Source organism: Melospiza melodia, chromosome 23 (genome assembly GCF_035770615.1).
Source record: "Melospiza melodia melodia isolate bMelMel2 chromosome 23, bMelMel2.pri, whole genome shotgun sequence".
Taxonomy (NCBI): domain Eukaryota; kingdom Metazoa; phylum Chordata; class Aves; order Passeriformes; family Passerellidae; genus Melospiza; species Melospiza melodia.
In genome coordinates this window covers 11,180,217-11,322,710 of record NC_086216.1, presented here as the reverse complement: position 1 = coordinate 11,322,710, position 142,494 = coordinate 11,180,217, and the positions used below count along the sequence as shown (strand labels likewise).

Genomic DNA, 142,494 nt, shown 5'->3' with positions numbered 1-142,494 from the left:
TCCCTAAACCTGATTTTCAAGCGATCTTCTGATTTTCAAATGATTTTCTGATTTCCAATATTTCAGAGGAAATATCGAAAATACTGAAAACCTAATTTTCAATATTTCAAGGGAAATATCCAGTGGGCGCAAGGACCTCCCTGAAAGGAAAATACCCAGCCATGAATCTGACCTGTGACTTGATGCAGGCTGGAGTATTGATGTGGGTTTCCTCCTTCGATGCCCACTTTTAATTCAGATAAGCTGATCTGAGCATCTCCTTGACAAGCAACCCACAGGGAATCAATACATTTTTAAAAATTCATTTTTTATCCAGTCCAGTTTGGCAGAAAAGATTAATTTTACTTTTCCACCTGCCAAGGAAGTTGCCATCATTTCAGGCTAATGCTGATGCCATTATCTGAAATTTGGCCCTTTGGCTATTTTCTTATATCATTGAAAATAATTAATCAATTTGTTTGCTCACACATGGCAACTTGCCAGAGCAGGCAGAGAAATTAAAAGCCAAAAGGTCATTCCATAATAATTTACATACTGTAGAATATCCATTTATTTTATTTGTCTTTGTGGCCCAGCTGATTTTTGTGATTGCAGTTTACATGGGAAGATTGGAGGCAAAAATTCAGGATTTGACAAGCTGCAATTTTTCCTCTAAAATTGTCCTTAAAATGCCTTACAGGTGTTTTAATTTTTTAAATTTTTAAAAATATTTTTTTTATTAAAGGCAGCCAATGAAACAGAGCTGTTTTCAATGCTCAGCATGATTTTTGTGATGACACTTTGGGGATGGCCATTTCCCAAAAAATCCCCAAAAAAACCCAAAAAACACCCCCAAAAAATCTGACCACGCTTGTTTCCTTTGCTAAATCCTCATTTCCATTTCTTTTGGAGATTCCTGCAGATGGTTTGCTGCTGCTCCCCCAGCTCAGCTGCGTGCAGAGGAACTGCTCCTGCGTCCCTTTCTCTGTTCCTGCACATCCTGTCCCTGGGGAAGCTCATTGAGAGGCACCAGCTCAGCTCTGCTGGCAGCTCTGCCTCTCCCCCTAATGAAAATTACATCAGCTCTAATGATTTAATCTCTGCGGGGATGGAATCTTTCAGAACTGGTAATTTGCTTGGGAACAGATTAGAAGATGTTTGCCTGCCCATCACAATGCCCAGGTGTAAATGACTGACACTGGTTTGAAATCAGTGACTGGGGAGTGCTTCACATGCAGCACAATATAATAAATAAATAAATAAATATAATAAATAAATATAGAAATGTATAAATATAAATGTAAATATAAATATAGTTTTTATATTAATTATGATACATTATATATTATATTATATTATATTATATTATATTATATTATATTATATTATATTATATTATATTATATTTTTAATATATCAAACAGTATACATATAATAAATATAAAAATTTAATATATTAAATCATATACATATATATAGTAGTTTAATATATCAAATAATATACATATTATATATATAGTAATTTAATATATCAAATAGGCACCATTGTTCTAAAATGCAAGCCCCATTTTTGATGAAATAATGTCTATTAAAAACCTAATAAAAACCTGTAAAAGCTAATGAAACAATATGTGATAAAAAGACCTACAGAACACCCTAACTGGTACAAGGCATAATTGAATAAATAATTAATCAATCACTTTCTTCATCAAGTGGTTGGCTCTGGGAAGGCAGTGACAGAATCCAGGCTACAAATCAGTTCCATTGCTAATCCCTGACAAGTCTCACCTGCGTGAGATGGTTCAATACATTTTTATTTATTTATTATGTAAATATAACATACATATTATAATATAATTATAGAATATATTATATAATTATAATTTATAATTACAGATTACATATTATAATATAATACATCATTATACTTATATATTATTAATATATTATAATTTATATTATATTATAGTATAGTATATTTATTATAGTATAGTATATATATAATAATTTTATTTCTTTATATATATATAATATGTATATAATATTACATTATTATATAAATATTATATATATGTAAGATGTATATAATATTACACCTACACCTCCCTTACACCCTTTCTGATTTCAAAATCAATTCTTCATTATTTCCATGCCTGGAATGCCCAACCAGTTTCCATGATTTCAGCTCAAAGACCACTGAGACAAATCCTGTCTCTAATATTCCACCACCGTGGTGGTGCAGGCAGTCCTTACATCACCCTGCTTATTTTCCCTGCTAATCTAAAGAAGATTTTTATTAACATTTTGGTGCATTCACCCAGATGAGGAGGAGAATGTGCGGCTAAAAGGGAGCAGAGTCTCTCTCTGGAGCCCTAACAAGAGTTGGGTCAGATTTATCTCTCTGTGGGATTACTGCTGCCTTCACACAAATTTTCAGGTGAAACAGGAGTCTAAAAATGGGATAAAAAATCCCATATCCATGAGAAACAGTCCTGCTCAACATTATTTAAAGCCCGTGGAACAAACAAGGAGCCCAGGGAGTGTGGGTGATGTTCCACAGCAGCTCCAGGTGAGAGCTGAGGAAAGAAGGGGAGAAGCAGCATTCAGCATCAATTCAGATTTAACACAGCTCTCATTTCTTTGTGGAATCTGTCAGTACAATTGTGTGAGGACACACACAGGGGTGCATTTCCTTACAGTTTGGGGGACCTCCGAAAACCAGCAGGAGTTTTGTAGAGAGCAGCCCTTGCCCAGCAATAAAATTTCCTTCATCCTGCGCTTTCCCCCTCCCTCAGCAGCTGCTCCATCTCCAGAGCAGCACATCAATATCTGCATTTCACTCCCTGGCTGCAGGGGTGCTTTTATTGTCTCAGCATCAATCAACTTCCTACTCACCCAAATTAAAGCAGCTCCTTCCTTTTGATTTTTTATTTTCTCTATGCCCTGCTTTTCCTGCCGGAGCATCCCTGGGCTCCTGCTGGAGCTGATTGCAGATTTCCAGGGAGGAAGGAGCTGATTAATCACAGCCAGTTCTTTGTCTCCTCCTCTAAAAACAACCACAGGAGCTGCATCCACCAGGCCTGAGGAGCCTTTTCTCCAGGCAGGTCATCACCAGATCAATCGCTGCTCGCTTTGATCACCAATCACCCTCAGATTTCACAAATCGCTGCTCTCACCCAACTTTCATCTGCTGCAGTGCAACAAAACACCTCCCTCTCTTTGGGGTTTTGTCTCTATTTTTTTTTTCTATTTCTGTTTTATTTCTCTATTTCTGTTTTATTTCTCTATTTCTGTTTTTTTATTTCTGTTTTATCTCTTGTTGCCCTGTTTTTTTTCTCACCATTTCACACAGCTCAGTGTTTCACAGCAGGCTCAAACCACGCCATGGATTTACAACTTTTCCTTCTCTCCCAGGGGACACATTCATTGGAAAGCATTCGGCACCTGCTGCAGTTGTGCCAAAAAACCTGGAAAATTATAAATACAGGGAGATTAAATCTAAGGGAGTCACTCTTTTGATACATCCTGAAACCCTGTGCTTTAAATTGTTAATTCAGAGCTCAAAAACCCCTCGCTGCAATATCCCCCCAATAAAACACCCCGAAGCAAATGGGTGGAATTGAAACGGCGCTGTTAAACTTCATCATGCCCCAGGTGCTCGGTGACTCAGTGTCACCAATTTACAGGACATGTCACACATTTATTCCACTTTGTCACTCAGCCCCTGCCAGGTGCCACTTAGGCCCTGCCGCGTGTCACAATTTTATCGCCACTTGTTTGGCTCCGTTTCATAAACCATTCATGATCTACTGCACACGGCAGGGCAACACAAATACAAATTATAAAGGGTTTTTTTTTCCTCCCTAGGTGACAAATATTTGAGCTCCAGAAACCTCCCCACACTTTAAATCAGTCCATCTTAAAAATGTGTTATCAAGGGTAAGAGCAGGTGAGTTTGGCTCTGTAAAGAACAACCCTGTGGATCTTGCAGGGAAGTAGAAAAGGAAAGCTGGAAAAAAGTGCAGCTGTAATTTAATATATCAAATATTATACGTACATATATATATATATATATATGTACAATAGATATATTTTATATACAGATTTATATAAAATATATAAAAAATATAACATATAAATTATATATTATATATAAAAATTAATATATAAAATGTAATATATATATAAAATTTATATATATAAATGTAATATATATATCTATATTATATATATATCTATATTATATATATATCTATATTATATATATATAATATATATGTAATATAGATATATATATCTATATATTAGATATAGATATATATAAAATCTAATATATCAAATAATATACATGTTATATATAGTAATTTAATATATCAAATAATACACATATTATATATATATTTATATAGTAATTTAATATATCAAATAGGCACCATTGTTCTATTACTGTTCTAAAATGCAAGCCCCCATATATAGTTATTTATATCTGTATTTCTAAATATATTTATATTTTTATGGTTATGGTTATATTGTTATATTTAAATATACATATATATACATATATTGTATATGGTTATATGGTTATATTTATATTATATAATATGATATTTCTGATATTATATAATAACTTATATGATATATATTATATGGTATTATATAATAATAATTATATAATAATTATTATATAATATGATATTTTTGAAATATTTGCTGTGTACAATGCCCTCCAGATCTGATGGGAATGCCCTGAACATAATGCATGGGAATGCCCTGAGCATAAATATAAATATATAAAAATAATATCAATAGAAACACTATATCCCAAGATTTCTAGTATCCACCACCCCTGGCAGATCCTTTTTGGACAGAAATGCAGCAGCCAAAATGCCACCACCCTTTGTTTCCATATATCCCACTGCCGCAGCTCAAATTCTGCTGAGCTTCAAACAACCTGTGTTGGGCAGAAATCAATAAAAAAATCAGTTAAAAACTCAATAAAATTATTAAAAATCAACAAAAAAATCAACAAAAAAAATCAATAAAAATCAATAAAAAATCAATAAAAATCAATTTAGAAATCAATTTAAAAATCAGTTTAAAAATCCAACGTGAGCAGGCCCCAGGGCTGAGGAGCCCCTGTGGCTCTGCTGCTCCCCGCCTGATTTTGGCATTCCCCAGGAAATCCAAAGGCAGGGATTCCCCAGGGCAGGAGGGGTTGTTTGTTCTCCTCTTTGTGTGATGCTGAGCACTGCCTGCATTACACACCCAGGCATTTGTCAGTGTTGCTTTTATTGACACCAATTAGGCCTTTATTGCATTTCCTGAGATTCATTATGTGCAGTAATTAATATACCAGGCTACCGTTCACATGCAGCATCTGTTTAACATTTGGGGAGGAAGTGAACTAAAAATACAAAAGGGAAAGCACCAAACAAAAAGCAAATCCCACACCTGGGTAAAAAATAAAACACACACAAAGCAGACACTGAGGTACCTCCAAGACAAATGAAAGAAAAGCCATTTTAAAATATTCCATCACTCAGTTTGGCTCCCATAAAATACATGCAGAGTTTTTGCACTACTGAGCCCCAAATTAGCTAATGGCAGATAATCATCTGAACTCTCATTAACATCTGCATATTTTGCTGCTTTTGAGGTAACTCTTGAGAAATTGTTCAGTTTTTTCTTCTGGCTCCCATGACTGCAGTTCCTCATCTTCCCTTTTGATCCTGGCCCTCTCTCCCGTGCACACATTTCCAGGGATGATGAAATGCTTTTTAATATTCCCCACGAATCCAGCATGAAAAGCTCGCTGAAATTAAGACTATTCAGGAAAGCACTGACACTTTAATTGTGAGCAGATCCTTAAAGGTGCTTAATTGCCATCAGAAATTCGCACAAAACCAGAACCACTCGTCCTGTGCCTTCAAAAGAGTTCATTATGCTCAAGTTCTCTCCAGAAGTCAAACACAGACATTAAAGAGCCCCAATGTTTTCTTGGTGGCAGAAGAAATTATTATGCAACAGTTTGTTTGCCTTTTTTTTTCCCTTTGAATCTTCAGGCTTTGATTATCTTCGCTCACTGAGATTAAAATTCACATTTCGCTGAAACATCCTGCCCAGGTTCAATGCAAATTTGGGCTGATTTTTTAGGAGCTGGCTCAGATTTCCCCCATCCTTATAGATACAAAGTGTCTTAGCAGGATTTTTAAAAAGATTTCTCATTTGTAGCTCACTCTAGTGAGAACGGGGTGGCTGAAGCTGGAGCAGGGAGAAAGCAGAGAATGGGCAAATTTTGAGCTATGTTGCACTGACCAATGGGACAGCCTGAGAAAGGAGGAGTTATTCCTTGAAAAAAGACAGGATTGGTAAAAAGGAAAGAGATCCAAACTTTTATTGCCTTTGGACGTGGGGATATACCAAGAGCAGGCAGCAATTTCTGCTGCAAGTGGTTTTTTAGGTACCAAACCCCACCGCAGCTCTTGACAAAATGCTTTTTTTTTTAATTGAGAGATTAATTTTCATTTGCAGGGTCAATATTAGAAACAATTTTAGGTCTCCCTTGAAGCTCTGTTAAGGCTGAGATGCAGATGATTTACAAAGCCTGAATTGTGTAAATTTTAGTGCGGGGTTTTGTCGTGCTGTGGAAATGCGGCTAATTCCATTTAAAATAGTTTTTCCTGTCATTTCTAATGCAGAGGTCCAAATCTGGGTTTTTTTCACAGCCAGGGAGGTTCCAGCCCAGCTTCTCAATGAGCTGAGCTGCTTCCCTGCAGGAATTTATTCCTTCCCCTCAGAAAGATGTTTCTCAGTTTCAAACAACAACGGGTTTGTCAACTGGATGGATTTGATGGTTGGATAAATGTGTTTTATCAGCGCAACGCGTTGGGGTGTTTGCGTTTTTGTCACCACCACCTCAATCTGTCCTGCCCATGGAACGCATTCCATCAATGCCACCACGCTCACAGCGCGCGTTTTGTCAACAGCTCAAATTCGTCCTGTCAACAAAATCCATCCGGAGGGAAAAGAATTCAATCTTTCCTGTCAACATCGAGGCACGCGACCGTGGTTTGCAGCAATAAATGCAAAAAAATTCCTGGCTGATCATCCCAAGCCATCAGTTCTGGGGAAGAGGCGTCTGGGTGCTCCAAACATGCTTGAAAATCAAATGCAGATGAGGAGGCAGCGGCCAGGTATCCTCAAAAAGGGAACTTGGGACCAGGTGAGGTTCTTTCCTTGAGTGTTCACGTTATTAAATGTATTATCAAATTATTAAATGTAGCCATGATATTTTCTGAAGAATCCCTTTGCCAGGAAAAGAAAAACAATAATTATCTGTTGCTGTGGAATGCAGCAGGTGCAGTTTGATTTGGTCTCATGTGGTTGTTTCTAATTAATGGCCCATCACAGTCAGCTGGCTCAGACTCTCTGAGAGTCACAAGATTTTATCATTCCTTTCTATTCCTTGCAAGCCTTCTGATGAAATCTCTTCTTAGAATTGTTTTAATATAATATATATCATAAAATAATAAATCGGCCTTCTGAAATAATTTTTCTATTCTTTTAGTATAATATATACTAAAAAAATAGAAGATATATTATATAATATATTATTCAATATAATATATATCATTATTTCAATATAATATATATCAATATAATATATATAATATAATATAATATAATATAATATAATATAATATAATATAATATAATATAATATAATAATAAATCAATATATAATATATATCATTATATATCATATATTATCATATATTACCATTAATAATATCATTATATATATCATTATTATCATCATTAATATATAATGATATATATAATATATCTATATCATTAAATAATAAATCAGCCTTATGAAATCCTTTCTTCTATTCTTTTAGTATTGTTTTAGTATAATATATATATATATATATATAAAATAAAATAATTAATCAGCCTTCTAAAACATGGAGTCAACATTCTCATCTCTTCCCTCTTCCTGTGAACACCACCACAATTAAACTCGCAGCAATCCCAGACCAATTACAACACCCAAAAGTCTCAGCTCCCTGTTTGAAAAGTTTGAACTGAAATTTGCTCAGGGCTGAGCTGAGTGAGCCCAATTTCCCTCTCAGCCTGATGCGACTCCATTAAAGTGAGACAGGAAATTCCCTGGTGGACGAGGAGCTTTCTGTCTCTGCATCCTGCCTGCCCTCAGGCAGCGTTTTGTTGGCTGAGGAGCATTGTCAGAAGGTGATAAAATAAGGGATGGCATCATCTTGTCTTGTACTGGAGCCCTCCTGGTCCAGAGAGCAAAGATCCCCATTTCCAGCAGAGGGAAATTGCTTGAAAGCATAAATATTTCAAAGAGGGCTTGTGCAGGTAGAGGCATCATCTTTTCCCTGAGTTCTCTGGGGAAGGAGCCACCTCTCACCTGAGCTATTATCTGAGCTGCACGGAAGGATGAAGTGGAGGGGGGAAAAAAGCAGGAATGTGCCTGTAATAGTGTAAATATTCTTTTCTTCTTCCAGTGAAGTGCATTACGGGCCCGGAGCAGAGTCACAGAGCAGCAGAAAAATGACAAAGCCACCTCCCCTCCTTGCTCAGCTTCAGCTCAGCAAGCACCTGGAAATTCCATGCAGAGGGATTTTGGGATGGAGAAAAGATGCAGATTGGTCCAGGGCTGGCAAAAAGAGATGTGATTTGGAACAATGACAGGGTGGCATCTCTTCTGTGTCCCCATTTCAGCTGCAAGCATTCCTCTATTTGTACTTTATTAACCCTGAACTTCATCTGGAAACTGAGAGGAGTGGGGGATTTGTGTTTCCACACAAGCTGTGGGTCTGCTGGGAGATAAAAGAAACAATGGGAAGGATCCCTCTGATTGATGAGTGGAAAAAGATATTTGCTTTTACAAATAAACTTTAGGTTTGCTGGTAAATGAAATTGGACATTGAGTGATGAAAGAAACGGGGAAGAAAAGCCCCTAAATTCAGTAAGAATTTAAAAATTTAAAGGAGGGTTTTATACATTAGAGGGGAATCTTTGCGATCAGGTGTTCTGGGGAGTCTGAACCTCTCAAGTGCCTCAGAAATGGGGAAAGAGAAGGAAATTAGGATAAAAAGGGAGGCTGCTCCTCCAAAACTTGGAGAGACCCCAGGGGATGCCCCATGGCCTCTGCCTTTATTGGAATAAAGTAAAAGGACTCCTCTGTCTCATTTTTGGACATAAACGTCTGGTGTTTGTGGGTTAATTTTCCTTACAAAAACCTTCTTCCCTAATTCCTGCAACTATTCCAGCTCCCCACAAATTTACTCAAACATTTACAAATGCCATTGCGCCTCAAAAATAAAAATAAAAATAAAAATAAAAATAAAAATAAAAATAAAAATAAAAATAAACCAAAACAAAAAAACCAATGAGGCAGAGGCAGGCTGGTAATACTTGGAAATAAATAGTAAATTTATTATAAATAGAAATAAATTTTTACTCTCTTGGAATAGAAATATGCAAAGCAGCCAAGGCAGCTTCCAGCAGCATGGGACAAAAGAGGCTTAGCAGAGCAAGAATTACACTCCAAGCCCTGGAAGAGCTGGTCAAATAATGACAAAAGTTATAAATTTATGCAAGTCCGAAGTCATTTGCTGCTGGATGGGGGAGGATTAAGCCCTGCTGAATAAGTTTTCCTCTGCAGAATGGATTTCAGCCCGGCCACACTGCCTGGCGAATAATGGGAGGATTAATTGGCTAAAGCTTTCACATTGTATTGTTCCCCAGTTTGTCAGACACCCCTGAAGCACACACAAAATGAGGATTTTTTTGTTGATGTTGTTGAAATAAAGTTTGCTGAAAATTCCACCACCAACACTCAGGAACCTTTGTTTTTACAAATGAACACAATAAAGCTTATCTGCATAGGGGCCTAAAATGGATTTATTAAAGTGTATTAAATCTCCAGAAAAGCTATTTGTTCAGTGCACTTTAATATCCTTCAGAAATGGAAGGCGACAAGTTGACCTAAGGCTACTCTGAATCTGGATGAGAATTTAAAATGTGCTTTAATTAAAAGTTTCAGAGTAAAGGTTTCTGCTTTTCCACATTATTTTTTAAAGTCTAGGGAAGTTTGTCTGCAATGTGACAGCCACAAAGCTCAGGGGAGCTGCTCTTAAATCCCTTCCATGTTTGAGAGCATCAACTTTAAGGCTAAATTCATTCTTCATTATCATGGGACAAACCATTTCCTCGGAATTTGCTCAGAATTTGGTGCAAAAATGAGCCCTCAAATTTTAGACAAAATCTTCTGCTGCCTCTAGAAACTGAGGAGGAAACAATTTTCTTGGGGAAAAAATAAAAAGCAAACTCTGGCTCTGAAGCCAGCACAGGAAATGGGAAAAACTGAAGAGCGATTGATCCTCTCATCACATGGAGCTGCCATAAGGAGCTGTCAGGGTTTTTATATAACTTTCCTTGAAAAGCTTGTATTTAAATGAGCAAGAAGGCAAAAGCAGAGAGAACAGAAGGCAAATTCCCTTCGTTTTAAAGAAGGGGCCACGGCTGAGATCCTCATCTAACCCTGATCTCTTCCACTCACCCCCCTTATCTCCTTTTTTATCTAGGGAGACAACACAGCTGCTGGGATGCTTCATGGTGGGCAGAATAAATAAAAAACTTTTTAAAAAGTCCTTTCTTGTCACAGCATTATTTTTTTATTATTTTTAATCTTCATCAGTAACCTTATTATTCCATCTACGAGCCAAACCAGATCCTGAACTGTCACTTAAAGCAGAATTTCAGCCTTCCCTGATGCTCCCAAAGCAGAGATTTCCTGCACTTTTTAACAGGATTGTTCAGTGCCTGACAGTGAGCCCTCATTGGAAGGTAATTTAATCAATAGTCAGGTCTCCAGCAGCCTCTATAGCAAGTTATGGTTGGCATTTAATAGAAATGCAAAGCAGAAATAGCTTTAACACCAGTTGGTATTTTAAACCACATAATAAATTCACTGCTACTCTGTTCCATATCAATTAATAGCGTTAAACTTCTTTAATGTATTAACAAAGATGTCTTTCAGATATTAAAATTCACTTCAATTAAAATAGCAATGAGGCTTTAAACAGCCAGCATTTTAAAATTCACCTGATCTTTTCAGTCATTTCAAAAGGGCCTTTAACTAACACATAACTGCCTCATAAAATTTAAATTGGAGGTGAAATTAAGCCAGGCACTTAACGAATATTGCTGCAGCATGTTTGACTCCAGGTGAGCACAGAACACAACAGGCAGAACCAACAGCAGCCCCAGCCCAGCTGAATTAACCCAAGAGCCACTTCAGGAGCTCGATTATTTTTTGACATGAGCTGCACTTGAAGCAGCTCCCTGCACAAATGGAAATGGAGAGAACCACTCAATATTTAACCTCGGGAGTGGCTCTGTGCTCACCCAGCACTTGCTGGGATTTGAACAGGCAGGAAAAGCAAGAGGAGCACAGAGTCCTCTCTCAAGTGGCACTTGTTGACCTGTGAATAGTAAAGTAAAGAAAAACAATGTCCCAGATTGCAAGGCAAGATGAATTTGTTCTATTTGCCATTTGTATGGCAGCTGTCTCTTGTCAAGTAGGCAGTTTTCCTTATCTATTCCGCACCCACACCTCCCTCAGGGGAGACATCTGCTGATAAGAGGCCACTGAATGTCACTGCATGGCTGATAAGAACTACAGCATCCCATTGGGAGATGTGAGCCCAGAGGGAGGAGCCAAGCATTCCTACCTGGATATAATCTGGGGATTCTGGAACACCAGCCAAGCATTCCTACCTGGATATAACCTGGGGATTCTGGAACACCAGCCAAGCATTCCTGCCTGGATATAATCTGGGGATTCTGGAACACCAGCCAAGCATTCCTGCCTGGATATAATCTGGGGATTCTGGAACACCAGCCAAGCATTCCTGCCTGGATATAATCTGGAGATTCTGGAGCACCAGCACGGCTTCCCCACTGGATTCCCCAGAGGAACAGCAGCTGCCTCTCCTTCCACTGGATCCTCAGAGGAAGACTCCACCCTTCTCCAGGATCCCTGCTCCAGGAGAGCTGCAGCCACAATTCCAATGGCACTGCTGCCAACACCCTGACCCACAGAGTGTCAGGTTGGGTTCTGACTCTGTCAGTGTTGGTTTAGTTACTGCACTGTTTATTTTATCCTTTTTTTTTCCCTATTAAAACTGTTATTTCCTGTTCCCATATTTTTGCCTGAGAGCCCCTTAATTTAAATTTTATGGCAATTCAGAGGGAGGGGGTTTACATTTCCCATTTCAGGGGAGGCTCCTGGCTTCCTTAGCAGGCACCTGGCTTTCCAAACCAAGACATGCAAGAATAACGGGCCAGGCTTATCCTGCCTGGAGCTTCCAGCCCTGAGTTACCCTGAGCTGATCCTGGCCCACTCAGAGTTGTTGTTTTTTTCCCTCTGACTTTCACACTCTTGTCTATTTGATTACTTCAGTCTATTTGACTAAGACCAAACCAAAATGTTTACAGAGGCACCAGCAGTTCTTTTGCTCCGAGAGCTTCACTTTCATCACATCAAAGGAGATATATTTATCACAGACTTTTTGCCTTTTCTAGATGGGATTCTTCACACAAGGATTCCTCACACCTGAGCTGCATGCAGAAAAGCTCTCTGTGCTCCAGGATTAAGGATTTTGCTGGCAAATTCAATACCATTTTCACCTCCCTGACTTGTTAGGGAGGATCCCAAGCCCAGCCTCCCCAGCCATCTCAGCTGTGATGCTCCTGCCCTCACCTCTGCTGCAGGAGCTGCCCAGAAATATTTGCCTGTGTTGAGAGAAGGTTTCAGCCTCTCTGCTGCCAACACCACGCTGCTCAGTGGTGCTGTAATGCAGAAAATCAGAGGAAAGGCTGATTAGAATAAATGATAAGCAGCTAGAACTTCCTTCCCCTCCTTTTGTTACGACATCCTAAAGCCTTGCTGTGCCTCTGAGCTGCAGAGCCACCACCTCCTGGCTGCCCCAAAGCAAAAACCAGAGCCACACAGCAGCTCTTGTGTAAAACCAGTGGGGATTAAGTGATTTCGTGGGGTCACTTTGTCAAATTTCGCCTCTGCAGCTGTTCCTAATGCTGCATCTTGCTGTGCCTGCACTCACACCCATAGCTAAGAGCCCACTGAATTACTCTCTAGCCTCTGCTTTATGTTAAATTCAAAGGCTGAGGAGGCTAAATCCCAAAATCTGCGATGATTTATTGTGATTTTGAACACTAACACTTTACTTAACCTCACTGCCTCCAGGTGGGCTCCATGGCTGGGAAATCCATCCCAAAAATTCCCAGAATCTCACAGGAAGAATTCCTTCCCCATATCCCATCCAACTCTGTCGTCTGGCGGTCTGAAGCCATTCCCCTGTCACTCCACGACCTTGTAAATACAGATTCTCATGGAAATCAGTGGGATTCGGGGAAGTTCTGATCCTGGTGCTTGTCCCTTTGCTACAGCCCTCGTCCCTTACCTGCCCCCTTGGCTGATCCCAGCAGATTTCCCAGGAAATTTGGCAAGAACAGCCAAAATTGAACAAAATCCCTGCATGCAGAGCGTGGCAGCTGGAGGGAGGCATAAAAACACGTGTACACGTTTGCACTGAGATTTCCATGCACAAATGCTCATTCCAAGTTAATTAAAAATAACACACAGAAATAGTTAAGAGACCTTACCCTGAGGTGTGGGAGCCATTCAGAGCTGATAGCTGTTGCTCTTCCAAATGAAGTGATTGTGCAATTAATTGCAGAAAGTTTCCACAGTTTAGCAGAGAGGGTGCCACACTCAACTTTCACTCATTCCCAGGGATTTATGCTTTTCATTCTATAAGAGAAAAGAGAAATTCATCTCCAGGATTCCAAGAGTCACACAATGCAGTTGTTTCCTTATGCATTCTGTTGTCCAGAATAATTAAGAATTTCAGGACAAGCCTGGAGCTCCATCATATTTTTTCAGGGTCACAAGTGGCATTTCTGACACTAAACAGTTCCAAGGCACGGGGAAGGATCAATGCCTTAGCAGACAAATTATTTGCAGACCTTCACAGATTTACTTAAACATTTAAAATGAATCTAACATTTACCTTGATCTAAATAGATCACAATAAGTGAGTGAACACCCTGATATTATTACTTGAATGTTTTTCATTTCCTTTCACCTTTAAATTCTCCCCTGTACCCTATCTACCAGTAGCAATTTTAATAATTTTTAGTTGAAGCCCTCTAGATTTCCTCTAGAGCCTTCCTGCACAGCTCCCAACTCCCGTTGCACCCCATACATCAACCCACTCTTTCAACTCCTGCACTTCCAAACATTTAAAACACCTTAATGGCTTTTCTCACTGAACCATAAAAATTATTTATAAATTCATTTTAAGACATTCATACAACGAGAAACTCATAACACGTCATGAAGTACAAATTATGTTTACTGGAGTATAAAAAATTCTTTGGGTCTATGTATATATAATGAAGGAAAAAGCCAACTGCTTCTCCAAGTGGACTCCTAGTATAAGCAATCACCAAGTGCAAGGTGAGAGGATAATGAATTATTTGCTCCAAAGTACTTTTTAAAATAAACACCTCCACAGGAAAAAGCAGTCCCTTCCAAGCCTTAATTTAAACACATTTGGTGCAATTTCAAGGAGTAATCTATTTTTTCCAGGATTTTTCACAACAAAGCAGCAGCAGCATCTCCTTCCCCCTAAGTAGGGGCTGTTAATCTGAGTTATTTCTGCAGCTCAGCAAAGGAAATCACCCCAAGAGTTCAGTGACACTTCAGGGGAAATGCTATTCATCAAAATCATACATTATTTGGGCTCCAGGAGGAGAGGTTCCTCCCTAAAAACTGATGGAAATATGAAGAGAGAGAGGCGGTCACTTTGGAGCCTTTCAGCCACTGGAGGTGTAACCACACTTGGATCATCGAACTCAAGATGTGAAACTAAAAAGGTAATTAAATATATCTAAGAATTAAAAGTAAAGATAAACTTTGAAACAGCCTGCAGTTCTGATCTGAAGACCCTGTGCCACACTTGCCCTGTAGGATAACATGAAGATGGACTAAAAATGAAACTGCAAATCAAAGAAGGTTTTTCTTCAGTTCTCTCTGGTTCCGGCCATTCCCAGGAGTGTGCCTCATCCCAGATGCTCGAAATCTCTCACAAAATTCCAGCTCTTAGCTAAAAACACCTGGCTGTGCTTTCCTGCCCACTTGGTCACCCTCAGGGCATCACCTCAGCCCATGTGGTCATTTCCCATGTCTGTGTGTAGGACACAGTGCCCTGTCCCACACATTTTCCATCCTTCCAGCACTCACGGAGTGAGAGCTCATCATTATCCCCATTAAATCAGGACACCTCGGAGAGAGGGACCTGTGTTTTGAGCAGTGATGGACTGGGGTTCTCCCCTCTGTGGCCAATAGGTCGCAACATCTCTTTTCTACTTTATATCAATCTATTTCAAAGCAAAGCTTAATCCGCCAGGCCCGTAATGTAGATTTTTAGTAAGATCCTTTGCACAAGGAAAAGGCCATAAAGCAGCTGCCTCAGGATTCAGATGGAAATGCTGATGATCTAAATCATCCAAGCCTGGAACATAAACGAAAAGAAACAACCGGAGCGGGGACTGATCCCAGGAGAACTCACTGATGACTCACCGTGGAAGATGAAAAGCTGTCTATATAAACAAATTGTTTATGGTCTGTTAAACAAAAGTAAAACCAACGGAGTGCTGCAGATGCAATTCCTGCTGAGGATTCAATCTTAGCAAAGTGCATGGCTCCGACCCTGCAGACTTTTCTGTAAGAACCAGAACTGCAACGAGAAGGGACTGCAGAATTTGCCATCTGGGCCCTGTCCTTATCTGATTAAAGAGTCAGAGGCTGACAAATGCTTTGTGCTGCCATTTCAGTGAGCATGGCCCTGCTACAGCCAATGGGCAGAGCAGGGTCTGCAACAGCAGCGCTCGGTTTGGGACTTGGGATCATCCAGGCAGACCTTGAGCAGCTCCGTCCTGCTGGGCTCAACCTTGGCAAGTGTTGAACCCTCCATCCTTTTGGTTTCAAACTTGATAAACCTTGAACAGCCCCATCATTTTGGGCTCCAACCTTAAACAGCTCCATCCTTCTGGTTTCAAACCTGACAGACCTTGAACAGCTCCGTCCTTTTGGTTTCAAACTTGGTAGACCTTAAACATCTCCATCATTTTGGTTTCAAACTTGGTAGAGCCTGAACAGCCCCATCATTTTGGTTTCAAACTCAATAGACCTTGAACAGCCCCATCATTTTGGGCTCCAAACTTAAGCAGCTCCATCCTTTTGTTTTCAAACTTGGTAGACCTTGAACAGCTCCATCCTTCTGGTTTCAAACTTGGTAGACCCGGAACAGCTCCATCATTTTGGGCTCCAGGTGTTGTTAAGCACCTGCATCCTTTTGGTTCCAGCCTTCCCTCAGGGGCAGGCTTGATGGATATTGGAGCAGCATCACAAAGAAAAGGGGGATTTAGGCTGCACAAATAACTTAAAATCACTCTTCCCTCCCAGCTCCACCCCAAACACAGCACCTGTATTCCCAGGGAAGGACACGGGACAGGTTGGACCACAGGAACACAGGTTTGGGATGGTGTCACAGCAGCACAGCTGCATTTAAGCACTACCAGAGATCATTCTGCTCTTTTTAATCAGCCCTGCCTAATTTCCACCAGGCTGTTTGGAGCTTATTTTCAGACATCATTGCCTCCAACCTTGGGTTTCCCTGTTAACCCGAGGAGCCGGCACCGCCGAGGCTGGGGCGGCAGCTGCGCCACGCTGAGAGGAGGCACTCAAACATCTGCTCCTGGAGAGCTCATCTGGCCAGATGGGAGTCCTGGGGATTCAGACAGCAGTCCCTGATGTGCCTCCACGCTAACCTGGCCACACCTTCTGGCAGATTTTACACCCCCAACCACGGCTGAGCTTGGGCTTTAAAATTAACGAACCTTTGGCACTTCTTGTTTACAGGTTGGTGGTAATGTTAGACACCAAGAAAGGATAAATACCCTGCCTGGTGCGCCTTTAGAGAAGGAATCTGTGGTTGCACAGCATAAATTCACAGGAAAATAAAGATTTTAAATCCGTTCAAAGATGCAGCTGAGGTTTGCAATTTGTAACCACCCCACGAGTACTAATTAAACTGAGCTCTGCAGATTTGCACCACAAGAAATATCAGTTCTCCTAAGTGGAGAGGCTAAAGGAGGAGTTCAGTCCTGTGGTATAGATGAATAATCTAATAGTTGGCTCTCACAATTAAGAGATAGATGTTATGTGGATGTTAAAGTGTGTAGTGATTTTATTGTAGTAAGTCCTCCCATAGTGCTTTTCCTCCTCTCCACTGTGGAGTGGTCAGGGCATTTGGAGAGGCTGCCTCACTGACAAGAGGTAACAACACCTGAGCTCCAATCAAGATTTAAAAAAATAATCTCCACCAATGGATGGCAGAGAAGGAGGTGACTGACAAAACTTTGGGTATAAAAGGCAGAACATCCATTTTGCAGATGAGCACAAGGCAGATAGTCACAGACACTCCCAGCACTGTGATTTTTCCTTATTCAGTCTTTTGTTGTATCTTTGACAAAGTTTAACAAACCTTTTAACATTATGAGAGTCGTTTCTCACAGCCTGGAAAATATCCAAACAAAAATCCAGTCGGGCGTGAAAAAGATGACATTGGAAATAGAAACGCGTGGCTGATGTTGAGAAGTAAATAATAAATAATAAAATATGAATAATAAAAAATAAATAATAAAATGGTAAATTAAAAATAATAAAACCAGGCACTGTTTGATGGTCTGGCCTCACAGGGAGAATTTGCTTAACCCAGTTAATTGTCTTCAGAAAAAAATGGCTAAGATATAGAATCTGCAGCATTTTCATACTTGTCTGGGACACACACACACATCAAACTTCTTGTTGTCCTAATCATCTTATTTGTCCTAATTATTTCTGAAGGGGATAACATTTATCTCATTAATAAATTTATGCCGACAGCAGATAGGGAAGACGCTGTGACAAACCAGCTCTTAATAATTCTCAAATGCATCTTTAAGAGTATTGTGTGAGCATCCATATCTCCAGAAGGCAAAAGAAACTCATAATCACAGGACAAATCTAATCCTAATAAGCAGGAAATCGTGGGAGCTCCCCACATCTGTTTTCCTCTGATTAGATTAGCACTGGTGTCATATCTGCTGTCATGCTGTTGTACACTGACCTTCAGCGACTTAACAGAGCTGTTATTTTTGGTTTTAAACACCAAGAAAAGCTTTTTAAAGCTGCCTTTCTTGGTGAACATCAATATGTTATGTAAGGGTGGAAGTGATAGAATTGTGTGAGTGGGGATTTGGGGGACTCAGCTGCCAAAACCTTCTGGACTGTTGGTTTGGCCAGAGTCATTGGAGAGGCGGCACTGTCACCCTCCAATCCGCTGTCACTTTGGGAAATCTATAAATGCTGGGGGCAGGAAATAAAATTCTCTTTTTCTTACCTTGCAGTTCCAGTTTCCAGGTTGTGTTATTTCGTGTCCTATAGCGACACCCATGTTGCCCTGATTTTTTAAGATTTTTTTAAGCCTTCTGATGTTTACATTCTTGTAAAGGAGTTTCTCACACACTTTCTGTGAATAACTCATTGTTTTGCACTCTTTTATGCAGGAGGAGAGATCTGATGGATGGTTTGTCCAGTGTCATTGCAGAGGTGGCACTGTCACCCTCCAATCCACTATCACTTTCGGAAATCTATAAATGCTGGAGTCAGAAAATAAACTTCCCTTTCTACACGCAGTTCCAGTGTCCAGGTTGTTTTATTTCACATCCTACTGCGACACCTATTTAAGCCTTTGCTGGAGCTCTGGATCACAGCATTAGGCCCTGCAGTGAAATACCTGCAAAAGGCAAAATGTCTGTTGCAGTCACACAGCAGCACCGAGGCACAGATGGGCCTCTCCCCTCTGGGATCATCTGCAGGAGCTTCCCCTGAAGCTGTGGCTCAGCCCAGAGGAATGAGGCTCTGTTCAGCGCCACATCCCTCACCCCAGCATCTGGGAGCTCTGATCTCCTCTCTCCCGAGACTCCCACGTTGCGCGGTTTGGAAGGGAAATTCACCACAACCAGCAAATTGTCTTCATTCTCAGCAGCCTCAACAAAGGGAGCAGAGCTGGCAGAGCAGGGCACAGGCAGTGTGAGCGTGTTCACAGGGGTCTTATGTTGAAGGAAGAGACGAGGGTTTGACTCCATGTTTCAGAAGGCTTGATTTATTATTTTATTATATATTTTACATTAAACTATACTAAAAGAATAGAAGAAAAAGTTTCTCAGAAGGCTGGCTGAGAATAGAAAAGGAATGATAACAAAAGCTTGTGGCTCAGACAGTCTGAGCCAGCTGACTGTGATTGGCCATTAATTAGAAACAACCACATGAGACCAATCACAGATGCACCTGTTGCATCCCACAGCAGCAGATAACCATTGTTTGCATTTTGTTCCTGAGGCCTCCCAGCTTCTCAGGAGGAAAAATCCTAAGGAAAGGGTTTTCAATGAAAAGATGTCTACAACAAGGCAGGGAAAAGCCACTTCAGACTCCCATTTCCAGGCAAAACTCCTTTCCCAATAAAAGGAAAAGGAAAAGCCACTTCAGACTCCCATTTCCAGGCAAAACTCCTTTCCCAATAAACCCCTTTTAATTCCCCCTGCAACAGAAGAGGTGCAGGAGCAGCCTGCTCCATTTGTTTTTACAAGTGGCTTTTGAACAGGAGCCTTTGACACAGTTTTAAAACTCATCAATCCTCTCTCTGTTTATCTATGCTGATAAGCATTATGTTCTGCTTCAGAAATATCTATTTCTGCACTTGGGTTATTTTATTTCCCTATTGTTAGAATGAAAGATTGGCTAAACAATTTCAGGAGTGCCTGTCAAGCACTTCCTTTCTTCTGCAAATCCTCAAGCTCTGATTCTCATCATTAAGTCACTGACAATATAAAGACAGACTTCTTCAAATAATCCATCATCAACAGAGATAAATGCACAGAAATTATACAGAAATTGGCCTGAAGCATCGTTGCAGTATAAATAGAATTTTCTGAAGAGTAAATACATCCCTATTCAATACCCAGAGCTCAACACAGACAACAATGACCTGCATTTTAAAAGCCCTCTTGTACCAAATGCTGCGCAAGGATTGCAAAAGGTTTTTCAAACTTGGAAGACCGTGTGAAGAAATTCTGCATTCCATGGTGGCAGATTGAGCCATCAGCTCCAGCAGACAACAGGAACAACCCAGTTATCAAGCACCCCTCCCCAGGAAAATGCAAATCCAGCTGGAGGTCACCTAACCCTGTCTGTCTGGTGTTGGATGCTCAAAGAGAAATGTAATCAAGGGCAAGTGTGCAGTGATCTGTCACCAGCCTCCAAACAGCCAGAGGGCTGTGTTTTGTCAGAGCTGAAAAAGGCAAGAGGAACGCTGGAATGTGTCCTCCAGGAAATCCCTTAACCTTGTCTGGAATTAATCTGTGTCTCAAATTGCTGCAGCATCAACTGCGAAGGCCCCACAGTTTAATCTCTGGTTTTCTTAAACATTTATTTTGAAGGCCATTTCTGGTTCCTGAAGTGGTGTGAAAAACAGCAGCCCATGGTAGTCATTCCCTTGTTGTCTTCTCCTTTTCCACCTTGATTTTAATTTCTGACATTTGATCTAAACTGAAAGCTGCGCCTCCAGTCACCCTCTTATTCTTCTTTCCTGCATTTCTGAGCTCAGGAATACCAAGCAGAGCATGGCATGAATGGTTGGACCACCGCTCCAACTTTTGCATTTCTAGGCATGGGACATGGAGTTTGGACTTTTCCAAGCCACATCCTGGAATAAACCTTGGAGGTCAACTGGGAGATTACAATTCCTGCAATTGACCAGGTGTAAAAAGATCAACAACAGTTTATCCAGATTGTGTAGATGAATTTCTCCTGCACCTTCTCCACTTTTTTCCTCTATCTGGAGTGGAGCTTGGATGCCACAGAGCTGCCAGGATATTATAATCAGAAAAAAAAAGTCAGGAATAGAAGCACAGTGTTAGACAGATGGCTTGGGCCCTTCCTTCATTTGCTTTTCAAATTAACGAAATGTGCCCAAATGAGACACTTGATAACTGAATACCATGCAGTCCCAACAGCCAAACTCTGGAAGAACCTGGGATTTTGCCTTCCAAATGAGACACTTGATAGCTGAATATCAGCTCTCCCTTTCCCACGCAGTCCCAGCTTTGGAAAAACCTGGGATTTTACCTTGTGAGCCACAAACGCTCAGTTTATGTTTAGGTAAAGGATGCCTCTGAACCTGACTTCACGGGGTCACATTTTATGGGGCCTCAAGGCTTTTGGAAGCGTTTCCATGCAATAAATGCCTCTTCTTGGGAATTGTGTCTGAAATCACAGCAGGCAGATGATGCCAGGGGTGCGTGCGCGTTCCACACGAGCAGCCAGCTTTTCAAACAGCACAGGAAGCCCTTGGAAAGTGGAATTAATCACACCTGGAGAGCGGATTGAGGTGTTAAAGAGGCCATCTGAGGAGCTGGGGAGCCAAGTGTAATGTGGTGGCACATCAGGGTGACATAAACAGCTGTGACAGAGCTAAAAATACAGCACAGACCCCGTGAGCGTCAGAGCTGATCTTCCCTTCTCCTCCAAACAACTCCCAAGGTAGGAAAACACAGCAAGGCAGTGACATGAAAGGGAAAAACCATCCTCTCTCATTTGCTGGGGTCACTCAGCCTATTTGTGGAACGTTTCCTTGTTGGGAAGGATGAAAGTTTGACCGGAAACTCTCACAGATGTGTGTGCTTGGCAGAAAGATTTTTAAATGTAGAGTCTGATGAAGGAATAGAAATTAAAGCAAGTTTTGATATAGAAGAAAAGAATTGCTGAGCCAGTCTTGCTGGATAACCAAGGAGGCAAAGGGTGTGTTGGTTAGAAGGGGTTTTTATGGCTTAGAACAAAGGATAAACCCACCCCAAGCAAGAAGATGTTTTTACCAAGCAGAGAGCACAGGCAAACAAGGCAGCAAATGGGGCAAGTAGAAAAAAGTCTCAGAATTTTCCACTGCAAGAAAACTGAAAAACAACTTCTGGCTTAAACTGTAATGTACTGACTTTTAGTGATTGGAGAACAGCAACATGAATATGGTAATTACAGTAGTTATGATAGGCTATAGATAACAGTTAAGGTATAGATTGGTTCTGCTGTATTAAGATGCTCAGCAAAGAAAAGTAAATAATGCATTGTAACCAAAAGAAAAGTATATAATGCATTGTAATCAAAACCAAAGGGTCTCCAGGCCTGCAGCTGGAGCTGACAGCTGTGGGCACAGCTCTGTCACCCACAGCCCTGGGCTGCTGTAACCTCTTGGATGGAATAAACTGCATTTTGGATACAATAAACTGCATTTTGGAGAGCCCCTGGAGTCCTGCATCCCTCATTTCAGCTCTTACATTTCCTCTGTCCTTTCCCTGAATATGTGTGCAGAACAAAATTCTCGGAGCGCTCAGAGCTCAGTGAACAAAGAGCACCAGCCCAGCAGTCAGGGCTGCAGACACTTGGCACAGGGCAGGGACATCACCACAGCATGTTAAATGCATTATTCAGCACACTGCAACATGGTAAAGTGACAATTTATCCTGCATTTACCTTCCTGTCAACAAAGGTATCAGAACAGAGCGGGGTGCGCTGGGGTCACAGACATCTTTTATGGAAAATCCTTTCCTTGAGATTTTTCCTCCTGAGAAGCTGGGAGGCCTCAGGAACAAAATGCAAACAATGGTTATCTGCTGCTGTGGAATGCAACAGGTGCATCTGGGATTGGTCTCATGGGGATGTTTCTAATTAATGGCCAATCACAGTCAGCTGGCTCAAACAGAGAGTCTGAGCCACAAACCTTTGTTATCATTCTTTCTTTTTCTATTCTCAGCCAGCCTTCTGATGAAATCCTTTCTTCTATTCTTTTAGTATAGTTTTAATGTAATATAAATAATAAAATAATAAATCAAGCCTTCTGAAACACGGAGTCAGATCCTCGCCTCTCCCCTCACCCAAGAGCCCCTGTGAACACCATCACACACTGGAGGAACAGAAATGAGGCACTGGAAGAGAGATCCAAGCTGGAGCACAGAGGAAACACTTCACCAAACTCAGATGCCTTGATCCCAAAGGGGAATTTAAAGCAGTGCTCGGAGCCAGAACATTTTAGTGAGCAAACCCTTTGTGTTCAGTATGCAGACATTGTTTCCAGTGGGGGGGAAAAAAAATGTGCAATCACATTTCTCAAATCCCCAGAGCTTCCTATAGAAGTGGGTTCCCAAATTATATCATCTACCACTTCCCTTGTATTCTTAATGATCCAGAGAACCCAAGGGGATTGTCTCTGCATTTAAGTCTGCTCAGATACAAATGCAAAAAAAACCTGAATTCCTTTTGCTGTGAATGCAGATGAACAAACTGAGCAAAAATAAACCTGGGATATCTGCCCAGCTTTGCCTGTAGGCTGGAAGAGATCACGTCCATCTCCCCCCCACATCAGCCACCCTATTTGGGAATTGAAGATGATGCTGATAACCCACCAGAGAACTCTTTGAAATGAGTAAAAAAAACCATAAAATAAGGAATGAGGTGGAATTCCCATAGAAGCTGTGTCTGCCCCATTCCTGGAAGGGTCCAAGGCCAGGCTGGATGGGATTTGGAGCACCCTGAGACAGTGTGAGGGGTCCCTGCCCATGGCACAGGGTGGCACTGGGTGCTCTTTAAGTCCCCTTCCAACCCAAACCATCCTGGGATGTTCTCCTAGAGCTGGCATCACCCTCAAAGTGCTGTAATTAAGCACAAGACCTTTTCATTTCACCTTTGAAAAAAAAGAAATTCTGTCAGCCACAAGCAAGCAAAATATTATGAAAATCTTCTTTAGGCTTCCAGGGCTGAGTTGATAAACAAGAAATTTCAGTTGCTTGATTCAGGCACAGGTAACTCAACCTGAACTCTTTAAGTTCCCTTCCAACCCAAACCATCCTGGGATGTTCTCCTAGAGCTGGCACCACCCTCAAAGTGCTGTAATTAAGCACAAGACCTTTTCATTTCAGCTTTGAAAAAAAGAAATTCTCTCAGCCACAAGCAAGCAAAACGTTATGAAAAACTTCCTTATGAAAAACAAGAAATTTCATTTGCTTGATTCAGGCACAGGAGCATTGAGGTGATGGGGACATTTGAGAGCTCAGGTAATTCAACCTGAACTCAACCCAGCCCAGAGGAGCACAGGGCTCTGTTTTGTGTAAGTCACTCACTACCATGGATGTTACACAGCATTAAAACTGTGCTGGGTGTTCATGTGCAATGAAAAAAATTAATTTACCATTCAGCAAGCTTCTCATTTAGCGAAATCATCTGTTTCAGCTCCATTATCTGTATGTTTCTAAGGTGTTTATTCCATATATTATCAAAGCCAGCTCGAACCAAGGTTTATTTTGTATTATTGGCTTTGTGTAATTTGTGTGTATTCCTGGGAGAAACCCACAGTGTGGCAATGACACTGCCACGTCGCCATCTCCAGGTAAGACAAAGAAATGAAAAAATCCCTCCCTCAGAAATGCATAATCACAGGTGGATCATTTTAGAACAGGAATTTTAAAATTCTTGTTCTTTTGGGATACTCTCAGACATCTTGTAGAGTCTGAAAAGGATTTTCTGACCCTCTCTTAGACCCAAGAGTGACAGCGTTCACAGGGGTCTGAGGATGAGGAAGAGATGAGGATCTGACTCCATGTTTCAGAAGGCTGATTTATTATTTTATGATATATATTACATTGAAACTATACTAAAAGAATAGAAGAAAGGATTTCATCCGAAGGCTTAGCTAAGAATAGAAAAAGAAGGAATGATAACAACAGCTTGTGGCTCAGACAGAGTCCAAGCCAGCTGACTGCGATTGGCTATTAATTAGAAACAACTAACATGAGCTAATCAAAAATCTACCTGTTGCATTCCACAGCAGCAGATAATCAATGTTTACATTTTGTTCCTGAGGCCTCCCAGCTTCTCAGGAGGAAAAATCCTAAGGAAAGGATTGTTCAGAAAAATGGCTACACCCAAGTTTGCAGGCTCTTCAGACAAAGTTTAGAGCACACAAAAATCTTCAAAATTATCTCAACAAATATTTTTTTCCTCGGGAATTTCAGGAGTTTGGAGGTGACTGGACACAGTCAGATTTTAGGGGCTGAGGCTTGGAGCTGGCTCTGGTTTTTAACGAGGAATAGAGTCTGATGGTTTATTGTTAGCTCAATTATCTTCCTAACTAAGATAAGGCAGCCAGGTTCACAAAGAGAGGCCAAAATTCCCCATTGTTATTCTGCTGTAGCTGAGCTCAGAAAAGGAACAGAATCACCAACCTGATTTTCTATGAATGGCACAGATTCTGGATCCACAGAGGGAGAAGGGAGAAGCTGTTTCCAAATGATCATGCAAATTTCTTCAGTGGCCTTGGGGCAAGGAGAGACACGACACTGAGGTCATTTGGTAAGACCTTGCATATTTTTAATTCAAAATATGTATCACATTTTAATCAAACCCGCTCTGTGCTATTTCTATCCAAGTAATTTGCATTCTGGCTCTGTCATGGGGGCAGTTATGAGTCAGCTAAGCTCTCTAATATAATAACCATCAGAAAATTGTCTTGCATTAGTCACGTTAATTATGCTGAACCAAACACAGAAGACAGCAAAATGTTTTTTTCCATTGCAATATTTTTTTGCCTTGTAGAGATTTTAGGAATTTATTGGAGCAAGATCCTTTCTCAAAATTAAACCTGCAGACAAAAAGGATGTCAAGCATGCCCGTGCCTTGGCAAACAACAGGAGCTCTGTCTCTGATTTTTGTTACCTTGCTCTCTACAGAGAATAGATTTTGTTTCTCTATAAACAGGCAAAATAAAAATAAAAGCCAGTGCCCCGAGTGAGCAGCACACTCATCATTTATGGATGCTTGAATCACTCAAAGAAAGCATCTGTTAAGAGAGCTGGTAATTTTCCTGGCTTGCCTCCGCTCCAGCCAGCCTAGTATTTTGATTTTTTATGTAAAACGTTAAAAAGCAACTTGCTTTCTCCTGAGTACCCTTGTTAAAGATCCCATTTCAGGCTGTAGCACAAATGCAGTGCGTATCGCTCTCTGTGCCTCTGCAATTCAAATAAACACAAACCTGGCACGAGGCAAGCTTTGGGCACCTGCACCAATAATGATTTTACTGGGAAACTCTCTGGAAAAGATCCCCACGACAGAATCACTGAGCATTTGGGCTTGGAAAGGACCCCAAAGATCTTTTTCCACACCCTGCCATGGGTAGGGTCACCTTCCACCATCCCAGGGTGCTCCAAACCCCATCCAACCTGGCCAAAACCGAACCCAAAACTTCCTAAAATATTACAAACCACCCCAGTGGTTAAAAACATCAGTTCATGAAACACAATTACCTGTGTGCCATCAACCAAGCTCATTATTCTTTTGTTCAGGTTTTAGTTTTGGTTTTCTACTTAAAGAAACTCTGCATTTTGTTGGTTTTGTTACGTTTAAAAGATCGACTATCTAAACTCCCTTGTTTTCCTGCATTTCCAGAAATTCTCCTTCAAATTCTCCTTCAAATTGCTTCAAATCTCCTTTCAATAAAGGAAGGATTTATCAATTGCCCGGTGACACTTGTAGTTTTGTTAACCAAGTTAACTTTGGTATGGAAAGGAAGTCAATAGGCTGATGGAATAGTCAATAGAAAGATGTGGGAGGAGAGGGGAAAAATGAAACTGAGGGATTTAAACCCTCCCTTTATTTTCCCCTACTGTGACAAACCTCATGGAAGGAGTTCCCTACAAATATTCACGTGCAGAGCCCAGGGATTTGTTTCATTATCTGCAGTTTGCATCTCTTAAAAAGAACAAAATTGGCATGTAGGGGTGAATACACCTGATTAAACTCACACAGGCACAGAGACACCATTGCCTGCCACCATCTCAGCTCACTCCAGCAAGAACTGTTGGTTTTACCTCCACAATGTGACACCCATCTTTGAGCATTCATGCTTGCTGGTGATTTTCTGTAATCCCTGCAATTTCCTGGCCAGTTTCATCATCAGATGGAACCCCAAAAACTCATCTTAATTGTGGTTGGAAGAAAAACACTAACATTTGCTGGGAAAGCTTCAGAGGAAGAGCTGATCTCCCTGATGAGCACCATTAAGTGATTTGCCAGTGCTTTTACTATTTCCTTACTCTGCACCTTGACCTTTGCTGAAGAACAACATTAATTTATGCCCACACACCTGGGCCACATGCACACAGCCTTCCCCAGCCCCAATATGAGCCTAATTAGCCCTCACAAAAATACACCAATTAACCAGGTCGACTGTAGTTGTAGTAATTCTTCTTAAGGACTTAAATAACCGTTTACCAGCTAAATAAAAAAGGTCAGTCAGTGCTAATTAAATATAAGGCTGCTTTGCAAAGCGAAGGGAGGAGATGAAGGGAGGCCATTAATGAGCTAACAAAATCAAAATTAATGGGTTTAACAGCAGTTAATTTGCAGTGAGCATGTCAGGAGCACACAGCAAGTGGCACAAGGTGGAGTTTACCATGCTGGTGTCACTTGGACCCAAGGGGGGCGGAAAGTGGGGGAGATAATAAGGAAAAAAGTCGCACATGTAACTCTGAGTGGGACATTCTGAGGACAAGAGCATCTATGGGTGCTGGGTCACCTCTCACCTCCAGTTTTTTTATTTCACAGCACCATCCACAGCTTCTGCTGGGTTTCCATCTCTGGTGGCAAGGCAAACACCATCCAGAAAGAAACATCTGGAATTCCTGAGACACCAGAACAATGCCAGGAGGGGAATAACGGCCGTGCCTTACAGCAGGAACTCACTGAGGCTCCTGATGGCCCCTCAGGCAAGTGCTTGGTTTCCTTTGGCAGTGTGACGATGTATCACGTCGGGGCCACCACCTGTGCCAGGTGTTCACAGGGGTTTTCAAATGAGGGAAGAGATGAGAATGTTGACTCCATATTTCAGAAGGCTTGATTTATTATTTTATGATCTATATTACATTAAAACTATACTAAAAGAATAGAATAAAATGTTCTCCTCAGAAGGCCAGCTAAGCTAAAAATAGAAGAAGAAAGAATGATAACAAAGGTTTGTGGCTCGGACTCTCTGTCCAAGTCAGCTGACTGTGATTGGCCATTAATTCGAAACAACCAACATGGACCAATCACAGATCCACCTGATGCATTCCACAGCAGCAGATAACCATTGTTTACATTTTGTTCCTGAGGCCTCGCAGCTTCTCAGGAGGAAAAAATCCTAAGGAAAGGATTTTTCATAAAAAGATGTCTGCAACAGGCAGAATAAACTCAGCCTTGGCAGTGTCTGATTCATGTGAGCTGGTACAGAGGGTAAAAGAGAGTTCAGAGCTCTCTCTGCCAGCGAAAAGCTCTAGTTACAAAAATGTATTTCCCTTTCACTCCCCTGATGGGGAAGCAGCACAGAGCTCCCAGCCAAATCCCAAGCTCGCAGGTGTTCAAAGCCAATTTTGATTTTTCTGTATTTTTAGAGCTCACACAGCTACAAACTATTAAAGATCTCATTAAGGTCCTCAAAAACTATGTTTTAAGCGGTAAACTGGGATTGGACTTGAGCCAGGGAGAATTGTAAGGAATTTAATTCAAATCACACTTCGTATTTTCTCCATGCCATGAACTCCCACCTATAAATGGGCTGATTTTGGGACCCAGCTTGCCCAGGTGTCTCTGCATCACTGCTCCTTGGCCAGTGCTCAGATATTCACACCAACCCTTGTGCTGTGAACTATTTATTTAGGCCATAAACTCCAAGACAAAAGCCAACCCACATTTTACCATCACTCACCCAGCCATGCCCAGATGTGGCCAACACGTGGTTTCTACCAGAGTAAAATTGTTTAATAGTATGAAACAAATTTTACATTTCACCCTGGGTATCGCATCACAGCCAACTTCTCAGCACAGCTGCAGTGAAAAGTTTGTTTCCCATTCCTAGCAAACAGAAAATGTTTGGTTTTCGTTTTGGGCTGGAACTGTTTATCAGTTTTTGGGATAAATTGTTGATCGCTGCTGACAGCAGCGACTCTGAGCTCAAACTCTGCATTCTGCTGGCTTTGTTAGGTGACAGAATCACAGAACCATGGAATTGTTTGGGTTGGAAGGGACCTTTAATCCCATCCAGTGCCACCTCCTGCCATGGGCATGGACACCTCCCACTATCCCATGTTGCTCCATGCCCTGTCCAACCTTGGACATTTCCAGGGATGGCACAGCCACAAATTCTCAGTAACACCACTTCCCTGTGCCTTTGCTTGGGTGAAAATAAAAAATTTAGACACGGGAGCTGTTTCTAAATCATTGCAATTTGGAAAGCCCAGCAGCATTTTGGGAAAGGGAGCTCTGGCAGGAGACAAAGATGAGATGTGACAATTTTTGCAGAGCCGTTCATGGCAAGCCACACTCCACAACCCAAAACCCTCAGCTCCTGTCACTGCTGGTGATTTTAATTGCCTTTTGTCCTTCTCAGGTGAATGGTAGAAAGGACAGGTGGGGTATTAGATTTTGAGCCTCTGGAAGTTCAGTCCAACACATGTAAAACAAATGTAAAATCCTCCCTGTGTCCTTTGCAGAGCAGTGAGGGTGTCAGTGAGTGGTTTCATCAAGGTAGAGCCAAGAGGGAAACTTGGAATGGGACAGTTCTGTCCAAACCCCACAGAAATTATATCACAGCTGGGTCTGTTGTGCTTCCCAAAACCCAGCCACTATCACTGATGTAAAACAGCCAAATAAACTGCTCTGAAAAACTTATCTGGGGAGCTCAACACACAAATCAGAAAATGGCACAGCATGGAGAGGACATGGGAGAGGACAAATCAGTGATAATTGCTGTGGGAGAACAAAGGGAAGCAGGGACTTGGAGATGGAAGGAAGGCACAAACTGCATTAGAAACCTTATTAAGGCATTAAGGATAATGTGGAACAGCATTAAATCAACATCACTGCCACAATCAGATGGCGACAGGTCCTGGCCTTTGAGCCCTGGAAAATCTCTTTTGGCCAAGGAGAAAAGTGATGTTTCCCTCACCCAAACTCCACAGAGAAAAGGAAAGAGCCTTTTCCCTGGACGCTCTTCTCACAGCAGCTCCTGGATAATAATCACTCACAGATTATTGATGTATTTTAAATAACAACAAAACCCCTGAACTTTACTGAAAGTGGGGCAGTTTGAATCACTCCTGACCTGCTCTAGGAGGGGGTTGTGTCAACTTTCAAATACCAGGCTTGGTTTCCTTCCCATTTGAAATCCAGACATTACCTTTGCATTTCTATCTCCCTATAACTCCTCTGTGTAAAAGCCAAACAGCACTCAGCGCTGAAGATTTCTCTGTCCTCTCACTCAGACCTTGGATGGCTGTTAGCAGAATAATTTCCACAGTATTTTTATGTATAAGAGAAGGCCATGTTCATCTATTTAATAACTAGAGCAGAAAGCACTTGCATTTCCCAGCAAAACTAATAAAGCAAGTCCAGCCTCTGATGCTGAGCCAAACATTGTTTTAAAAGAACACCCAGCCAGAATTTGACAAATCTTAGGGTTTTTTTTAAGAGGACTTTAAGATGATTTTTTTAAAGAAAATTTTTAAATTTATTTTAAAATTCTTTAATTCTCTTTTTTTAAAGAGAAATTGAAAAAGCTTTGAATTGAGCCTTACCCGCAGCACACACTTAGGCTGTGTGTTGGCCGAGTTGAGCCACAACTTTATTCCAGCTGTGGATATGCAAATGGCATGCTGAGAGATGCTTTCTGTGGTCTGAAAAGACACACTGGGACTCCTGCCCAGTGGGTCACCACATCCCTGCCATGAACCCCTCATCCTCTTGATGCTTATTATTAAAAGCCGCAGCAACAACTCAATTTCTCTTCCCCGGCTCTCTCCTCCACGCATGCTGAGAACTTCTCCAAAGTTACTCATGCAATATATTTGTGGAGGTTAATCCAGGACAAAAATCCCAGGGAGCAAATAGCACAGAAACTACCAATGTATTCTCTTTTTTATTGTTTCTGACAATCAGTAGTAAAACGTGTTGCTGCTACCAAGGGAGCCAGTTGTAGCATTACTCATTTCACATTAGGGCCCAGAAGAATAAATCTTTCCAGAGCTCTTGCTGGCATTAGGCTAAAACATAAGTCTAGGTTTGTAAAGGAAATGTATTAAACAGATGAGACAGCAGTGGAATACAGATTTAAGGAAGAGGAAAGTCATTGCAGATTCCTCCTCTATTAAAGAACAAACTTAAGGCAGTGGCATGCAAACAGCTGAGCTGCAAATAACTCATTGGTTAATATAGAGATGGACAATTCTAAAACAGAAATAACTCACTGTGTTCTAGCCATACTGGAGGTTTATACAGGAATAAATAGAACCTCTGAGAGTGACCACACAGTTGGGTGGAAACTGCTCAAATTGAGTTTCTCACAGAAAAGTAGAGTTCACGCTGCATATGAGAGAATTTTTCTCCATCAATCATAAAACCAATGTAAAATCAGGATGTTTGTCCTCCTGGACAGGGCAGAGGAGCTGACAGTGAAGGAGCAGAGAGAAAATGGAGGGAAATACCTTGAGGTTCATGTGAACCAGCTGAATCTCTCCCTCTCACCATAATTCAGGACTGGGTTCTGGTCCTCACCTTGGATGAGTCTTTGAGCAGCCTGGGATAATGGAAGATGTCCCTGCCCAGGACAAGATGTTGTGACAGGTTTAGCACAGCTTCTGAGCCAGGTGGAAAAAATAACTGATGAGAAATGGGCCACAAATGTCTTTTTTTGCTAAATTCATAGGTCCATCCACACTTAGCCGTGGGAAGTGACTGCAGAGGGGAAAGTTTCCATCCATGTTCTTCCAAAGGCCACCTGGATGCACAGTGATGGAAAAGGCTCCTCTACCAGGGCACATACAAGGGACAATAATCTGCAGATCACACAGACATTGTAATTTGTGCCTTTATGTGTGACAATATCCTTTAGGCCTGTCAAGTAAGGCTGCCCACTGCTGGAAATCGATCTACAAACGTTCAGTGCATCAAATTAATTGTTCTTTTCAAGGCCTTTATCCAATCTGTTTAATATTTCATTATTTTCTGCTGTTAGGAGGGACAACGTTATCTGCACAGGAAGATCTGGCTCCTCTTGGGTGGCTGCCCAGAGAGCCCTTCCCAAAGCCAAGAGAGCAGATGGAAAGCAGTGGCTGGAGCAGAGTTCTGGGGAGCTCGGGACCAACAAACCAACCACAAAGAGAAGCTTAGAGAGCGAGAGCATCTTATTTTCAAAGGCGTGCTGTCGCAGACATCTTTTCGTGTAAAATCTGGAGTCCAAGTACATCTAGAGTCCAAGTAGAGCCCACATTACAAATTTCAACTCCCCGGGGCTTGTCCTGTTGCACCAGGCTTTGCAGCAGGGCAGAGCAGCTCCGGCACAAATGTGTGACATGGGACAGACAGGACAGGACAAACAATGGGCACACGACAGTGACAGAAATCCCTGGGCAAGAAGGATGACTGCGAGGACTGAGAAGACGCCAAATGAGATGATCGAGGTGAGACTGATGTTGGGCTGGTGAAGCTCAGAGAACCCTGGAGGAAGAAGGGGCTAAACTGAATGATTTATTCCAAGAACTGCAAAGATGGATGCCCGAGAATCCTATGGGCAGAATCCTCTGGCATTTCCAGCTTCCTGATAGATTCTCTAAACAGGCAGAGCTTAGCAGAGGTTTCTCCCTAGACTTGCTCTGCTAAGAATTAGTGAAATTTAACGAAGCCGGTGATGTGCTGGAGCAGACAGTTCAATGTATTCAAAGTTCAGCTCTCTGGATCAGCCTTGTCCATGAGAACATGGCAAACACAAAGCAGACTAAGAGGGCAGCAAGTTCCTGCTGTGCTTTCCCAATTCACCTCGATGAAAAAAAAAAAACCTGAATACATCCCCAGCCTGGACAAGATGTGATAAATGTTAATGGAAGGAGCTGTGCTTCCCACAATGGTTTCATTATTAGCATCAAACAATGCATTAACATTTGTTTTATTAATGGAAAAATATAGTTTAATAGCCTAATCCATTGCTAGCGGTGCAAGGCAGAGCTTAATCGAAATTGTGTTCTTTGGGGTTTTTTTTTTAACCTGCAAAGCAGGCCATGCAATGCTTGGGCTGAACAATTGTATCTGTAATCACCAAAATTTACTGTATCCCCTTCATTACTTGTTTCCTCTCCAAAGCAATTTCCCTGCAATGTTTAATTAAGCAGTCCATTACAGATTCATCAGCTTTACAGCAGAAACAAGTATATATATGGAGAAAACTCTCCATTGAGAGCAAGAATGTTTCTTATTGCTTACAACCTAAATAATGGAAGGCGTTATTTGGGTTAGTTACCCAGCAAGGCTTAGATTTCAAGACTCATTTCTTTTAGGAAGTCTCTGTCTTTTAAAACTGGCCTTGCATTAAGGATGCACAAATAGATATGCCTTGCTTTGACAGCCACACTTCCATCTGCTCCCATACCCAAAACAAGAACTGACAGAGGGAACAAACAATCCTGATGGCATCCAGGTGGCTGGACCAGCAAATTATCAATAAATATTTGGGGTTTCTTTTTGTTTTCAGAGGAAAAACAGCCAGGGGGGTTGGAAATATGTGGTCTTGAGGATCCCTCTCAACCCAAACCGTTCCATGATTATATTCTCATGAAAATATTCTCATTTATTCCTCATTTATTGGAAGTCCTTCTCTAGCAGTATTTATCTCTTTGCCCCAGAATTTTGTCACCTTGGGCAATTCACCTCACCTCTAAGCCCAGAGTTCAATTTTAAAACAAACCAAAAAAAAATCACAAGTTTAGGAGAAATGTTCAGATAAAAAAGAAAATGTAAGAATGCCTTAATAGGGGGTTATCAAAGGACACACTGAAAATACTTCATTCAGTCACTCTTGGATTAAGGGTGATGCTGGCAGAGTCAATCAACTGATGGCATTTCAATCCTACCACAGAGTTTGACTTCAGCTGTGAAATGCTTTATAAGGCTTAGGAAAAAAAAAGAGAAATAAGTTAATAGGGACTGCCAGCCTATTTTCAACTCTCCAGACTCCATTTCCAAGATGATGTCGCTCCCCACATCATCTCCTGACATCCTGTGGGCTCATGCAGTGACTTGACAGGAGAGAACTGAAGGACAAAGGCAAATTTCACACCTCAAAAATACAGAAAATTTATTCTTACACATTTTTTTCCATTTTCTTACACAGTTTTTTCCATTCCGATGCCTCAAGACCAAGCAAGCCTCTGTAGAGCAATATCCAGGTGAAGGATTGCAAAGTCTCATCCTTTGCTTGTTCAAATTATAATTTCCCACCTACACCAAAGGATAAAGGGGAAAATTCCCTTTAGATCAGTGATAATACTCTGCCTTTCAAACATAACTTTTTCCCAGTGCAAGGAAATCAACTAGAGCTGTCTCTTGGCAAAAAAAAAAAAAAAAAAAAAAACACATAAAGCTCTCATAGTCATAAGTTCACTGCTTGAACTGAGCTGCCTCCCATCTGCTTTCCCCAGAAACTGGGAAAAACCCAAGGAATGCATCAAATGAGACGGCAATTTGGCTTAACTTCTGTGCCCCGTTCTGGGGCTGTACCCAGAACGACTTCTCTGAAAATGCATTTGGGTTTCAACACCCACTTTTATTCATGGAAAATCTGCCTGAGCACGGGGCTCCATGACGCGGCTCAGCCACGTCCAGATCTGCAATTAAAACTCGCATGGGGTGACATCAGACTCTCTGCTGCTCTCTTCAGTGTGTGGCTCCTGCCTGCCAATGTGATATTCCAACAGCAGCTCCTTTCCCTCCCAACCCTCCTTCATTTTTGAAGGCAATTTTGAAACCGCCCAATTGGTGATGAACCACCTTCCTCAGCGCTGGGCGCACCAAGAAGTGAAATTATTGCGACTCTGGTGATCACCAGGACGCTGCTGGTGCTGGAAATCTGGCAGGTGGGTTTGACACAGCCCGAGGGGATTTTTTGTGGTCTTAGCCCCATGTGCTTCACTTGCAGGGAAGCAGAGTTTAGGATTCCATAAAGTCGTCAGATTTTGCGGCTACGTCCTCATTTTCTTCTTTTTTTTTTTTTTCCTGGATGCAAAGACTCTCCTTGCTACCCATTTGTGAGGGTTCCAAGCCCTTAAAATCAGCAAATAAAAGGATGAATCCTGGAATTGCAGAGTGGTTTGGGTGGGAAGGGACCTTAAAGCCCATCCAGCCCCAGCCCTTGCCATGGGCAGTGTGACACATGAGTAATGTGATGGGTGACTCTCACAATTAAAAGGCAAATATTATGGATATGTTAAGAGAAGTTTTATAGATTTGTAGCTGTGTTTTACCTCCCTTGCATTGTTATCAGGGGGTGGCCTGGGTTTGGGATATTTGGGAGGGTTGGTTCATTACCATGGCAGCAGCTAAACTCCAATCAAGGTTTAATGAAGTGACCTCCAAGGTTTAATGAAGGTTTGAACTCCAATCAAGGTTTAATGAAGTGACCTCCACCACTGGACAGCAAAGAGGGAGTAAATGGACAGAACTTTGGAGGGAGTTAAAGGGTTAAAGGGCAAAACCTCCATTGTGTGGAGGAGCACATGGTGGGAAAAAAAATCCTCTGCTCCCAGAGGATTTTTTTCTATTCAGAACTTTTTTCTATTCCGAATTTTCTCTATTCAGCTTTCTGTGGTATTTTTGGTAAGGTTTTAATAAACCTTTTACGTTTTTCAAAGTGAGGATCATTTCTCACCTGCTATCCCAGGCTGTTCCAACCCAGCCCTGGACATTTCCAGGGATGGAGCAGCCACAGCTTCTCTGGGATGGTAACACCAGAGTTGCTGCATGAGCACCTCCATGCCTCTTGTACTCAAGATGGAAAAGGAAGGAATGACAAAATGGACAAAAATCGATCATTTTCAAAGTCCAGAACATCCAAGATGGAGCTGGCTTAGCACCATCCTGAGGGAAATTAAAATTGTGCACTAAAAACTTCTTGGAAAGGAGTGAGTCCTTCCTTGCTGTCCATGGTTATTTCCCATGTCCCAGAGCTCTGTCTTTTCTCTCAGAGCTTGTTCCATCATCTCAAATGATCCTTATGGGTCTCTTCCAACTCAGGATATTTTATTCTTCCGTGATGAGACTGCAAAAAGGATTCTGGATTTCTTTGTTGCTTCCCTTCCAAAATGCCCATCCTCTCACCTCTGCTATTCCTTTTATTCCTTGAAAAAAAATAAAAGTATTTGTGCAATAAAACACTGAACACAAATAGGAAACCCCCACTGTGAGAAGATTGCGAGGAAGGATGGAAGCAGAGCAGATAATCTGTACCCAGGTACATTAGGCATTTAATTTAAATTGTTTGGGTTTGTTTTCTCGTGTTTACATCCTCAAGCAATTTAAGATTGGCCCAGGTTCTGACAGAAGGCAAGTATTGTTTATGTCATACAAATCACTACACCATAAGCAATTTCATTAAATGTTTCTGTGCTCGTGAGGCAAATGAGAAAACAGCTGGTTATTGAGTTTTATTGAAATCTTTGAACACTCACAAATACTCAGGAAATACAGGCAAAATCTGGTGCAGATCTTTGCCATGGGATTGATAAGAACAGCTTACAGTAGGATTGATAACAATAGTTTGCAATAGGATTGGTAAGTACAATTTGCAATAGGATGGATAAGGGGAGTTAAAATTCTTAGCTGTAACAGCCCAGGGATATTGTGGTTGAAAATGAAGTTTAATTTCCCTGTTTTACCTGATTACCAACAGGTTTTTTGCCTGGATGGGAATGGAGGGGAAATTCCTGTGAGAATCTGAACAGGAGGTTTCTTGTGCACTTTGAAAGCAGAAATGATAAATAAAAAGCCACCTAATAAACCACTCAATCCAGTCATGCAAAAACGAGCTCATAAACACAAAACTTGAGTTTGTCCCCTGCAGTGGTGTCCCTTGGGATTATTCCTGGATGCTGCAGGTTGAAAGCTGAGGAGCTGCTGGATTTTTTTTTTTTTTTGAAGGCCCTTTACAACATGCAGGGAAAGATTTGTCTGAAACCAGGATCCATCTTCTGAAAGTGTCCCACCCATGGTTTACCCCACAACATCTCCCTGACCCCTCACAAGTGCTGCCAACCCAACACCTGTGTGACACAGGTGTCCACAGGGGTCTGAGGATGAGGGAAGAGACGAGGACCTGACTCCATGTTTCAGAAGGCTTGATTTATTATTTTATTATATATATTTCATTAAAATATATATGATATAAGGAAAGGATTTTTCCTAAAAGATGTCCGCGAAACACCTGCAGAGTCATGGTCACAAAGCTGAGCTGGTGAAGGGGCTCCAAGAACATTCCTTGCCCCCGTTGCCTTTTTTCTCCTCATTTCCTGGGGATTTTCACATCCTGTGGGGTTTTTATCTTCTTCTTCTCAGTCCTTTAGCTCCATCTAGTGCTAAACACAAATAAAAAAATCTTTGTTCTTGAAATAAACTGAAGACAAAGCATTTTCCCCACCCCTGGCAGTGTCCAAGGGCAGGCTGGATGGGGTTTGGAGCTTTTCCCTCCTCATTTCCTGGAGGAGGACCTGGTATTGGGAAGCACTTGGGTTTGGACATCCACAAAGCTGAATTTTTGCTCCTAAACTGCAACTTTGCTGCTTTCCTGCATCTGCCCAAATCCCCCAGGCAGATCCATCTCTTCCCTTTTTTTCCCACTGAAAATTGGTTGCTCTTCTCCTTGATTTGTGAGACTAACTGCAGGTTAAATCTGTGTTTTGAGGGGGGTAAAGGGGGCAAAAGTTGTTTTGTGGTGGGTCTAGAGGAGTTTGGTGACGCCAGAGGGGTTGTAGGTTATAAAGTGATGCTGAAGGATGATCTGGTGTTGGGTTTGGACATCCACAAGGCAAATTTTGGCCCCTAAACTGCAACTTTGCTGCTTTCCTGTATCCTGAGGATCGGTTGTGTTAAATTCCCCCATCTCCTTCCCTAGTGGAAGGTGTCCCTGCCTGTGGCAGAGGGTTGGAAGCAGATGGTTTTCATGGTACCTTCCAACCCAAACCACTCTGGGGTTCTAAGATTCTAACCCTCGACAGAAACGCTGTCCCAAAAAACCAGCCTGATCTCCATTTTTCCATCAAACAGCTGAAAATCATGAGTTTGGAGTTCCCCTTTTTGCTCTGGACACAGGTGAAGTCCCAGGTAACCTGTGCAGAGCTTTGGGTGGGCTGGGATAGGTCACTGTCCAAGGCACCTGCGGGAGCTGTCACAGACATCTTTTCATGGAAAATCCTTCCCTTAGGATTATTTTCCTCCTGAGAAGCTGGGAGGCCTCAGGGACAAAATTTAAACATTGATTATCTGCTGCTGTGGGATGCAACAGGTGCATCTGTGATTGGTCTCATGTGGTTGTTTCTAATTAATGGCCCATCACAGCCCAGCTGTGTGTCCGAGCCACAAACCTTTGTTATTCATCCTTTTCTATTCTTAGCTTAGCCAGCCTCCTGAGAACCTTTTCCTCTATTCTTTTAGCATAGTTTTTATGTAATACATATAATAAAATTAGAAATAAAATAAATCAAGCCTGAAATACGGACTCAGATCCTCGTCTCTTCCCTCACCCAACGGTCCCGGTGGCCGTGGTCACACGGAGCCGCCCCTGGAGACAGTGGAACGTTGGAGGTGGAAGCCTCTCCCGTGAGGTCACAGAGCCCCCTGAGGGCTGGAGCAGCCCCCCAAGGGTCCCCCACAGCCAGGCTGTGCTCAGCACCGCGGGCTGGTGAGGCTTCAGCAGCTCCTGCAGCCCCATCATGATGCGGGGACGATGGTCCATGGCCGGCATCGTGCTGCTGGCTCTGCAGAGAGCCCTGACAGTCCTCGTGACCCTGATGATCCTGTTGTCCCTGATAGCCCTGCTGTCCCCCAGCGCCCAGGGCCCCTCTGGTGAGCCAGGAGCAGCTGGAGAAGGTAGGTGGGTGGGCAGGGAGGGGCAGTGATCCCACAGATCCCTCCGGTGGTGGTGCTCACAGGGGTCCCGGGATGAGGGAAAGGATGAGAATCTGGACTCCATGTTCCAGGAGGCTGATTTATTATTTTATTATTTAATATAAAAAAATATCTATAATAATATTGGTTTAATATATCATTTTCTTTTAATATAAGGTATTGAATATAATATATTAAATATATTATATATAATATAATATATAATATATAATAAATATATAATATATATAATATAATATATAATGAATATATAATATAATAAAAATAAATAAATAAATAAATAATATATAATAAATATATAATATAATAAAAGAAAATGATATATTAGAACTATACTAAAAGAATAGAAGAAAGGATGTCATCAGAAGGCTGGCTAAGAATAGAAAGGAATGATTATAAAATCTTGTGACTGACCAGAGAGTCCAAGACAGCTGGACTGTAATTGGCCATTAATTAAAAAAAAAAAAACAATCACAGATGCACCTGTTGCATTCCACAGCAACAGATAATTATTGTTTACATTTATTTTCTCAGGCCTCTCAGCTTCTCAGGAAAAAAGACCCTAGCAAAAGGATTTTTCATAAAATATGTCCGTGACACCCTTCAAGGAGAATTTAGGTTTCAATATCCTGTTGATAGGAAATAGAATACTTTTTTGGGGATGGGCCCAGAACACACAGCTCTGCAGGGCATTCCCTCCCAGATTCCAAGGCCCTGAGGTGCTTCCAGCAGGATTGTTGGGTTGGGTTTAGCTCCTGACAGCCCCTGCACAGTTTGGTTTGGATCATCGTGGGTCAGACACCCACGTGGTGCTGCAGAGGGGAAGGGACAAGCAGGGGCACAGAGCCATTCCATACTCCAATCACAGTACCTGCCACGGAAAGTCCATGGAAATATTTCATTTGAGCTTCTCTGTCCTACTCACAGCCGTGGCTGGAGGCAATGGAGATCCAGGTGCTGGATTTGACTCTCCTGGACCCTACATGACTGTGGATTTGTTTTGGGAAGTGCCAGCTCAGAACCTAAATATGAGCGAGGCATCTCCTGCAGGTATGAGAACCCAGCCTTGCCAGGATGTGCCAGGTCATTCCATGGTCACTCTGGACAGGGAATGTCCACAGAGTGTGACAGAAGCTCCTCATGGGGGTCTGGTGTCCCTGGACCAAGCCCCAAGAGGGTCTGTGGTGGTGTTCACAGGGGTCTTATGTTGAGGGAAGAGATGAGGATATGACTCCATGTTTCAGAAGGCTTGATTTATTATTTTATGATATATATTACATTAAAACTACACTAAAAGAATAGAAGAAAGGATTTCATCAGAAGGCTAGCTAAGCTAAGAATAGAAAAGAACGAGAGCAAAGGTTTGTGGCTCAGAGAGCCTGAGCCAGCTGACTGTGATTGGCCATTAATTAAAAATAAGTCTATGAGACCAATCACAGATGCACCTGTTGCATTCCACAGCAGCAGATAATCAATGTTTACATTTTGTTCCTGAGGCCTCAGAGCTTCTCAGGTGGAGAAATCCTAAGGAAAGGATTTTTCATAAAAAGAAAAGGGTCACTGGTCAGTGCTGACCAATTGCACAGCAAGGGATTTCTGTGCTGCAAATTTTTCATCCTTTCCCTCAAGGTCTGAAGAATGAAACTGGAATGGGAAATAGTTCCTGGCCATTAATGGAACAGCCTGAATTCATTGCTTTACTGAAGGAAACACTGCCAGGTACAAGTGACTCTTAACCACAGGAGCTGGGGAGCTGGGGGCTTTCAGATTCCCATGGGGAAGGATGACTTGGAATTAAATTGCACATTTTCTCTCTAAAGTGCTGGAAGCCGAGACTGTGGATAAGGAGGCACCTCAGGAAGGTCAGCAGGCAGTGCCTGATGAGGAAAACAGTGAGGCCTTTGAGCCAACAGGTGAGTGAGGGGATCCCTGGTGTGTCCAGGGTGTCCCTTGGGCACCCCTCAGGGTGGAGGTTGTGGCCATTCCTGTGCCAGGTGTGACACAGGTGTTCACAGGGGTCTGGGGATGAGGGAAGAGACAAGGATCTGACTCCGTGTTTCAGAAGACTTGATTTATTATTTTATAATTTATATTATATTAAAACTATACTAAAAGAATAGAAGAAAAGGTTTCATCAGAAGGCTAACTAAGAATAGAAAGGCAAAGAAAGAATGATAACAAAGGTTTGTGGTTTGGGCTCTGTGTCCAAGCCAGCTGACTGTGATTGGCCATTAATTAGAAAGAACCACATGAGACCAATCACAGATGCACCTGTTGCATTCCACAGCAGCAGATAGCCATTGTTTACATTTTGTTCCTGAGGCCTCCCAGCTTCTCAGGAGGAAAAATCCTAAGGAAAGGATTTTCCATAAAAGATGTCTGCAACAGCCAGGGCCACAACCTCTCACCCTCTGCGCAATCCCCACCACCCCTCACCCCACTCCTGGGCATTTCAGAGATTTGGGAATATCCTCCAGGTATGGAAAAGAGGTTCAGCAGTGCTGAGGACGCCAAGACAGACCCAAACACCGTGGAGGGCATGGCAAACCCGGGCGCCGTGGATGCTAAATTCGCCTGGAGCGTCTTTGTGAGAGCCTTCCTCGTGGCTGTGGTCTGCAGCCTCATTGCTCTGCTGCTGCTCAAGGTGGCCCCTGCATGGGCTAAGGACATCAAAGAGTGAGTGACTTGTGGGGTGTGGGAGGGCTGGACCTGCAATTGGGCATTTCCAGGGTGCCAAATTTTGGTACAGAATAGCTGGACCTGCCATGAGGCAATTCCAGGGTGCCAAATTTTGGTACAGAATAGCTGGACCTGCCATGAGGCAATTACAGGGTGCCAAATTTTGGTACTGGATAGAGCTGGACCTGCCATGAGGCGATTCCAGAAATGGAGCTCTGTGTGATGGTGTTCACAGGGGTTCTTGGGTGAGGGAAGAGACGAGGATCTGACTCCCATGTTTCAGAAGGCTTGATTTATTATTTTATGATATATATTACATTAAAACTATACTAAAAGAATAGAAGAAAAGGTTTTCATCAGAAAGCTGGCTAAGAATAGAAGAAGAAAGAATGATAACAAAAGCTTGTGGCTCAGACAGAGAGTCCGAGCCAGCTGACTGTGATTGGCCATTAATTACCAACAACCACATGAGACCAATCACAGATGCACCTGTTGCATCCCACAGCAGCAGATAACCATTGTTTATATTTTGTTCCTGAGGCCTCTCGGGTTCTCAGGAGGGGAAATCCTAAGGAAAGGATTTTTCATAAAAGATGTCTGCGACAGCTCTGGATGCCCAGTTGGTCACTGGCCAAACCCAGCAGAGATTTGTGCTGGGAGCTCCCAGGGGATGTCCAGCATTTCTCCACACCCTCACACACCCACCACATCCCCAGTCATAGCAGGGTTTCAGCGTCTTCCTCTTCTCTCCACAGGCGAATCACAGCTTTGAGAGCCAGCTCTGAGCTCCTGGACAGCGAGACCAGAGACAAGAAATTTATGGTAGACATCTAAATAAAGATAAGCAGCACAATGGTCTGTGTGAAAGTTTTGGTTTGAAAGGAATTCTTGCTCTCTCTGCTCCATTCTCTGGAGACTCCACATCCAGCTGCCCTGGGAGGAATGAGAATGGCATTCCCAGAATGGCAGCTGCCCTGTCCCTGCTTTGGCCCCTCAGGTGCTGCTCACCCCCATCCCTGCTCACCCCTCCCAGGGCCAGGGGCCCCTGGCCACCATTTCTCTCTTCTTTGGCATGGGCAGCGGTGGGGCCTCGGGGGGCAGCAGGCGGGAGGACTCAAACGTGTAGCCTGCCAAAATGCTCATCTGGGGCTCCTTGAGCACTGTCCAGAAGATCTCAGGCCTGGCTCTCAGGCCCTGCTTGGCCTCAGCCCCCGGCTGCTGCAGGATGAACACCTTGGAGTCCTGAGGCCTCCTGGCCCGGGCACTCCATGGCAGTGATGTGCTCCCCACAGGGACTGTCCTTCCTCCTCCTCTTCCAGGGAGAAGCTTCTTTTCTCTCCCAAGGAGATATTTCAGTTCTCCTCTTTTGAGTCCAAACTTCTTTTCCTCTTCTCTTCCAAAAGGAACTTTCTTTTCTCCTCTTCCGCTAGGAACGTTTCTTTCTCCTTTTGTTCTGGGAGAAACTTTCTTTTCTTCTTTGGGACGGCCTTTCTTTTCTCCTTCACTTCCAAGAGCATCTTTTGCTTCTTTTTCTCTTTTTCGTCCAACTTTCTTTTCTTCTTGTCTTCTGACAGAACCCGTTTTTTTTCCCTCTCTTCTGAGAGATCCCTTTCCTTCTTGTCTTCCAAAAGAATCTATACTTTCTCCTTCGCTAGAAGAATCGCTTCTTTCTCCTTCACTTCTGAGAGAATCCCTTCTTTCTTCTTGTCTCCTAAAAGAATCTATTCTTTCTCCTTCTCTAAAAGAATCCCTTCTTTCTCCTTCTCTCCCAAGAGATCCCCTTCTCTCTCCTCCTTTTCCAAGCTGAACTTTCTTTTCTCCACCTTTCCTGGGAGGAGTTTTCTTTTCTCCTTCTGTCCCAAGAGATTCCATTCTTTCTCCTTCTTTTCCAAGTTGAGATTCCATTTCTCCATCTCTCCCGGGACGAGTTTTCTTTTCTCCTTCTCTCCCAACAGAGTCCCTTCTTTCTCCTTTTTTTCCAAGCTGAACTTTCTTTTCCCCATCTCTCCCAGGATGAGTTTTCTTCTCTCCTTCTCTCCCAAGCGAGTCCCTTCTTTCTCCTTCTTTTCCAAGCTGAACTTTCTTTTCCCCATCTCTCCCAGGACGAGTTTTCTTCTCTCCTCCTCTCCCAACAGGTTCCCTTCTCTCTCCTTCTTTTCCAGGCTGAACTTCCTTTTCTCCCTCACTCCCAAGAGAATCTTTTCTTTCTCCTCTTCCTCCTCTGCCCCTCTGAGCTCCTTCTGCCTCTCTGTTGCTCTGCACCAACGCTTGGCCCTTGGGCAGAGCCTTGCCCTTGCCTTGGTCAGCCACAAGCTGCTTTCTTCCAGCAGCAGCCCCTGGGATCCCTGGCAGCCTCCTGGAAGACACAGGGAGAGGGGTCTGGGGCCACATTCCCCTTAGCTGATTGTGGGAATCCACAAAATCAGAGGGTTTTGGGAAAGCTGCAAAATGCAGGCCCCAGAGACAGCAAAACTGTGAGTAGAGATAAGCAGCAGCAGCCATGAGATTGGTCAGCAGAAAAATTATTTAAACTGTAAAAAAGCAAGGGCAAATAGAACAATGGGCTGTGTATTAATGCTTGTGTAGAATAAATCCCTAAGCTGCAGAAAAATTTATCTAGCAAGATATTAGGAAGGTTAAAGCTTAATAATGGAGCTCTGTGTGTTGTGTTTTAAGGCTCACAAGCAGATATAGTATTTGAAATAAGCAAGCATTGTTTTAACCAAAGGTACCTTGCTAATAGTGATTGGATGGATCAATGTGCTTTTGCTTTGTGTGATTGCTCAAGAAGCTTATAAAGTGAGTTGTAACATTAAGTTTTTGGTTTGCTGGCTGGGGTGTGAGCTGCTGGCCATCTTCCCATGCTCATAATCATGTAATGATGGAAAATAAACCAGCTCAAGGCACGTTCCCAGCAGCCCTGTCCTGTTTGTGGTCTGTAAATAACCCCCCTGCTCAGGAGAGGAGCCCCCTGAGCTGGGACCCTTGGCTGACACTGGTCTGTCCCCATGCATGGCCCCAGCTCTCATGAGGGACTCTTCTGGAGGGAGGGAGAGGAACCACTGGGGGCTCCCAGCAGCCCCAGTCTGTCTGGTAGGACGTTCTGGGGAACAAGCTCTGGCTGGATGAGGAAAGGGCCCCATGCCCTGAGCCTGCAGGCTCATCTGACCCAAAGGTTGTACCTTTTCTCCATCGGCTCCTCATCCCAGGGCTGCTCTCCTGCCTTGGCTTGCTGGGCAGGCACGGGCAGGCCAGGAACCCTCCCTGCAGTCAGGAAGGACAGAGCCCGTCAGGACAGCACAGCAAGTGGCAGACGGGGATGCTCAGGCCTCTTCCTAACACATCCAAGAGGGAATTCCCACTCCCCTCCTACTGCTATCTCCAGAGTCCCCATCCATAGTGCCAGGGTTGGGACAGAGTCTGTTCTGAACGCAGAGGTAATTTCTGGGAGCAAGTTTGGGCCCTCAGATCCCCACCCTCCTGCTGAGCCAGGGATGAGCATCTTGGGCACCTTCCAGGCCAGGGCTCAGCTCTTGTGGAGCCAGTCTTAGGAGAAAAGGCCATGAAGAGCTGGCACCAAGGTTTGCCACGATCAGATCCTCGTGACAATCGTGGCTGGGGATCCTCCCATCAGATCACAGCTTCCAGTTGCCCGTGCTATGGAAACAAGCAGGGAGCTGCTTTACCTTCCACGCCTTGTCTTATGGGTGGCAAACCCATTTTGTTCCTCCTGTCCTCTCCAGGAAGCAATCCTAACTCCTTGAGATGATCTCTGGGCAGTGATGTGGATGGAAATGTCTGTTCAAAGCTGGAGACAAAGAGACAACACAATCCTGTGACGGTGCTCACAGGGGTTCTTGGGTGAGGGAAGAGACGAGGATCTGACTCCGTGTTTCAGAAGGCTTGATTTATTATTTTACGATATATATTACATTAAAACTATACTAAATAAATAGGAGAAAAAGTTTCATCAGAAGGCTAGCTAAGAAGAGAAAGGAATGATAACAAAAGCTTCTGTCTCAGACAGAGTCCAAGCCAGCTGACTGTGATTGGCCATTAATTACCAACAACCCCATGAGACCAATCACAGATGCACCTGTTGCATTCCACAGCAGCAGATAACCATTGTTTACATTTTGTTCCTGAGGCCTCCCAGCTTCTCAGGAGGAAAAATCCTAAAGAAAGGATTTTTCATAAGAGATGTCTGCAACACAATCCTGACCCACGTCCCCGTGGGCTCTGGCCCCTTGCCACCATCACCTGCTCACAGGTGACTTTGGCAGTAAAGGCCATTGTTCTCCCAAGCCCATTGTGCCCCAACCCCAAGAACCATCCTGGGAAATAGGGTCACTCAGGAAAGGATTCCTGGCCGTGATGGGGAATCAAGGGTTGCCTAAATACTCCCTCTGTGCCCAGGGGTCTGTTCACAGGGATGACAAACAGGCAGCTGTCACAGACATCTTTTATGGAAAATCCTTTCCTTAGGATTTTTCCTCCTGAGAAGCTGGGAGGCCTCAGGAACAAAATGTAAACACTGATTATCTGCTGCTGTGGAATGCAACAGGTGCAACTGTGATTGGTCTCATGGGGGTGTTTGGAATTAATGGCCAATCACAGCCCAGCTGGCTCTCTCTCCAAGCCACAGACTTTTGTTATTTTTTCTTTTCTATTCTTAGCTTAGCTAGCCTTCTGAGGTGAAACCTTTTCTTCTATTCTTTTAGTGTAGTTTTAATATAATATATATTATAAAATAATAAATGAAGCCTTCTGAAACATGGAGTCAGATCCTCATCTCTTCCCTCATCCTAAGACCCCTGTGACCACGGTCACAGGCAGGCACAGATGAGAGTCAGTGCTCTGCAGGGCTGCTGTGGCCATGAGGAGAAACTGCCCCCAGATCTCTGCAGAGGCCAAAGGTGCCAGGGGTGTTTGACTCACTTGGGAAAGATGAGGACACGGCCAGTGGAGCTCAGGGAAGCAACGGGCACCTCCCGGGGAACCACCACGCCCAGCTGCTGGAGAGCCTGCAGCACAGAAATGTGAAAGGTGCCAGCATGTGGGAATCCACAGAATCAGAGGGGTTTGGGAAAGCTGCAAAACGCAGGCCTCAGAGACAGCAGAACTGTGATTAGAGCTGAGCAGCAGCCATGAGATTGGTCAGCAGAAAAATTATTTAAACTGTAGAAAAGCAAGGGCAAATAGAACAATGGGCTGTGTATTAATGCTTGTCTAGAATAACTCTCTAAGCTACAGAAAAGTTTATCTAGAGAGATATTAGGAAGGTTAAAGCTTAATAATGGAGCTCTGTGTGTTGTGTTTGAAGGCTCACAAGCAGGTATTGTATTTGAAATCAGCAAGCATTGTTTAACCAAAGGTACCTGTGCTTATAGTGATTGGATGGAACTACTGTCAATGTGCTTTTGATTTGTGTGATTGGTCAAGAAGCTTATAAAGTGAGATGTAACATTAAGTTCTTGGTCTGCTGCCTGGGATGTGAGCTGCTGGCATCTTCCCATTGTCATAACCATGGAATGAGGCTGATGCTGAAAAATAAAAACAGCTCAAGGTTCTTTCAGCAGCAGCCCCATCTCATTCATGTCTGTAACCAGCCCCCCTTGCCAGCGTCACCAGCACACCCTCAATATGGCCAAGGCACTCAGGAGAGCAGTTCAGGGCAGGCAGAGCAGGTGGAATCACGCTCTTGGCCAGACCCTGGTGCCCATACACCAGCAGTGCTGGGGAGCTGCTCTGGCTCTGCCCAAGCAGGGGGGAAACAAAAGGCTCACCTTGAGCGTAGCCTTGTCCTGGATCCTCTCCTTGTGCACCTTCTCCAGCAAGTCCGGGTAGAACCTCATCAGCACCGTGCTGCCCTCAATGAGGAGCACACCCACGTGCCTGAGGACCAAGGCCACGCTCACGCCCTTCTCCAGGCAGTGGTACAGCAGGGACATGGTGCCCAGGATGCAGCCCTCCGCCTCTCTCCGCGACACAGAGGCCTCTGTGGCCACCCTGGCGTATTTCAGAGGCTGCAGCTGCTTACCCCCTGCAAAACCACAGAAACGGGAAGGTGCCACGAGGAACTCCCCTGTGGGAACCCAGCGCATCCCTCTGGATGTCCAGAGTTGCCAAGAATCCCGTTAGGGGGCTTGGAGACCCTGGCATGCTGCCCACAACACCTGAAGACTTGATTTTGACCCTTGCAGCAAGCTGGAGGACCTGACAGTCACACAGGTTTGAATGGTGTAATAACAAAATATGCACAGGGTGAAAATGTAGATTTTAGGATTTTTGGTATGGGGGTTATGGGGACAAGATGGAGGAATCAGGGCATGTCTAGTCCTTCTTCTCCTTGTTCTGCATTTTCTGCAGTGATGTTGGCACTCTGGGGTTGGTCTAGAATAGAAGTGCACTGTCTAACACAGGTGATGTGTATTGGGAATTAAGTGTAAAAATGTTACACGTAGTTTGTAGTATAAGAGGACAACACAGAGTGCCTGTGGCTGCCCTGCTGAGCAGAAAGAAAATTTTACAGATAAGAATTATTAAGCAACCTCAAGATGGAAAAGTGAAGAGTCCAGACTCGTTCTTCAGTTGCATGGGCCGAAGCAGAGACATCCTGCACATCTTGGGGCAGAGAATATCAACAGCAACCCAAGACTTCCCCAGTTCTTGGCCAAAAGAGTTTGGCCACAATGCTTTTAGAATTGTGTGTGATCTCCTACTCCACCCCAGGCCTGCAGGGTTAAATGCTCTGTCTTACCAGCCAGGTCATCCTTGTTTTCCCGGTTTTGGCCTCCTCCAAGATTCCTGGCCAGGTGGAACACTGGCCTCTGCAGGATCACAGTCTTGTTCCCCACCACGGTCTCTGTGTGGACCACGTCAAAGGAGCCAAGGGTGGGAATTCGGATCCCCTGGAGCAGAAGGGAAAGGCCCAAAGGATGAGAATTGGACAGAAGGAAGAGCTGAGGATGATTCCATCAATGGATGGTGCCTTTTGTCACAGACATCTTTTAGGAAAAATGCTTTCCTTAGGATTTTTCCTGCTGAGAAGCTGGGAGGCCTCAGGAACAAAATGGTTATCTGCTGTTGTGGAACGCAACAGGTGGGTCTGTGATTGATTATTTCTAATTAATGGCCAATCACAGTCAGCTGGCTTGGACTCTCTGTCCGAGACACAAACCTTTGTGATCATTCTTTGCTACTCTGTTCTTAGCCAGCCTTCTGATGAAATCCTTTCTTCTATTCTTTTAGTATAGTTTTAATAAAATATATATAATAAAATAATAAATCAAGCCTTCTGAAACATGGAGTCAGATCCTCAATCCAAGAGCCCCTGTGAACACCGTCACAGCCTTTGACCAAACTTTGCCAACTCCCACTGTTCAGAGGTCAGGACCATGGGGAGAACCCTGGGGAGGAGATGCTGGGGCCTCTTTTTTCCCTTTTCCCACCAAAAAATCCATGCTGGAGTCAGACAGAGGCAGCTCGAGGACAACCCAAGTCTCCAGTGACAACGTCACCTCCCAGAGGTGGCACCACTCTTGCACAAGCTCCCGTTTGTCCCTCAGCAGGGGATTTTGGGGTGGGCTTCCTGCATTCTGGGGAGGGCAAGGGGAACTGCAGGCCATGATCCATGAGGGGGGCCGTGGGGACTCCTCACTGCTCTTCTGGGTGGGCAAAGGAGGACGTTGGTGCTGTCCCAGGGTGTTGGCCCAGGGTGTTGGCCCACCTTGCGCAGCAGCAGCTGCTGTCGGATGTTGCTGGCCACTGCGTCCCAGACAGCCTCTCGCTCTGGAAAACAAGGAAATGCCAGGTGTTGGAGCATCAGGGGGGGTTGCACGGTCAGGAGGGATGGAGATGAGAGATCTCTGCAGCCAGGTGGTGGAATTTGGGGTTTATTGCAAAGGGCCTGGGTGCAGGGCCCTGCTGGGAGCTGCCAGCCACAGCTCAGAGCAGGCCTGAGAGAGGGAGAGGTAAAGAGAGAGAAGGCAAGAGCGTGGTAAAGAGAGAATGAGAGAGTAAAAGAGAGGATCAGAGGTTCCTGTTACAATACAATAAATCTTCTTCTGGTCATGGAACTTGGAGTTTATTGCAAAGGGCCAAGTGCAGGGCCCTGCTGGGAGCTGCAGCCACAGCTCAGCGCAGGGCTGAGATAAGAGAGGGGGAGAGAGGATGAGAGGGTGAGAGAGTAAAAGGGGTAAGAGAGCAAAAGGCAAGAGCTAAGAGACAAAAGGTAAGAGCAAGAGAGTGAAGTTCCCATTACAACACAATAAATCTTCTTCTGTGTTGAATATTCTCATTCTCACTAACCAATGCAGTACAAGATACAAATCCTACAGCATTTACATACAGCCTATAAGAATCATTACATTGCCATCCTGTGTTACATTTTAAACCCTACAAACTCCTCTTTGGGCCCTTCTGCCAAGCTGTAGGGTCTGCTCTGAGCCTTGGAGCTGTCTGCAGGCAGAGGGTGTTGTTCCATCAAAAGGGGATCACCTTCAGCCAGCCACACCATTGTTTTCCAGTTGTTCAGTAACTGAGGGATCTCAAAGCTTGCTTTCATTTCAATCTCGCTTATAGTTTCCATATTCTCAACATCTTTTGCCAGGCAATCATATTGATAAGGCTTTCCTGTTTCATCTTCCCCAACACCCAGGTTATGCTGTGTTTCTGCTGGCTCTCAGCCTTCCAGCACCCCTTGGGCTGTGTGTCACTGCTGTCCCCAGCTCCAGCTGATTTTCCCTGCATCCCTGTGAGGGCAGCTCCTGCAGCAATGCTCCTGTACCTGTGAGGGTGATGTTGGGCATCATGGGCACGAACTGCATCCCACCCCAGAAATCCATCTGGGATGGGTTCACACCACTGTCAGCAGCCATGGCCTCAGGGGTGAGGATGGTCACCCTCAGAGCTCTCTCCAGAATGCAGAACCCACCACCCTGCAGACCCTCTTGTCCTGCTGTGTCACAGGCTCTGTGTGACATCACAGTCCCACCACTATTCCAGATCAGACTTTTGAAAAATGATGCTCTGGGCCCTTTAAACGAGGCTTTGCGCCATAAAATCATAAGCCTTGGAGCTTAAGAGTGTGGTTTTGTAGTCCCAGAGAGTGGTTTTGGACCTCAAATCTATTCTTTGGTGTGCCAAACGTGGGCTTTGGGGATTTAAAAGTAATGCTCTTCTCCCCAGTTTTGAGGCTTGCATTTTATATATATATTATATATCATACATAATATATAATATATAATATATAATATATAATATATAATATATAATATATTATATATTATATATTATATATTATATATTATATATTATATATTATATTATTATATATTATATTTTTATATATATATACATTATATTATAATTTATATATATATACACATATATATAATAAGGATTTGGGCTTGGAAAGCTCAGTGTGGAGTCTGAGAAATAATCAACAATAATCTTTTGAACCTTGAAACAGTGTTTTGACCTCTACATTTTTCTTTTTTACCTTTTTGTTTAAAATATTTTATTAGTACTTTTTATTAATTAGTATTTTAATAGGGGGGTTTCATTACCCAAGGATTTCTTTCTTCAGGATCCCATTGTGAGGCACCAGCTCTCAAAGCAAGCAGAGCTCAGTGTTGTTCTAGAGGTTTGTAAGTCAGGGAAAACAGAGACAATAAAATACAGTGAAAAAGATAAATGGCTTGACTTTAGAGACGTTTAAGGAACCACTCAGTGCTTAAACCCCAGTGAATTGATGAATGCTGTAGACTCCTCTGAAGCAACTGGAACACAAAATACCAGATGATAGGATGAAATTGGCTTATAAAGTGAGCAATGTTGTGATTTGGAGTGACCTCAAGCCTCCTTAATCTTTAATAGCAAAACCTTTCGGACACCAAGGAAAGCATGATGGATCTTGTATGGCATTCATCTGCCTCTTGAAAGATGTCAAAAGCTACTTGGGAGAGTTTATCCAACTCCAGTCTTCAGTGATCAGAGATACCAAGGGGATTAAGGAGGGAATTTGACACAGTCAGAGGTGTTATATTTTGGGAAGATAAACTAGACATCAAACCCAGCGATTTAAAGTCATTAGAGAGAATGAGGGCAACCTTAAAGCAATTTGGGAGGGAAGCAAAAGTAAAGGTTTCTTCCAAGGTCACAGCACACAGAGAAGTCTGGGGTAGATAAAGGCCTGGAAAGCTGACCCATTGATTACTGGGGAAAAGGAAGAGGATGTGTTACAGACTGGGTGTGTGGCGGTATTTTGGAGCTTGATATTCTGGTATTGTAAAACTAGATTACTTTGCTATTGTGGAACTCGGCATTCTGGTATTTTGAAACTGGGTTGCTCCGGCATTAGACCATAGCTGCTGATTCAGCCTGGAACAGCACCGCTGAAGCAGACTGGCCAAAAATCTCAGATATGCGAGGTAGACATGTTAAAAACGGGAACGGGATGCCGGTCCTAAAGTGATTTCAGCATTTATTATAAAAAAAGAAAGGCCTAAAGCAAGGGGGCCTGCGGGCCGAGCAGGAGCGTTCCCCGCCCGCGCACCGGGACCGGACGCGCCGTGACGCCACAGCCGGAAGCACATTTTCATTACTATTAAACTTTTTTATTACTATTAAACTTTTAACATTTTAAAAACAAGCGATTGGCGTTCTCCACACCCGCGGCCCCGCCCGCCCCCGGCACCGGACGCGCCGTGACGCCACTGCCGGAAGCGCCTCGGTGCCATCGCTGCCCGCAGCCCCGGCGGCCGCTCCGTGCCGGTGCCGGTGCCGGTGCCGGTGCCGGCCATGAGCAAGCGCAAAGCTCCCCAGGAGAGCCTCAACGAAGGCATCACCGATTTCCTCATCGGTAGGTGTGCGCGCTCGCTCGGGTCTGGGGGTGGGAAGGGCCGCGGCTCGGCTGCTCTCACCGCGGTTCTCCCGCAGAGCTCGCCAACTACGAGCGCAACGTGAACCGGGCCATCCACAAGTACAACGCGTACAGGTACCGCTCCCTTCCCCTCACGCCGTGCCCCGTGCCGGGCTCCAGCCCGTTCCGGGCGCTGACCGGCACCGCTCCGCAGGAAAGCGGCCTCGGTCATATCTCGGTATCCCAGCAAGATACAGAGTGGGGCTGAAGCCAAGAAGCTGGTAAGTGCTCGTGTGTGTGGGCTGCCCCGGGAGGAGCTGGGCAGCCGGAGCGGGGATGAGGTGCCCGGAGCTCCTGGGAAGCGTGGGGGCAGATGGAGCGGGGGACGAGGTGCCGGGGGTTCCTGGGGAGCAAGGATGAAGTGCCTGGGGTTCCTGGGAAGTGTTGGGGGCAGTTGGAGCAGGGATGAGGTGCTCGGGGTTCCTAGGGAACAGGGATGAGGTGCCGGGTGTTCCTGGGGAGCATTGGGGGCAGTTGGAGCTGGGGATGAGGTGCCCGGGGTTCCTGGGGAACGTGGATGAGGTGCTGAGGGTCTTGGGGAACGTGGAGGCAGCTGGAGCAGGGATGAGGTGCCGGGGGTTCCTGGGAAGAATGGGGGGCAGCCGGAGTGGGGATGGGGTACTGGGAATTCCTGGGAAGCGTGGGGGCAGCCAGGGCAGGGATAAGGCTCCTGGGGAGCGAGGATGAGGTGCCAGGAATTCCTGGGGGAAGGATGGGGTGCAGCCAGAGCAGGGATGAGGTGTTCAGGGTTCCCGGAAAGCTTTGGGGACAGCCGGAGTGGGGATGAGGTGCTCGGGGTTCCTGGAAGCCTTGGGGGCAGCCTCGCTTCTCCCAGCGCCTCTTTCCGCTACCCCAGTCAGAGTTTGGGGACACGGACCGGGTGTGGCCGCTGTGGGGGTTCCAGAGCTGGAACTGGGCATCCCGTCTGAGCCTCTGCCTGTAAAAATGTCTTTCCCCTTTGCTTTCACTCCTTTATTAATTCGGAGGTCTTGAGCAGTAAGAGTCAAAGCCTTGTTCAAACTTATTGCTGTATAAACTTGATATAACCCTTGCATTACAGTGTTTATGCCATTTATGTTGTACCCTTGAATTCTTGTGTTCTTTTATGCTCCAATATTTTATTGTGGTCTTGGGTGCCCCATAGTTCTTTCTAGACTCTTAAATTCTAGGGAGTTTTCCTTGCTTCCCACATGTAATGACTTTAAGTGATTTTTGAGTTAACTTGTTTGTACTCACCCCCCAATATTTAGGATGGAGTGGGTGCTAAAATAGCTGAAAAGATAGATGAGTTCTTATCCACTGGAAAGCTACGTAAATTGGAAAAGGTGAGTGTCTTTCTCCTGTTCTGTATTTCTCAACAGCTGCTTTTTTTGATAACTTGCAAACTAGTCTGTGTGCTCTGCACATTTCTGTTGTCTCTGGAGACTCTTAGGAGTGGTGGTATGATAAGTAGAAATCAAGGATTGAGAAGCCTCAAAACTGTCTATTTATTAAAATATTTTAGCTTACATAATCAGCATGTGCAGGTCTTCTGTCAGAAGTGGAGATCTTGCTGGAAGGCTCTGGAGTTTGTGCTTTAATCCTGCTCACTTTAGCATGGCCAGTTGGGGGTTTCCAGGCTAGTTACATGTGGCATTATTGTAAGGCTTGGTGCTGTTTTGTAGTGAACCTCTAAACCAGAGTCTGACTGAGCTCTTTTATCTTCTTAAGGTTTCGTTTTGTTTGTTTATTTCACTGTTTTGGTTTTGTAGATTCGGCAGGATGATACAAGCTCTTCTATCAATTTCCTGACACGAGTCACTGGCATTGGGTAAAAGTTTCTTGGGGTGTTTTTAGGACTTTTTTTTTTTCCTTTCTCCTGTTCATTTGATGGAATTATGAGCAGAATTTGGATGATTGCACATAATGAAGGGAATGAGCCTGAGCTGCTGATGTAATGCCCACACTGACACACTGTAGTTGTGATTATGGGATTGAATGAGACAAAAGGGTGGAGAATGATGAATTCCAGACTCTGTGGTTGAGGAGTATGAGTGGGAATCTTCCTGAGAGGGGAAAGAGAGAGGTGTGGGTCAAGAATGGAACTGTGGAAGTGAGACTCTGACTTCAAGGTTTCTGTAAAAGGAGAAGCAGAGCCTTGAAGGAGACAACAAAACAAAAACTTAAACAAACTTAAAAAGCCCATGAGAACTCTGCTGCAATGTTATCATGCATTTGGTATTGCAATATTGAAGCAATATTGCCTGTTTGCTGTCACTTTTTGTAATTTCCTACAATTATACATCACTGTATAGTTATATCAATGCTAAAAAATGTGCAGGCCAAGCTTTGGATCTCTGCTGACCAAAAGCATTAACTGAAAATGAGCGTGCTGAAAAGATGTAAGCATCACAAGCAAGCAACCTCAGTCTTAAAAAAACAACCCACACTTATAAATAATGTCCTGTTTGGTGTTGTAAGGTTCTTGCTGTTCCTGATGCCAGATTCCCTTGTCTCTTTGCAGTCCTGCTGCTGCCAGGAAGTTTGTTGAGGAAGGAATTAAGACTTTAGAAGGTAAGTGTGAATATGAGGCCTTGCTTCACACTCCAATAATTTCTTTTTCTGTCAAGCTGCCTCTTCCACAGTGGTATTTTTAACAAATATGCCCTAGGCTTTGAGGAGGGTGTGTAAAATGCTAAAGCTGGTGCACAGGCTTAAGGCATTTCATACAAATATTCATATATATACATATTTCATGCATTTATTCATATATAGACATGTTTCATATATAGACATATTTCATACATATATTCATATATATACATATTTCATGCATATATTCATATATAGACATATTTCATACATATATTCATATATAGACATGTTTCATATATAGACATATTTCATACATATATTCATATATAGACATATTTCATGCATATATTCATGTATATACATATTTCATACATATATTCATATATATGTACATGTTTCATGCATATATCTATATATAGACATGTTTCATATATATACATGTTTCATACAAATATTCATATATATACATGTTTCATACATATATCCATATATATACATATTTCATGCATATATTCACATATATACATATTTCATGCATATATTCATATATAGACATATTTCATACATATATTCCTATATAGACATGTTTCATACATATACATGTTTCATGCTTATATTCCTATATATACATATTTCATGCATATATTCATATATATACATATTTCATGCATATATTCATATATAGACATATTTCATACATATATTCATATATAGACATGTTTCATATATAGACATATTTCATACATATATTCATATATAGACATATTTCATGCATATATTCATGTATATACATATTTCATACATATATTCATATATATGTACATGTTTCATGCATATATCTATATATAGACATGTTTCATATATATACATGTTTCATACAAATATTCATATATATACATGTTTCATACATATATCCATATATATACATATTTCATGCATATATTCACATATATACATATTTCATGCATATATTCATATATAGACATATTTCATACATATATTCCTATATAGACATGTTTCATACATATACATGTTTCATGCTTATATTCCTATATATACATATTTCATGCATATATTCATATGTATACATATTTCATACATATATTTTCATATAAAGTAAAGTACATGCAGGTTACATGGAAGGAAACAAGGATTTTGGCTTTTTGGTGGTCTGTTAAATCTTGTTGGAAATGCTCTGTGCATCCTATCAGCTGCTATGTGGGTAATTTGAAATTCCCTCCTTTGAGGTTGCATTCTCTTTATGTGCATCATCTTTGCATTGATAGAAACTTACTGTAAGATGTTTACTCCTCGGTTAATTATTTTGTTTGAATTTTTTTTTCTAGATCTAAGAAAAATTGAGCACAAGCTGACCCATCACCAGCGAATTGGGTTGAAGTAAGCTTTCTTGGGTACAAGTGCTTGGTGTTTCTAGTGACTCCTTCAGACACCAGGGTGTAATGTGAGGTTACACAGGCTGAGTAAGGTTCTCTCCTCCTTCAGACACCAGGGTGTAATGTGAGGTTACACAGGCTGAGTAAGTTTCTCTCCTCCTTCAGACACCAGGGTGTAATGTAAGGTTACACAGGCTGAGTAAGGTTCTCTCCTCCTTCAGACACCAGGGTGTAATGTGAGGTTACTCAGGCTGAGTAAGGTTCTCTCCTCCTTCAGACACCAGGGTGTAATGTGAGGTTACTCAGGCTGAGTAAGGGTCTCTCTGTGCTCTACATTCTGCCTTTCAGCAGTTATTTAGAGCTTTTGTTGCATTTGGATTCGAAGGCTTGGGAAGTTAATATCAAGTGACTGCCTCAGTTAGCTTGTGGAGAATCACTTTAGCAAGGTTGTGGAGTTGTTTCTTCACAATCTGCATAAAAGTGGCCCAGGCTGGTTTTTTATGTGCTGTGAACAAGGTAACCTTTGCATGTCTGAACTTGAGAACGTTGTGTTTGTCCCTCAGTATTCATCAGCTTCAGTGCTGTTTGTTGAGTGTCTTTGCTGTGGTGGTTTTGGAGGAACTATAGCTGTGCTTGTCAGAAGCTGCAGGTGAACCAAATAAAGCCAAAAATGTTTCACTTGCCCTCTTTTTCTCCACAATCCAGCAGCTTGCTGACAATTTGAGTTTTACAGTGAAGGCAAATATATCTGGAGCTGTATTTGAGTTGAGAGCTTCCATTTATCTCCTTCCAATGGGGAATCTGCTTGCTGGTGGGCTGAGTCTTGTCAGGAACATTTTCAGAGGGCTGTGTAAACATTAAACATTTATTTATGTGGTAATACCTCTCCCACCTCACAGCAGCTCTTTGTGTCCAGTGGAAATACTGAAACCACGTTCTGAGCATTGTCAAACTCACAGCTGTGAGTTTTTACTGTCACCTTGCAAGATTGCTAAGATGTTTAATGAGAGGAGCTTTTTGTGATGTGACAGTAGTGTTAGTTAGTATTCTTTCCTCTGCTATACATTTAATTGACTAAAATTTTAAGATGCTGCCCCTACCACTCTTTCAGGTACCTCTATTTTTATATTTGCAGATACTTTGAAGATTTTGAGAAAAGAATCCCGAGGGAAGAAATGCTGCAAATGCAGGTAAAAAAAATCTCATTGTTAAGAATGTGATGTAGTGATGGCCAGTGAATGACTGACCACTTCTAAACACATTTCTTTCCTTTTCACATAGGAAATTGTGCTCAAAGAGATAGAGAAACTGGACCCAAGCTATATTGCTACAGTGTGTGGCAGTTTTAGGCGAGGTTGGTACTCTGTGATCTTGTTTTCTTTATTTTGGGATAACAAAAAGACAAGTTACTGTGTGTGTTGTTCTTCTTGACAGACTGTGCTGGAACCTGGCCTTTCCTGTTGGTATTGTCTTGTCTAGCTAGTTCAGTGATGAGACACCAGAATAAATCCTTGCTTCTCCATCCTTCCCCCATAAAGAGCAATATCTTGTAACATGAATTCTTTCCTTTGTTTTTACATTACCAACATTTTCACTTCATTGCTGTAGAGTACAGCAAGAAATTCTTGGATATTTTCTTATGTATGGAGAATATAAACTTTTGATGAAAGAACAAAATTCGTTTACTTTAGGATTATTTTTTGTTTTGCTAATGTCTCTAATAGTGACATTCCCTGCTAGAAAATCATGTTTACAAGAGGTAAGATGTATGTTCAGCAATATTAGTATATTGAATTTTTCTTTGCTTCTTTCTTGCCCAGGTGCAGAGTCAAGTGGTGACATGGATGTTCTCCTGACCCATCCCAGTTTCACATCAGAATCAACCAAACAGGTGCTTTTCTCAGATGCCACAGATCAGAACTGTACATTGCATACAGTCTCAGACTTGTATTGCAGCTTTTTGTGGTTTTATATTTACTAAAATATTGAAATTTTCCCTTGGAATGCCCTGTTTATTTTGAGGAGTTACAATTCTTTCTCAGATCATTGTATTATGTTGTGTTTCTCTTGCAGAATTAGTCAATATGTTTATTTTTACCCTTCTCTCCTTCTTCCTGTCACACATATTCCCCCCCACCCTTTGAATTCCTGTGCTTTAACAATGCAGAACTGTAAAGCTAGCTGGATTAAAGGTAGTCTGATTATTTCTTTATTTTGGCTACCAAAGTAATTTAGCTGATAGGAGACTGTCCTGCTGCCCTTGGAATCTTTTGGGACCAACTCTGAAGCAGTATTAATGACAGTGTTGTTTATTTTTTTCTTATGTTCCTTCTATAGATTTGTTGTTTAAAAGCTGAATTAAATTTGTCATTTCCAACTAAAGGCAATCTCGATATTGGTGGAAATTGTTTTTATCTTGCACAACTGTAATTTTATCAGCTTTTTCTCATTATTTTTGTTACATTTTTTTCCATTTGGGTCAAATTTCATGTAGAGTAGTACACATAATTATAATGATGTCCTGTACTTATTGGAGCCTCTATCTAGTAAATATAGGTAAGATATTCTTGTTATTTGTGAAGTAATTTCTTCTTTCTTACCATTGTTCCCAGTCAAAACTTTTGCATAAAGTTGTAGAACAGCTGGAAAAAGTCCACTTTATCACAGATATGCTGTCTAAAGGGGACACCAAATTCATGGTAAGAGCTTTTTTGGTGGTGCAGGATGTTGTGGGGGGATTTATTTTCCTGACAGAAGTCAGGATGAATACAATTCCTTGTGCTGCTGGAGCTGGGGGTGATGTGGGTTTGTTTTTTTAATTCTGCTTGCACCTCATAAGAATTTCCTGCAGGTAATTCTTATGGGTGAGATTTCAGTATTAGAAAGTTTAATACACAGTACTATTATTATTATTATTAAATATTATTATATAAATACACAGCGTTTATTAGAAAATAAATGCACAGATATTTGTGTAGTTCTGAACCCTGCTGACACAACCTTCATCACATAATGTCAATTTTATCCTGGGACCTCAGCACAACATCACTTCTTCAGTTGCACCAGTGACCATTTCTGTAATTGTCCTCAGGATCTTGGAAACATTTAGCTTTGATCTCAAAACTATGTTTACCTGATTTTGTCTAATGTATCATTTTGTCTCCTTTTGTGTCAGTTTTGCTGCAGAACAGATTTAATGGATAAGCTACTAGACCTAGGATATAATAGAGATTATGTGGGATGCCTAAAGCAAGTAATGAATTACAAAAACTTGAATTTTTTAGATCCCATGCTGACAGTGCAGGGCTTTTTTTATTTTCTGAACCTGCTGATATTTGTGCATACTGAAAAGCCTGATAATAATGACAGGAAATGAGGATTTTTCCTGGTGCAATAAAAATTTAAGCAGCAGTTATATGTTACACTGAACAGTTCTCACAACAGTGTAAAATAGTGATTCACTGTATTCTGATATCTGGCTGTTCCAGTAAAATATTTATTCAATTCAGCAGGGATTTAACTTTGCTTTCCAGGATGGCTGAGGATTGTTTAGAGGTTTTTTAGGGGTGGGGAGGTAAAGATGGTTCTCAAATCTGTTGTATTTCATCTGAATTTGTCTCCTGCCTTATTTCCTCACAGGGTGTCTGCCAGCTGCCAGATAAAGAGGATGGAACAGCTTATCCACACCGCAGGATTGATATCAGGTACATGCACCAAACCCCCCTAGTTCAGCTGTCTGCCACAGAGGAGGCATTTGCATAAAATTTTCATTCAGATATCTACTTCTGTGCTCATAACATGGCCATTTACTATTTTTCTAATGCCTTTGAAATGTGGCAGCCACTGGACAACTGCCAGCAATTACAACAGGTTATCAGCAATAATGCTGTGCTTCAAATCATGATATTCTGATAGAATATCAGAATTGTGTCCTATTTTATCATCCTGCTTTGACACTGATTCTGTGCAGGAGTGCAAGCACCATAACCAGGTAGTTACACCAGTATCTTCTGGGGAAGGGTAGATAGGCTGAACCTTCCTTTCATATGCAGTTCCTTCCACTTGTGCATCTGGTTTGTGGGAAAATTAAATGTACAGAGCTGCAGGATGTACACACATGAGCACAGAGTAAACCTACACATGTCTGAATACTGAATTTTTAAATTATATTTGTTCTAAGTCTTCCCTTTTCCTTTTCCTTCTAGGCTTATCCCAAAAGATCAGTATTACTGTGGTGTGCTGTATTTCACAGGCAGTGATATATTCAATAAGAACATGAGAGCTCATGCCCTGGAGATGGGTTTCACCATCAATGAGTACACAATACGTCGCTTGGGTGTTACTGGTCAGTCTGAGTTCTTGCACAGAGCCTCCTTTCTACTCCTTTCTGCTCCTTCCTACTCCTTCCTACTCTTTCTACTCCTTTCTGCTCTCCCTACTCTCCCTGCTCTCCCTACTCTTACTCTTTCTACTCCTTTCTACTCCTTTCTACTCCTTTCTACTCCTTTCTACTCCTTTCTGCTCTCCCTACTCTCCCTACTCTTTCTACTCTCTCTACTCTCTCTGCTCTCTCTACTCTCTCTACTCTCCCTACTCTCCCTACTTTCCAAGTTATGCATTTTGTGTGGTGTCCTTCAATTGGTTGCAATTGTTTTTTGGAAGTATTTCTGATAAATGCAATGTTTTGTGGAATTTTTCACAGTGTCCTTTTTGATATTGGGCACCATTACAGCAAGAAGGTGCAGCCTGCTTACACAAGGTTATCTCTTTGGGCCTCCTAATCTACTTAAAGTCTTAGTGATTTAAAGATCTATTTTTTTCTGTGCTGTGCACAGCACTTTTTTGGTTTCCTCCTCTTCTCACAGGGTATATCATGTCCTTTAGTTGCTTTGCTTTGGAGGAGGGTTGTCTGTATAAACCCACACACAATTATAAATTTATTTACCTGCATAACCACATGGCCCAAAGTTAATTCATTATTTCCTTTGATATTAATAAGAATCAGCATGTAAACACTATGAAAATTTTGTTCTGGGTGGTTTCTTCAGGTTTTTTTTTACCAGTTTTGTCTTAGTCTTGCCATGCATTTGGCCATTTCTGAATGGTACAGACTTTTCCACCTTTCAGATATCCTGTGTCATTTGCTTGCAGGAGTTGCTGGAGAGGCCCTGCCTGTGGAATGTGAAAAAGACATTTTTGATTATATCCAGTGGAAATACCGAGAGCCAAAGGACCGGAGTGAATAACAAACTGCTTGTTATTATAGAGCCAACAGAGAGATTTTCATAGCTTCTACAAAGATGTGAAAGTGCATAGTCTTACCTTGAACGTTACTTGAAAAACTCTCTGTTACTGGTGTCTAAAGCAAGTCCATGGCACTTGAACAGAACAGAATGTGTTGTGCAGATAAATCCTGTGAGATTTCACTTTTGTGTAGTCACAGAATAATTTGAGCTGGTAGGAACCCCTAAATGTCATTTTGTCCAGTCCCCCTGCCATGAACAGGGCTATCTCTGACTGGAGAACATTGCTTAGAGCCCCATCTTTGACTAGGGAAGATTACTTAGAGTCCAGTCTGCCCTTGAATGTTTCCAGGGATGGGGCACCCAGCATCTCTCTTTGTATCTCATATTTATGTAGATACCAGAATGAAAAAATGCTGAGTATCATGAAGCACTCCTGAAAAGTACCATTTTTAACTATTCTCTGTCTCCTCACACCTGTGGTAGGTGTCTTGGTGCAGTGCTGAAGCTCATGATGAGTTTGTCCTTCTAAAATCTTTCAGTATGGGCTCCATGCTAAGGTGGCCATTCTCCTGTTACATGTGAATTGTGAATTTTGTCCCTAGACATGTTGTAATATTGATTGCAGTGCTCTGTGTTTCTTTTGGTTTGGTCTGATTAATTTATGCATTGCTACCACTCCTGCAGATTCAGTCTGCCCTTTTTTATATGCAAACCTGTCAAATCTTATTTTACACCTCCCCTTTAATTGTTGGGAAAGGTAATGAGTATTTTGGATGTGAGACAAGGTCTCTTCAATAATGCATTACTGGTGGTATTTGGGACAGGGATTCTGTTGTTTAACTTAAAAATGTTCAAAGTAGTAACTACTTCCATGATTTACACAGCATGACCATGGAATTTATTGCTGGTGCTGCATTTGAATATTTTGTCTTATTTTCATTTCATTTAAGCCTGCAGAACAATTCCATTTTCAACTTATACAAGGGGAGTTGATCAATCTTAGTAATGGACATTACTGATGCTCTTACTTACCCATTGAATTTCTTCCATTTTTCTTGTCAGGAGTTTTAATTTTATTTTCTGGGAATGTTCCCCAGTGCTAATGCATGCAGTAGTATGGAAGAAAACAAGAAATTGGTGCTATGTAAAGTATTTTGATGCCTCATTGTAAAAATACATACATAGGTGATATATTTAGTATTTTCTTCAGTTATCAGTGGGAATAAACAAATTGAATAGTCCATCATGAATGTGTAGTGGTCTTTGATTATTTTGCTGTATATGTGGTCTTTGTTTTATTTGCTGGAATTTTAGAAGATCAAAAGGCAGTAACACATGTTTACCATGTTCACAAATGTTTCCCGGGCACAGAAACACAACACATACAATATTAATTTTAATATTTGCAAAAAGCCACTCATAAAATGCTCATTTTTCACAGTGGGTGAAGGGTTTGAGAGCACCTTTAGTGCCTGCTGGAGTCTCATACTGGCTCTGACAGGCTGAGTCCTTGCTATAAAAAAAAGTATATTACATAGCATAATCATAATTTCTATTTTAACATTGTTTATAACCTAAAACTATAATTAACACAATACTTGAGAAAATTATTACTGCATAACTTTATAAGAGAACACATATGTGTGTTATGTTAGAAAGTTTTGCTGTATTATATCTATTATATATAATAGATATATATAATATATATAATATATATTATATATATGACATTCATAATATTGTATATATTATATATTATATATACACATATATATTATATATACACATATCTATACATATATATTATGTGTACATAAATATTATATACATAATATTGTATATAATATATATTATATATAATAGATATAGTATGTAGTATATATTATATATATTATGTAGTATATATATTATGTATTATATATTATATATATTATGCTGTATTATATATATTATATATATATTATATACACACATATATATACATATATACAGTATATATACATATATATTATATATACATAACATTGTGTATAATATATATTATATATAATAAATATATATTATATACTATGTTTTTATACTATGTATTATATATATTATATATATTATGCTGTATTATATATATATTATATTATATAGAGCCAATCATAAAATACTCATTTTTCACAGTAGGTGAAGGGTTTGAGGGGACCGTTAGCGCCCGCTGGAGTCCCATACCGGCTCTGGCAGGCACTGAACACCTCCGCGGGTCTCCTCCATCCCTAGAAGCGCCGCTCGGTACCGCCGGCACCGGCTCCGCTTGCGGCAGCCCCGGGCGCGCTCCCGCCGCGCCTCGGCCGCGCGCACTGGGCGGGGCGGGGCGGGGCCGCGCGGGGGTGGGCGGGGCCGCAGCCCGGGCGCGTGCGCAGCGCCGGCGCCGCGCATGCGGACGTGGGGGCGCCGAGAGCCGTACCGGAGGCAGCGCGGGCGGCAGGTAGCGGCGGGGCTCAGGGCCGGGCCGGGTGGGGCCGGGCCTCGCGGCGCTGGCCGCCTGCAGCCCGCCGCTGTCCTCTGCGCCTCACCGAGGCGGAGGCGGGAGTCACCTTGCGGGAGGCCCGAGCGGGCGCCGGCCGCTCGCTGCGGCGGCAATTCCTCACCCACGGGCCCACACGCTGCCCAAGGGGCGGCCCCGGGATGCGCGGCCGGTTCTCTCTGTGTGAGACCGCGCGGCCGGGGCTCTTGCCGGCTGCTCCGGTTATGTCAGCCGGGAGGCACGAACTCCTGAGGCGGCTGGCAGCGAGTGTTGCCACGGCGCCGGCACGGGGGCCGGCGGAGGCTCCGTTACCCGTTGCGTAACGCGGGCAGAGCCGGGCGGGCGCGGCGCTCGCGCTCCCGGGGCCGCGCAGCCGCCGCCCCGCCGGCCCCGCCGCCAAAGGGACGCGCGGTGCGCGCGGCCGGGCCCCGCCGCAGCCCTCAGGGAGCGGGAGCCCGCCCGCACGGGTGTTGGCACTGCTCGTGCAGGGATTCATTGTTTGGTTTGGTTTTTTGGACGGTTTTGGTTTTTTACACTTATCCCTCAGAGCGATGCGGGTGTTCTTGTGTTCACCGCTTCACGCTGTGCTTCGTCACCTGTTACCATTCAGAATTAATGTTAGGAGTTGTGAAACCGAGCTCAAGTCTGTTGTCCAAGTAGAGCTGCTTGTTCACAGAAAAGAATTTGTGTGTTTCAGTATGGGCTGACTTCGAGAATCTCTCTTTTTTTAATACCATCTAAATGCTTGCGTAAAATTTAACGAACACATTTAAACACATAGAACACACAGCATGCATATGCAGTATGCATACCTGCATACTGTTAGAGAGTGAACAGGCTTACAATTTTTCTCAATAGCCTTATTAAAATGAGGTATAAACACAAGAGATTGCCATTCCTACTGCTGACGCATTTGTTCATATTTTTCTCTGCAACGCCCAACATCAGAAATCCTAAATGTCACCTTTTTGGATGACAAAGAGTTGTCCTTAAAATCAAATGAATGGAGCATCTTCTATACCTTTTTTGGAGCAGGTGTGCCTTTACATTTATGCAAACTTATTTGAAAAGAGGAAGACTAATTTTCCACTGGGGAAGAGTTTGCCTACTTCTTTACTGTGGGTTTTCTGATGCAAAACCCCTAAATTTTGGTGGCTAATAAATCATCTACACTGCAATATTACATGCCCATCCTTTTGAGCTATGTTCTCCCATGTAGTTGTAACAATATTAGGAAATTTAGTTTTTGCTGTTCTGTGTGCACAGTGCTGAAATACTCACTGATGGCTACTGGACAGTATACAGAGATCTCTTTTATATTTTTCACATCTCTGAAAAAGCTTTTTGTGAAGTATAAGTGCAGATGGAAGTGACACCTGTTTTCCTGTGGAATTGTTGAGTGTTGATGTTGTTTGCCACTCCAGGTCCCTTTCAGAATGGGTGTTATCACAAAAGCAATGTTTCCTCATTATCAGAGCAGCAATGAGGCTCTCATGAGTTCTTTTTGCAGTGTAAGACTGTGAGGCCAGCATTTAGTGGAATTTAATAGCTGGAGTTCAGTGATTATAAATAAAGATTGACTTTTATAAATTCTTTAAATCAAAGCTTGTTTTGGACAAAGCAGCAACGATGACTTTGATGAACATTCTCCAAAGATCTGACAGTTCCGTGTTGGTGACATTCTCAGAGACTGCTACTCATAGATGTTAATTAATGTTTTGAATGTATTTTAGATTTTATGCTCAGGTTCTTGCAGCTTCCTTATTATGGTTATAAATTATGTGTTTCAGATCCAATGGCTTGCCCACCATCATACAGCGACTTGGGAAAGTCTGCCAGGGATGTTTTCAACAAGGGATATGGTGAGTGGCATGAGGATGGTTCAGAGCTTCCCTAAAACCTTCCCAGCAGAGCCCTGGAGCATCCAGCCCCTTTCTATTCTGAATTTTGCACGTGTGTTATGATAGTGCTGCAGTGGCAGAGAGTTTGAGGGGAAGATTACAAGTTTGACTTTAATATGCCCTCCAGAACAGACTGAAAAATGCTGCCTCCTTTTTTTACCTTCTGATTTTTCTATTTAGAGTCATTAAATCAGAAATACTGATATAGATTGCTGTGGCAGTAACAGGTTCCTGAGGAAGAATGACCTTTATGTTAATCAGAATAGCTTAACATTAAAGCTGGAATGCAGATATTTTCACAGTATTTGCATTTGTCCCTTTTCTGGAAATAGTACTAGAAAGTGTTGATCTTTTTAATCTGAGTTGGTGTGCAATAAAGATTTCATTTGTATCCCAAAATCCCTAAAATGCACTGTGGTCTGGTCTCTCCCACCCTGGAGTTCAGGCTTTGCTAAAAATTAACTCAATTTCCCTGATTTAAAGTGAGTTACTTCAAACTTTTCTACTTAGTGCAAGGGCCAGATATTTCCCTGGATTCAGAGCAGACAGAAAAGGAAGAAAGCAGTAACACCTCTGTACATGGCACTGATTGAAATAAGTTGAAATATTTTGGAGTTGAAATCATGGAGTAGAGGAGAAGAAAAATTTCCTGCCCTGAAATCATGAATAAAATGTAAATTAAGTAAATCAGAAGAGATGGTTAAATGTATTGATGGGTGCCAGACTGCAGGTAGCTACAGAAAGTGAAGGTATTTGATGTTTGGTGTCTGTTATGACTATAAATTATATATATAAATTATGAGAAAACTTACTTTGAGTTGTCACAACTCCTTCAGTCATCCTTCTCGTAACCCTCAATATGTTCAACAACTGTTTAAACATAAAAGCTGTTTCAGGTCAGTTCAGAATCCCCTGCCTGGCATTCTTTGGGTGTGTTGGGAATAAGCCTTGTTTGTATCTGTCAATGAAACAGGTGCTGTGTGCTGTTTTATTTTCAGGATTTGGAATGGTCAAGTTAGAGTTGAAGACCAAGTCTTCCAGTGGGGTGGTAAGTACTGGGGACATGAACCATCACCAGCACAGCAATGGAAGGACAAATTCCTGAGCTGGTAACAAGTGTTAGAACTCAGTAGCAGGTGTTGCTTCTCTCTTTCATTTCTCATTTTAAAGCTCACAGCTAACTGAGATATTTCTACAATAGCATGAAGTTGATGGAGCAGTAATTTTTCCCTGTGGCATGCAAGAATTTCCACACACCTTGTTGTTATTTCCTGCCTGTTCCATTGGCACATCCCAACCATGAGTTTCTTCACCTTACATAGCTCTCATTTCTATTTATGAATGGATTTCCCTGCAGTTATTAGTTTTAATAAGAATTTTAGTCCTGAGTGACTTTTACCCAAAAAGTCAATGGACAAGTAAGCACTGGAGTTTAACTTAACTGTGTTTTCACTCATTTCCACTGTGCTTAAAATTCAAGACTTAATTAAATTGAACTGAATTAAATGAAAACTGGAAACAGTCCTGCAGTATCCTATATTTGAGAGCTTGAATAAGCTTTAGCATTTCAAGTAACAAGAATATCCTGTGATCCTCATTTTAATGATGGAGAAGTGGAGCTTCCTTGCAATTTCAAAACCAGGAATGGGTGTGATAATTTTGATTTTAACCACAGGCATGCATTATCTACTAGATAATATTTTTCTTACACTGTCTCTGAGTTCTGCCTGTCTTACCTACAGCTCAGTGCTGTTCTCATTGGTAAGATGAGTTGTTTCTCAGCCTGTTTTGTGGCTGTATTTGCCTGAGCTCCCTCCTCTTGCATTCTTATCGTGCAAATGGTGTAAATCCTTATTTCTGTATTACTATATTCTGTCTCAATTGAGCTTTTGATGGTTACTTGCATTGTGCACCAGGAATGTGTGGGCACATGGAATTATGTGGTCTCCACACTATTGCTGCTGCTTACTGACATCTCTTTAAAGACAGTTTTCCAGGCTGGGATTTTTGATTCTCAGACAAAATGCTGATAGTTAATTATGCTGTCTTCTGATTGTGATGGAACATGAACAACTGTATGAAGTTCTAAAATGGGCTTTTTCTTTTCCATGCAATTTTCTTGGGATGTTTATCCAGTTGGTAAGAATGGTGACTGTTTTGACATGTTGCCTCTTTATTGCTTTATCTGACAAGGCTTTTTGTGCTGCATACTAAATCATTTGTAAACTGATGAATTGTTTTTGGTTGTGTTGTTATTCATGTTGCACAGTTTGGCTGTGTCCAGAGCCCTAGATCTGTATGATCCACGCATGGAAAACCATTTGCAATCTTTTACAACACGTAAAAACAGCAAGAGGGGAAACAAGAAATGGAAAACAAGAAGGAAAACTAGATATAATTTTGGTACAGTTGTCTGTTGCTTCATGTTTTGAGCTTATTAGTGATTCTGATGCAACAAAAACAGAGTTTTGGGGATGGAGATGAAGTTAGGAACAAAGTGTGAGATCTAATTCATACATGGATACTAACAGTACCTCAGATTTGGGTTTTTTTCCTGTGGACTTAGCAAACCACAGTGATAGTGTGTGTTGATTATCACTTTCATAGATTGCAAGTGGTTTTGCCTGCTGAGTGCTTGGCATTCCTGTAGATGCCAGGCACCATGAGCTGGAGGGAATTCAGTGAGGAGCTGTGCTTAACTGCTGCTGCAGGCTGCTGTGTGACATGGAGCCAGAATGAGTTGGATTTTTCAGCTACAAAAACTCCAAGAAATCATGGTTGGGTGAGGTGTTCTAGTTTACACAGATAAAGACTGATGGCAGCAGACTTCTGTCTGTCTGTGGTGTCTGCTTCCAGAGGCAGATTGAGTTCTTGATGCCTGACAGAATGCTTTGGCTTTTTTGGACAATGCAGGGGTTTTATTTCCTTTGGCTCTGAGATTAATGTTTACAACCTGTCCTTTACTTGATCTGAGAAAGAAACCAAGCTTTTTAATCAGTTTTCTAAGATTAGAAGAAAGTTATTTCTGAATTCTGATGCAGGTTTGAGACTTCTTTACACTGAATTTGTGGAAGTGGCATTAGAACACTGTATAGAAATTATGTTTTAAAGTAGTCTTAACACATCCTGACTTCTGTCACATGTTTTGGTAGCTGCTAGATGTGTTATAATAATAACAACACATTATATTTATTATTATGCTGTTGCAGTAGTGCATTATTTTAAGTAAATGTCTCCTCCTGCCCCAGCAGCATCCCTCAATGCCCCAAACTGTGTGTAAGGAGTGTCCCCTGGCTCCCTAGCACTTCACAACCATTTAAAGACAATCTTTGTACCCTTTTATGCTCTGCAAAGACCAGAATTGTCAAATATACATCCAGGAATACAATCCTGGAACGAGAAGGATCTGGAAAGTCAGGGTTCCAAAGCTTGGATATGTTGGCAATGGATCCATCTCCTAAACTTCAAGAGAGACAAAACTTGTAAATTAATGACAGATTATTTATCTTCCTTCAAGGGAAATATTGGAGAGGTAACAAATGAGAGAAGCTCTCAGATGCTTCCTAAAACCAAATTAATGTACCTTGAGCTCACTGCTGTGGCAATGCAGTACTCAGCTGTGCATGGAGCACTGAGTAGATTCTCTCTTGAGCTATTCCAGGAGAGATGCAATATTGAGATTTAAGTCCACTAAATAACAGGAAGCTCAGGTGTGTGAGGAATTGACCGAATAGCATGTAACAAAATAGATGTTACACAAAATTCCAAGTGCTTGGTTCCATGACACTGCTGAGTGAAGGAGCAGCCTGACAGATCAAGGTGCTCAGGTCAGGTTTCTGATACTGTGAAGGAGAAAAGGTCTGAAATTTAGAGGTGACTTAACTTCTGAAGTAGAGTTGCTGGCTGAGGGAATGAAAGAGAAGTTGTTTAAAGTCATCACCACAGCATAATAAGAGTCTAAATGAAAATAGCATAAATGGTAGGGGGAACCACAATGTTGGGGTGCAGCAGTTCTCCAGAAAACATTTTCACTGCTGAAACACAGGGAGGGGAAATTATACAATCCAGAAACACCCAAGATGTTCAGAGAAATGTGACAAAATACTTTTTTTCCTATTCACCTAACTTGAATTTAGCATTGCTTTTCCTAATGGGGAGCAGATTTCCAGGACTGCAACAGATGCTTTTTCATCCACAATTGGGACAGTACTAGTAAGATGATAAAGGCAATTATTTTTATAAATATTATAATATTTATAATAATATTGTAAATAATATAATATTTATAATATAATAATTATAATAATCCTGGATTTTTCTTCACAATTATAGGAGATTGTGAAGAAAAATCCAGGAATTGTATCCCAAGCAAATATCTTTTTATATCTGGGTGTATAGAGTCACAGTGAAGGTACAGAGCAAATTGTGAATTGTTGAAATAACAGCCATTTTGGTAGTGGAGGTCAGAAAAAGGATTTTTGATGCATAAGCTTGGGGAAAAGTGTGGTGAGGTTAAGATGGGGGTAGCAAGTAATCAAAATCCCACGAGGAGGAGTGAATGAAGGTGTCAGGTCTGTGTGTAACAGCTTTGGCCAAGCTGGGCAAGTCCCAAGGCTCTGTCAGTGCACCTCAATAAAAGAAATGTTCAGGACAGGGATGCACAAAATTTTGTGACACAAAAGAAATTATTTTAGGTGGGGATAGGGAAGAGGAGGATGATGATTTTGAGGGTTCTGTCAAAAGGGTGTGAGACTGCTAAAACTCGTGACCCTGTGTTTAGCTTGGTTGATGCATGGTGCTAATAATGCCAAGGTTTGATCTCTGTAGGGGCCATTCCCACAAGAATTGGCCTCAGTGATTCTTGCTGAAGCAGTTTGGTGATTGTGTGGTGTTTGTTGTGCTCTTGGCAGGAATTCAATGCAGTCGGTTCTTCCAACACGGACACGGGCAAGGCTTCGGGCAGTCTAGAGACCAAATACAAGGACAAATGCCATGGACTTACATTCACTCAGAAGTGGAACACAGACAACACATTGGGAACAGAAATTTGTGTCGAGAATAAAGTAAGAATGAGTAAATGCTTTGGAAATGTTTCTGCAGCTGGTAGGAGATGGTATTGAGATGAACAGAAATATTCTGTTCGCCTCATTTCATTCTCCGGAAATGAGAAGAAAATGCACAAATGGAGAATGAAAATTGCACAAAAATATCTCAAGTATTAAAAGATGTATTTGCAGAACACATAGGCTGGGAGTGGGGGGTGGCTAGAAAATTATTTTGAGGTGCAATTACTGCAGTTACAGGTGTGTGGAATGAACATTGTTGAATGAACCTAACTATGTAGAACTGTCACTGCTGCAGCCAGGCAGCCAAAAAAAACCAAAGACAGGGCTGATAATTTTATGAAACCAAAGACAGGGCTGATAATTTTATGAAACCAAAGACAGATCTCATAATTTTATGAAACCAAAGACAGGTCTGAAAATTTTATGAAACCAAAGACAGATCTCATAATTTTATGAAACCAAAGACAGATCTCATAATTTTATGAAACCAAAGACAGGTCTGATAATTTTATGAAACCAAAGACAGGTCTCATGATTTTAAATGCTTTAATGTATAAGAACTCAAATTTGGCTGCCTTGAGATTGAATATATTTTGTAAGGTTGAATGTTTGCAGCTTGGCACTGCTTACACAAAGGGGTGCTAGCATGCAGCACTCTGAAAACACAGTATGTGGATTATGAGAGAGATTTTTGAGCTATTTTGTGGACTGTTTGAACTCTAAAGAATAAGGAAACATGAATAGTTTTCTTTCTGTCATAATTCTGTGAATAATTCTCTTGTTGCCAGCACTAGATGTGTCAACTTCCTATATGTAAAACCAGGAGGTTTTTACAAAGTCTGTGCTGTTAAAAGGTTCCTTGTGGGAAGAAAAGATCCTGTTTTAATCCTTTATCAGATTTCATTGGAAATCACGAGGGAGACATTCTAGTTCTATTTTGTTTTCTGTTTAAACAGGGAGTTCTAGTAGTGGAATATAAGAAATTCTGTTTCAGCTGATTTTTGAGCAGATGTGTATTTTTCTTTGCAGATGGTTGAAGGGGTGAAGGTGGCTCTTGACACTACATTTGTACCAAACACAGGGTAAACATTTTCTGTTACCTTTATCTGCAGACTGCTAGAATTTCCCAGAACTTCTAAAAATACTTTGGTTGGACTCATACAACTCGGATTTTACACGGATTTTACAACTTTGCTCATTGGGTAAAAGCTCAGCATTTATTGGAGAAGATTCTGCAATCACTGTAGAATCTTCTGCAGGCAGTGTGTAATACTTAACTCAGAAGGAATTAGAGAATTAATTCTTTCTCTTTAATTAATAAGTATTAAATTATTCTTTCTGCTTGCAAGAATTCTTCAGCTTTTTGGCCAGTGGCAAATTTATCATTTTGCAGTAGGTACTAATCTCTAACTCCCCTTAAACAACTAGATCTTCATGTTTTGATAGTCCTAAGGCTGTCAAATCAGCAAACTAAATTTTTTTATTTTTGCTGATGCTTTTGGCCAGATGATGTCTGTGCACAGTTGAATGAGGAGGCAGAATGGGCAGTGGAATAGCACTTGGTTGTTTTTCTCAATTCTTTCTTTCTTATCTTTCTCAATTCAATATATTTAAATTTGGTAAGCAGCAGAGCAAAGGAGGGGAGTTTATGTCTGAATAATGCACAGAGATTGAGACTGCTTTGCAAATCAGGATTGGTGCTAATTTATTGAGGGGAGAGCCTGTCAGAAGACTCTTGAGTTTGAAATATTGCTTGGATATGAGGAATTAGAAACTAAATCAAAAATGAGACCCCAGGCCTAGGTGTGGGCAACTGGCAGCACAAGTGTTCTGCCAAGAGAAATGAGGTTGGGGGGAGAATTAAGGAGATGCTGAAGTTTTGTTGTAGTTGTGTTTGAATTGGTAGCAAAATCAACAGGAGAGAGGAAGAAGTGTCACAAGAGGGCCAGGAAGAGGCAGAGGAAGGGAATGATGTCTGGGGGATGAAGAAATCTGGTTTTGGTAGAGGACAGTGAAGAAAGGAAAGCAAGGAATGCACAAGGAAGGAGCAGTGGAGATAAACACAAAAATTCATTGACAGCTCTTGCTGCAGGTTTATGGATGCTCCTGAAATAAACTATTGATGCCATAACTCATTACACTCACAGAGAAAAAAAAAATTAGAAACCAGATGGGTTTTAAAGCATTAAGGAGAAACAATTTTGTCTTTTGCTTCTTGAGGATTGTTTGGAGTTGGAGGTGGTAAAAGGAAAAGTGCAAATACACAGCACCATTATCCTTATCCTGTGCCTTGAGCAGGGAATACAGCACTTTCATTAACTGCCCTTAAGGGACATAAATATTAAAATAAATCTACATTCCTTACACACACTTGTTTACTCCTGTGGGTAAAAATTCATGTTTCTGCAGGAAGAAGAGTGGGAAGTTGAAGACCACCTACAAAAGAGATTATGTCCACGTGGGCTGCAGCGTAGACATCGATCTCTCCGGGCCAACCGTGTATGGCTGGGCAGTGGTGGGCTATGAAGGGTGGCTGGCTGGCTACCAGACAGCTTTTGATACAGCCAAGTACAAGATCACACAAAGGAACTTTGCCTTGGGCTATAAGGCAGAAGACTTTCAGCTGCACACTAATGTGTAAGTGTCACGGGCATTCTTTGATAAAAATCCTTTCTTTTAGGATTTTTTCCTCCTCTGGGAAGCTGAGGCCTCAGAAAGAGAATGTAAACAGTAATGACCTGCTGATGTGGAATGCAGCAGGTGCACCTGTGATTGGCTCATGTTCCATGTTTACAATTAAGGGCCAATCACAGGACCAAGCTCTCTGGAACAGATTGACAGAGAGCTCTCTTGTTTTTAGATTCTATTCTATTCTTAGCTTAGCAGCTTCTGCAGCTTTTCTCTCTATTCCTGTTAGTATAGTCTTAATGCAATATATATCATAAATCAATAAATCCAGCCTTCTGATCATGAAGCAAGATTCTCATCTACCTCTCACCCTGAGGAACCCTCACAAGTCATGCAACATGTGAGTATTACCTGAGCCTGGAAAAACATCCCAGCAGCCAAACCTACAGTCATAATCAGCAGTAATGGCCTTAGGTCAAAGGTGGGTGAAGGGAAGGGAATGCTGATTTGTTTCTAATTAATTTATATGCAGTGTTTTCATTTCCAGAAAACTAAAATAGGGACAACTTCCCATCTCTTGGCTGTCTCAACACCTTTCAGAGTAATTGTGGGGTTTGTGTGTCTGAGATGGTGATGCAAAGGCCCTTGATGGTAATTTGTAATTAAAAGCTGTGAGCTTTAACTTCTGTAATGGCACAAGACAAAAAAAGCCTGCAATTAAACTCCTGTACCTTCTCCCCCTCTCAATCAAACAGAGTTTCTCCCTCAGAAATGGCCAAATGAAGGAGAAAGGCAGCTGTGGCATTGTTTGTTTCCAGCTGTCATCCCTGCCAGGCTGTAGTCTTGGCATTCAGATGCCTGAGATGGAGATGGTACATTTAAACAATTGTAATGGTACATTTAAACAACATGGTTTTCATTTTCAGTCTCCTCATTCCCATACCTGAAGTCTCCTTTGTGTGTTACTGCACTTACTGGGTGGATTTTTGATTTTATTTTTTCTCAGAACCTCAAACTGTAGGTCTGTGGCTGTTGGAAACTCCTGTTCCATTCTGAGAGCAAAATATGTTTTGTGTAGAAAAATAGGAGCAGCAGTCTGCCAACTCCAGCTGTAGTAGTGAAATAGTGAGCTTGGGCTTGGGAAGTATTGGATTTCTTGGTTAATTTTAGAGGATATCATTATCTCCTAATCAAATGATTGTGGGAGGGGTTAATCTGAGGAGTTACTGAACAAAGCCAGGCTTGACACACTTGCTCTGTCACCCACAGGAACGATGGCACTGAGTTTGGTGGCTCTATTTATCAGAAGGTTACCAATAAGGTTGAGACATCAGTGAATCTGGCATGGACTGCTGGCAGTAACAACACACGCTTTGGGATTGCTGGCAGGTACCAGCTGGATGAAAAGTCTTCTGTTGCGGTAAGAATTTTGTATTTCAAGCTCCCCTAAACGCTGAAAATTCGTGTTATGAAGCACTTGGTTTAACTGGTTACTGTGGAAGTATGGTGGATTGCAAACTGTGGCTTCTGTTGTGGTTCAGATTTAAATTGGGACCTCACATCATCACATTTGGGGAAATTATTGGGGAAAAGAATTCCTAAATGTAATTTTGTCCATAGTGAAATTGTCTGACCAGCGTGCTTGGAATTGTGTGCTGCAAAATATATTTTGAAAGGTAGTGAAAGGACACCGTGTCCTTTTAATTCTGAAATCCATAATGTGTAAAAGCATATTATGGTTACAATGATGGAAGTTCAGCCCTCTCTGAACAGTGAGTTAACCCTTGAAAGTCAGCTGACATGTGAGTGTTTTAACACTAAGAACTGAAGTAACAAGCATTTATGTTTCAAAACAACAATTAGTTCCAGGACCATTGAACCAAAATTAAATGTAAAGAGCTCAAAATGTAGCAATGCAAAAACAGGATTGCATATTTGCATATTCATGTATTTCTGGGTAATTAGAATAAAAATCACTCTTGAGTGATGTGAACAGGCTCTGAGGACTGTAGTGAGTATTTAAAGGATGTAAAGACACAATAGAGGAGGCAGTGAAGAAGAGCAGGGCATTCTGTGTAGGCAGAATTGCTGTAGGGCTACCATTTGTTTAAGATGGAAACTCCTGAGAAAGGGAAGAGTGAAACTTAGAGGTTGGTGTAAAAGTAGCTGAATTGTGTTAATGCATAGCCCCCCTCCTCAGGGCACTGGGACACTTCTGTATGCATATTTAACTATTCAGTGTATAAATATTGTGATTTTATTTCTTGTAGGCCAAAGTGAACAATGCCAGCCTCATTGGAATTGGTTACACTCATACCCTCCGACCTGGTAGGTAACTCTCACTGCAGATAAGTAAATAGTGTTAATTACTGCACTGTGGTTTAATTCACTCTTGTCTTAAGAACAGAAGAGATGAACAAAGGAGCTGGAAGTGTTTATGCAGACTCAGAAGTAAAGGATGTGTATGTACACAGTTCCTGTGAGGAACAGAGCACTGCACAGGGCTCTGTCTCAGTGTTTGATGGTTCTCATGATTTGCTTTTGCAGGTGTAAAGCTGACACTCTCAGGCTTGATTGATGGCAAGAATTTCACTGCTGGAGGTCACAAACTCGGGCTGGCATTTGAGCTGGAAGCTTAACACAGCTTGAAGTGAACCAACTGGTGGTGCTCTGGAAGATGAAGGAAAAGTGTACCCCATGCATTTCAGCCTTAATATTACTCTGAAATTTGAAGAAGTGTGAACTTCCTGCTCTTCCCAAGAATGACTTGAACTCAATGCTGAAGTCCAGAGTGTGCCAGCACAACAAAGGAAGACACGTGAAGGCAATGCATGGAAGTTGTGATGTTTGTGCCACATTTCAGTTTCCTGTATTTTAAATCTGTTTCAAAAAAAAAAAAAAAAAACAGAAGAAAATCCAACCTCTCCCCACTATTGTATTGCATTTTGCATGTCCTATACTTCACAGCCTTTTATAAAAGGAGGTCTCTGTGCTGTAGTGGAAATTTGGGGTTACATCAGAATGAAATAAATTGGTCACGGTCAGAACACAAGGTTGGTGTGTGTTGACTCTCACCAAGTTTCATCCAGCTGAGTTTTTTGTTCTTTTTTTTTCTTTCCATGCAACTTTAGGCATAGTTAATCTGCAAATCCCTGTACACTGAAGATTTCCTTCTCCTTTGGTTTCTAGGATAACATTTTTAGCCCTCTCATGTTTTAGAGACCCGCACAGTGAAAGAGCTTTTTCCATTAAATTGTTATTGAGCGCACCAAAAAGAGCAAACCAAAAGTTTACATGTTTGAGATCATTTCGTTCCCATACAGGAAACAAGTATTAGGTAAGTACAACCATTACACTTAAAGAAAAAAAAGTGCAAATCAGCAAAGTTAAGAAATTCAGTTCACAGTTCATTAGGAAGGTGACATCTACCAGTGACTGGGTATCCATGTCCATTAGAAACCCTAAAATGCAGCAAAACAGCCACAGGTGATGCCTAAGGGAAGATTTATCAGGACAGAGTATCTGCTGTCTTAAGGCACAATTAAGAACATTTTCCAAGCAGTTAAGAACAGGCATTCCCTACTGGATCTTTGTGAAAAAGTGTCTCAGAAGTGGATACTAAAAGCTAGGCCGTGTCTCACAGAAGCACTTGGTGACAGGAGAAGAAGGCAGGTGGTGTTCCCTTCTCAGAGGCAGCAGCTTTTCACAGTTGGCTTCCCAGAGCAGCTTCAGAGCAGCCAAAGTGATTTCACATCTCTGTCTGTCCTGGGCTGTTTGTTTCTTCCACCTGAAGCTGCAGCCAGCTCCAGTCTAGAGCCTGAAGAATAAATGAAATTCAACACTAGCTTACACTTAAACTTTCTCTAGAATAAAGGTGAAGCATGTTAAAAACAAGTTGGTCAATATAATTTCATGATGAGCTGTCAAGGAAACTTAACTTACTTGCACTCTAGTATTTTACAATCTTTTTAATATTTAATATTAATATCACTAAATGAAGCATCCCTGCCCACCACTGTACTGCCACCCATTGATCTTAAATTTGGGTGCAGTTTTGCAGTATTTTAGTACAGCTGCCAAGTGCTTTGCCCCATCCTTTACTGTTCAGCACAAATTCCCAATTTTGGAAAGCAGAATATGTCAGACAACAGATTATGAGGAACAGGAGCTTCCTATCTGTGCTGCTGCTGCTCTCCCCTTGTCCAGGAATAAATTGCAGATCTCAATTTGCTCTATCAGTGGTGGCAAAGTTTCAGAAGCAGAACTTTGAAACCATGCACTTCCCCAATCCATTTAGAGAAGAATGAATACATTACCAAGAAACTCTGCTCTTGATCCTTCATTGTGTCATGCATCACATTTTCTAGTTGGCTACAAAGTTTCCGGGATTCCAGCAGCAGCTCCTCACTGAAAGGGACAATTATTGCATTATTAATTTCTATGACAGCTTAAAGAGATGCTGCCTCTATCAGCAAGAAATATTTCTGGCAGATACAGAACACTGAAGTCAGTCAAGTCTGTAATTCATAATGCAACTTGAAAAGTTGGTGGCAGCCCCTGAGTTACTACACAGGGGAAAGGAAATGTATTCCAGGATGGGATTGGGTTCTTATTATGTGGAACCACTGTTGCTAGAGAAAAAGCTGAGAAGCCTGGAAACTTAAGGATGGAGTAACATGCAAATAAACAAACCAAGGTCTCATTCCAAGTGGTGACCCAGTTCATTTGAGGAAGCCAAAACCACCCAAGCTTGGCCACAGGATTCTCCTCAATGGTACAGCTCAGCTGCTGTGACCTCACATGACAATGCTTCAACAGTTCTTGCTATCAGCACACTTCCAGGTGAGCCCAACCATCTCAGATTAAAGGCAGAAGACCAAAAACCACCATTTTTAGTGAAGCAGGGGGAAGTGAACTATACATGATTCCCCATTTTTTGGAAGGCAGATCTGCAAGCTCCAGGATGTGTGAACTACTGAAGTAAACCAAGACTGCTGCCAACACAAGCTGAACACAAAGTGTAAAATATGAGAAACCCTGTGTGCCACCAAGCAGGAATCCCAGCTTTGTGGTGCTGTTAGAACTCCAGAGTGAAGAATCCAGGCTTTGCCTCACCTTTTCCTCACAGAGTCTGATAAATTGTATGTTCCAGAGGGGACCTGCAGCAGCAGCTGACCCGAGCTGCCAAGCCTTGAGGTGTTCATGCTCTCTGGACTGCCAGTGACAGGACCACGGACTTTACTCTGCAGAAAGCACAGAATATCCAACTGCAATTATTTCCACTTGTTTTCAGCAGCCAGGAATATGAGACAAGCTGGAATTGGCTTTAATACAAACTGAAAATAAAGAACTATATGACATAATCAATTTACTATTATTTCAGTAACCTATGGTACAAATCCCATTCTTGGGTTAAAGTGGAGTTTTTCTTTTACTTACACAAGCAATTTTCAGCAAGTTCCACAGTTCTTTCTGTCGTTTCTCCTGAAGCCTCACAACTGTTTCTTCATCTTCACTCATCAGAGTCATCACTTTCTCCACTCTGGGGAACAACTCCAATGCCTTCTGTTTGCAAACTACAGTTTTACTATTAAAAAAGTAAAAATTAATCAGATCACGTGGACCACTGCAGTAGAACATTCCTGAAGTTATTTATTTCCTGCAATACTGCAAGATCTCATTAGCCGTATGCATTGAGATTTAAACCTTCTCTTGCTGGAAGAGAAAATGCCTTCTCTCAAGTGTGAATAAAATCTACAAAGCTCACCTGAGCTGAGCATAAATGACTCGAACTTTCTTTTCAAAGGTCTGGATTGCCTGCAGGAGCAGTCGGACAATTTCCTGGCTGTCACCACTTGTCCTCTGATCTGCAATGAGAGTCAGTGTCACACAGAAAGGCAGGTTTAGAGGACAGTGAGAAGATCCTTAGTGCCTTGTTCCCACTACTGCTTCAATCCTGAAGCATCCCGAGTTCAGGATATGCAGGTTTGAGTGGGATGATTGCACTGAGTTTTGGCCACCTTCTTCAGAATTTAAAGAATTTGAAAAGGAGAGTTGGGAATGTATCAAAGGAGCAGCCATGTCTTTTATCCTTCCCACACAGAAGCAGATGCTTGTGGCCACAGCCTGCTCTGAGAAGAGCTCCAGAGGAGTTGTGAGAACAGCTTATAAAGCCACACAAAGCAAGCTGAGCTTGAGCTGAAGTGTCTTTTACCTCTTGGCTTCTCTCTCAGTCTTCGGTACAGCTCTCTGGCTTGTTCTTCTCTAGAAGGAAAAAGCAAGAAAAAGAAAGAATTTCCAAAGAAACAAAATTAGAGCAAACAGTTTGAAAACTCCAAACTTTTCTATACCTGTCTACCACTTCAGACCAGTGACAGATGAGTCAAAAGCCAATCTTTAGTGTAAAGTCCTCCCCATAATTTGGGTGGAAATAACAGCCCTTTCATTGTCCTGTAGTCTGTAAGCTCGGCTAGAAACTGAAGCTAACTGAAGACTGCACCTGCAGCTCAAGGCAGTTCAACTCACAAATCCTCCAGTGTTCCTCCTTGTTTACGACCCAGTGGGCTCCTCTGCAGGTCCACAATGTCTGTCTGCAGGGCCATCATCCTCTTCACCAACTCGTCCACATCATCCTCCTGAAAGCAGGGCAGAACATCAGCAACAGAAGTCTCATACTTGAAGACACTACCATTCATATTTTTTCTTTCTCATTCATATTTCTAAACACTGATTTCTTGCTGTTAAGACACAAACAGCAGCCTTGGCCAAAGACAAATGAAGAATATGAGTCACTTCAATTTAAGGAAATTAGGTTGGTGCTCTTGGATAAAACAATTTCCAAGATATTTTTGGGTTTTCCCAATATCTCCCTTTTTCCCCTAAGCCTTAAAACAGAGTAAGCTTCATGTAGTACTAGAAATGGACAAAAATGGTGCCATGCAAACCAAGGCAATGTGAAATCTGGAATCAGTCCAAACACAAGGAGTTTCTATTTAAGGCAGGGACAATGAGGAAAAAGGGGGAGGAGGGGAGAGATAATAAAATCAAGGCTCTTTTTCTTTATGATAAGCAGTTAGATTTAGAAACATACCCGCCCACAAAGTTCCACAGCTTGCTCCATCTCCTTCCAGGCAAACAGCAGCTTCTCAGAAGCTACAGGAACCAAAGAACAGTGAGTGGCTTCCTCAGGTTCACACAGAAAGGGGGAGGTGTTTTTGGGAGGATAAGAGGCATGAAAAGACCCGTTTGCCAGATGCTATACTCACTAATTCCAAATTCAATCTGCTCTTTGTACTTTTCCAGATCGATCTGGATGCTTGTTTTAAAGAAGTCCAGCTTTGCTTTCAGCTGCTGAGAAAGGGAGGCCATTGAGTTCTTCATCTTTGAGAGGGTGCTGTTGTAACGTAACAGATTCATCCTGCATGGACAACAAGGTCCCGTTAGCCCCCAAAAATAAAAATCCACCAGGCCAACACTTATATCCAAAGTAGACACTTGAGACAGCAGTGAGCACAAATGCCACAGGGCTAACTCTCAGCTTTTCATTAATTGCTTACAGCTCCAATCATGGGCTCCCCCATTCCAACAGGGTCCCATTTCTGCCCTCCCTCTCTCCAGAGCACAGAGATAAGCACAGCAAAGCCAGAGATAAGTGTTTTATCATACATGGCTGCTCGCTGGCCCTGCTGCAGGCGGTTGCAGTCCTCCTTCAGCATCCGGATCGTGTGCCAGATCTGACCCCACACCTTCCGCAGCTGGAAAAAGTGCAGATTCTTCTTGGGATCCTGGACTGGAAACAGACGAGTGGGGAAAAGGGAAATGTACATATCAACATGAAGCTGGAAAGTTGTGTTACCACAAAACAGACCAAAATATTGCTCCTTTGAGGGGCCTGCAAAGCCTAGAGCTGGACAACCCCTGTGCAGCTCCCCTAGTATATCAAAATCAAACACTTCCTTTTTTTAGTTTTTCTGATAAATGCAATGAATGACAGTCCATTTTACTGCTTCTTGATGCAAAAGCTCCCTCTGCTTTTTTTTTACACGACACCACTCTCAACACAGACCCCCCTGGACACTCGTGGCAGAGAAGTCCTTACGGATGCAGTCGACACTTTCGGGATGAGGACGCAGGGCCACCTGAGCCTCGTAGGAAACTTTCTTGGTATCAAAGAGGAAGAGGAGGTCTGTGTCTGCAGCTGCAGTGTCATTCACCTGCAGAAGGCAAAAGACCCAAATAGGTTTTCTCAGAAAAGCAAGCTGTAACCATAAACAGAACAGTCCTCAGCTAAATGCAGAACACCAAAGCAACAGGGTGCCTGTGCTACAATGGCTGTGAGGTTCCCACAGCAAAAGCATGCCAAGACCCATGATCCCAAAGTGAGAGCAGTGTCTTCTGATTCACTAAAAAGCAAAAAAGGGAATATCCAGACTCACCTTGCCATCAGCTGTATGTTTAGTGACCAACTTCTGAGAAAACAATGCAAGTCCTGCTTCCTGCAGCAGCTCCTGGTCTTGTTCTGGAATTCCTGTATCTGACTGAATCCTGGCCTTCACACTCTGCAGAGTCTCCTCCTCTGTCACAGGGTAGGTGTGCACAGTTCCCGTGACCATGTTCAAAACATGAAGCAGCTGCAAGAAAAGTAGCAGGGCATGAGAAAGGCTGAAGATGCATTGCCCATGATAGAGCAGAAATGGAGGCACTGAGACAATGACCACCAAAAAACTGTTCAAAGCACTTGGCAGACTCAAGAAGTCACTCTGCAGTTAATTCCTAACATTATGGCAAAGTTCTTGTCCTCCACCAAGCGAGAGGAGACGTGGCAACTAAATGCCTTCAGCTGTAGAATCCTCTACCAGAATATGGAACTAAAAATGCACAGAAACTTTCACTACTCCTAACAAGCTCAGAGAGTGTTTGACCTCGAAGAAGGAAGAGGAAAGCACCTGTCACTAACTGTCAGAAGACAGTCCTATGAGTTTCTTCCTCCTAAGTCTATGATTCAAGCCTCTCCTCTCACAGACTACATCAAACTACTCTCTGGAAAACTTTTCAGGGTAATCTGGACCTATTGCTTACCTTCAAATTCAAAATGTCATCCAAAGCTTTGAAACACCCGTTGGGTCCATAGGTAGGGTCTGTCCCTCTCTGGCGTGGGTGCCACATTAACATGAGCTGCAGCCACTTCTCCAGCCTCTCAGACAAAACACTGAGCAATCAAAACCAAAAGGAGGTCAGAAGAGGTAAAAGTGCATTTGCAGTAATTAAATGGTCTGTTCTGTGTGGGAGGACTAACAAAACTCCCCCTCACCTCTCCCTATCACAAATGCAGTGTTTAGAAAGCAGAAACCAAGACTGACAAGTGACAATGGCACTGCCTGCGTCATGCACTCAATTTATTCACATATTAACATAGCAAGGCACATAATATAAACTTGGTCCTTTTGCAGAAGGATCAGTTTAATCTCAGCCCAGCAATTTCTAGGACTCACCTGTTCAGATTGTTTGGGCAGGGCAGACTGCTAGAAAACTTGACTTCTCCAGACAAGTCCTCTGAAACAACAATATCCAGCTCACTCTTCTGGCGCACTTTTGTATGCCTAGTGTAAGCAAGCACAGTGGTGAAATAACTGCCTGCCTTTCCCATCCTGTAAATTATCAGGCTCTTAAAACTACTCTTGACAGATATAATACAGATATATATATAAATATATATATAAATATATAATGTAATATATTGTAATATAATGTAATATATTGTAATGTAATGTAATGTAATGTAATGTATTACATTCTATATATTACATTCTATATATTACATTCTATATATTACATTCTATATATTATATCTATTACATTCTATATATTACATTCTATATATTACATTCTATATATTATATATATTATATTCTATATATAATATTATATATAATACTATACATAATACAATACATAATACTATACATTACTTATATTACATTATATTACGTTACATTATATTACATTATATTACATTACATTACATTACATTATATTATATTATATTCTCTTGACAGATATAATACAGATGCCACTTTGGTTTCTGTTATCTGCCCTGCAGGAGTCAGCCCTTATCCCATTCAGGAACGCTGAATTTGCTCAGGTGGGTTAAACTCCTGTGAAGGAATCAGTTTCCACAAGGGCAAGGAACACAGGCGTGTTATCCACAGAACCAAGGGACCACAATTCCATTTCCTGTAAATATCAAAGTCACGTCATGCCCATTTTCACCCAGCCAGGGTTACTCACCATTGCACTGGCTGCCAGTTGGGCAGGAATGGTCGGAAGCCTGTGATGCACTCGAAGGCAAGTGTGCCAAAGCTCCAGTAATCCACTGTCACTGTGTACTTCTGCTGCTCCAGCAGCTCTGGAGCCTGATATGCACACATGAGACAAAGCTCTCAGCTTCCTCTATCCCTTAACATGTCATTAACATTTGTACAAATGATTGAAGACATTACTGAATGTCTTTACATTAATCTTTACACTGCCTCTCACACGCTTAGAGTGTGCAGCATTCCTGGCACTCCTGCTTATTTCTAACAGAAGCAACAGAAACCCCAGTGTCAGCAAAAAAAGCAGTCACCTGTGCTAGTTTCAGCACCCCAAACACACCCCATACTACACAAATACTTAATCCCAGCCCAAAGCTTGGTAATTGTTAATTTTACCCCACCAGAAACTCTTCTAGCTGAATTCCTTTCTTACCAGGTACTGCAGAGTCCCAACAAAGGATGTGCACAGGCTGCCCTGATCCAGCTCCTTGGCATAGCCAAGGTCAATGATTTTGTGTATTAACTGAAACACACAACAGAGAACAACAGTGCTAGAACCAAGCCTTGTTAAAAGCACACCATACAGCAGAAAGAAAAGTTGAGCTCTTCAAAGCTACACCAGAAAGGTGCCAGTGAAGAGATAGAAGTAAAAACGGGAGGCTACTGTGGATTCCTAAAACCACAATGAATTTGAAGGTGTTGTAGCACACTTAGCAGTTCTGCATCTAGCTCCTTCCAATCTTTGATCAGTACAGTCTGGCTCTTTCCTTAACAGCTGAAAGTCAAAATTTCAGGTGTTAACAGATGTCTAACACAATGTCTCATCCCAGCTGCACACAGAATCCTGTTCCTCTGACACAGGTGTTATCCTGTAACTGCATGAAGCACGTGCATGTTCTCTGTCTGTGCAGGCAGACACAACTGCTCCTGCTTACCCTTTGCTCCCCTTGCTGCAGCACAATGTTCTCTGGTTTCAGGTCTCTGTGGATGATCCTGTTCTCATGAAGGTATCTGAGAGCAGAAGCTGAGACACAGAAAAAGCCAATTTTAAGAGCATAAACAACAGCACCTAGGCAAGAGCTCAGTAAGGATTCAGTTCTATCTATAATAAGCATGGCTTTCACATCAAACCTTGCACAACCAAACAGTGTAAGGTGTAAAGTTAGCCTCACAGAGCTCTGGACACAACTGAGTTCTCTCTCTGGGTGTTCCCTCACATCCCTCCTTTAAACTGCAGTAGCACTGGCTAGCTTCCATCAGGCAAGGACCTCCCCAGACTGCCAACACTTTTGATGTTCAACATCATAAAAGGTCAGTCTAAAATGGAGTCACTGAGGTCAGTGCTGGATATTTGGAGAGTGGATTCAGGACTAAAAGGGGACAACTGAGGGTACTGCCACCACTTACCAATGTCAGATAACAAGATAAGAATAGCCTCTTCCCGCAAGCCACAGCAATTCTCCAGCTGGTTCAGGTACTGCAAGTAAGCAACACAGAATGCAGTCTTTCCCTCCTCTATCCTTGCATCAGGGATGCAAGAAATTTCAGCAATTAAATCCTCCAGAAGCACAAAATTCTATGGATTGTGACCTGTAGTAGCAGCAATCACAGCTTTGTAATTAAACCAGCCTTGGTTTAATTGGGAACATAAAGGAGCAGGTGAAAGAAGTCACTGTCATCCCATTCTCATCCTTCTCTCTGTTCCATCCCCTCTTTGCCATTTCCCCTGTGCCTGCCAGTACCAATTCCAATCTCAGGCCTGAGGTCTGTGTTTCAGCTATGGGCAGATTATAGCAAAGGCCAGAAAAGCCTCAGGATTAAAACTATCATGTGTTATTTCTTCCTATGACAGACAGGAGTTAATCACTTTCAGGAAGGGTACAGCCTACAGCTGCACCTACCCTACAATGGTTTTGGCCATACTCACATACTGTTGCACATCCCTTAGCACTTGCCCTCATTCTTTATGTGCAAACTCCTCACAGTGTCACTTGCATCCAAAAAAAATAAAAAGAGTTTCACAAAGCATTTAAGTCTTCAAAAGCTGAACACAATATCAAGGACCAAGCCACCAACACCTGTTGATGCCACGACTAGAATTAAGAAGCATCAGGATGTGAAAGCAAAGGGAAAAATTATAAGGAAAACCTAGGATAAGATTAGAAGCTGATGCATTCCTTGGGTACCTCCCCAGGGTCCTCACCTTGCGGAGGTCTCCACCCTGGCAGTACTCCATGGCCAACAGTGGCAAATCATTTGGTGCCAGCTTCTGCATCCCCTCAGGGACATCGCGGGCAGCCACCACGTTGGGATGGTTCAGTCTGCAGAACAAAAATTAAAAATTAGGCAAGCTCACGTGATCTTCTGAAACTGCTACGCAGGTTCACACGCTCCTGCTCATCACCTAAAGTCCTACATGGTCACAAATCCTTTTAGAAACTAAATTAGTGAATTCTAAAGGTTTGCATCTTCTATGGATCTAGACTCGTTCCAACTCTTGGCATTTCACGTGCAAGCTAGTGTGTTTCTTCAACACACATGCATTAGCAACAAGCCTTGCAAAGGAATGCAAGGCAGTCTGTTGCCCCGTCCAGACCCAAACTGCAGTCACACCACTACACCCGAAAATGAAATAAAAAGAAAAAACCCCCCAAGGGACTGCCCCAGCACAGAGTTAAGTCAGGCCAGGCAGCAGCGTCGTTGCAGCGCTGAGGGCAGGACAGACGAGCCGAGGACGGCGGCGTGACACCCAAGAGCCTCCCGCAGCACAAGGTGAATTTCCTCACGCGTCAATTTCCCCGCACTCGCGGAGCGGGCACCGCCCGGAAGGGAATCCCCGGCGGCCCAAAGCCTCTCCCAGCCTCTCCCTCAGCTCCAGGGCCGCCCCCGCCGCGGCACCGAGCGGCGACCCCTCCGCCCGGCCCGGCCCCCGAGCGCCGCCGCCCGCCTCACCTCTTCATGATCTGTATCTCCAGCGCCCAGCGGTCGCGGTTGCGCGGGCTCAGCTCCTGCCGGCACTGCTTGATGGCCACCTGCTCGCCGGTTTCCTGCGGACACAGCAAGAGTTGGGCTGAGCCCGGCTCCCGAGCAGGGGCGCCGCGGGCCGGGCCGCCGCTTACCTTGTTGTGCCAGCGGATGACATTGCCGAAGCCGCCGGTGCCGAGGCGCTCCCGCATCTCCCAGGGCCCGCAGGTCAGCGCCTGCAGCGCGGGCGGGCGGCTCATGGCGGGCCCGGCTCCGCTGTGCGCTCCGCGGGCCCGGCGCTTCCGGCTCCGGAGCGAGCGCCGCCCTCGAAGGGAACGCTCGGAGCCGCCCCGATCGCCGCCCTCAAAGGGGACGCGCGGGGCCGCCACTCGGCTCGCTGGGAGCCGCCCCGGGGAGTCGCGATCGCCGCCCTCAAAGGGGACGAGCGGGGCCGGCGTTCGGCCCGCTCGGGGCCGCCCTGGGGGAATCGCGATCGCCGCCCTCAAAGGGGACACCCCGGGCCGGCCCGGGGGAGTCGCGATCGCCGCCCTCAGAGGGGACGAGCGGGGCCGCCGCTTGGTCCGCTCGGAGCCGCGCCGGTCACCGCGGCACCGCCTCGAGTCGGGGGCTCGGGATGAGAGGACAGCTCGTGGGCTGTGTAAGTAAAATTGCAGAGTTGGCAATTTCCTTCCCGCAGCATCTCTAAAGTTTGTCAATCCGGAACGCAGCGTTTGGTTTCCCAGCCCGAGGAAAAGCGCTGTTCTGGGCATTTCATCGGTTTGGATGCTTCTTCCTCCTCGGCTGGCTGGCGTGAGGAGCTTTAATCCCGCCGCAAAGAATACAAGAATACGGGGGTGGAAAGTGCGCTCCGAGATCTGCCACAACTCCGATCGCCTGCGCTGCACCTGCCAAAGCCACCGAGCACAGAGGGTGACATTGACCTGCTGAGGATGTCACGATGTCACACTTCATCACTGCCATTGAACAGTCCGGCTGAAATTATCCCGAGGATCAACTTAGAGAAAAGCCAGTAGATGGTGCTTGAGAGAGCAGGCACTTTCCTAAAATATGTTAAGCCCTACACATGGCATCACACTCTGTAGACAATTATAGTGGTCCTTAAGCTATGAGAAGCCAGGAAATAAATTCTGCAAGCTTCCCCCATGGCCGTCAGTTTGTTAGCATCTTTAATCTAGAAGTCAAATGGCTATTATCTTTAGAAATAAAATAAATTAGCCCCTGCTCGCTCAGCGGTGTTCAATCTCAACAACTGGAAGTCCAGAAACAGTCAAATGCAGCTACACTTAAATCAGATTTATGGCAGTAATGTTATCACCAGCACTGTGACTCTTGGAGAAATAAATTTTATAATTCTGACATAGATCTCCATGCAGAGAAGGGTTAAACACACAGAGTACCCTGTATTTCATCTTTACCATTATAAAAATAACCAGTGCTGCGCTTTCCAAATGAGGACTCCACGCAGCTGCTTCTGAAAATGGAAGTTCCTCACACTGAATTCTGTCAGGAGCTTGACTGCTAGCAGGTAGGATTCATTCATCACTGCAACAATTGCAGCACTGGCTGCCTCCATAACAGTGCCCTAAGATCAGCTCTAAAACCGATCATCACATTTCCCTGCCACACTCTGATAGCTGAATTCCTCGTGACCACATTCCCATGAATAAATCTTCATTTTCTACGATGAGCAATATCAGTAAACATTTAACTCTGGCCCTGAACATGCTGTTCCTTATTTCTAAGAAGTTTTGCTTATTTAACTTGAAATCTCCTGTGATTGTTTCTTCTCCCATGACTGTTCAGGGCATGCTTTGCTCCTCAAGCAGGGCAGGGCCTCTCTGCCAAATATCTTAATTAGGATTAAGTCTACATACTGCAGCCTTCTAATTATATTGAAATATATATATTTCTATATCTATTATTATATTTATATATAATATAAATTATAATTATAATATATAATATATGAGATATAATAATAATTATAATGTTTATATTATATATATAATTTATATAATAATATTATATACAATACAAATATATTGTTTATATTTATATTTATATCATTTAGTATTATATATAATATTACATATAATATAAATATAAACTTTATATTATATATAATTTATATAAATTATATATAATATATATATAATATATATATAATATATATAATGTATAAATATAAATTTTATATTATATATAAAATATAAATTATATATTATATATAATATAATTATAATATATAATTTATATATAATAGAAATTCTAATATTTTAAATATATAAATTCTTATATAAATAATTATATAGAAATAATCCAGCTGTGCTTTCACTCACATTCCTAGAAGCATCATGGCACAGGACAGTTCATCCTAAGGGATACGTACATTGAACAACAAGGTGTTCAATAGGGGAAAAAAATTGTTTTGAAACCTGAATCTGCTTTCTGACCGGAAAAGAGAAAAAATAAAACAAGCAAAATGTGAAATGCAGCAGCACGGCAGCGAGCAGCTTTCCAGGCTCCCTCCTCGATGATCCATCCCCTGCCTGGACCATCCCCTGGATGCTCGGGAAGGGGTGGGATGCATTCAGCACGCTCCACCCCTTCCAGCGGAGCTGCGAGAGAAATCAGAGCAGAGACGCGCAGGAAAAACAAAGCCAGGCTGGAAAGAAAATCTGGAAAATTTCTGGAAAGAAAATCAAGAGAATACAGAAGAGAAAAAGCAAAAAAAAAAAAAAAAAACAAGGTAGGCACTACTCTGCACCTGTTTCAGAAAGGGCATTTCCTGTTTTCCACATCAATTAAATACTATTGATATTTAATAAATCCCAATTTAATAAGTGAAGCACCGTGATATTTAACTAATTGAGCTGTTGCCTTCCTGCTTTTGAAGAGATTCATAGTGCAGATAAAGCTGCTAACTTTCAGTAGTGTCAAGACAGCTGCAGCGTTCCAGGCAAAGGGCTGACAGCCTCAGGCTCTGAGCACTTCAGCAAGGAGCAGTTTTTGCACGAAGGACATTGGCAGAGGAACTTAGGAGTTATGGACAGTTTAATAACTTGATGATAAGGGAAGGAGACACAGTGAACTAGCTGCAAAAGGAGAATTTATCTAGTATTTATCTCATTTCCCAGGAGGAGATGAGACTGTGCCTTTCACTCCAGGGTACAAAGCATGATCGTGGAGGGACACAGAGGAGGAGGAGGAGGAGGGGGAGAGTCATCTTTGATTCTCCTTAAATGTGGCCAAAAACCACAGGAAATACTGGGAATGATTCCAGAAACAAAGACTTCAAAATATTCATTTCCTCCAATGCCTTCAAAGACTACAGCATCTTACTTTTGTTTTCTTTTGGATTTTTAGCTCTTTTCCCCAAAAACAAAGTCTGTTGTAGAGACTACAGCATTTTGCAGTATAAACACTTGCTGTGTACAGCTAGAACTTGCCTGTACAGATGAATATATGAGATAGACTTGATTAAGCCATGGCAAAGAAAATATAAAAAGGACATTTTTAAGTTTAAAAAAATGTTTCTTGCTACCCCCTGAAAAATGATCTGCAGTTTCCTGCTGGTTTCAGGTAGCTGGGACTTCTTCCAAGATATCAGTTAGGCTGGCTGTCCTCCCACCAAAAAAAAAAAAAAAAAAGAAACAAAAAAAAACCCCCCAAAAAAAACCAAAATAAAAAAAAACCAAGGTGTTGCCTTGTTTTTGGGGCATTTTAGCAGGCAGCTCAGAAATAAGTTCTTAACAGGCAGGAATTCTAACAATGCAGCTCAACTGTGATCTAAGTCGTTTCACTGAACAAATCCTTCCTTGAAAGCTTCTTAGCTACCAGAATCTTGCTTCTTACAGTTGTAAGAACCTCAAGCCTTCTCCACAGGTACAAGCAAAGATCACCAGTGATACCAACAAACATTGGCACTGCAGAACACGAGCCTGGGAGCTGTAAAAATGAGCCACAGCTGCAGGAGCGAGGACAGTGCAGGGTTAGGGCAGAAACCAAGGGATTGGAGCAGTTCAGATCATTCACTTTGGCTTTGGGAGTGCTGCTGATTTAGTTCAGAATCAACTGAAATTATTTTTTGGAAATCAATTAATCGAAAATCGCTTGCACCACTTTTCAAAAGGTTTGCTGTACAATGCAAAATGTTTCCTAAGAGGTGAAAAATAGCTTGAAAGTATATAAAAAGTGTATTGTGAAATCTATGGACCAACACAAATCACTGACAGATGCTCCAAATTATAAGGATTTTATCATCAAGATGTGACCCAAAGATAAAGTATGGAGTAATAGGGTTCTCAGAAGTTGTTCTTGGGAATCTTTTCAGTCTGACTTGCAACTTAAATCCCCTCTTTTTGCAGCCTGATGATGAGAAATCACATCCTGTTGTACTCCTGGTTCTGCTTCAGAAACTGGAATGTTTGTGCCTTTTGCTTTGAGCAGATTTTAAAACAGACAAACAACAAAAAGAAATAAACAACAAAACTACTAAAAAACCACAGAGTCTTTCTCCATATTAGCTGGAATCCCAATTTATGACTCATCTATCATACTTCAATTTCACCAGCTGTTATCCAGCTGCCCTCTCTGGTTTTATATAAACAGAGTCTGAGCTCATGATTCTGGAAGTAGTAATTTTCTCAAATAATTGGGTCAGCTTTCTGCATATAATATAGATGATAAAGAGGTAATATTGTGGGCAACAGTGCTGGAATTTTATTTCAAATATTTGGAACTAGGGCAATCCTGGACACTGGAAATGAAATTGTAGCTTCTTGCCTGTATCTTGTGCCTGCTGCTCTATCACACTCCCAGCTCTTGATTTGTAGAGGTATTATATTTTAAAAGGAAGAGAGAAAACACACACTGTAAAACTCCTTTGTTCAACATCTTATTTTTTGTCTCTACAGATAATTTGAGATTTGGAGCTGATGTGGAAAACACTCAGAATGGAAGGGAAACTCCCATGTCTCCTTCTGCTGGTGGGGGCAATCATGACTGCCCAGTGCCAGGTAAGAAGCATCAAATCATTCTCTTGCCATCTTCCTGTATTTTAGCAGGAAAATAAAATACATTCCTTGCCATTGACTCCAGCTGTCTACATCAGGCAGGAGAATCTGCTTAGCTCACTAGAAATCAGAGGAATAAATGTTACATCTGAGTGACAATCAATCACTTGGTAATTCACGGCAAATAAATAATTTACAATTCTTAGGAACCCATCCTGAGGTACTAGAGGCACTTTTTGCTGGATTTCTAACAAGAGGGCAGACAGTCCCTCAGAGCGTCCCTGATTTACATGCCCTCAAGAAAAGGACTGGCTTTTTGGAGGGACTTGTTCTCTCATGTTTTTAAGAGAGCAGTTACTCACAGAATTCACCTTCTCTGCTTGCAGGGCTTACGCACGCGTTTCAAACGAGGAGCCAGATCCAGAGGTAAGCCAGGCTAACTAAAAAGGAGCCAGACCCAGAGGTAAGCCAGGCTAACTAAAACCATGTTAGCTGGAGCACTGTGAACGTGGGAGGGGAAAGCAAAGGATGCTGAAGGAACAGAGCCTGAAAGCTTTTCGTCATGGTTATGCGGATGAGAGATTCAAAAAGCAAAATGCCAGATCATTAATGTCATCCACAACAAAGCTTTCCCTTCCTTCTGCTCTTCCTGAAATAAAAAGAGGCCAGCCAAGAGTGGAATAGCACATCTGGCACACATCAGAGAGAGAGATGGGACAGCTGTGGTGGGAGAAGGAAAAAGGGCAACCCACTAGACAGATGCATCACAGGTTCTTTTCCCCTGGAAACAGAAGGGAATCCTTTTGCTCAGCCAGGTCTTTTCCCTGTATCTCTAAAAGAGGATCTCCTTTCTCTGATTACAGCCATTTGCACAGATAATTCATCTGCAGAAATTTACCCACACGGGGGGATCTGGCTGAGGCTTTCAGGGAGCAGAATAGAATACTGTAGGTGCGACAGTGGTCGGAGTTGGTGCCACACTGTGCCTGCCACAGGTATGTATGACAAAGGAAAAGGAAATGGTGAGAGGTTGTCCATCTAATCATCCTCAAAATGAACAGTCAGGGCCACAGTTACTGCACAGAAAATTTGTCTGGGTATAGAAGAGGATAGAAATGAAAACAAAAACAAAGAAAGGCTGTAAGAACATAAACAAAAATATTAAAACATGGCAATAACAGGTGGGTAGGGAAAAACAGAACAGGCTAAAGGAGACTGACAGGAAATTGAAAGGTGTGTATACATTGCTTCTGTGAAATCTAACAGCATTTCCTGGTTTTTGCTTATTCCACAGTCTGCACTAGAAATAAATGCTACAATGGGGGCCAGTGTTCACAGGCATATTATTCCCCACAGCTCTTCATCTGCCAGTGCCACCCAGGTTTCTCAGGGAAGCAGTGTGAAATAGGTGAGTGTACCACATCAGCTGCTGGGAGCAATGCTGGTGATGTTAGCTGTGCAGTGCACAAGGATGAGGTACCCAGAAGCTCCTGCTGCAGGCTAACTCTAATGAGTTGTATATTTTTTTTATTCTAAAGCTAATACTACAAAGAACTTTAAAGGAAACTTGGGTTGTTTTAGGTATCTCTTAATAAAACTGTGAATTTTGCAACTGAAGACCTTCATGTCCACTCACAGTCTGCCTGACAGAGAATTTTCACTGACTTACTAGACAAGATGTTTGAGAGCCAAGTTTAAACAGAACAGAGACTAGGGAAGCTGTCTGGGAAAGAATTTAGATTCTATCCTTACATTTTGCTCCCTTTTGTTCAGATACTGAAGTTAAATGCTACAAAGACACTGGAGTAACATACAGGGGTACCTGGAGCACGACAGAGAGTGGAGCTGAATGTTTAAATTGGAATAGTGATGGCCTGGTGAACAGGAGGTACAGTGGCCACAGAGAGGATGCTGCTGAGCTGGGACTGGGCAATCACAACTATTGCAGGTGAGAGGCTGATGGAAGCTCAGAGCCACAGGAATCAGCCTTCAAAGATTGAAGGAGCTAAAGAATGGCTGATTGCTGCACTCAGATTCCAAGCAGGGAACACTCTGCACAGGCACAAACACTGTGCAGCCCCTGAGCAGTAATTGCAACATCTGCAGACTTATCTGAACTTCAGATCTTCCTAGGCTGGATGTTTATGGCATCTCTCAGCCCACAGTCTTTCTTTTGCCTCTTCCCAGCCCTCCCTAAACTCCATTTGTAATTCAGCTTCCTACTGCTTCAAATCTGTAAAAACAGTGTTTCCTGTACATGACCTAAGCTGCACAAACATGCTGTCCACTCCTGCTACCTGCCATCTCATCTTCACCTCAACTCCACAGTTTTAATTATAAAACTTCTGATGGTTCAGTCCACATCTTCACTGCAGAGCAGGGCTCAGTTAGCAAAGTGGATGGACTGCATGACACTATTGGCAATAGCTTTATAACGATGCATAATATTGGGCCTCTTTCAGAAACCCAGATGAGGATTCCAGACCTTGGTGCTACATCTACAAAGGGGGAAGGTACACCTGGGAGCACTGCAGTGTGCCCTCCTGTTCAAAAGGTACATGGACAGGGAATGGGCTTTGGAATTTCCATTATTCACTGCATATTTAAAGGGCTCTCTGTGAACTTGGGCTATTTCTGTAGCCTAAAAAGTTGAGATTCTCATGTTATATCATATTTAGGCTTTTAGTATTTATGACACTGAAAGGGTGAGATATATAGAGGTAATATATAAATACTTGGATAGAAATCACACCTAGGAACGACTGACAGGTTCACATCAATCTGGTAATGTGCAGTTATTTTATTGAAGTTAGGAACACCAACTGCAGCTCTGGAAGAGGCACAGATTACCGTGGCAGCCACAGTGTCACCAGCTCTGGAGCCACCTGCTTGAAGTGGAATTCTCTAATCCTCATCAACAAGGTGTACACTGCTTGGAGAAGAGATGCTTACCAGCTGGGCCTTGGTAGTCACAATTTCTGCAGGTATGTATTATTATAGAATAAAAAAAAAAAAAACCCACCAAACTGCCTTGCAGTAAAGCACACAAAATACAATACTGGTGACAATGAAACTCACTCCCAATTGTAATTTTATTCCACCTGACCTATTTATGCTTCTCTAAGGTCAGACTCTGCAAGTGCAAATTTAATGTGCCCTTAGGACCCTGTGTATCTCTAAAAAGAATAAACTTGGGTCACAGTCTGACACCTTTAGGTCTCTGAGATCTGATAATAAAAATAGTTCTTCTCTCTTACGCTGCAGGAATCCCGATAATGACAGCAAGCCCTGGTGCCATGTCCTGAAAGGGAATCAGCTCACCTGGGAGTACTGCAACGTGCCTAACTGCTGTAAGGATACCAGCACTCCTCATTCTTCTCTTCCTTTGAAGCTTTACTGTCCTGCATGTCATCTGTATTTAAATAAGATCTAGAAAAAAAAAAAAAAAAAGCTGTATTAAAGTCCAGCATCTTCCAGTGAACAAAGAGCTGGAGTTAAACAAACAAACAAGAAAAGCTTTTTGGAGCAGAAAGAGATTCTGTGGCTCCACTCTCACACAAATGCCTTTTGGCCTGCCAGAAGGGAAGATTGCAGAAATGGAGAACAGGAAAGGCAGGGTTTCCTTACTGTATTTTTCAAATCAGAATACAAGTTTCCTGGGAAACAGGGATGACTCAAATACTAAATAGCTCATGGCAGGCTGCCTCAGCATGGACTAGGAGGCTCTTAACCCTAACTCAAAGCAAGAGCGCCTGAACAAAAATGGGTCTAATTTTGGATATTTTGGGCTTGTCTTCCACAGCCACCTGCGGCTCGCGGCAGCGCAGGGCGCGGCAGTTCAGGATCAAAGGAGGTTCCAGCACTGACATTGCAGCTCACCCATGGCAAGCTGCCATCTTCGTGAGGTACCCCCGGGTGGCTGGAGAGCACTTCCTCTGTGGGGGAATCCTGATCAGCTCCTGCTGGGTTCTCTCAGCTGCTCACTGTTTTGAGGAAGGGTAAGTCGAGGAGTCAGTGTTGTCTTTGGGGGGGAAAAAGTCTGGAAAATAGAAGCATCCAGAAGGGTACAAGACTTGGAGGAAAACCCTCTTTATCCCATTAAGTCTGCTCTAAAGATTATAGTTAATTCTAGAGAGACACTTAACTGGGCAAACTAGCAGGATGGCATCAAGGTACCACAGGAGAGTATAAGATACCTTAAGAACAAAGTTGTCAATGCACAATGCAGAATCATCTGAAACTTGAGAACAGCAAGAGGCTGGCAGAGGAGCTTTGCCCTGATGGCTGTAAGCACACAGAACAAAAATAAAGGTAAATAGGTCACTTGGAAGTCAAACTGCATGGGTAACAAAGTAGTAATAGAGCTAAAATAAAAATAAATGTTAAAAAATTAAAAGGAAAAAAAGCAGACTTTTCAATAGGGAAGGGTCCACTGTAGTAAACAGAGGATAGAGACTCTCTTTGCTTCAGTTTTAGGACAAATCAGCTGAAGATTGTGCTGGGCAGGACTTCTCGAGCAACTCCTGAGGAAAGTGAACAGAAATTTCAAGTGAAGAAATACATTGTGCATCAGAGATTTGACCCAGAAACTTTCAACAATGACATTGGTAAGAACTTCTCTGACTTTGGGACTGGAAGGTGGTGGTTGCCTCAGGTTTGTGATTAACGGAGTGGGGATGTTTTTCCCTTGTTCAGCTCTGTTGCAGTTGAGCTCAGATGCAGAAGAGTGTGCTGTGGAAACAGGCACTGTGGGCACAGCCTGCCTGCCCACCCCAGAGCTGCAGCTGCCTGACTGGACTGAGTGTGAGATCTCTGGTTATGGCAAAAGTGAAGAATGTGAGTAGAACATGCATGTGTACGTGGCCAGAGCTTCAGTCCTGTGCCCTCAGAGAGTTCAAGCCTTTAGCAGCACTGAATGTGTTATGTAACTTATTGGCTTATATGAGCACTGCAAAATGTGTAATGTATCATATTGGCTTATATGAGCACTACAAAATGTGTAATGTATCATATTGGCTTATATGAGCACTACAAAATGTGTAATGTATCATATTGGCTTATATGAGCACTACAAAATGTATGCAGGAGTTACTCAAAATCAAGTTTTGCTGTAAGTTATTCATCTCAGCTCTGTCAGTTGTAGTGTCTTCCTTGATACTCTCTGGAGTACAAAACTAAAAAAAAATATGGCACAATGAAAAAGGTAGGAGAGACATAAGATTGGCCATCAGGACCACCACATCTGCTGTACTCAGTGCATTTAGACACTGTAATTTAGACAAAAATCCAGTTCAGTTCAAGCCTTGACATAGTTGCAGATTGATGCCTTATTCTAAGAGAGGTTGGCTATGCAGAGATTAGCAAAAAAATAACAATCCCAGCTATACATTAAAAGGCTGGTTAAATTGTTTTGAAAGTGAGCTATAACAAAGAGAAATAAAAGCTGTCTGAAAGTATACACAGGCAGACCTGTGTTTAAAGCAAACAAAAAAAACCTCCAGCCCTTATTTTACTTTCTTCCTTTTCCATCTTTAAGTTCTCTAACTTGTAAACTTAGTAAGACAAAAACTGTGAAGCATTTATCATACAAAACCTAATCACAGTTTGGATCCAAAGGGGTTTTGGAACAGACCTAAAAACATAGCATGTAAGTGGGGCATAAAGTATTTTTAAATGCTTTTAAAGCTTGTCCTCAGCATTTTTTACAGGGAGTACAGAAAAAACTCTGGGAGGGAAAAGATGCTGGAACTGTAATTCAAAACTTGACTGAATAACAACAATCCTGCCAACTTTCAGTTTTGTGCAATTGTAGCTCTACAGGAGAATAAAACCAATATCCAAAACTGACCACCCAAATCTCTTCCATTCCAACAGAAGTGTACCAATTACTCAATATTGTGTATGACAAAGCATTTCACTTTTTTTAGTGCAAGTTTAATGTTAAAAAGTTAGGATCCTATTTCATACAGTTATTTTCATAGATATTTCCCATGACTTCACTCTGATTGATGTAACCATGAAAAGATGATTTATCCACCCAAGAAACCCAGCAGTCTTTTAATTTGGAGCCTGCAGAAACCTCTACAGCTTGCTGAAGAAACAGTATTGTTTCTCAGCTAGGTTTAAACTGTTCTGATTTTCAAAGTGGAACACCTAAGATACAAAAAGACCCTTTGGAAGGAAATTTTAGTTTAGCCACAGAGCTACTTCTGTTCACTCTGCCCTAAACTATGAAATGGAATTGCCACTTTTAAAAAACGTACATATGCATATAGACAGACATAGATACATATTTATTTTGTCATTTTTCTTGCAGTTTCTCCATTCTACTCAGAGCACCTGAAGGAAGGCCGTGTCAGGTTGTTCCCAGCCAGTCGCTGCACAGCACAGCACCTGGACAACAGGACAGTGACAGAGAACATGATATGTGCAGGAGACACCAGGAACCTTGATGATGCCTGCAAGGTAAACCCAATTCTGTTCCTCTTTTCTTTTCTTTTTTCTTTTCTTTTCTTTTTTCTTTGAGCTAACCAAACAAAAAACAGTTTAAAGAAGTTGTGCATTGCCTACATGGCAGTTCTAGTAGATTTTTGATGAACAGAACTGCTGGGTTCTCTTTCATTTCTCTTCCTCTCATGGAGGAGAAGGCAGGGAACACTTAAGCAATCAAACCAGAACAACACAAACTGAAAATCCCAAATACAGGAAATACCACAAAACTGAACAGGAAAACCTAGCCCAGCATTTCCTACTATTTTCTGTTGTGTGAACATGCAAAACACTCAGCAGGAGGTTCTGTACAAGGAAGGGGGTGCCCCTCTACTGAAAAGTAGAGAAAATAAAGGCTGGAAGATGCTAAAAAGCAATGACATGGTGAAAAAGGAAGGTGTGCATTCAATCCAAATCCTTTCTGTTTAAACAGCTATTTAATTATTTTGCTTTACTGGTACACATAGCAGTATTAAACCCCTTTGATCTTCATAGCTTGAATAACAGCCTCCCTCTCTTTTTATCTTTTGAACATTTTATCTACATTTCACAAATGAGCTCCATATAAAGTTAAGACACTTCAGTGTTACATTTTTCTGTGTCTCTCCCCATAAGAGGAGCACTGAGGGACTCTGGAACATAGAAGTGACTTAGGTAAAAGTACTGGTACTAAGTGTGGTGGTCTTTGAGGGGGTCCCAGCATGAGGGAAGAGATGAGAATCTTGACTCCATGTTTCAGAAGGCTGATTTATTATTTTATTATATATATATATTATATTAAAAGAAAATTATATACTGAAATTATACTAAAAGAATAGAAGATTTCATCAGAAGGCTTGAAAGGAATAGAATGATAATAAAATCTTGTGACTGACCAGAGAGTCTGAGACAGCTGGGCTGTGATAGGCCATTAATAAAAACAACCACATGAGACCAATCACAGATGCACCTGTTGCATTCCACAGCAGCAGATAATCATTATTTACATTTTGTTTCTGAGGAGAAAAGATCCTAGCAAAAAGATTTTTCATAAAATTTATCCGTGACAACGAAGAGCTCTTGATTTGTGAGCATTCTACATAGGGTGTTTCTGTAAACACCCCTAAAGCCAGTGAGGGTGGGAAAAGCAATGCAAAAATAAACAAAGGTTGTTACTGACCTGCTGCTTCTCTGCAGGGCGACTCTGGAGGGCCCCTGGTGTGTCTGAAGGACGAGCGGATGTACCTGATTGGAATCATCAGCTGGGGAATCGGCTGTGGCCGCAAGGACATTCCCGGTGTTTACACAAAAGTGATTCGTTATCTTGGCTGGATTCAGGACACCATGCAACTCTGAGAAAGGAAAATGAACCTTTCCAATCCTGTGGCCGTGCCCTCAAAACTTCCTACTTTAGGTGTGCTAACAGGGCTTCCTGTTTGTCCAATACTTACAACTCCTAGTACAATAGGAAGACAAACTGCAGTGTGTAGGAAGGGCATGTTCTCATAATAATCTCCCTATTACAGGTTATTAGAAGCTAATCATCCTTTTCCCCATCACCAAACTTTCACCTTGCATCAAATCACAGAAGTACAATAAAAAATTAATTCTGGCCCATGCCCTCAGAACTTCCTTCTGGGTGCTTTAAGTGTGCTAACAGGGCTTCCTGTTTGTCCAGATATTTACAACTCCTAGTACAATAGGAAGACAAACTGCAGTGTGTAATACTCTCCCCATTACAGGTTATTAGAAGCTAATCATCCTTTTCCCCAACATCACCAAACTTTCACCTTGCACCAAATCACAGAAGTACAATAAGAAATTAATTCTGGCCCTGAGTGAATAAACCAAGAGAGATCATGCATCTCTTTAGCAACTTTATTGTTGTAGGAATGGGTGTGAACTGAAGGGGACATTTAATTTCCTGAAAAACTTCATCTCTCTCCTTACTTGGCTGTACAATTGGAAGCCATTGAGCTCTGTCCTTATCCCATTTGACTTTGCCAATTTAAGCTGGTTTCAAAAGAAGCTGGTTCCCAATATAAAGAACAAAAAGCTGTAGGCATGGGCTGCTTATTTCCAGATTAATATACTACTTACTTCTTCAGTTTGGAACCAATTAATTGAGTTTGAGCTTAAACTCTCTGAGCAAATTCAGGTTGGCTTAATTATTAGGACATTTTATTCTTTCACTTGGTTTTGTTCCTGGTAACAGAATAGGTAAAAATTTTAATACAGGCTTGATCTGCCACAGAATCAATGCATATTTTTTGACTATTGAATTTCTATGCATTATCATGTGATATGAAGCAAAAGCTCTCCCTTCTGTGCAGCAGAAACAAAGGACAAGTGTATTGGAAGCTGTTTTAAGTGCCTGCCAGATTTACATCCACAAGGCCAAATCAGATACCACAAGGCTGCCTTTGTCCTTTAACAGAAAACAGCACAGGTACAACCAAGTCACCATGAACCAGAATCAGTAATCAGCATTATTTCTTTGTAATAATGCAAGGAAATAATGCTGATTACTGCAGCTGCCACATGATGCTGAGTGCCATCTATGCACATCTAAGAGTGAAGCCTCTCTGAGAGCTTTTGTCTCGTTGTTTTGTAAAGAAAAAAAAAGTGTATCTACCATTTTACAAAAGGAAAACATTGTATTGAGGGTACAAAACGAATTTAGTTTTATCATCAATCAGTAGCTCAGAAATCCCTGAGATGATTTCCATCTTTACATCAGCTTTCCCACTTCTTACAGAGTTTTCCTCCCTACTTGTCCTCTTCCAGCACGCAGCAGCACCATCTCGAGACAGGATCTAAGAATAACTATTGCCATCTGCCTGCTGCTGCCATCTGACTGTGCAGCTGGCATTGTCATACCCAAGTTGTTTCAGAACCTTAGTTGACATCAGCATCTTTTGTAAATGAGCTGCACCTCATGCTTCCCCCCCAGAACTCCTTCATATGTCCAATTTATGTCACTGAATTTCTCCATTTCCCCTTCCTGCCCTGCTTCATCTCCCACAGGAACTTGCAGCCATCTCAGGCTGGTGTGTCATAAGAACCCGATGCCCTAATGTATATAAAAAACCTTTCAATATCTTGAGTAACATGAATCACTTCAGCAGTAAATAAATGATCCTTTAAAAATCAAAGCTACAAAGCCAAAGGACAATATCAATACTTTAGGAGCAGGAAGGTGATGAGGTATTTAATTGTCTTCATAATCAAAGCATTGCCCTTAGCATGCTACCCAACACAGTAAACAAAAATGGTTCAGCTGCATTCCTAAAGACATTTTCACTTGAGGTTCTAGGAAATGCTCAGCACTCCTTTTGGGAAACACAAAAATTACCAAGAAAGCAATTAGTTTCAATTTTTCAGACAGCAACTTAGTGCCAGGTTTACAATGCCAACTGCATAAAGACATTTATCTCCCTAAGGCACCCACTTCACACAATCAAATTGCCATAATTTGCATTCCTCCTCAAATACCAACTTTATTTCTTATAAAGCCTGGACAAACCACTCTGAAATGACACAGATGACATGTAAAAATTCATTTTATTGTTGAAGGTTTTGCTTGCACTGAACATGCTCAGCAGTAACACCACCTGCCATGGGATCCTGCAGCAGGAACCAGCAATCCCACAAGCAAGATAACACTCATGAGGTGTCACCACATGCAAGGTGGAATGAATGCTCTCCCTCAGTCAGGGTCACCCTGTTCTGTTCACAAACATGGACTGGACTCCACAGCCACATGTGTGCAGCAGCTTAGTGCAAGTTCTGCTACCAAGAGAAAGCAGATTGGCATGTAGTGGCCACAGGGCTGTTACAGACAATAAAACAGTGCAGGTGCCTCCCATTTCCCATTTCTGAGTACACAGGGATGGACCACAGGCTGGGATGGGCAGGGACAGCAACAGCTCCTGAGGAAGAGATGATCCCAGTGAGAAATCTGGCATAGGTTGGAATCCATCTGCACAGCACCTGACTGGTACAGAAACTGAAATGAGGTAGGACAGGAGGAACACTACAAAGGGACCAAAGGAAGACTCAGTGAGCAGGAAAACAGCACTATCACCATCATCTGCAATAGGAAAGGAGAGGCAAAAAGAGCTTCCAACAAGTTACTGGGACAGGGGTTATCTTCATGTAGCTACAGCTTCAAATTCCATCAGTGCTGTCTCCACAGAAGTTCCCCTGTCTGTCTCTTCTGATTCCCCAAATGAGCCAGGAGAATTCCCACCTTCAAACACTGGTGCAATAAGAGGAAAAGCAGAATTACACGGAGATACCACTGCCCATCAGTTACAATATTTCAAGTCCGTATTCAGAGACTCAAGATCCTTGACCAGGATGCCATATGAAATCCCTAGAGAAAGAATGCAATTCTTCCTTTCTTCTCTTTGTGGCACCATTCCCAATCTCAGGCTTCTCAACTTCCCATCCTGGGCAGAACAATCTTCCAGTTTCTTCCAGTGCTTTTGAGGCAGAACAGCTAAATGTTCTCCCTGCTGGCAAGAGCTACACAGCTCTACCCCTAACCCAGTGACACAGGAATGCAGATGCTGGATCATCACATTGAAGTTTGTGGAAATTCAACTTTGTAGCATGTACAGCAGGATAAAAGCCAAACAAAATACAAGGAAGAGGAGCTACAAAAGGCCATAAATCCCTAGAATTTCCTCTAAGACAGCAAAATGAAGGTGATACAAGCTTACAGAGCTGACTTGCTAATCCTAAGGGACCTGAGCAACTCTCCCATCTACTATTGTTCCAAAAAACTTCAGACTCAGGTAGGGATGAGGTGGTTTCAGGTCAACCTTACTTCTCCCTGCTTTCCAGCACTCTGAGCACTTTCCTGCTTATGCTACTACAGACAAGGGAGCAACCCTAAAGAGATGGGTGGGATAGGAGGCTGCATCCAACAGCCAGGGACAGGGGGAGTAGGAAAAGTGCTCTTCCTTGCTCTCAGGAGGACAGGGGGAGTAGGGAAAGTGCTCTTCCTTGCTCTCAGGAGCCTCTAGGTTCGGACTTGGAACTTGCCAGCCTTGGTCATGTATTTTATCCCCTTGAAGGGCTTGTACTTCTCTCCATACATGTCCAGGCGATTCACCTTCAGTCCTAGAGGCAAACAAACACAGCATGAGACAGACTGACAGCCACAAACAAAGCTGACAGGCCTTGGAGATAAGGGACAGAAGATCATACTGGTGGTGCAGAAAGCACAGGGGAAGTTTTAGCAAGCTGTGACAGAATGGAGAAAAACTGACAACTGCTAATTGTTAGAATAATTCTTCACAAACACACCCATACCCTTAATATTTTTAGAGGTCTGTAAGCACAAAATGCAAGGAAGTTGTTTCACAGACCACTACAAAGAACAAATCCATACATCTGTAGTCAAAGCAGACAACTTTTTTCCTTGAAGAATATGTTTCAGGTAAAATGTACTTCAGAAGGTTTGAAAAATTACTTCAGCTACATGCAGAATGAGCAGAGCAGAGAACATTGCACTTCTTTACCTCAGTCACTTACCAGATATAGCCAGCTGCTGAATTTTAAACTGCAGGTTAATGGTGGGGTTTTCATCTGGTTTTGATGTCCCAGCTTGCAGGCTCACACTCCCCTTCAGACTTGGCAGCTTCTGGGGGTTGATTTTCCCAACATCCCATGACAGTAACTTTAAGGAGCAGAAAATGCAGCAGTGAAACTCAAATGCTGCACCTTGTAAAGAAGAATCCCCTTTAAATACCAGCTTTTAATGTTTCTCTATGAAAAATGTCTTTTTCTTAGCACCTTGCCTTTCATATTGGCCAGACACAGGATTAAGGAGGGGATACCTCACTCCAAACTTTTTTTCTCCTTCTCTTTCTATGGGGCTCCCCAAAAGTCTACTATAAATGCTATTACAACTAATTGTAGAGGGTAAGCCCATCAGATTAATGTTTGCAAGAAGAAAAAAAAAAGTTCAAAGAACAAAACCAGAACACCCCAAACCAAACCCAAACCATCAACCAACCCTCAGTGTTTGCAAAAGACCAACATGCAGCACTGGGCATGACAACAAGGTAAGTTTGTAAGGCATCCACCAGATTGATGTCCCATTATACAAGACCAGGGCTTGGATTTTCTACACACACCAAGCAGCCAGAACTAAAATCCACTCAGACACCAAGGTATTTATTCTGGGGATTAAGAAAACCCAGAACAAGAAAAGTTCTCACCTCCAGCAAAGCACTGTTTGTGGAAGTGTTCATGTAAGCATCAACAGGTTGACTGCATTTTCTGATAGATAAGAAGGAATTTTTTAAAAATTAATATTTAATTTCTCTCTTTCCTCTTACCTTTGTAACTGGATCAAATGCATGTGTTCCCTGGGAGGGTGTGAGGGTCATGTTTAAGACACTTTTTGGCATCTGGCTGGTGACCATCACCCCCTCCACAGTCTTGCCCATGGTCTGCTTTGGCCCCACTGTGATCTCAAAGCGTCCCAGGGAGCTGCTGTCACGAAAACTGATGTTGTGCTTGACATAGACAGGAATTGCCACGAGGCTAGAATAAACACAAACACAAAGTCCTTGTCAATCTCTTGTCTTCAGATTTGCTTAAAAGAGAAGGAAATCCTGCACTCGTTTGTTTGAGCTAGGAGCAAAGTCAGGATTCCATTCTCATGTCTTAATTGCACTTTTTGTAATCAAGCTTGCTGTGTCCTATTTTATCAGAAAAGGGAACTACAGCCAATAAAACAGGAAGCTTGACCAAGAAAAATGGTTTTGCATGTCACAACCAGGTTGACAAGCAGTTCCTGGCAGTGCAACACCACTTGAATTTCATGTTTGTGCTTTTGGTTGCATTTGCCACTCCTTTTCACCTACTAGACATAAATCTGACAAAAGTTTAGCAAAATTCTTTAGCAACTGTAACTCCAAGCTGCTTCTAGAAAAGAGTGTAAACCTGGACAAAAACTTGTGGTTCCATTAGGAGAGATGTCACAAACCTAACAGGAGCACCAAACTATCTTGTTTTATTCTAAAAAGTTCTTTTAAACATATGAAATCAACAGCTTGATTACACTGTCTAATTATTTTACTTTCTAGTTTGTTTATCTGCTAGCAGTCTTTGAAAAATGCTGGCTGGCCAGAAAGAAATTACAGAATCACAAGGATAAAAGTGTAATTTTAGAAAAATTAAAATGCAAGTCACCATGCACCTCTACTTCCCTTGGCTCAATGTGCCACCTCATCTTTAAAAGTTCCTTTTTTTTTTTTTATCCTCCTCCTAGGCAGAAGGATCCAAATTCCCTAACTCACAGCACCAGACTCATCACCTACTTCTGAGCACTGACATGGTAGGAGAGCAGGCGGAAATTGCCGTCAGGGGGAATGAAGGACAGGATCCTCTCTGACTCCCAGCGCTTGAATCGCACACAGGGGTGGAAGCTGACATCATCCAGCAGCCGAGGGTTCTGGAACAGAAATCACAAGGTTTGTGAGGGCAGCACAGCTTAAAATGACCTTAAAATGCCTTAAAATGCCTTAAAATGACCTCCCCTCCTTAGCAATCTTCTGTCCATGAAGGGCCCAGCATTTGACACACTCCTGACCACTTGAAGTTGTCTGATGCTGTTATATCCACGTGAAGGCAACACTCAATAACCTCTATCCTTCTCTAGGATATTTTTAATCCTATTTTAGAAAACTGAGTCATGTCACATAATTACATTGGTGTGTACTCATTGTTGTGGCCCTTCAGGATATTAAAGCACCACTGTATCTCAAAAACTTCCTCACAGCACCCATCACAAACAAATCATCTGAAAAAGCCTTTTTGGGCTCCAAGTTGCTGAAGTTCCTGATGATTTCCCATTGTCATTTCTTTCTCTTTCCATCCAGCACACCCATGTTCTGATGTACATCATCACAAGATCACAATCTCAGCAGCAGGGCTGGGAAATCCCTCTCCAAACTCTTAAGTGAAGACACATCCTTGAGCTTTACCATAAAGGAGAGGGTAAGGTCGGGCATCCCAGTCAGCTTGACACAAGCATCAATCACTCCCTGGATTTCAGCAGTAATAGTGGAACCTGGAACAATAAGGAAAACACAGGAGGGTTTGTGAACCTGATCAAAAAAAATCTCAAAGTGGAAAAACTATGAGTGAAAAGGAAGGAAATTTATTTTCTTAATGAATTGAAAAGGAAGGAAATTTATTTTCTTAATGAAATCTGCTCAACATTTGTACCATTCCCAATGACTCCTCTAGAAGGTTCATTCAGTAAGAACCATGGACACCAACAATGTCCATTTTAATGGCCAATGACAACAGCTCCCACTTCTAACAAGACTAAGAAGCACAAACACTAAAGATAAAGTGCTATGCACAATTTTTACTCATCTTCTATTTTCCCAATACAGAATTGCTTATGAGACCTCAAGAATGAAAACCCTGGTGCCTCTGTCAGATTTTTGACTGAATATCACACACAATTTAGCATCACTCCAGAGCAAAAATAGGAACAGAGCTTCCCACAGTTGGATGAAGGTGCACCTATTTCAAAACCTAACTCTCTCTTCAGCCACTATCAGGAATTCTTAACCAGGAGCAGGTTCCATACCTGATTTGTCAATGATTGCATCTATCTCCTCAACCACATCAAAATAGGCCTCATTGTTGGTGTATTTGACACCAGTACGTCTCCAGGGCACCACTGAGAGCTGTCCAGTGGGAAGCTGGTCACCCACATTTGTGCTTCCTGGAAAAAGAAAGGGAATCAACAACCACAGAGTTAGGCAATGCTGCAGAGCAAGTCCCCGGCTTTATTAGGCTTAATTGTAATTAATCCCTGAGAACCTCTGTTTCTGTTTCTTCCATTTACTCTCCAGACTCCCAGTACTCCAAAAATTTACATCTCTCTTACACCCAGCTCTAAAATATATCACAGTAATGCATGGGAAGGCATCTACATGTAGGGATGGGTAAACTGACATGAAACTAACTCATCCTGGAAGTCATGTCAGGTCTGTAACTGAAAATGTAATCTGAATTTTTTAGGTTAAAATACCCCAAATCACACCAAAACCAAAGTGCAGCTGGTGCTGAAATTGGAAGGAACCTCAAAGCAAAGCACTAACACATGACTCCCTAAACACACCTGTGCTGCATGAATGATATGGGACAACACAAATTTTCTTCTCCCATGTCCTAATTATGCAGGAATATTTCCACCTGGAGCCCCCAGTTTCACTTCTTCTTGTTTCCCTGTACCTGTGATGGTGTTGACGACTGTTCTCAGAATAGTAGGAGGTTTTATCAGTTCCTTCAGAATATTGGACTCTGTTGCCAATGGGAAGCCATTGTCCAGCATCTCCTCCAGCACCTCATAAACCACCACAACATTGTCCTTGATTATCACCTCTGAACAGACACCAAAATAATCCTGTGCAAAAGAAAGGATTACTCAGTGATGTCTGAAAGAGAATCGTAGTGAACATTTGTGAACACAGGAATAAATCAAGGCTCTTCTTGCAAAAAACCACTGAAACTCCCCATATTACTACAAGCACAGCAGACACACACAACTTGAGCACACCTTGGCCACTGCTCCAGTGAGGTGGCAAATTCCCCCATCAGCTGTCCCAAGTAATTCAGCAATTTTTAAAACTGAACATTTAATTTACTTACTGTCTTATTCTATGTGAATTTCAAGCATCTTACAGGGGAGAGCAAGTGCACAAACACAAACCTGAGCTTCTAGTTACTTACAGCTATTAAATGAGATTTTGCATGAAGAATGAGTATATGTACGATGTGACAGTAGAGAAATCCTAGTTCTGCATTACAAGCACTCGTTTTCAGACATACCAGATTTTAATAGACATCTAAGCCAGTGACAACACACTCATACCCTCATAAAAAAAAAAGACCAAAGGGTCTGACACCATCCACTGCTGGCTTAAATGGCCAATCCACTTCTGAAAGTCAGAGAAACATAACTCAGAACACACTCTGAGCTACAGGTTCCGACTGACATCTTGGAAGCAGAAGCTCCCATGACACTCGTTTGGCCAAGCACACACATTTCCTGTATGCTGGCAACATGCTGGTCACAAGACATGTCAAAGCCAGACAACACAGCCCTGTTGTTGGCAGGAGGAAGAACAGATCTTTGCTGTTTTCCTAAACTGATCAGAAGATGTGTCAACCATGGCACAGAGGGAACGCAGCTCCTCTGGGGCAACTCCTGCAATTCACTGCTTTAGGAAGCTATTAAGAAGCATTGCTGGATGTAAACACACGGGTAGGTTGTCGCTAATTGATTAAAAAGCAAAAGCTCCTTATGAGAACAAGGCCAGCTTGGTATTAGTTCACATTCCCCAGAGCAGATAAGGCTGCAAAACAGAAATACTGATTTATGACTTATGGGCACAGGTAGGTCCCGAATCCATCCTAGGCGGTAAATTCCCAACTACTCCCTAGTAATTCCTAGGCAGAAAATTCCCAACTACAGCAAGCCTGTCTACATCCTCACAAACGCAGAATGAAAATAACATGATAAGAAACAAAAAAAAAACCCCTAAAAGGTGCAAACCAGAGGGGTTCTTTGCCGAGGCTCCCGAGGGTCCCACAGCCCTCGGCCATACCTGGAACGTGTCCACGACTCGGTGCAGGAATTCGATGACGAAGAGCGGCGGCACCTCGCTCTGGATGACGGCCACGAAGAAGATCTTGTGCCGGTAGACGCTGAGGAGGTAATGGTGAGGCGTGGGGATCACCGGCGGCACGTTCTCCGCCTCCGAGGCCCGCTCCTGCGCCTCAAAGAAATAATCACAGACGGAGCGGCTAACCACGCTCTTCCAGTGCTTCTCCAGGAAGATGTCCCCCGAGGCGTTGATGAGGAACAGGCTGTGGATCATGGCTGCGGCGGGGCCGTGCCGAGCCGGGCCGGGCCGGAGCGAAACCCCTCGGAGCGCTCCTCACACAGGCCCCGCCCCCGGCAGCCGCCCCACCCACTCGGGGGCGGGGTCTCCGCAGCGAGCGCTGCCATTGGACGCCATGGGCCGGTGAGGCGCACGGCTCGTGACGGGGCGCAGCTCCCGCTCCGTGACAATGCCGGGGATGTCGGCGGGTACGGATCGCGCCCGGCGGAGCCCCGCGCGTCTCTGCGTCCCATGTCTCTGTCCGGTCACCGATTCCGTGTCCCGTCCCGTTACACATCTGACAAGGCAAGGAGCATCGCGGCGCCCTCAGGCCCGGAGCTACGCAGGGCGCCCCCGCTAGGCGGCGCCATCGCAACCCGAGGATTCCCCTCACGGAGGGCGCTGCGCGCTCCCTCCGGTTCGGCCGGGTGTTCACCTGCCCCTCATGTTCCTCATTCGGTCTCTTTTCTAGAGGGGAACTGGACTATTGTCTATGAAATGAGGAATTAACCCGGCTTTTGCAGGGAGGGACAGCTAGGGAAACGTTTCTCACTCCATTATTCTGCTGGTTCGTTCACCATGGAGTAACAGCCCAGAAAACATCCAGCTGGCGTGAAAGCAATTGTCATGCCAAATTTACCGAAATTCTCTAGCAAATTATTCCTTTGCATAACTAGAACTAGTGTTTCATGTTAATATAGCAGATCCCTGGACTTCTGAGTAAAATATGCCATGACAACTTTCCTACTACACTGCTGGAAATATACAAAATAGTGGAAAAGTAGTCCTTTGTATCCTATTAAATAAATTATCTGAGCACACAGCCTTTCTTATATGGGAGCCTTTTCTATATGGGAGGAAGGTCGGACTGTTGCCCCAGCATGAAGAGGCTGAAATCTGAGATTTCAGACCCAACTGTGATTCAGGATCGTGGGTGTGAAAAACGCCAATCACTTGTTTCTAAAATTTTAAAAGTTTAAGAGTAATAAAATGGTTATAAAAATAGTAATAGAGTAATAATAATTTGGACACTTTGAATTAGGACAATATGAGACAATAGCAACAAAGAGTTATGGATGTCCGGGTACCTTTTTCTGGGCAGCATAAGCCTGAAGAAGGACCCACGTTAACAGAGGATTAACCCTTAAAAACCATAACCTGTTGCATATTCATACATCTCATACATGATGCATAAATTCCATTCAAACACAGGATTCTGTCTGGTCAATGTCAACTTCTTCCTCTGAATCCTGACAGCGTCTTCGTGGCTGAGCGAGCTGGGAAGTTCATTTCTCCTGGTAATGGAGCAATAAATTCTCTTTGAATGAGTTAGGTGTCCTGTGACTGCTATCTCAGTGCGAATCCTTTCTTTAGGAAAAAAAAAGCATCCTACAAAAAAGCACAGCTTCTATTTTAACATTTTGTTGCAACCTAAAACTATATTTACCACACTACTTAAGAGAATTAACACAGCATTAGTGTCTCACACAACACATGCAATATTAATTTTAACATTTGCTAAAAGGCAATCATAAAATACGCATTTTTCACAGCGGGCAAATCTTTTAAGCGGTGCGATCCGCCTCGCCTCACGTCACCTCACGGCCGGGCCGCTCCCCTCACGCCCCGCCCCGCCTCCCCCGCGCTCAGCGGCGCAGCCGCGGCCCCGCAGCGCCCCCTGGCGGCCGCCCGCGCCCCGCCGCGCTGTTCCGTGGCCTCGGCACCCCCCTCCCCCCGCGGGCTGTTCCACCTCGCGCCCCCCCGCCCCCCGCCGCAGCGCGCCGGGCCCAAGATGGCCGCCGTGTCAGTTTCGGGCTTCGCTGCCGTCCGGCCTTCACCTCCCGGGACCCGGCGCTCGCGGCCCTCGGTAAGTAACGCCGGCGGAGCCGCGCCGCCTCGGCCGGTCGATGCCGAGGAAGTCGGGGACAGGCGGTTGGCGAGCTCCGTGGCCTGGGGAAGGGGAAGGCCCAGTTGGGCGCTCCAGGCTCGCGGCCTGTTCCGGCCCCGCCGCCGCTCTGCGCCAGGCCCGGCCCCGCCGTCCGCTCCCGCGGCGCTCGCCAGGCCCACGCCTCGGGGAGGTGGCGGCCGCGGCGCGGCACGGCCGAGGCGGGCGAGGCGGACGGGGCTCCGCGAGCCGAGCTCCGATCAGTGTCTGGCGCGGGAGAGCGCGGCTGAGGCGGGCGCGGGCCTGGCCGTAGCCGTGCGAGGAGCCGGCCGGGCCGCGCTGCCCGTGCCCGGGAGGACGGAGAGCTGCGAGGGGCCCGGCCGGCTGCCGCGGCCTGCGCCCCGCTTTTCCCAATTCCCCGGTGCGAGGCTCCGTGCTGAGGCGGTGCGCTGCTTGGGGCGCCTAGCGCGGGACTACCCGCGGTGGGGATGGGGACGAGCGGTAGCAGGTGCAGGGGTCGCTTGTCACCCAGAGCCCGGCGAGCCCCTGACCCACCGGCGCTGGCACCGTCCCGGTGTCGCCCCGGCCTGGCCGGACGGTTGCATAACGCGCGGAGCTGGGCCGGGGACACGGCACGGAATCCTGCGGGGCTCGGGATGCAGGGGCTGGGCGGGAGCGCATCTCCGTTCTGCGAGCAGGGCAGGTGCCGAGGACCGCGTTTCGTTGTCCGCAGAATAAAAGAACTCAGTGCATCTTTTCTGCTTTAAGCAGTCGTTCAGAGTGTTTCCAGTGCTGGCCATGTGGAGTTCTGCTGTTGAGTCTGATGTCTGTATGCAAATGTGTTCCGTGTGTTGATAAATTCTTCAGTACTTACTAGAAAGCAGAACACGATGACTGTGTTGTCAACTTTGCTCTTGTGTAAAAGTTCCCTTGTAGAAAATCATTATTTCTTGTGATAAACACTTCACAGATCCTTCTTGGTTAGTGTGCTCTTGAAGTAGAACTTCAGCACAACAGTTATCACACCCAGAAAAAGCTATTTTAAAGATAACTGACTGAAGCCTCTAGAGCCTCACACCCTTTCACCAGTATCATTAATTAGCAGTGCCACAAGCATTCCTTTTATGCTGTCTATGGTCACCTGTTACTTTGTCCTCAGGTGTTTTCAGTGGGTCTCATGAATACTGAAAATTATGTTGTATTTTTTCTGTGCCCTCTAAAACAGAGCATTTAATTGCAACTTCCACCTGCGTTTTTTCCTTTATGGAACAACTGTCATAGCTTTTCTTCACAGATGAGATTACACTCCTGAAAGTGCCCTGAAAGTTTCTTGTTGTTTGCTCAAGTTATTCCCATTCAAGTTTGCTTAGTTATTCCTATTTTCTGTCAAAGTTTCAGGCTGCATCTTCCATGTGTAAAAATTAAGAGAGCTGCTGCTCTTTTAAGGTGCTTGTTGTGGTTTTCTTTTTCCCCTCCAAATATTAATTTATGTTGTGCTCAGCAGTGATAGACTAATAGATCAAAATGGAAAGGACATTTTTCTGTAGGTTATATGGGGTAATTTTAGTGCTAAATTATGCTTTTATTAGTAGTGAAGATAAAATCTGAAGTATTACTTCGGTATTTCAGAAATGAAGTGGCTTAACACTCTGCTATGTGTTTAACAAATTAATGTTGTCTGCTGCTTTTTTTTATTTTCTTCAAAACTGTTTTTTTAAAATGTCTCTCTTGTTTTCTTCTAGGCCTAACATTAGAGCTCTTTTGGTTGTGAGACCAGAAGCTCAGGTGAGATAATGCTGAAATCTTCATATATTTCTGTAAAGCTGTTATGGGATTTATTTGAAAGAGTATGGAAGTTTCTAACTGTTTTCTTTTCTTCTTTTCAGTGTGAAAACCAAGAATGTTTGAGAAAGGAGGGTTAATTCAGAACAGCAAACGTGTATGCTATGGTTAGGTGGTTCCCATCCTTCGAGGATCTGTTTTCTCATCATTTGAAGCTCCTTCAGCACCAGGATAAGGGATAACGACTCTATGGATATACAGAATCCTTCACCATGGTGAAACTCGCCAACCCCCTGTACACAGAGTGGATTTTGGAGGCAATCAAAAAGGTAAAGAAGCAAAAACAGCGACCTTCAGAGGAGAGGATTTGCAATGCTGTGTCATCTTCGCACGGTTTGGACCGCAAAACTGTTCTGGAGCAGTTGGAGTTGAGCGTTAAAGATGGAACTATTTTAAAAGTCTCCAACAAGGGTCTCAACTCCTACAAGGATCCTGATAATCCTGGCAGGATAGCACTTCCCAAGCCTCGCAACCATGGCAAGTTGGATGGCAAACCAAACGTGGACTGGAATAAACTCATCAAACGGGCGATCGAGGGCTTGGCTGAGTCCAGTGGCTCATCCCTGAAGAACATTGAGCGCTTTCTGAAGGGTCAGAAGGATGTGGCTGCGTTGTTTGGGGGCGGCGCTGCCTCCATCTTTCACCAGCAATTACGGTTAGCTGTCAAACGTGCTGTTGGCCATGGCAGGCTCCTTAAGGATGGACCTCTGTACCAGCTCAACACTAAAGCAACCACTAATGCTGATGGGAAGGAGAGCTTTGAGTCTCTTTCCTGTCTCCCTCCAGTGTGTCTCCTTCCCCATGAAAAGGACAAGGTAAGGAAGAGTTTTTTGTACAGTTGTTTCCTTGTGGTCGATGGAATGTGTCAGTACAGAGCTGCAATTTGAAGTTCTGATTTCATCTTGAATCTGGTGTGTTGGAACTTACTACTGTGTATTTAGGGTCCCGTTGTATCCAGTTTTCTAAATATGAGAGGAAATGGACTGTAATTTGTACTTTGGATCAGAAAATTGCAGATGGGCTGCTGTGGGGAATTTACAATTTACAATATTTCAGAACTGATAACTGACTAAAGGCTCTAAAGCAGACCCTCACACCCTTTCACCAGCATCATTAATTAGCAGTGCCATAAGCATTCCTTTTATGTGGGAAATTTACAATTTACAATATTCACAGTACTATGGGAAATTTACAATTTACAATATTTACATTACCCTGGGAAATTTCCAATTTGCAATATTTACACTGCTGTGGGAAATTGCAATTTACAATATATCCAGTTATGTGGGAAATTTACAATTTACAATATTTACACTATTGTGGGAAATTTGCAATTTGCAATATTTACACTATTGTGGGAAATTTGCAATTTGCAATATTTACACTACTCTGGGAAATTCACAATGCTTCTGTGCAGTGGAACTGAAGGTTTGGTAACAGCCTTGCTGTAGGCGTGCCAGCAAAACATAGAAGTAATTCTCCTCTCTGGAAGGTGAGATGGATTTGCAAAACAAACTTGAGCTGATCTCTTACTTCCACATTTTTATTTGACTGCTGTTTCTTCTTTCTGTTGAATTCAGGTAATGTAGTGAGGGGCTGATTAGCAAGTGCCCCCTAATGCTGTCTTAGAGGATTTCTTTATAATGGGCAAAGAACTTTCTGTTAAAACCTCTTTGTTGTGAAATAGGAAAAACCAGGTCCATGGAGGGTTTCAGGATTGGAACTGGGTGATTTTTGAGGTCTCTGCCCACCCAAACCATTCTGTGATCTATGGAGATCCTGGTGGGAGCACTCAGGGATTTCTGTACCCTCTGCCCCCTCCTCTCTCCCCCATTTTAAATATATCTTCTTTATTAAAAACATCACTTTTCTGTTGCTTTCTCGTACTTTTTTGTGGGTTTCCCCTCCTTTCTGCCATACTTCTGCATTCCTAAGGTCATTGATCCTCCCCTCTAACCTCAAGTTGAAGCTGTTGGAGTGAAATTCATACCCAGTCAGAATCTTTTTATTCTTTCTGTTGCTGTCAGTGCAGAGTAGAACAGAAGCTTGGCTTTGTTTACTGAACATCAATTTGCCAGTGGTTCACATATTGGTGCTACTTGTCTCTAGGACATCTAGAATGTGAAAATTATTCTTTTTTTTATCCTAAAAAGATCCATTTTTCAGCAGAATGGGACAGTTTTGGTTGTTATAAATATCCTGTTCAGGAATTAATTCTTTGGGTGTGTCTTACTCATGATTTTGAACTCAGGTTTACTCTGGTGAGAGATGCTTTAATGATCTATCAGGATTTCAAGATTTAAAACTGCTGTAAGAGCCTTCTTTATAAAGAAAATAAAATCTACACAGCTGCTTTATCACCAGTAAAGTTTCTCTGAAGTTCTGATTTAACTGTGGGAGCTTTACTGTGGACACAGAACTGAACTTGTCAAAGTTTAATATTGTCAGATATTTCATAAGAAATATTTGTAGACAGAACATTGGAAGTAAGTCCCCAACTTTATCCATAATAAAATCAGTAGAGGTGTAAAATGTTATGAAAATTGAATATAAACAAACCTGGCACATGAGGTGACTGGATTGAGAGTGTTGGTAACAGTGGCTGTGCATGTTATTATTAACACAGTGTGTTTCACTGCCTACTCAGTCTTTGAAACTCAGGAGCAGCTTGATATTCTTTGAGATTAATTGTTCCTTGTGCTGGTCTTAAATGTTACAAATCACAGTGCTGATTGGTAGTGTGAGCTGCTATAAATGCTGGATTTAGTCTGGGATTTGGTTTTTGTCCCCCTGGAAAAATAGAAGTTTTGCAAGGTGTTCTTTCAATAAATTCTTCAGAATTTTTGTGTCTCTCTGTGTTTAGGTGTCTGCTCTTCATGTACCATCTCTGTGCTGGGTAATTCAGGCACAGTTTCATAGCAGTCTGAAGTAATTTTGAAGATAAAATGTTAAAACTTGTAGGTTCTGCCAGCATGAATTGACTGGCACATCCGTGGTGGCTCCAAGTTCCTGTTCTCCAGGATTTTTAACAGTTTATTTTTTAGTTTTGTTTTTTTCTTCGTTGCTTTTTTCCCATGCAGACAGTGCAGTGACCTTCACTCTGCTGCTTTCTGTTAAATCTCAGTTTTGCAGGTGGAGATGACAGATTGTACTGTAGCGATTTTCTTGATTTCAGTGGGTTCTTGAGAGTGCTGAGGGATTTTTTTCTCTTTAATGGAATATACTCAGTACAGATTCAAGGAGTATTGTGACAAGGTTTCCCTTGATTCTTAGAAGAGCCTTGGGAATAACATGGACAAAAATTTCAACCTCCCACCTGCCAAGTGATGGCCTGACAGCATGACAAAATATGGATTAGGATATTAGCCTTTGGATAGGCTGGGTCAGCTGTGTCCCACCCCAGCATCCTGTCCTGCTCATTGCAGTGGGGTGGGAAGCTAAAAAATCCTTAATTTTGGTGTAAACCCTGCTTGGCAACAGCTGAAACATCAGTAAGTTATCCAGAGGATTCTCATTCTACAACACACAGCTCCTAGGAGAAGAATTAGCAGCATCTCAGCCAAACCCAGGACAAATGTTTAAAAGTTAATATAATATTACTACAATGCAATAATTACTTTGAGAGACTTCTACAACACAATAATATTTAATATTGTTGAAGAGCAAGGAGCTCTTTCCTGCTACACCATCACGAGGAACTTAAGACCTGCAACTTACTGCAGCTTAAGGATGGATTCCTTAAAGATAGCTTGCTCTGCTTTTATTTTGTTGTTGTCATGGAAAAAATCTTTGTAAAAACATTATTATTAAAAAAACCAGCAATAAAATATCAGCTAACTGAAGGAGAAATGGAAATAATTGCTCTATGTGTTAGAAGTTCCCAAAGTATCTGAAATTTGATCTCAGGACAGCAGCAGGACTGTTTATTCCTCAATTAGAAGGAAAACACAGGTGGTATATTTGATATCCATTTACACTGTCCTTGAAACTGTCTTTTATGTCAGTTAAAACTGACAATAGTCAAGATCTTTGTATTATCCTGCAGTACAGGTGAGAGTTTAAACCAAAATTCTGGAAGTTCTTCCTAAAAAAAAATAAAATGAGAGGAACTTCTGTGGCTGAAAAGTAGGAGTGATATTTAAATCAGATTCTCTGTGCTGCTGTTTTGCATGTTCTTTGTGGCGTGTCTGTTTGTCTATTTGCTAGTTTTGTGTTGCTATTTATAGATTTTGGTGCTTGTAAATCAGTTTAACTGTGAATTATTTTACATGCAGGCCTTCCTTCCTCCCAATAGTAGTTCTAAATCCCAGTGTGCACTCATAAACTCACATGAATCCAAACTTCTTGGATCTTTTTGGAAACTTCCTATGTGAGGGCATCATAATTGTTTAGAAGGCCTTTAAGCATGCAATAACTATTGCTGTATTGTGCCTGTTTAAAGTTAGTAATTGTTAATTCCTTGTCTTAAATGAAACAACTGCCCAATTACTGTGAAGTTAGTAATTGTTAATTATTGGTCTTAAATGAAACAACTGCCCAGTTACTGTAAAGTTAGTAATTGTTAATTCTTTGTCTTAAATGAAACAACTGCCCGATTACTGTAAAGTTAGTAATTGTTAATTCCTTGTCTTAAATTAAACAACTGCCCAATTACTGTAAAGTTAGTAATTGTTAATTTTTTGTCTTAAATGAAACAACTGCCCAATTGCTGTAAAGAGGTTATTTTTGGGTTGATTTATGAGGGGTGGAGTACATAAATGTAATTACACATGGAGAGCTCACCCATCTCTCCAAGGGCACTGCTCAAGCCTGGGCTCTCAGCTGGAGGAGGATTAGGATTCTCTCTCCCAGCTGGTTCTGAGCAGAGAATTCTGTAGTTCTGTCTGAACAAACCTTGTTGTTGATAACAGATGGCCTCCATCTGTACACTGTGTCACTCTGGAAACCCAAGGGTTAAAAAATGACTTGGAACTTTATTCACTCAGTTAATGAACAGGTGAAGTAGCTTGGAGTGTTTTTGCAAATCTAAGGAAATCCTAAATATGATTGCCATGGACAATGGATGTTATGCTAATGATAATTTAGAGGTGAAGTTTGTCACTTTGGGAAGACACCAGATGTTAATTGTCTGTGTCAGTGGGTGCTACTGTGGAGGAAATCTTTTCAACAGTGTTCTCTCCATTTTGTGCTCAAGGTGGTGAAGTTTAAAAACCTGAGTAGGATTTGGTGTCAGGGTTGAGCTTGTGTGGGTGTCCTGAGTAAACCACAAGTAGCAGCCTTGAATCAGGTATCAGAAATCTTTAATGTGCATCAAACACTCACTGACAGTTCCTTCTGTGTCCTCTGATACCATCTTTTTGGGGGCCCTGCCTTCTGTTAAATACTTATTGACATTTTCTAACTGAAGTATTTTCCATTCTTTCAGGGATGCTGCTAATCTTGAAGTAAAGCAGTGTAAAGTATTTAAAGATAGAATAATTACCTTTGTGCACAGACATCATTTAGGTTTCAACAAAAATCTCATCCCCAAAGTAACTTATTAATATTTCTTCTTATTATATATAACTTATTGTTATTTCTAGAAATCAAAGTCAGTGTTGAAGTTCCTTATTTTTTGTGACCATCTAAGAATTGTAAATGCAAGGTTTTTTGCACAGCGAGAGGAATTAAGATTTCAGCTTGCTCTTGATTCCAGTGGTGTGTTTTTCTTTTGCAGCTGTGGAAATCTGTGACTTCTTAGAAATATTTTTTCATCTAAAATAGAGTAATATCATAATCTGTGACTCCCAAGACAGCATCCTGTATTTTCTCAAAAATTATGAAGCTGTAGGTGAGAGCTTACAGGACATAACTGGGGGGGAAGAAAACCTCAGTAATTTGAACTCCTGAATCAGTGTCAAGTGAAGGGAGTTTCTTTATGGTGCAGAGAGGGAAATCTGAGCCTCTCCTCCCTCAGTGTCCTGAGTTTGCAGTCAGGAAGTCTTGGCATGTGATTGTGATTGTGACTAACAAATCTGGAGTGGTTTTAATCCTCTGATTAGAGAACTTGTTAGTTCTGGGGAGGTTATTTAACAACTGACTGACTAAGCATTTCCAGTTGACATTCTGGGAAGTTTTTACCATGTGCATATCTGATAGTAAAATAATTTCTTTAGTTTGAAGTCGGCCCCAGATACTATTCACATGATTTTTGCATTGATTTCCAATTATCAATATCACTGCATTCAATTCAGCCAGTATATAATTAATATTAAATATTCATATCCAAGCTATTGGTCTTTGCACTTGTCTCTACTCTTGTAGCAGCATTTCAGATTTTCTCAGAGTTGTATTAGTCCTTCAAACAGCAGCATTTTAAATGTTCTTTAATTTTTCTATTTAAATTACTCTTACATTTCTTTTAATGTAATCTCATGTTTTAGGCCATCATTCTGCCATATAAATACACTTCTTCCTTACAAGTGAGTTGGACACAATATCCATTTACACAAACATACATGTTTGTGTTATGGTAATAGCTTTTCTTGGGTGTATTAAAATACGTTTAGCATTGTTTCCTTGAGTAAAAACACTATTTTAAGGGGTTGCTTTATTGTTTTCCTTCACTGTACAGTCTCTATTAAGAGTTGTGATTTGGTATCTTCTATAGAAGAAGGGTTAGTTACCAACCATTGCTGCTACAAGTTGATATTATTTAATAGTATTTAAATTCTGCAGTTTTCTCTATATACAGCAAAAAAGCCTGCACGATTTGTAAAATTACTTTGCCAATATGAAGTTTATTGTAAAATTACTATGACAATATGAAGTTTATTGTAAAATTACTATGACAATATGAAGTTTATTGTAAAATTACTACGACAATATGAAGTTTATTGTAAAATTACTATGACAATATGAAGTTTTTTGGTTCTGATTTTATGGAACTGAAGCATTTTCCTCTCCAGCCACTGATCCAAAACTATGGAATCCAGGCTTTGTGATGCTGTGCTCACTGAAACACGTTTCCTCATGTTTAAAATAATTTTTCCCTGTGGTATAAGTTGTACTTTCCCTCTGTCTTTTCTGGTTCATCTGCTCTTGCCAGGAGCTACAGCTTTTGAGGAAAACCTTTGCAACAGAATGGGCTGCTTGAAATGAGGAGTAATGATTTGTCACTTGCTTAAAAACAGACACACAAAAAAGCATTATCTGGTGTGAATTCTCAGAAACCATCTACCATTGCCCACATTCAGGGGATCTTAAAGAGCAAAGCAAAAAACAAAACTTGGTGTGAGTGTTTGTGTTTCTTTTATGCTGATTCAAATTTTATTCCAACCACAATGACTACCAGAATTATAGATGTGAAGATGGGACAAAGATGGTCCTGGTGAATAGTGGGGCTCAGATGGCATTAAAACATTTGTGAAGTAAAATGCTTTGACATTACTGGCAGATAATCATTGGGACATTGTGGCTGCACACTTAACTGTGAGTTTTAACCTCACTTTTCCTAAATTAAGACTACAAAGCAGATTGGTTCGCCAAAAATGAGATTGTGAAGCTACTACACACACATTTTTCCTTGAGCACTTCTCTGTATTGCCTTTAGGGAGATGACACAGTCTGAGAATCTTGAAGGCACATTTGGTTTCTGGAAACCCTTTGTATGGTAACAACATGTGCAGAGAGGCTGAATTTTCTGCAGTGATTATTGATACCTGGAAATCAATGCAAAAAAAATAATGTGAATAATATCTGGGGCTGACTTCAAACTAAAGAAATTCTCTTACTATCAGATATGCACATGGTAAAAACTTCACAGAATGTCAATTGGAAATGCTTAGTCAATTGTTAAATATCCTTCCCTGATGCTTCTGGCAATTGTGACATTGTGGCTACAGATTTGATTGTGATTTTTGATGCTTTTCCTAAATTAAGACTACAAAGCAGATTGGGTTCACCAAAAATGAGATGGTAAAATTACTACACACTCATTTTTTTCCTTAAGCACTTCTCTGTATTGCCTTTAGGAGATCACACAGTCTGAGAATCTTGAAGGCACATTTGGTTTCTGGAACCCCTTTGTATAGTAACAACATACAGAGAGGCTGAATTTTCTGCAGTGATTATTGATATCTGGAAATCAATGCAAAAAAATCATGTAAATAGTATCTGGGACTGACATTCAAACTAAAGAAATGATTTTACTGTCAGATATGCACATGGTAAAAACTTCACAGAATGTTAACTGGAAATTGTTGAATAACCTTCCCTGATACTTCTGGCAATTGTGACATTGTGGCTGCAGATTGGATTGTGAGTTTTAGCCTCACTTTTCTTAAATTAAGACTACAAAGCAGATTGGTTCGCCAAAAATGAGATTGTAAAATAACTACACACACATTTTTCCTTAAGCATTTCTCCTTTAGGAGATCACACAGAGAATCTGAGAATGTTGAAGGCACATTTGGTTTCTGGAAGCCCTTTGTATAGTAGCAGCATGTGCAGAGAGGCTGGCAGGCTGTAAGACACCGTCAGTCCAATTTGTTCTGGCTCCCTCCCTCCCTGAATCTGGTGACATCACACAGATAGATGTGCTTGCAAGCAGAGCAGCAGAAGGAGTTGAATGTGTGCCAAAAATGTGCAGTATGAAACTGAGCTGCCTGTTTGCAGTCTTGTTTGCACTGATCTTGCATTGTGTGCTTGCATTTTTCACTTGCCAGGATGTTCTTTGCTGAGCAAACACAGCAGCAGAGAAATCTCTCCATACTTAGCATAACACAGAAGCTTTGGAAGAGTGGCCTGTTCTCCACCTTCAAAATTGTTCTAATTTATTAGTTAATCTAAAACATTCTGAATTTTAGTAGAGACTTCCCCTGAACTGTAGATGTTTGGGGGTTTTTTTAATTGTGGTAAAGTGTTTGCTTGCAGCTTGCCAGGGTGGTAAACACAGGAAACTTTGAAGGTGTAAAGGATGATCTTTGATCTGGTTCTTCCAAACCTAGACAGTTTTACATGTGGGCATCCAAACTTGAAAAACTGTGGGGATGAACAGAGTGTGCACAAATACTGGCTGAAACAGAAAAGAACTGTTTTAGGCTATCGGCTGTCTATAAAACTCTCTTTGATGAAATAAATTGCTCATGCACTTCCTGAAGAGGATATGTGAAATAATTTTATTTTTCCCCTGAAAAATTGCATGAGTGTTAGAGCTTTCCTTTCCAAAGGTAGAAGTTAAAAGGAATTCTGAAATCTTGATTGCAAGAAATGGAAGCACTGACTGACCCTCCATACACAAGGGTTTTTCCCCCAGTAAATCTGATACTGGCTGGTAGCAGCTGTGAAGGATGATCTTTGATCTGCTTCTTCCAAACCTAAGCAGTGTTACATGTGGGCATCCAAACTTGAAAAACTGTGGGGATGAACAGAGTATGCACAAATACTGGCTGAAAAAAGAACTACTGTCTCAGGCTATTGGCTGTCTATAAAACTCTCTTTGATGAAATAAATTGCTCATGCACTTCCTGAAGAGGATATGTGAAATAATTTTATTTTTCCCCTGAAAAATTGCATGAGTGTTAGACCTTTGCTTTCCAAAGGTAGAAGTTAAAAGTAATTCCTGAAGTCTTGATTCCAAAGAGATGGAAGCACTGACTGACCCTCCATACACAAGGGTTTGACCCATACACAAGGGTTTTTCCCCCAGTAAATCTGATACTGGCTGGAGGCACCTGAGTGCAGTCGTGAACAGAAAAAGAACAATTTTCTGCAGGAAGATTTTATTTTAGTTTTTCATAACAGTGTTAACAGTTGCACAGTTTTGTACTTTGGAGTACTAACTTCTATTCAGTTAGTGCTGTATTGAATGTGAAAACCAGATAAAATCTTTGAGACATGATGTGTATGACAACATATTGATGTGATTTATAAATGTCTGTGCCATTTTGTGTATTTCATTTTTGCTCCCTTGAGTTACCCAGTGCTCTGTCTGTTTTCCTCCCAGCCGGTTGCTGAACCAATCCCAATTTGCAGTTTCTGCCTTGGTACAAAAGAGCAGAATCGGGAGAAGAAACCTGAGGAGCTCATCTCTTGTGCTGACTGTGGCAACAGTGGTAGGTGACCATTCACAGGCCTGCTGGTTTTAGCCCCTTCCCTTGAGACAGAAAAATGCACAGAGGGAGTGTGCATCTAGTAAGAATTTTGCCATTTAAGATAGAAAATCTGGTGTAGTCACTCCTGCCGTGTGAGAAATATGTTTCTATGGCATACAATAATACAGGTTTAGTTCAGCTGAATCTTAGGATTCCAAAGAGGAGGCAACTAAGTTAACCTAGCACAAATAACTCATTTGGCTCCTGGAAGTTTTTAATATGGCAATGAAAACTGGTTTCACCATGTTTCTCAATTCGGTTGTGAAGAATTATCTTTGGGTTCTTTTTGTGTGTGGGCTGTTTGCTATCTAGGTTTGTGTTATAAGTAGGTGAGAATAGAAACACCTAAAAATAGGAGTATCTGGGTGGCCAAAATTCTGCTAATTGATTAAGGAATCTCTACATGAGCTATCTATGGCCATTAACAGAAATACAATGATTTTAGCAGTAATATTTTCCCTTTTTTCTCCAGGTCATCCGTCCTGTTTGAAGTTCTCTCCAGAGCTGACGGTGCGAGTGAAAGCCTTGCGGTGGCAATGCATCGAGTGCAAAACCTGCAGCTCCTGTAGAGACCAAGGAAAAAATGCTGTGAGTACAGTGAAATGTGGATTCAGTGAGGTGGATACCAGATTTTGTAGCTGTTATGTTAAACTACACAATAAAATTATATTAGAGGCAAATATCTGCAACTTTCATTTTACTCTTTCTGAGACCTGTGAAATACCTTGAATTGTAGTTGAAAATTATGTGCCTGTTCTCTGAACTGGTGGCAAATTAATGAAGGGCTTGATGCTGATGCACATATTAAGAGAGATTATGTCTCCAACAGGATAACATGCTATTTTGTGACTCCTGTGACCGTGGCTTTCACATGGAATGCTGTGATCCTCCTCTTACCAGGATGCCGAAAGGTGAGGACTTTGTGGTGAAAATGATAATTTAAAATGGTGTTGGAAGAGATGAGTAGGCAGGCAGTGCTTCCACTTATTTGGTCCTCTTAACTACATTTAGCTCATTTTTGTGTGGAATTACCTTTCAGGTATTAGAACTTCACATCCAGGTTTTTTCACTATCTCCTGTTTCCTGTGCATTGCTCTCTGTGAAGGATTTTAAAAATAATTCTTGAGCTTTGAAGGAAAAGAAGTGATCCCTACAGGTTAAGATGATCAGCTTTCATTTGCATGAATAGCCTTGTACAAAAGAAGGAGATGGCTCCTATGTTTTTGAAGTGATATCCATTTGGGCAGTAGAATATTCTGGATAAATGAATTTCTCTTTCCAGTCAGATTATCCATGGAAGATTCTTCCTTGGCAGTTAGAAGAAAACTTCTGTATATAAGATAGTTGGGAGAAGTATAATTATAAGCAGATAATGGGATAATTAACCATTTCATTATGGTTTTCTGATGATGTGCTGCCAATTAAGGAGGCTTCCTTTGTGTTTGGAACTCTTTGGGGTCTTGGAAATGTTAACAGGGCTTGAGTTTAGATTGTTGAAGCACATCCATAATTTTTCTTACACACAGAAATGATAATCAGTGCCTTTGGTAGAGTTCCTACCCTTAATCTCAGAAGGTCTCTGGGTTGCATTTCTCCCTTTTGTCCTTTAGAGATCACTTTTGCATTCAGTGATGGAGACTTGTGTCTTACAGGTATGTGGATATGTCAAATATGTCGACCACGGAAGAAAGGAAGAAAACTTTTACAGAAGAAGGCAGCACAGATCAAAAGGCGCTATGCTAACCCAATAGGACGTCCCAAAAACAGGTTAAAGAATCAAAACACAACGTAAGTCTCTGCAAGGAAGAGTAAGATGTGAAATTCTGTAGGACAGGGGGTATTTCTAAAGTCTCTATTCTACTTTGTGAGAAGTTTTCTTTCACAATTAAGAGCTGTTCATGACAGATTTTCTGAGAAGGGCTGTGAAAGACTAGAAGTAACCTTAGTGCTTCTTTTAGCCAAGATTTTTTACTCTTTGTAGTACTTTATTATTTCTTTTTGAACTATTCCTTATAGTCACAGACAAATTTTGCTATTCATGTAATCTCTTTTGCTGGATGCCTTCCATTTCAATAGAGTTTTAAAGTTTCAGAGTTTTAAATTACAGCTGCTTGGAGAGCAATGCTGTTTTCAGCTAAGGTGACCATCAGTGGTGTAGGTTCTTAGACAATAGGCACATCCTTTGTGTTTTAACTTTCTGTGGAATTTTTACAACAATTTCCTATCAGTACAAAAACTGTGGCAAATGACAAGTGTAAATGTTTAAATATTGTATAAATTGAAGCCTTCTGTGCAATTTATTTATTCTGGTTACTGATTTTAAAATCTAATGTGTTAAATTTGGTGAAAATCTATTGTTTATACCCAAATTATTTTGACGTAATGTTCAGTGTAAAGAAAAATAGTACAACACCTTCTCCTGAGATGTTTAAATCCTGGTACACAGACTCTTGATGACTCCCATATTATTAAATACTTCATCTCACATTCTGTGTGGTTGATGAATAAATAGAGAAGATGGTTGGCCACCTTACCATATTTTTTACTGTATTTTTCCCCTTTTTATCCTTTAGATCAAAAGGTCCTTTCAGCAAAGTTCGCACCGGTCCCGGTCGGGGTCGGAAGCGTAAAATGGCTCTGTCCAACCAGTCAGCATCATCAGAAGGAGCATTCCTGGAGCAGACAGATGGCCTGGACTTCTGCAGAGATGGCAGCAACACCTTGAAGTTTAACAAGAAAACCAAAGGGCTTATAGATGGCCTTACTAAATTCTTCACTCCTTCCCCCGACGGGCGAAAAGCTCGAGGAGAAGTGGTTGATTATTCTCAGCAGTACAGGATCAGGAAAAAGGGTACCAGGAAATCCAGCACTTCAGAGTGGCCCACAGGTAAAGATTTTTCACCCTGCCAATGTAAGTATCCTGTATACCAAGCAAAAGTTCCAAGGCTAGGGTGTTGAACTGAGGCTGGAAAGTTTGAGCTGAAGGTTAACACTGGATTGCATTTACCTTTGGTGCATTGAGGTAAAATATGAGCTGGAAAAAGGAAGTGATCTTAGAGATCTTAGCCTCTTTATATGTGATGGCAAGGTTACAAAATGATTCCAGTGAGGTAGAATCCCATTGGTGAGGAGGCATTTGCAGACAGCCTAGGAAATGGGCTAAATCATGTCACATTTGAAAGAAATAACATAGGCAGTGGTTCATAAAAATTAACAGCAGCAAGATAGAAGTGTGAAATGGAAATTAGATAACTAAAACCAGTCTGACAGACCCAGGAGTTTCCAATCTATGGATGTGTGCAAATGTTCCTTAATTTTCTCAGCCGTAGAGGAGCCTGCTTTTTCAGCAAAAAGATGTCAAGCTGCACACTGTCCTTTTCCCTTTGGAATGCAGTTCTGCTTTCCTTTGTTTTTTTGCTTTTCTAGCTTAAGATATTATCTATGCCTGGACCTTTATTTAATTTCTGTGTTCAGATATTTACAGTTTTGTTGGATGGTCCTGAATTGTTCCTAAGCAGGCATTGGGAAATATTCCACAATAAAATACCATATTTAAGCTTTAGATTAGTTACCTGCATTAACCTGGCTGGTGCTGGAGGAACAGCAATGTGACTTAATGCTTTGGGAGTGAGGTGAAGTGTCTGGAGAGTTTTGTGGGGTTTTTTGTTTAGGTTTGTTTGGTTTTGTTTTGGTTTTAAATAGTTGTGATCCTTGTTTGTGAAAAACAGGCTTAGTGGCAAACCATTTATGCCTTCATTTACTATGAATATCTCAGTGGTGACATTTGGACCTGCTTAAATGTAGGACAGCACTACTTCCATGGTCCCAATCTAGAACCTGTTCTTCCTTTGTGGTCCCAAACCTGAATAGAAAATCCCATCAAAAACCCTGGCCCAGTGTGTGAATGCAGCCAGGTGCACTAAAAGCAAATACTTTTTTGTCAGTGTGTGTGAAGACAATTTTCTCTTTCATTTCCAGACAATCAGGATGGCTGGGATGGAAAACAAGAAACTGAGGAGCGTTTTTTTGGAGGCCAGGATGTCTTGAATGAAAAGGACATGGAGTTGTTTCGAGATATTCAGGAACAAGCACTGCAGGTAAAATGAAATTTTCACTATTCTTCACATTAGTTGCTGACCTCCTGCATGAAGTGTTCTCGTTTGTTAGTAGCAGCAGTCCAGGTGATTTATATTATAATATTCTAATACTTGGATTTCTGTCATTCTGCGAGTGACAGTCTTTTGAGATAAAATCTTGATGAGTTGAGAAAGCATTTGTTTTCTTCCAAAGAAGAGCATTTAGCATCCTTATTTTTAGTTGCTGTGAAATACACAGTTACTATCAGAGGGACAGGGAAAATAAAGGTTGTAATAAATAAGTAGTCTAAAATACTGTATTTTCTCTTTTTTTCTTCTAATAAATATGAGGTTTTTCTTGAATTCTTCAGCATTTGTGATGATGAGGAGGTTGTTGAATCCTGAGTGTTGGTTTGTAGCTGCTCCATTCACAGTAATCAATCTAGTCTCAGAGCTGGGAAAACGCCAATGTGTGATATTAAATACTTTCATATTCTAGTTTTTAACCTCAGAAACAATTTATATTTCTGTTCTTCACTATTGAAATAACAAGTAAGAAAATTACAAGACTCAAAAAAGATTGTATTAAACTTCATTTCTATTAATTTCTGTTTAAAAGTATGACATGCAATACTGTGAATGGTAATGGAGATACATGGTATGGTAATGTTTATTAATTCTTTCTTTTTATTAATCAAATGGTTGCTTGAAGTGTGATTGGTTTTTAGTGTCAGAGAGCAACATCTGCATCTTCCTAATTACCAGTGAGTTCAAGCAGGATGGACTGTCTAAATAAAAATGTTTTAATTTATTTAATCATAAAAGTCTTTCACTTGGAAATTCATGACAAAAAACAAGGGTTTTTTTCCCCTTGCATAGAAAGTAGGGGTGACTGGGCCTCCTGATCCACAAGTCCGCTGCCCTTCTGTTATAGAATTTGGCAAATACGAAATCCAGACCTGGTACTCCTCCCCATATCCACAGGAATACTCAAGGTAAGATTCTTCTTTGTTCTTCTTCAGTCTTCATGGCAAAGTTTTACTCCAGGCATAGAAATCTGGTGGTTCCTGCATTTTGGTGTCTCAAATATTTCTCTGCTGTGCTGCACATATCTTTGCTTTGTTGTTCTTTTGCTTAAAAACTTTGCAAATTGTCTGAACTGCAATCTCTGAACTTTATTCAGGAAGAGGAATTACGTATAAGGGCTATAGCTAGAGGAAGAAAATTAAGTGAAACACTTTATTTTGCTATGAGGTCTGTCATGAGGAATTATTCTAGCTGTACAGACATTCCTGCTGAAGCTACAGTGTATAAATGGAATTAAAGCACAAGAATTGTGGGATGCTTGAATTCCACTTGTTCATGTCAGTGTAGTATGTACAACAGTTTAATTTATTTAATCTTAAAAGTCTTTCACTTGGAAATTCATGAGAAGCAAATGGGTAGGTGGTGATGTGACCCTCACCCAAGGGTATTTACAGACAGCTGGGATGTGTCTGTGACAATGAGAAGAAAGGAATAGGAACAATTTAGAACAATTTATCTCATCCATCCTCACATCATTAGTGCAAAACTGGGAGGGGTTACTGGTTTTGTTCCTAGGATTTTAATGCATTTCTTCTGGCATAACTTAATAATGTAAATGTAATTATGCAGGGCATTGAAGACATTATTAAATATGTATTTGTGACAGAATAAATGTCATGACTTTAACTATGGTAATGTGGTTTTGCCCTCATTAGCACACACACAAGGTGAGTGTATATTGGGTTTGTTTTCATCAAGCTCTCTGTCAGCAGGAGTGAGGAAATTTATACAAAATCTCTGTTTCAGTCTCTGTTTTTTCTTTATTTTTGCTTACAGGCTACCGAAGTTGTACCTTTGTGAATTCTGTCTAAAATACATGAAAAGCAGAACTATTCTCCAACAGCATATGAAGAAATGTGGGTGGTTTCATCCTCCAGCCAATGAAATTTACAGAAAAAATAATATATCAGTCTTTGAGGTAAGCTAGAAAATGCAGCTGCTAGGTCTTATCTATAAATTAGGGTCCTCAACACCTGATCATTGATGAATTTTTCATAGTTGTAAACATCTTCAGCCTTGAAACATTGAAACTCCTGAGTGTTCAGAAGTGAGGAACAACAAACAAGCAGCAACTAGGAACTGACCTTGTATATCGATTGTTCATCACAGAATAAGACTCACTTTGTAAAAATCTGGGGGTTTTATTTTACAAAAATTAATTTTAATCTATTGAGTGTAACATGACTTGGTCACAGCCTCTGTTCTGTGGAAGTTTTAATTCCTTTGAGATGCCACCTGTGGCAGAGAAGTCTTCTCTCATGTTAGGACATTTCAGATGTACAGGAGTGCTTGAGTGAGGCCTGTCCTTAAATAACAGCAAATTTTCCTCCTTTCTCTAAGGTTGATGGCAATGTCAGCACTATCTACTGCCAGAATTTGTGCTTGCTAGCTAAACTCTTCTTGGATCACAAGACTCTCTATTATGATGTGGAGCCATTTCTTTTCTATGTGCTGACACAGAATGATGTTAAGGGCTGTCACCTTGTTGGCTACTTTTCCAAGGTAAGTATTTGGGTACAAATTGTTTGGTGTGATGAGCAGAGCTGCTTTGGATTCTTTAATTGTAATTTAGCCTCTTGCATTTTATATAATAAATTATGTAATACAGGTACAGACATCTGTTGCAACCAGGTTTTATTTATTTCAGAGACCACCACTTAGTAAACCCAAATTTCCTGTGATATTAAATAGCAAATACTTGCTAAGGAACTTGTACTGCAGCTTAGTGGCTAAAAAAAACTTTTCAAATTACTTCCTGCTCCTGGTGGAGATTGTGTAATACTGTTTGTGAGATAGAACTGCTTGGTAATTCTGTTTATCTCACCTTTTGTTCTATACATACATTGTTTTCCAAACAAGTTTGGCAACTTTGCAATGATTTGAAGCCTTTTTTTTTTTTTTTTTTTTTTTGAGGGAACAGGGCCAAGATTTCAGATACAACTTTTCTTAAGGTTTTTATTCTTAATTATTTAAAAATAGTTTTATTTGAAGCTTTTTCTTTAGTATTCAGAACAGCAGATATGAGACTAGATCTTGGTGTGTTATACTTGTAACATTTAAAGGATCACTGGAGTATTGCAGTCTTTTGCAATGAATTTTCTGCTTTTCTTATCTGAATGATGGTAGAGCTTTAATATTGTCTCTTCAAAGCCTTTCCTTGGCTTTATCATTCCTAAGAAGCTTTGACTGTGACTTCCTATCTCACTTTTTGATATAGAACCGCTTAGGCACTCTTACAGAGGAACTTAAACTGTTTCTTACTGATCTGTTATTTAAATATAATGCTTTTTGTTCCAACAGGAAAAACACTGCCAACAGAAGTACAATGTTTCCTGCATCATGATTCTTCCACAATACCAGCGTAAGGGCTATGGCAGGTTCCTAATTGACTTCAGTAAGGAACTTTTTCTTTACTTTTTTCAGTCTGTCTTTTCATATTTTAAAGGACTTAACAGTAGAAGCAGATATTTTTCAAGATAAAACACATCTCAGGACAAAGGCTTCTAAAGCTCACAAAATGATCTGAACTTCACCATTTACTCTTTTTGTTGGAACTTCAGCTCTAAAGACAAATTGATCATTTTCCCCTTAATTCCAGTGATTTCTGTGTAAGCAGCTAAAGGTAGAAACTAAAAGCATGTGGCAGTATAGTGATTTTTATAGCAGAAGCTTTTCTTGAGCATGTAGTTCCTTCTACAGAAAGCCAGCTGTAAGGCTGCATGGTCTGTGGAAATCTTCAGCAGCTTGATTAGGTGAATAAATGTCTTAAGCAAAACTGTCTTACACTTTAATTTAATTTTGAGAGCAATAAAACCAGACATGCTTAAGCTCTGAATAATAATTCTGAGATTTGTGTGTGTACCTCTGTAATTTCATGGGAAGCTTCCCCTGTAACTATACATTGTTTATTATGCCTAGGACAATTTAATACAGCCCTCACTGTGGGCATTAAAATTCTGGAGTTCAGAGGAAAACTCTACTGTAGAATTATATCAGAATAATGTCTTTTGTAGATAAGTTTTTGTTCTCCTGAAATTACTGGTGAAGGAAAAAAACTCAAGGATGTATCTTGAGAAATGAACAAATGCAGGTTATGGTAGAACAGCAGTGAGAAGACACTTTTCATTTGTCATCTTTCTGGATAGAATATAAACCTTGGCCTTTATTGAACCTGTGCAATGTATCACAGTCTTAAATTAATGAAATCTCTCCAAATAGAGCTTGGTGCTCTCCAGCATGGTCCTGAAGTTTGACAGTTGAGAATTTTCAAGAAAATTATCAATCATATTAATTTTAAGAGTGTGTTTTTCCTCTGTCATTTCCAAAATTGCTCTTGGAAATTACAATTGTGCTTCAGGCTTGGTGTAATTTCTAGGTAGACACCTGCTGCCATCTCGTGGCATTACCTATAGTCAGAGTTCAGAAATGTCTTAATTCCATCACTGAATAACAGGAGTTTAAACAAGAAAATAAAAAATTGGCCCAACAACTCGAAATATCCTTCAGATATTAATAATAAAATTAATTCAAATAAAAGAGTGAATCTTTTATTTCTGTGTGGCATGTCGTTTATACTTTATGCTTTTGGAGGCAGAGCTGACAAAATTTTAAATGTGAAGATGTCATCTACATCTTGTAGGAAACACTAAGGTATTTTATGAGGACTTTGTAGAAGTAAGGGTGGAAACAGAAGCTAATATTTTGAATTTTTTCTGTGTCTTTTAGGCTATTTGCTGTCAAAGCGTGAGGGTCAGGCAGGATCCCCAGAGAAGCCCCTGTCAGACCTGGGGCGCCTGTCATACATGGCTTATTGGAAAAGTGTCATACTGGAGTGCCTTTATCATCAACGTGACAAGCAATTAAGCATCAAGAAGTTGAGTAAGCTGACTGGAATCTGCCCTCAAGACATCACTTCCACCCTGCATCACCTACGAATGCTTGACTTCCGCAGTGATCAGTGAGTACAGGAGTCCCATTGGAACCCCAAATACCTCCAGGTGTATTTCATTGGAATTTCATGGTGTTTGAAGACAAGTCACATCTAATAAACTTGGTTTTACTCAAGATTTCAGTGTCCAGATATTATGGTACTCATGTGCAATGCAAGAATCGTTCAGTGGCAAAGCTGGTTCAGATGTCCAGCTGTGCAGCACTGCAGATGGGGAATTTTGAATTTTGAGTGATTTGCTGCTGTGAGAGAGAGCAAATTGGTTTCTTGGTCATGTTTCCTTGTATCCCTCAGCCAAATCAGTCTAATACATTCACAAATAGGGGAAAAAACAGCAACTTCCCTTCTCTAGAGGCAGATCTGCTCCTTAATTTCAGACAGTTGGTTTCCTCCTTTTCCCTATGTCTCAAAAATGCCATAAACTGTGTGGATTGACATGGAATGCTTGAGGAGTGGGACAGATCACTGGGAGAGATGAAGTGTGTTGGTATAGAACAGAGCTAGCCTGCTTGCACAGCTGACAAATCAGGTGAAATACTGGGAATTAGTCTTGTTCCAGACCAAAGCAGTTTGGCGAGTGGGGTTGTATTCTATTGTGTTGAAACTTATTTGGAAAACTTGAGAATAGTTCTATATTGTCACCTCCCAGTATACCTTTAACCCATGATATTTCTCTCAGACCCTTAAAATGTGCTATGGTAGTGGGACTGCAACTTTTCTTGAGTTGTCCTTTTATTTCTCTCCAGTAGCTTTCACCTTATATTGCCCATTCCCCAAATGATATACCCCTTGTCCATAATAAAAATGATACTCTGCAGCTGAATGTTACCCATGGAAGGGTAATGGCTTCACTATTAACAAGAAGTGGAAAGAATTTTAACATTCCCTGAGTGAGGTACTTTCTCTGGTAGTTAGAAATAATTTTAACATTCCCTTAGTTGTGAAATACTTTCTCTGGTAGGTAGATGGTACTGGTACTCCAAATTTTACCATTTTATTGAGTTTCTGTTCTCTCTGAAGTTACTTGCAGTGATTCAGAGAAATATATTTTCTGTAATATATCTGTTTCACGTGGCAAAATGTACAGTTTGTCACCTGTTATTGATCAGAGTGTCGTTCTTGCTGTTCAGATTTGTGATCATCCGTCGTGAGAAGCTCATCCAGGAGCACATGGCAAAGCTCAGAACCAACGTGCGACCCATCGATGTGGATGCAGAGTGTCTGCGCTGGACGCCGGTCATCGTTTCCAACTCAGTTGTCTCTGAAGATGAAGAAGAGGAAACAGAGGATGGGGAAAATGAAGAGCAGCAAAAGCAGAAAGAAAAGGATCCAGAGACCAGTGTAAGAGTGAATCTCTTATTTCTGTGTGGCATGTGGTTTACGCTTAATGCTTTTGGAGGCAGAGCTGACAAAATTTCCAATGTGAAGCCTGTGCGTTTGTCATAATCATAAAAAGCAGTGCAGTCATTGTCAGTTTATGTATCTTTATGGTTTCAGATTAGAAAATAAAACTCAAGAAAGCATCAAGGCATAGTCTAGAGAGCAATCCTTGAAGGGGTGGCACTCTTGCATCAGGTGGTGAGCACTGAGTAGAATACTGAGGCAAATTATCTGCTGTTACTGTATTTACATTAAACTAATGGTGCATTTTAATGAAAAAGTAGCTTCAAGTTTTTTCTCACTTTTTTCTTGAAAATTGCATAAATATTGTGTTTGAATGTAGCAAGGTGAAGTCAGCATTCTGACACACCACTGAAGTGACTTGTTGGGAAGCTAAGTGAGGTAAATTATCGCCTCTGAGGAAAGGAGTAGCAATTAGCACTACATGAATCTCTTAAAGGTCAAATCTTTTTTTAATCCTGGATTTCTGAAAGTCACTTTTGTTAAACTTTTCTGGCTTTTTTCTCAAACACTTTTATGGAATCAAATTCATGATAGACATTTATGCTGAAATCAGAAGTGTGAAATCTATTTGTTTTTATTTCAATCAGATGGTAAAATCCGTGTCATGGGAGAAGAAAGAGCAAGAGCCTTACTCACCACCAGAGAGTGAAAAAAAGCCAGACATCGTTGCTCCAGCCAATTCTACACGACCAAACAAGCACATTTTTTCCCTGGATAGTCTTCCTGCAAACAGTCAGCCATCACGAAGAGGTCGATGGAACCGCAAGAGCAAAAAAGTTCACGAGCCCTTTTGTGAGAAGGAGCCAGCATTGCCCATGGAGGAAAAAACAGCAGCTCCCAGTGGAAGGTGCAGTGAGTGTGAGGAAAAGTCAACAGCCTCACGAGGCAGGTGCAGTGACTGTGAGGAGAAGTCAGTGGCCTTGCAGGGAAGGTGTGGGGAATGTGAGGAGAAATCTCCAGCCTCCAGAGGCCGCTACGCTGAGGATGATGAAAAATCTGCAGCTTCCCAGGGACAGTATGGCAAAGGTGAAAAATCTGCAGTTCCCCATCGGCAGCACAGTGAAACTGTGGAGAGGTGGAGGGGCCAGTTGAAAAAGAACACAGAGCCACTGAAATGCAGATTCCCAGAGGACTGCGACAGATTACCCCGGCGCTACAGTGACGGTGACAGGGGACTCCTGAGGTGTTTCAGTGAGAGCAGTGAAGAGGAAGATGATGAGCCTGTGAGTCCTAGATCAAGCTCTCCACCTGTTCTCACCAAGCCAACATTGAAACGAAAGGTTTGTGCCTTATTTCTTGTTCTTGTAGGCTGTTATCCTGTCAGTTTTGTCTGTCTGGTTCAGTTCACAAGGTCTGTATTGAGTGTACAGGGAGCACACAATGTTCAGTGTTCCAGGGTACTTCCTGCTGGCTCTTTCTACTCTTGGTTTTTGGTGAATCAGAGGTAGGAGTTTGAGGGGTCTTTGAGTCCAGCCTCGATCTTGTGCTTTAGATTTTTTTTTTCTAACTTAGTTATTGACATTTTTCTCAGTCATGCAGAATAGAAACAGATACAGTTTTGAAAGAAACTTGCAAAACACAAATGCTCTCTAAACAACTGAAGTCAGAGTGTAAAGTCTTTGAAATTACTTACCGTGGAAATGTGAATTCTATCAGTGTGTCTAAACAAATCCTTTCTTCACTAAAATGTTCTCTACTCTCTTTTGCACCTATTCACATCTGTTTTGTACTGTGTTTAAAGTTCCAGCTGTTACAGATGGGTTCTTAGCTTCAGCTGTTTAAATTCTAACTAGTGGCAGGTGCCAGACAATATTTCTAGTGGATTCTGGATTCTAGAAGGGAGCTCTCTGCTGTTCACGTTTTGTATTTATCTGGTGTTTCAATTCCACTGCACATGGTGAAATATCTTCTCTTTTCCCACCTTGCACCTTCAGAAACCGATTCTCCATCGGAAGAGGCGGGTCCGCAAGCGCAAGCACCACAACAGCAGCGTTGTCACTGAAACAATCTCAGAAACCACAGAAGTGCTGGATGAACCATTTGAGGACTCAGACTCTGAACGACCAATGCCTCAATTAGAGCCTACCTTTGAGATTGAGGAGGAGGAAGAGGAGGAGGAGGAGGATGAAGAAGAGGAGAGTGAACTTTCATCCGGTGGATACTTTCAGCACTTAGCCCAACCAGACACACTCAGGCACAGACCCTCCTCTAAGAGGAAGTCCAGAGATGAAGAGGAGTCTGATGACAATAATGGTATGTATGGTGGTGCACTAATGAAAGTTTGGTAGTTTGTGTTGGATGATAGCAGTTCATGACAAAACCAGCTGCTTTCTTTGGCTTGTAACTTCCAGCTGAAATGTAGGTTGGTCATAAATTAGCAGTCAAACTAACCTCAGACATTCCCCTAGTTTTATGAAAACATTTAACTTTCTTATTGGCAATGACCTGATCCCAGGCTATCCTTTTGATTCAGCTTTCCTAATGGAATTATTATCTGTGATTGTGGAAAAACTGTGCAGCAGAGTCACTTACAGAAATAAAATGGAAATGACCTGGCAAGCCCCCAATTTTCCATAACAAAGGGAAATATTAAATTGCCTCTTCTGACATCCTCTTCTTCATCACATTGCATGTTCACCCTCTCAGCTTCTCATATCTCTCCAAAGTTCTCTGAACCTTCAGTTCATCAAATAAAATAATTTGGTTGTGACTGCTTGCTTAGAATCCACTAACAATTCAGAAGTCACATCTGTCATTCCAATAAATTTCTAAGCTGATATTGAAGTTGATAAACATGTTGGGAAGGCTTCCATGAATGCTTAGGTCAAACAAAAAATGTTTGAACAGATTCTTTCAATTTGTATTTTCAGGTAACCCACCCTTGAAACCGTTATCTATGCTGAGGAATAGTGAAGCAAAAGATTCTTCACTTGAGCCAGATACTTCCACACCTGTGAAAAAGAAGAAGGGATGGCCAAAAGGGAAAAGCCGAAAACCAGTCCACTGGAAGAAAAGGCCTGGTAGAAAACCAGGATTTAAAATGAACCGGGAAGAGGTGCCACTGTCAGCTCAGGATGAAATAGCTGATGAAGTGGCAGCCAATTCAAAACCAGGACGTAAAGCCAAAATTTCAGATAAGGAAGAATGTGTTGAGCAGAAGGACCTGCCTCTGACCGAGGAAAGGAAAGAGGAAGATGTGAATATGGAAGCAGAAGAGGTAGGAGAGGGAGAAGAGGAAGACATAGCCAGCAGTGAAGTAAGAGCAGTTTCTCCTGTGGACAGCAACAGCAGTCCAGTGCCAGAAGTCAAAGAACCTGAGATAGAAGAGGAAGTAGAGGAGAAGCCACGGATTTTAGAAGAGCAGAGGCAATCAGAAGAAGAGCAGCAAGAATTAGATGAACCTGAACACGACCATGAGGAAGAAGAGGAAGTTGCAGTAGTGACAAATCAAAACGAAGATCACGACGCTGATGATGAAGACGATGGTCATCCAGAGTCTTTGAAGAAAAAAGAATTGGAGGAACAGCCTGTTAAAGAAGGGGTGAAGGAGGAGCCTCAGGTGCAAGAATGTTTTTTAGAAACAAGCATCCCAAGCAGTAGAGAAGATGCAAAAGAAAAAGATGAAGCAGAGGCAGATTCTGAGGAAGAGCAGGCTTCCAACGAGACATCAGTGGGCTCAGAGCACGTCCCTGGGTCTGAAGATGATCACGAAGAAGAGCAGAGTAATAAAGAGGGGTTAATTGAATTAAAGGAAGAGGAGGAGATTCCTCATAGTGAACTAGATCTTGAAACTGTTCAAGCAGTCCAGTCCTTGACACAGGAGGAAAGCAATGAGCACGATGTAGCTTACCAGGACTGTGAAGAAACTCTTGCAGCTTGTCAGACTTTGCAGAGCTATACCCAGACTGAGGAGGATCCTCAGATATCAATGGTTGAAGATTGCCAGGCCTCAGAACACAACAGTCCAATATCCTCTGTTCAGTCCCACCCCAGCCAGTCCGTGCGTTCTGTCAGCAGCCCCAACGTGCCTGCTCTGGAGAGCAGCTACACCCAGATCAGCCCTGAGCAAGGATCCCTGTCCGCACCCTCTATGCAGAACATGGAGACCAGCCCCATGATGGATGTGCCTTCAGTATCGGACCACTCCCAGCAGGTGGTGGATAGTGGCTTCAGTGACCTTGGCAGCATTGAGAGCACTACAGAGAATTATGAAAACCCCAGCAGCTATGACTCCACGATGGGAGGCAGCATTTGTGGAAATAACTCTTCCCAGAGCAGCTGTTCGTACGGAGGACTGTCTTCTTCCAGCAGCCTCACTCAGAACAGTTGTGTTGTCACTCAGCAAATGGCAAACATTGGCAGCAGTTGCAGCATGATGCAGCAAAACAGCGTCCAGCCTGCAGCTAACTGTAATATCAAGTCACCTCAGAGCTGTGTAGTAGAAAGGCCCCCGAGTAACCAGCAACCAACAACACAGCCACAGCAGCAGCAGCCTCAGTCCCAGCAGCCACAGCCCCCACCTCCACCGCAGCAGCAACCTCCATTATCTCAGTGTAGCATGAACAACAGCTTCACCCCAGCACCTATGATCATGGAAATACCCGAGTCAGGCAGCACCGGTAACATAAGCATCTACGAGAGGATTCCAGGGGATTTTGGTGCCGGGAGCTATTCACAACCATCAGCCACGTTCAGTTTAGCCAAGTTGCAGCAGCTGACAAACACCATAATGGACCCTCATGCCATGCCTTATAGCCATTCTCCTGCTGTGACTTCCTATGCAACCAGCGTTTCTCTCTCCAACACGGGGCTGGCTCAGCTGGCTCCTTCTCACCCCCTGGCCGGCACCCCGCAAGCACAAGCCACCATGACGCCCCCGCCCAACCTGGCCTCCACCACCATGAACCTCACCTCCCCTCTGCTGCAGTGCAACATGTCGGCCACCAACATCGGCATCCCGCACACGCAGCGGCTGCAGGGGCAGATGCCCGTCAAGGGGCACATCTCCATCCGCTCCAAATCGGCGCCCCTGCCCTCTGCCAGCGCCCACCAGCAGCAGCTGTACGGCCGCAGCCCCCCGGCCGTGGCCATGCAGGCCGGGCCCCGGACCTTGGCCGTGCAGCGCGGCATGAACATGGGCGTCAACCTGATGCCCGCGGCGCCCTACAACGTCAACTCCATGAACATGAACCTGAACGCCATGAACAGCTACAGGATGACGCAGCCCATGATGAACAGCAGCTACCACAGCAACCCTGCCTACATGAACCAGACAGCACAGTATCCTATGCAGATGCAGATGGGAATGATGGGGAGCCAGGCCTATACCCAGCAGCCTATGCAGCCAAACCCTCACGGGAACATGATGTACACTGGTCCCTCCCATCACAGCTACATGAACGCTGCTGGGGTGCCCAAGCAGTCTCTTAACGGACCATACATGAGAAGATGAGCAAGATCGACTTGCATCCTAAAAAAACTGAAATAAATATAAATAAAGGAACCTTTTATACTGACGAACCAGAGAAAATGGACCTTTTTCCAGTTAAAATATTGCTGTAGATTTAGAGGGATTTTCTTTGGTTTATTTTATTTTTTAGGAAGCCTGGTCTTTATTTTTTTGTTTGTTTGTTTGTTTTTTCTTTTCTTCACAATCGTCAAACATTTTACAGCTAAAATCACTTACAGATGTTTTTTAGAGGGGAAACATGCACAAAAATCTTCTCATAATTTAAAAAGAGCCTTACTTTGCTGACAAAGTGGACAGACTATGTGTAACGTGAAATCATCTTCCTAAATTTTTTTTCCAATATTTGTCCTTTTCCCTCCCCTGTGCCCCTCTGTATGCAGTTTCTAGTGCTGCAGCCATGTAAAATGTTTGACATCTCAAAGAATAACAACCCTTCCCTCTAAACCCCACCTAACATTTCCTACTTCTAGCAGGAGGCACTTATTGGGAGATTTGGAAGGGGACACAGAGGATAAAGGAAAATCTTTTGTTTCTGCAAGTCAGGAAAAAGCTTTAATTTTCCTTGACTCCCTCACCCTCAGTAAAATTTGGAGTTAAGTGTAAACAATAAACCATTCACATTGGTGTTTTTTGTAGACGAGTTAATTGAAATTGTATGTTTTATGCTGAAAATATAATGTAACTTTAAAATGATCCCGTTCACCACCCGGACGTGCACGTGAACACACACACACATGTGCATGCGTGCACACATGTTCTGTCACTGAACTGCTGGAAGCATCTCAAGAGAGAGCTTGTTCTGCCTCCCTTGTGCAGTGGTGAGGAGGACAAGGGTGGGCAATCATGGTCTGTTAGGACAAGGAAATGGTTGCAGGCTCCGCTGGTGAGCAGCCACAGCTCTGAGATCCCAGGCACGCTTGGAAACGCTGAGGGTTTTTTTGGTTCTGAGCCTTTTTTGGGTCAGGCCGAGCTCAGACACAGCTGTTTCCAGGTGAATCTCTTGGCTTGGGGAGTGCTGGAAGAGGAAGAAGTGTGCGTTTGGTGGCTGTTGTGAGAACCAGCCTGTGCTGTCCTTGTCACTCTCCATTCCTGGGCTGGGCTGGGACGTTGCTCAAGGTGCCGCTTTCTGGGGGGGGGGGTCAGTGATGTTTTCTCCTGATTCTCTTGCTGTGTTTGATACCCGTTGTGTAGAAATAGAGCCACACGTTTGATCCAGTGTGGGGAAAAGGGAATCAGCCTCTTTTTTCAGCAGTGAAACCGTCCCAACACCGTAGCAGGGTCTAGGCGGCAGGATTTTGCTCTTTATTGCTGCAAAATCCACTTTACATTAGTTTTGGCTACACTGCTGGCATGTCACCCAATACAAAAAGGGACAACCCTTTAATGTAAAGTTCTTTTTTTTTATTGTATGTGAAGTAGAAATGCAGACACATTAATAAGACTAATTCCTTTTGTTTGTTGTTTTTTTTTTTTAAACCAAAAGAATCTAAAAAAAAAGTTGGGGTTTCTTCAGATGCACTAAAATGGACTTTTCCTCCAGTAACTGCTAACCACGAAAGGCAGAATTCAAAGGACTTCCACTTTTTATGATTTCTGTTTAGTTCTGAGCATGTACAAGGCTGTGTAGGACCCCATTTCTCTGTATATACTATTCCAGTTCCAAATAACCCGTGTAGAAAGCGCACTGTGCTGCCCTCTCTTCTTAGATCTTCAGCTGTGTCGCTGCTTCCTGGGGGTGGGGTGGGTCTGAGACAGGAGGAGAAGCTGTTGAAACGAGGGCCATGAATTTCGTTTGTTTGCCTTTCTGTTTGGTTTGGTTTTGTATGGGTTTTTTTATCAATTGGGCAGCTCCCTTTTCCACAAACCTTTGTGACTGTAGAACTATTGTAGAGAAAAAAAAAAAAAAAAAGTTCTTTTCTATATATAAAAAGAAATTATCCAACGCAGTAATATTGGTACCTACCATTTTTTCACTTCTGTTTAAAAAAAAAAATGTATTTTTAGCAAGATAACTTGGGTAATCTTCTAAAAGAAATTAAAAAAAAACTCACTGTTAGTGACTTCGATGCCTTTTAAAAATAAGAGCTTTTTCATTTCATTCCATCTTTAAAATTTTTTATCTTTGTTGTAGAATATTAAAAACTATTTTAAGAAAGAAAAAATTCTCTTTAAAGAGATCTCTAGAGTGTGTGAATAGGAGCTCCAGATGCCTCTAAAAGCTGCATGTACAAATGAAGCTGAGTCTATTCCTGTCTGTTTATATTTGCTTTTCCTGTTTTGTAACCTCTTTGTACTTTGTTCATGGTGACTTGTAAGCTAAGGGGAAGGGGGTGCCTAGATGCCTTTGTAATTCTCCATGTCATACGCTCCTGGCTGGATGGTCTCCCTTCCTCTCCTTGTATGTAATATCACTTTTTTTTCCCCTTTCTAGCAAGTACTTTCAAAAGAACTCTGTACATTTTAACATAAAAAAAATAAATTATGTTGAGCCATTTTGGATGTCAGTTGTGCGTGTAAATTTTTGTTCTTCCCGTCTGGAGCGGTGAATGCTCTCCCTTGGTCCTGGGACAGTGATTCCCTGTGGGCTTTTCACTTTTCACTCTTTTCACTGAAAGAGAATTCATTTATGACATCTCTTGATCATGTGTGACGGTGTTCACAGGGGTCTTGTGTTGAGGGAAGAGACGAGGATCTGACTCCGTGTTTCAGAAGGCTGATTTATTATTTTATTATATATATTACATTAAAACTATATTAAAAGAATAGAAGAAAGGATTTCATCAGAAGGCTAGCTAAGAA

The 142,494-nt window shown here is 42.0% G+C and overlaps 6 protein-coding genes across 8 annotated transcripts; 4 read left to right on the top strand and 2 right to left on the bottom strand.

The window, feature by feature from the left end:
• The first annotated feature begins 52,634 nt into the window (after positions 1-52,634).
• On the top strand, positions 52,635-63,283 carry POLB (DNA polymerase beta). Its single transcript, XM_063175178.1, has 14 exons — positions 52,635-52,763; positions 52,841-52,898; positions 52,978-53,044; positions 54,074-54,148; positions 54,575-54,633; positions 55,327-55,376; positions 56,744-56,795; positions 57,927-57,981; positions 58,073-58,145; positions 58,612-58,682; positions 59,404-59,490; positions 60,431-60,495; positions 60,997-61,136; positions 61,943-63,283. Exons 1-14 carry the CDS (start codon positions 52,703-52,705, stop codon positions 62,035-62,037), a joined length of 1,008 nt encoding a protein of 335 aa, XP_063031248.1. The 5' UTR covers positions 52,635-52,702; the 3' UTR covers positions 62,038-63,283.
• A 1,154-nt stretch (positions 63,284-64,437) lies between these two features.
• Positions 64,438-77,196, top strand: VDAC3 (voltage dependent anion channel 3). Its single transcript, XM_063175360.1, has 9 exons — positions 64,438-64,510; positions 66,340-66,411; positions 67,449-67,498; positions 71,361-71,513; positions 72,546-72,598; positions 73,926-74,153; positions 75,414-75,564; positions 76,415-76,472; positions 76,692-77,196. Exons 2-9 carry the CDS (start codon positions 66,345-66,347, stop codon positions 76,781-76,783), a joined length of 852 nt encoding a protein of 283 aa, XP_063031430.1. The 5' UTR covers positions 64,438-64,510; positions 66,340-66,344; the 3' UTR covers positions 76,784-77,196.
• Positions 77,197-77,380: 184 nt separating this feature from the next.
• Positions 77,381-87,698, bottom strand: IKBKB (inhibitor of nuclear factor kappa B kinase subunit beta). Its single transcript, XM_063175359.1, has 21 exons — positions 87,577-87,698; positions 87,410-87,504; positions 86,661-86,778; positions 85,865-85,934; positions 85,393-85,481; positions 84,891-84,980; positions 84,432-84,556; positions 83,636-83,743; positions 83,223-83,352; positions 82,580-82,774; positions 82,243-82,357; positions 81,810-81,933; positions 81,410-81,561; positions 81,235-81,296; positions 80,670-80,779; positions 80,359-80,408; positions 79,912-80,011; positions 79,584-79,731; positions 79,260-79,387; positions 78,461-78,551; positions 77,381-77,961 (listed from the first exon to the last, which is right to left on the bottom strand). The coding sequence occupies exons 1-21, from the start codon at positions 87,679-87,681 to the stop codon at positions 77,893-77,895; spliced, it is 2,274 nt and encodes a 757-aa protein (XP_063031429.1). The 5' UTR covers positions 87,682-87,698; the 3' UTR covers positions 77,381-77,892.
• Positions 87,699-87,960: 262 nt separating this feature from the next.
• Positions 87,961-102,080, top strand: PLAT (plasminogen activator, tissue type). Of its 3 annotated transcripts, XR_010030422.1 has the most exons (15): positions 87,961-88,079; positions 92,359-92,460; positions 92,844-92,883; positions 93,321-93,452; positions 93,752-93,865; positions 94,231-94,405; positions 94,920-95,011; positions 95,267-95,441; positions 95,722-95,807; positions 96,260-96,455; positions 96,928-97,064; positions 97,153-97,293; positions 98,774-98,922; positions 100,123-100,451; positions 100,668-102,080. XR_010030422.1 is itself a non-coding variant. In XM_063175403.1 (14 exons), the coding sequence occupies exons 2-14, from the start codon at positions 92,380-92,382 to the stop codon at positions 100,279-100,281; spliced, it is 1,677 nt and encodes a 558-aa protein (XP_063031473.1). In that variant the 5' UTR covers positions 87,961-88,079; positions 92,359-92,379; the 3' UTR covers positions 100,282-102,035. The 3 variants fall into 3 exon arrangements, 2 of the variants coding, with proteins under 2 accessions (XP_063031473.1, XP_063031474.1); XM_063175403.1 differs by having other exon boundaries at positions 100,123-102,035; XM_063175404.1 differs by lacking the exon at positions 93,321-93,452 and having other exon boundaries at positions 100,123-102,035.
• Positions 102,081-102,522: 442 nt separating this feature from the next.
• AP3M2 (adaptor related protein complex 3 subunit mu 2) lies at positions 102,523-109,924 on the bottom strand. Its single transcript, XM_063175405.1, has 8 exons — positions 109,575-109,924; positions 108,199-108,370; positions 107,549-107,686; positions 106,932-107,017; positions 106,266-106,399; positions 105,279-105,486; positions 104,470-104,614; positions 102,523-104,055 (listed from the first exon to the last, which is right to left on the bottom strand). Exons 1-8 carry the CDS (start codon positions 109,845-109,847, stop codon positions 103,955-103,957), a joined length of 1,257 nt encoding a protein of 418 aa, XP_063031475.1. The 5' UTR covers positions 109,848-109,924; the 3' UTR covers positions 102,523-103,954.
• Positions 109,925-111,623: 1,699 nt separating this feature from the next.
• Positions 111,624-142,194, top strand: KAT6A (lysine acetyltransferase 6A). The gene is made up of 18 exons (XM_063175342.1): positions 111,624-111,717; positions 113,478-113,520; positions 113,622-114,392; positions 123,563-123,671; positions 124,183-124,298; positions 124,540-124,621; positions 125,363-125,498; positions 126,284-126,597; positions 127,689-127,807; positions 128,666-128,781; positions 129,650-129,791; positions 130,214-130,375; positions 131,174-131,267; positions 132,599-132,830; positions 133,952-134,162; positions 134,813-135,505; positions 136,160-136,478; positions 137,096-142,194. The coding sequence occupies exons 3-18, from the start codon at positions 113,790-113,792 to the stop codon at positions 139,675-139,677; spliced, it is 6,030 nt and encodes a 2,009-aa protein (XP_063031412.1). The 5' UTR covers positions 111,624-111,717; positions 113,478-113,520; positions 113,622-113,789; the 3' UTR covers positions 139,678-142,194.
• Positions 142,195-142,494: the final 300 nt, after the last annotated feature.

Excerpts from the sequence above, each read along its gene's own strand:
- AP3M2 (XM_063175405.1), bottom strand. The coding sequence starts at position 109,847 with ATGATCCACAGCCTGTTCCTCATCAACGCCTCGGGGGACATCTTCCTG. Across the intron at positions 107,018-107,548 it reads TGCAATCATTGACAAATCAG|GTTCCACTATTACTGCTGAA; the intron begins GTATGGAACCTG and ends TTATTGTTCCAG. Across the intron at positions 106,400-106,931 it reads ACCTTACCCTCTCCTTTATG|AACCCTCGGCTGCTGGATGA; the intron begins GTAAAGCTCAAG and ends TTTCTGTTCCAG.
- VDAC3 (XM_063175360.1), top strand. The coding sequence starts at position 66,345 with ATGGCTTGCCCACCATCATACAGCGACTTGGGAAAGTCTGCCAGGGAT. Across the intron at positions 66,412-67,448 it reads TGTTTTCAACAAGGGATATG|GATTTGGAATGGTCAAGTTA; the intron begins GTGAGTGGCATG and ends TTTTATTTTCAG. Across the intron at positions 67,499-71,360 it reads CCAAGTCTTCCAGTGGGGTG|GAATTCAATGCAGTCGGTTC; the intron begins GTAAGTACTGGG and ends TGCTCTTGGCAG.
- PLAT (XM_063175403.1), top strand. The coding sequence starts at position 92,380 with ATGTGGAAAACACTCAGAATGGAAGGGAAACTCCCATGTCTCCTTCTG. Across the intron at positions 93,453-93,751 it reads CCACACTGTGCCTGCCACAG|TCTGCACTAGAAATAAATGC; the intron begins GTATGTATGACA and ends CTTATTCCACAG. Across the intron at positions 97,065-97,152 it reads AACTTTCAACAATGACATTG|CTCTGTTGCAGTTGAGCTCA; the intron begins GTAAGAACTTCT and ends TCCCTTGTTCAG.
- POLB (XM_063175178.1), top strand. The coding sequence starts at position 52,703 with ATGAGCAAGCGCAAAGCTCCCCAGGAGAGCCTCAACGAAGGCATCACC. Across the intron at positions 58,146-58,611 it reads GTGTGGCAGTTTTAGGCGAG|GTGCAGAGTCAAGTGGTGAC; the intron begins GTTGGTACTCTG and ends TTTCTTGCCCAG. Across the intron at positions 59,491-60,430 it reads AAGGGGACACCAAATTCATG|GGTGTCTGCCAGCTGCCAGA; the intron begins GTAAGAGCTTTT and ends ATTTCCTCACAG.
- IKBKB (XM_063175359.1), bottom strand. The coding sequence starts at position 87,681 with ATGAGCCGCCCGCCCGCGCTGCAGGCGCTGACCTGCGGGCCCTGGGAG. Across the intron at positions 85,935-86,660 it reads AGGGTGGAGACCTCCGCAAG|TACCTGAACCAGCTGGAGAA; the intron begins GTGAGGACCCTG and ends GCTTACTTGCAG. Across the intron at positions 82,358-82,579 it reads AACATACAGCTGATGGCAAG|GTGAATGACACTGCAGCTGC; the intron begins GTGAGTCTGGAT and ends TGCCTTCTGCAG.
- KAT6A (XM_063175342.1), top strand. The coding sequence starts at position 113,790 with ATGGTGAAACTCGCCAACCCCCTGTACACAGAGTGGATTTTGGAGGCA. Across the intron at positions 126,598-127,688 it reads CACTTCAGAGTGGCCCACAG|ACAATCAGGATGGCTGGGAT; the intron begins GTAAAGATTTTT and ends TTTCATTTCCAG. Across the intron at positions 132,831-133,951 it reads CTTGACTTCCGCAGTGATCA|ATTTGTGATCATCCGTCGTG; the intron begins GTGAGTACAGGA and ends CTTGCTGTTCAG.